At 36.2% G+C, this 140,947-nt stretch overlaps 18 protein-coding genes and 1 non-coding gene across 25 annotated transcripts in view; 10 read left to right on the top strand and 9 right to left on the bottom strand.

Moving 5' to 3' along the window:
- Window positions 1-1,403: 1,403 nt before the first annotated feature.
- Window positions 1,404-2,845, bottom strand: LOC148546853 (serine/threonine-protein phosphatase 7 long form homolog). The gene is made up of 3 exons (XM_088498198.1): window positions 2,232-2,845; window positions 2,018-2,105; window positions 1,404-1,937 (listed from the first exon to the last, which is right to left on the bottom strand). The coding sequence occupies exons 1-3, from the start codon at window positions 2,843-2,845 to the stop codon at window positions 1,404-1,406; spliced, it is 1,236 nt and encodes a 411-aa protein (XP_088354324.1).
- Window positions 2,846-28,572: 25,727 nt separating this feature from the next.
- LOC107617284 (casein kinase 1-like protein HD16) lies at window positions 28,573-33,310 on the top strand. The gene is made up of 16 exons (XM_016319016.3): window positions 28,573-29,365; window positions 29,558-29,671; window positions 29,771-29,844; window positions 29,955-30,024; window positions 30,107-30,162; window positions 30,328-30,399; window positions 30,545-30,639; window positions 30,723-30,789; window positions 30,985-31,114; window positions 31,208-31,426; window positions 31,546-31,676; window positions 31,781-31,955; window positions 32,039-32,129; window positions 32,382-32,539; window positions 32,675-32,863; window positions 32,954-33,310. Exons 1-16 carry the CDS (start codon window positions 29,063-29,065, stop codon window positions 33,011-33,013), a joined length of 2,004 nt encoding a protein of 667 aa, XP_016174502.1. The 5' UTR covers window positions 28,573-29,062; the 3' UTR covers window positions 33,014-33,310.
- Window positions 33,311-34,210: 900 nt separating this feature from the next.
- LOC107616255 (uncharacterized) lies at window positions 34,211-34,840 on the bottom strand. The gene has a single exon (XM_021112082.1). It carries the CDS (start codon window positions 34,838-34,840, stop codon window positions 34,211-34,213), a length of 630 nt encoding a protein of 209 aa, XP_020967741.1.
- Window positions 34,841-35,895: 1,055 nt separating this feature from the next.
- On the top strand, window positions 35,896-37,980 carry LOC107617285 (kinase-like protein). The gene is made up of 7 exons (XM_016319017.3): window positions 35,896-36,005; window positions 36,101-36,231; window positions 36,336-36,510; window positions 36,594-36,684; window positions 36,937-37,094; window positions 37,230-37,418; window positions 37,509-37,980. Exons 2-7 carry the CDS (start codon window positions 36,128-36,130, stop codon window positions 37,566-37,568), a joined length of 777 nt encoding a protein of 258 aa, XP_016174503.1. The 5' UTR covers window positions 35,896-36,005; window positions 36,101-36,127; the 3' UTR covers window positions 37,569-37,980.
- A 1,337-nt stretch (window positions 37,981-39,317) lies between these two features.
- Window positions 39,318-41,812, bottom strand: LOC148546852 (peptidase M1 family protein). Its single transcript, XM_088498140.1, has 4 exons — window positions 40,584-41,812; window positions 40,270-40,503; window positions 39,855-40,181; window positions 39,318-39,771 (listed from the first exon to the last, which is right to left on the bottom strand). Exons 1-4 carry the CDS (start codon window positions 41,559-41,561, stop codon window positions 39,481-39,483), a joined length of 1,830 nt encoding a protein of 609 aa, XP_088354266.1. The 5' UTR covers window positions 41,562-41,812; the 3' UTR covers window positions 39,318-39,480.
- A 6,754-nt stretch (window positions 41,813-48,566) lies between these two features.
- Window positions 48,567-51,308, top strand: LOC107617286 (protein TONNEAU 1a). The gene is made up of 8 exons (XM_088498139.1): window positions 48,567-48,823; window positions 49,015-49,147; window positions 49,307-49,395; window positions 49,495-49,614; window positions 50,355-50,452; window positions 50,587-50,612; window positions 50,689-50,845; window positions 50,991-51,308. Exons 1-8 carry the CDS (start codon window positions 48,737-48,739, stop codon window positions 51,040-51,042), a joined length of 762 nt encoding a protein of 253 aa, XP_088354265.1. The 5' UTR covers window positions 48,567-48,736; the 3' UTR covers window positions 51,043-51,308.
- A 1,133-nt stretch (window positions 51,309-52,441) lies between these two features.
- Window positions 52,442-55,845, top strand: LOC107617287 (putative protein phosphatase 2C 38). 2 transcript variants are annotated; one of them, XM_016319020.3, is made up of 5 exons: window positions 52,442-53,190; window positions 53,670-54,013; window positions 54,169-54,536; window positions 55,013-55,249; window positions 55,342-55,845. In XM_016319020.3, the coding sequence occupies exons 2-5, from the start codon at window positions 53,695-53,697 to the stop codon at window positions 55,588-55,590; spliced, it is 1,173 nt and encodes a 390-aa protein (XP_016174506.1). In that variant the 5' UTR covers window positions 52,442-53,190; window positions 53,670-53,694; the 3' UTR covers window positions 55,591-55,845. The 2 variants fall into 2 exon arrangements, with proteins under 2 accessions (XP_016174506.1, XP_016174505.1); XM_016319019.3 differs by having other exon boundaries at window positions 52,486-53,190; window positions 53,488-54,013.
- A 2,558-nt stretch (window positions 55,846-58,403) lies between these two features.
- TRNAY-GUA (transfer RNA tyrosine (anticodon GUA)) lies at window positions 58,404-58,496 on the bottom strand. Its single transcript has 2 exons — window positions 58,460-58,496; window positions 58,404-58,439 (listed from the first exon to the last, which is right to left on the bottom strand). It is a non-coding gene; the product is annotated as a tRNA-Tyr (tRNA).
- Window positions 58,497-59,496: 1,000 nt separating this feature from the next.
- On the top strand, window positions 59,497-62,094 carry LOC107619318 (glutathione S-transferase L1). Its single transcript, XM_016321572.3, has 10 exons — window positions 59,497-59,851; window positions 59,929-60,000; window positions 60,295-60,355; window positions 60,501-60,587; window positions 60,686-60,787; window positions 61,008-61,107; window positions 61,185-61,261; window positions 61,348-61,455; window positions 61,649-61,729; window positions 61,824-62,094. The coding sequence occupies exons 1-10, from the start codon at window positions 59,658-59,660 to the stop codon at window positions 61,833-61,835; spliced, it is 894 nt and encodes a 297-aa protein (XP_016177058.1). The 5' UTR covers window positions 59,497-59,657; the 3' UTR covers window positions 61,836-62,094.
- A 117-nt stretch (window positions 62,095-62,211) lies between these two features.
- On the bottom strand, window positions 62,212-65,106 carry LOC107619139 (CDP-diacylglycerol--glycerol-3-phosphate 3-phosphatidyltransferase 2). The gene is made up of 7 exons (XM_016321364.3): window positions 64,500-65,106; window positions 64,304-64,401; window positions 64,167-64,217; window positions 63,926-64,039; window positions 63,110-63,166; window positions 62,937-63,022; window positions 62,212-62,733 (listed from the first exon to the last, which is right to left on the bottom strand). The coding sequence occupies exons 1-7, from the start codon at window positions 64,921-64,923 to the stop codon at window positions 62,613-62,615; spliced, it is 951 nt and encodes a 316-aa protein (XP_016176850.1). The 5' UTR covers window positions 64,924-65,106; the 3' UTR covers window positions 62,212-62,612.
- Window positions 65,107-73,655: 8,549 nt separating this feature from the next.
- Window positions 73,656-74,072, bottom strand: LOC107616257 (uncharacterized). The gene has a single exon (XM_016318237.1). It carries the CDS (start codon window positions 74,070-74,072, stop codon window positions 73,656-73,658), a length of 417 nt encoding a protein of 138 aa, XP_016173723.1.
- A 476-nt stretch (window positions 74,073-74,548) lies between these two features.
- Window positions 74,549-75,412, bottom strand: LOC148546851 (uncharacterized). The gene has a single exon (XM_088499397.1). It carries the CDS (start codon window positions 75,410-75,412, stop codon window positions 74,549-74,551), a length of 864 nt encoding a protein of 287 aa, XP_088355523.1.
- A 24,640-nt stretch (window positions 75,413-100,052) lies between these two features.
- On the top strand, window positions 100,053-100,931 carry LOC107616258 (uncharacterized). The gene has a single exon (XM_016318238.1). The coding sequence runs from the start codon at window positions 100,053-100,055 to the stop codon at window positions 100,929-100,931; it is 879 nt and encodes a 292-aa protein (XP_016173724.1).
- Window positions 100,932-100,977: 46 nt separating this feature from the next.
- LOC148546850 (uncharacterized) lies at window positions 100,978-101,685 on the top strand. The gene is made up of 2 exons (XM_088499396.1): window positions 100,978-101,432; window positions 101,502-101,685. The coding sequence occupies exons 1-2, from the start codon at window positions 100,978-100,980 to the stop codon at window positions 101,683-101,685; spliced, it is 639 nt and encodes a 212-aa protein (XP_088355522.1).
- A 9-nt stretch (window positions 101,686-101,694) lies between these two features.
- Window positions 101,695-102,483, top strand: LOC148546849 (uncharacterized). The gene has a single exon (XM_088499395.1). The coding sequence runs from the start codon at window positions 101,695-101,697 to the stop codon at window positions 102,481-102,483; it is 789 nt and encodes a 262-aa protein (XP_088355521.1).
- An 11,044-nt stretch (window positions 102,484-113,527) lies between these two features.
- LOC107617571 (uncharacterized) lies at window positions 113,528-120,978 on the top strand. The gene is made up of 18 exons (XM_016319351.3): window positions 113,528-114,012; window positions 114,582-114,651; window positions 114,849-115,475; window positions 115,562-115,747; window positions 115,847-115,960; window positions 116,321-116,379; window positions 116,594-116,660; window positions 116,769-116,820; window positions 116,924-117,016; window positions 117,139-117,222; window positions 117,341-117,741; window positions 117,842-117,903; window positions 118,331-118,400; window positions 119,401-119,481; window positions 119,561-119,662; window positions 119,857-119,981; window positions 120,216-120,321; window positions 120,473-120,978. Exons 1-18 carry the CDS (start codon window positions 113,963-113,965, stop codon window positions 120,707-120,709), a joined length of 2,586 nt encoding a protein of 861 aa, XP_016174837.1. The 5' UTR covers window positions 113,528-113,962; the 3' UTR covers window positions 120,710-120,978.
- Window positions 120,979-121,340: 362 nt separating this feature from the next.
- Window positions 121,341-124,684, bottom strand: LOC107617572 (Plastid-lipid associated protein PAP / fibrillin family protein). Of its 6 annotated transcripts, none has more exons than XR_001614981.3 (11): window positions 124,123-124,684; window positions 123,953-124,006; window positions 123,600-123,674; window positions 123,201-123,320; window positions 122,717-122,908; window positions 122,493-122,576; window positions 122,308-122,400; window positions 122,085-122,138; window positions 121,904-122,009; window positions 121,655-121,762; window positions 121,341-121,582 (listed from the first exon to the last, which is right to left on the bottom strand). XR_001614981.3 is itself a non-coding variant. In XM_016319352.3 (11 exons), exons 1-11 carry the CDS (start codon window positions 124,333-124,335, stop codon window positions 121,495-121,497), a joined length of 1,161 nt encoding a protein of 386 aa, XP_016174838.1. In that variant the 5' UTR covers window positions 124,336-124,684; the 3' UTR covers window positions 121,341-121,494. The 6 variants fall into 6 exon arrangements, 5 of the variants coding, with proteins under 5 accessions (XP_016174838.1, XP_016174840.1, XP_016174839.1 ...); XM_016319352.3 differs by having other exon boundaries at window positions 121,904-121,983; XM_016319354.3 differs by lacking the exon at window positions 122,717-122,908 and having other exon boundaries at window positions 121,904-121,983.
- A 2,355-nt stretch (window positions 124,685-127,039) lies between these two features.
- Window positions 127,040-129,413, bottom strand: LOC107618036 (PRLI-interacting factor). Its single transcript, XM_016319961.3, has one exon. It carries the CDS (start codon window positions 129,069-129,071, stop codon window positions 127,434-127,436), a length of 1,638 nt encoding a protein of 545 aa, XP_016175447.1. The 5' UTR covers window positions 129,072-129,413; the 3' UTR covers window positions 127,040-127,433.
- A 9,581-nt stretch (window positions 129,414-138,994) lies between these two features.
- The window catches only part of LOC107617936 (callose synthase 3), a 14,584-nt gene continuing 12,631 nt past the window's right edge, over window positions 138,995-140,947 (top strand). Inside the window, exons 1-7 of the mRNA XM_016319830.3 lie at window positions 138,995-139,457; window positions 139,678-139,778; window positions 139,868-139,992; window positions 140,074-140,167; window positions 140,325-140,435; window positions 140,565-140,681; window positions 140,806-140,898. Of these exons, the coding sequence (XP_016175316.1) occupies window positions 139,265-139,457; window positions 139,678-139,778; window positions 139,868-139,992; window positions 140,074-140,167; window positions 140,325-140,435; window positions 140,565-140,681; window positions 140,806-140,898 (834 nt within the window). The 5' untranslated portion in view covers window positions 138,995-139,264. The remainder of the gene's footprint in view (window positions 139,458-139,677; window positions 139,779-139,867; window positions 139,993-140,073; window positions 140,168-140,324; window positions 140,436-140,564; window positions 140,682-140,805; window positions 140,899-140,947) is intronic.

Here is a 140,947-nt window from a genome sequence, read left to right as displayed (position 1 = left end):
TCGGGTCCAACTTCTTAAGGAGGTTCAAGGCTCCATATTTACATAAACTCGTGGTGAACACAGGTATTTCAACTCACTGTTATGGTTCTATTCATAGTAAATTTCTGGCATCTGCTTATGATTAAATGGTTTGTTCTACAGGCTATTCTAGGACGGAGCAGGAGTACAACAAAAACTACCAAAGGCTTAAAGAGCGGGGTGAGGCATATACTCAATGGTGCGATGAGATCGGTGTTGAGAGATGGGTGTTGGCATTCGATGGTGGTCATCGTTGGGGACATATGACGACAAACTTGGTAGAGTGCATAAATTCTGTCCTGAAGGGTGCACGCAACCTTCCAGTGACTGCCCTTGTCCGGTCAACTTTCTATCGGCTGAATGAGTTGTTTACTCGGAAGAGTACCGAGGCTCATGAGCGTCTCCGCAACGGATTCACGTATTCAGAATTTGCAACGAAGAGAGTTGAGGAAAGCTTTCGACGTGCAGGAAACGTTGTGGTCAACCGGTTTGACAGGTGCAATGAGATGTTTGAGGTTCGCGAAATGCAAGATGGTACCATTTACACGGTCAACCTTGCGCAACGACACTGCGACTGTGGCCATTTCCAGGTCGAGCGACTTCCATGTCGCCACGTGCTTGCATGTTGCGCCAATCAGCGTCTCGACTGGCAAGTGTACGTAAACGATGTGTACAAGATGTCTGAAATTTGAAAGGTTTACAGAGGCGAGTTTGTTCCGATGGGTGACCCATCTACATGGGATAGATACGAAGGAGCGAAGGTGATCGCCAACTGGACATTGAGGCGCGCGACGAAAGGTAGACCGAAGTCCACCCGCTACTTGAATGAGATGGATTCACGTGAGATGCGTGGTCCTCGCCGGTGCACTATATCTGGACGCGAGGGACATAGCTGCAGCCGATGTCCTCAGCGCGCAGGTCCAAGCTCCGCTGAAGGTCATTAGTGATTAAACTTTTCATTGTAACTTTGTTATGACCTACTTCACGATTATATGTAACTTTTTATGTAATATCGTCATGTATTTTAACCTAGTTAACAATTTATAATAAATAAAGTTTTTAATCTCGTTATGATAAATAAAGTTTTTAACCTAGTTAACATTTTTTAGACTTACACGGGTACAAAGCTAAATATGTCATAATAATAATTACTGAACATAATCATCTAAATATGTCATAATAATAATACTGAATACGAATGTCGAATACTGCGGGACATATGTCGGGTCCTGAAACTGCTGAACATATGCAGGGTCCTGAAACTGCTGGGCATATGCCGGGTCCTGAAACTGCTGGGCATATGCCGGCATCTAAAGCTGGTGCTCATGCGCCTGGACTTGATAGTGGTGCTCATATGCCGGCACCTAATTAACAAGTAATACTAATTACTGATAACTATTTATAAACCTAATAACCATAATACTAGGAATTAAAAACAATACCTGTTCCTGTTGCTCATGAGGCGGGACTCCCTGGTGAGGGCCAGCTGGTTCTTCCTGTTGCTGCTGTGGTTCATCGGCGCCAATCTCTCCGCCTGGAACTCTATCTGACAGTCGCAGGTGAATCCCATACTGCTGCGTGTACCAGTCGTAGTACACTGGGAGAGGATGGAAGTCAATAATCTCCTCGCCTAGCTGCAATGTGTTATAGCGGTCAAATGTCCATCTGTTAACCCATTGACTGTAAATCTGTCCCCAGTAATGGTTCTGTGCTCCTGTCAGCCGCTTACAGTGATCACGACCAAGGTTGAACGCGGGGCCTGGTGGTAGCTGCTGCATCCCGAACTGTCGTCTGACCCGATCTGTTGCGTGCCATTCTATGCACTCGAATGACACTAAAGGCGACTGAGTGGAGCATATGAACATATGGGGTTCGAGGCCATCCGGAATCCCCACTCCCATATATGGCCGCCATATAAACTGCATAATAGTTACCAAGAGGTTGATTAGAAAAACTATTCTTCTGAATAAAAACATTGGACATTAATGGTACAACTTACGTCGTTAATTCCCATGTCGTCGAGACCTCGCCTAAAATGCGTAATGGGCCGCCGTATATATCTCGTATGTCGGCGCCAATGACTCCACCTAACGAAAACATAATAACATTATTAATAAGAACAAAATAATAATAATAATAATAATAATAATAATAACAATATGAATAAGCTTAACAATAATAATAACAATAACAACAACACTAAAAGCCAATACCGTCGCGCTAGTGGAACACCAATATTGCCGAGTTGATCGCGGGGTATAGGTGCCAGGAATGGCATATGCTCCCACGCCCAAACAAAAAGCAGTATCAGTGGGCCATCCATTTTCTTGCAGTTGTATCGTGAGGCACGACACGACGATCTGTATAGGTGTGCCAGACTGGCTGCTCCCCAACTATACCCTGAAATCCGGTGGAAATCCCTAAGTAGCGGTAGAAACTTCGAGTTCAGTGAAACGGTCGACTTATCCGGAAACACAACTGTACCGAGCATGCAGAAAATGTGCGCTCGGACGTACCGCTCGAGAGACTCCTGAGTATCACACGGCTCGGTGTCTCTGCACCGCCGGACCCAAGCAATATTAACCTTTCCCAACACGTGATCGTCTGGACCGGACTCCCGACCAAAACACGCAATGCAGTTCTCCACCAAAAACTGGTGGCTGCTATCTGATCTACCCGTAACAGCATCCCCATTAATCGGGAGACCAAGAATATAGCTCACATCTTCCAGTGTTACCGTCACTTCACCGACCGAAAGATGAAACGTGTGAGTCTCCGGCCTCCAGCGTTCCACCAAAGCACTCAGTAGTGCAGAATGACCTCTCATTTCGCCCACTCGCAAAACATGTTGAAAACCAGTCAATGCCAATGTCGCTACAGCTACCTCATTCAACGTATCTGGCGGATCCAGTTTTCTGGGCAACAAATTTCTGATAGCCTGCAAAAAAATGATAATTATTAAATTCTAAACAATACCGGTTAAAACATAATAATAATAAACTGTTAAAAAATCACGAATATTTGTCTACTATTTATTTAACAGTATTATTAATTATTAAAAATTAATAGTAACTTTTTCTCACTATCATAACTAGTATTATAAAATAATCATAATAACACTCTAATTATAATAATAGTTATCCAAATATAACAATAATAACAATAATAATAACCATTTATTATAATAACTATAACCTACAAGGCTTGTTATTATTAACATACAGTATTAATTATTATTACAAAATATTACTGAAAAAAACCATTTATTATAATATCTATAATAATAATTTTTTTCCAACGTAAATATTATTAACAAAACCGTTTACTGTTGATGACAGTATTATTATTATTATTATTACTATCATAAAATATAATAGTAAATCACTAAAAAATAATAATTTATTACACATTATTCTTATTAAATATTATTAATAAATTATTTTCATTAACAGATCCACTATAATAATAATAATAATAATAAAGAGATTAATTTATTAGAATATCATAATTAGAGAACAAAATCAGAAAAATATCAAAGAGGATTAGAAAAAAATCAATGTAATTTATTAGGATATTATTCTATAATGAGTGTACTCTTAGCGTACTTTTGGTCTATATATTGATAAGAACTTTGTAATCACAAATGAGAAATATGAATAAAAATAATACTTTTTTAAATAATTCTTCGTTTCTTTCCTAAACTCTTTGTACCATGGTAACATAATTTGCCTAATAATAATAATAATAATAATAATAATAATAATAATAATAATAATAATAATAATAATAATGGTATTAAAAAATTTAAGACGTAACGCAAAATTAATAATAACATAATATTCATCATAATAATATTAATAACTTCAATACTACTAATTACAACACAAATAAATAAAATTTAAATAAATTTATATATTTATTGTTAAATATTTAAAAAATTTACTTACAAAATGGGGATGATCCAAATACTCAATAATATGATCTTCTGATTTGGTATAATCACGCACCATTTTTTTTCCTATACCATACCATGTAGCTCTTCTTCACCGAGCTGATTCACATCTCTTTCACTCTCCTCCAACTATTTCTTTGGTAATGAGTTTGCTTCAGTAACTATGCTTCTTCAATCTGCGTTTCTCACTTATAAGGACCCAGCTGAACCCCTCCCAAAACACGTGGCATGCATGCATGTATGGAGCCTGCAAAACGCAACCAGCGTTTTGCTCTGGTTCACTTACAAACGCATTCTGCGTTTTGCTCAGTTCAAAGTTGGTCAAGCTTTGGTCCTGTCGGCATGCAGGACACGTTTCAATTTCTTGTTCCATTTCCACGCCAATCGCAGCCTGCGTTTTGCAGGGCCTGCAATTTTCTGTTTCTTGTTCCTGCAAAATGTTACCTGCGTTTTGCAGGTCTCTGATCTTCACAGGTCCACATTTATGGATATCACCCCATGCATCCATTTATCTGCACTACACCATTCTGTTATCCATTTTGAAATTAATTTCCGCCAAAATGCAACTGTGTTTTTAATGTGTCAGAAGGTTTTTTTTTTAAGTTTCGAAATGCAGGTTGCGTTTTGTGTAGAAAAAAATATTTTAATCGAGAGTCTTACCTATAAGTACGAAACGAGACTCATCCGAAGTTCATCACTTCACTTATATTCCTATTACTCTTTCTTTCATATATCTCATACTTGTGAATTTTTTTTGGCATTTAGTAGTGTCAAAAAAGTCGAATTAGGTGAGGTTGTGATTATGGAAGGTATTGCAAATGTGCGAGTGTATTATAACGGTGAGATTAAACTAAACACACATAAAGGAGTGACTTTTGTATGTGAATGTCCGTTTTCATTTGCTATTATTCCATGTACCATGAGTTTTGTAGAGTTGCAAAATAGTCTTTGTGAGAACATACAAAGTCACATTTCGAAAAGGGTGAGCAACATTTTGTACAGAAATCATGTACAAGTATTTGATAGGCTGATACAGTTTCAACTAATGTCCATCACTGACGACGCATGCATGCAGCAGGTGTTCTATATTTATCAACAAACCCAATTTCACATGCCGATGATAGAGTTGTACGTTGAGTTTGAATAGCATACGGGGATGGATGCGGTTGGCGACGATGTCAACGTTGATGAACTCGGGAATATAGATTGGGAAGAAGATAACAACAACAGTGAAGAGGAGTTTGAAGCCAACTATGAAGTCGATGACGAAAACGATAATGGAGACTTGGCAGGCAATCCGGCGGTATAAAATGAGGCACATGCGATTGTAAGTCAGAACCTCTTTGGCATTCCGTCTTTTATGCGGACTCTGGATCTCGAAGCCATCATGCCCCGGAATTTTCTGAGTATGCGAATATCGGTATGTTATCTTATGGTTATTAATTAAAGTTACCACTACCATTAATTTTATTTGCCTTGTCCAACTAACGGTGGTTCGCATGTCGCAGATGAAGGCAACGTTGCGACGGAAAATTGTGAAGTGTTAGAATGGACTTTGGTTCTAAAGAGTCGGTGATATCTGCAATCAAAAGCTACACTATCTCTAGAGAAGTTGATTACACTGTTTATGAGTTTGAGCCGTAGACATTCTATGCGAAATAGAAGGGTTATGGTGCAGGGTGCGATTGGCTTATTCAAGCTAGCTTGATTCGAAAGAAGGGGTGTTGGGAGATCAGGAGATACAATGGCAAACACATGTGTACCAAGGGCACGATTTCACAGGATCATGCCAAGTTGGACTCAGACACAATTGCAGATGCCATTAGGCTGTTGGTTGAAGCAGACCCGTTGATAAAGGTGAAGTCTATTATTGCAGAAGTTCAGTCCAGGTTCAACTACACTGTAAGTTACTGCAAGACTTGACTGGTAAAGCAGAAATCTGTCGCAAAAGTTTTCGGTGATTGAGAAGTTTCTTAACAGACTCTGCTAGTATGGTTGAAAGCAATGACTGCAAAGATGTCAAGGTCTCGTGTTCAAATAAAAACGCTCCCTGTTTACCGTGAGAGTGAGGAGGTTCAAGGTATAAGAGTTCTCCATCGCATTTTTTAGAGCTTCTATCCGTGTATTGTAGCATTCAGGCACTGCAAGCCACTAGTGCAAATTGATGGCACACACCTGTACGAAAAATATAAATGTGCACTTCTAGTTACGGTTGCACAAGATGGGAACCAAAACATTGTGCCTATTGCATTTGCGATAATCGAGGGTGAGACGACAGACGCGTGGGAGTTTTTCCAAACCAATTTGCGGAGATATGTTGTTACCATTGATGGCGTGGACATTATTTATGACTGCCATAACTCCATCGACGCACAATAGCTTGTAGTAACGGTGCATGGTCACCACCAAGAGCGTGACACATGTTCTACATCAGACACATCGGGTGCAACTTCTTAAGGAGGTTCAAGACTCCGTATTTGCATAAACTTATGGTTAACACAGGTATTTGAATTCGCTGTTATGGTCCTATTAATAGTAATTTTGTGACATCTGCTTATGATTAAATGGTTTGTTTAACAGGCTATTATAGGATGGAATAAGGGTACAACAAAAACTACAAAAGGCTTAAAGTGTGGGGGTGAGGCATCTACTCAATAGTGCGATGAGATCGGTGTTCAGAGATGGATGTTGGCATTCGACGGGGGTCATCGTTGGGGACATATGAAAAACTTGGTAGAGTACATAAATTCTGTCCTGAAGGGTGCACGCAACCTTTATGTGACTGCCATTGTTAGGTCTACTTTCTATCGGCTAAATGAATTGTTTACTCGAAAGAGCGTCGAGACTCATGAGCGTGTCTGCAACGGATTCACGTATTCAAAATTTGCTACCAAAAGAGTTGAAGAAAGCTTTTGACGTACAGGAAACATTATCGTCAATCCGTTCGACAGGCGCAACGAGCTGTTTGAGGCTCACGAAATGAAAGATTGTTCCATTTACACTGTCAACCTTGCGTAACGACACTGCGATTATAGCCATTTCTATGTCAAGAGACTCCCATATCACCACGTTCTTGCATGTTACGCTAACCAGCGTCTTGATTGGCAAGTATATGTGCATGACGTATACAAGATGTCTGAAATTTGTAAGGTGTACAGAGGCGAATTTGTTCCGATGGGTGACCCATCTACGTGGGATAGATATGAAGGAGCGAAGGTGATCGCCAATTGGACATTGAGGCGCACGACAAAAGGAAGACCGAAGTCAACCTGCTACTTGAATGAGATGGATTCGCGGGATATTCGTGGTCCTCGCGGTGTACTGTATGTGGACGGGAGGGACATAGTCGTAGCTGATGTCCTCAGTGCGCAGGTCCAAGATCTGCCGGAGGTCAATAGTGGTTAAGCTTTTTATGTAATTTTTTATGTAACTTCGTTATCTATTTTAAACTAGTGTGTAAGATTTTTATGTTATTGCGCAGTTTATTTATGTATGCGTTAAACACTGAATAATAAATAAATATTTAGATTAAAAGTGCAATAGGCTAATCTCAAACAGAGTTATACGAGAACAAAGCTAAATATAGAATAAGAATACGAGAACAAACAGCAATATCTAAATATACAATACGAGATACAACACTGAAAACAAAGCTAAACTTGAGCAATACAAGATAAACTACAACAGACTACTTCCTCGGCGCCTTCTTTGAATACAAAGTGGGTGTAGTTATCCGGTGGCGCAGTTTGTGTCCGTAAATTATACGGATGACCCTGAGACACACCGACATCCAAACCACCGCCAACGTCAGAAGCACCGACATCTGGCATGCTCGCATCGCCAGTGTCGTACAAACCGAAACCACTCATCCCCGGAGCATTCGCTCCACCATAATCATACCAGTGCTGAAGGTCATGTCCCAAAAATCTCTCTTCCTGTTGGGTATTCATTCAAATCGAACAACTTGGTACGCGGTGGTGCGGAAGGACAAGGATGATCTACATGACCCGACGATTGATCCATGTCGAAGTCACTGGCATGACCTGATGTGGCGTGACGACCAGCAGACTGCTGAGAAACAGTAGGCCCTTGCTACTTTGGCGACAGAAATAGATAATCTATATCCCTCAAGACCTGAGACAAGCTGATGGTGTCAGATCCACCCAACAGACTAAACTAATCATCTGTGATCTGAAGGGTTCAGCTGCCTGATGTGGTTGTGGTTCCGGTATGTACGGTTCTTGCTGCTCATATGCTAGCCATTGCTGATGTTGCTCATATACCGAAAACTGTTGCTATTGGCTGTAGGCCGGTGCCTGAAACTGCTGGGCTTATGCTGGCTCTTGAAATTACTGCTTATATGCCGGCATCTGATATTGGTGGTCATATGCTGGGACCTGAAAGTGGTGCTAATATGCCGGAACCTAGTTAATAATTAATAATAATTAATAACAATTAATAAACCTAAAAAATAAAAATTAATAATAATTAAATATGGTAAAAATAATAATAATAATACCTGAAATTGCTGCTCATGAGGGGAAACTTGTTGCTGAGGTCCAACTGGTTCTTCCTATTATTCCTGTTGTTCATTCCTGCCAGCCTTTTCACCTGTAACTCTATCTGACAATTGTAGGTGATGCCCGTACTACTGTGTGTACCACTTGTAGTACACCGGGAGAGGATGAAAGTCAAAAATCTTGTCCCCTAATTGTAGTGTGTTATAACGGCCAGATATCCACAAGTTAACCCACTGATTGTTCCTGCCTCTCCAGTCATAGTTCTATGGTCCTGTCAACCACCTGCAATGATCACAACCAATCTCGAATGCCGGGTCAGGTGGAAGCTATTGCAGCCCAAACTGTCGTTTAACTCGGTCTGTCGGGTCACTCTATACACTTGAATGACACATGACGACTTTGTGGAGCACATAAGCAAATTTACAGTGAGGTACTCTGGAACATCCACTCCCATATACCGCCGCCATATAAACTGCACATTAGAAACCACGAGGCCAATTAGTAAAATTATTATTCTAAATAAGCAGCCTAACATAAATGGTTAAAACTTACATTGTCGACTCCCATGTCATCAAGTCCTCGCCTAAAATGCGCAGTAGGCTTCAATGTATATCTTGTATGCCAGTGCCAATGACTCTACTTAAACAAAATAGAATGGTTGCAACAATAACAATAACAATAACAATAACAATAACAATAATAATAATAATAATAATAATAATAATAATAATAATAATAATAATACCATCGCGCAAGTGGAACACCAGGATCAACGAGCTGATTGCGGGAAATAGGCGCCAAGAACGACATATGCTCCCATGCCCAAACAAAAAGTAGTAAGAGTGGCCCATCCATCTCTTTGCAGTTGTATCGTGATGCACGACACAACAATCTGTATAGATGTGCCAGACTGGCTGCACCCCAACTGTATAGTGGAATCCAGTGAAAATCTCGAAGTAGAGACAGAAACTTCAAGTTCAATAAAGTGGTAGATTTATTCATAAACACAGCCGTTCCGAGCACGCAAAAAATTTGAGCTTGGACGTACCGCTCAATGGACTCCTGCGTGTCACACGGTTCGATGTCTCTGCACTGCCGGATCCATCCAAGATTTACCTTACCCAAAACGTGATCGTGCAGACTGGGCTCCCGACCAAAACAAGCAATGCAGTTCTCCACTAAAAACTGATGACTGCTGTCTGTTCTACCTATGACGGGCTCCCCATTAACCGGGAGGCCAAGAATAAGTGTCACGTCTTCCAGTGTCACCGTCACTTTGCCGAATGGAAAATAAAATGTGTAGGTTTTCGGCCTCCATCGTTCCACTAAGGCAATCAGGAGTGCAGAATGGCCTCTCATTTCGCCTACTCGTGAAATGTGTTGAAACCCATTAAATACCAGTGATATTGCAGCTATCTCAATAAAGGTCTCTAGCAGATCTAATTTTTTAGGCAACAAATTCCTGATAGCCTGCAAAAAGAAAAATAATAATTATTAATATTACTTCATAATTATAATTAATGCTAACAATAATATTAATAAAAATATTAATACTTTTCTTAATAACAAGGAACAACTATATCTATCACAATAATAATGACGATAATAGTAAATTTTTAATAATAACATTTAATAATATATTCAAAAAATAATAATAACAATATAATGATAATAATAACAACAATAATGTACTAACAGTATTATAAAAAACTATTATTATTATCATAAACATTATTATAAATATTTAATAATATACTAATTATAACATTAACTACTCCCATAAACCAAAAACAATAATAATAATAATAATAATAATAATAATAATAATAATAATAATAATAATAATAATAACCACGTTACTAATAATAATAATAACAATAATAATAATAATAATAATAATAATAATAATTTATTAAACAGTATTATTATTATCATAAAAGATAATAAATTATTAAATAGTACTATTTATTATTAAAAAATAATAATAAATTATTATTCTTAGTTTCTTACCATCAACAATATTATAAAAAATTTAGTAATAATAATAATAATAATAATAATAATAATAATAATAATAATAATAATAATAATAATAATAAAATTAATAATAAAATTATTAGTTAAAACATAAATAAAGAACATAGAAATAAATATATTTATTTATCATAAAATTAAAAAAAAAATACTTACCTCAGATGATCCAGATATTCAATAATGTGTTCTTGAGGTAAGATAAAATCACGAACCATTTTTTCTTCCTCCCTCACAGAAGCCCTAAACCTTTACTGTATTCTTCTTCCTCCCACACTTACCCCCTTTCACCCCTCAACGCAAACCCTTTCACTCTCAAAACACTGTCACCGTATAAGTGAAATTGTAACTTCTTCCCAGCCTGCATTTTGCTTTTAAAGACCAGCTACATCACTCTCCTCAACACGTGTCATGCATGCAAGGGGGGAGACTGCCAATCGCAACCTGCGATTTGCCTGTCCCGCCTACCCAACACAACCTGCATTTGGAGGATTTCTAAGTTGGTCAAAGTAGCAGGTCATGTCTGCATGCAAGGAGTTGGAACACATTTCGAGACTTCGTTGTCCCTCCTTGCCAAACGCAAGTTATGTTTTGCAGCTGCATGCAGCTTTTGCTTTTTCAATTCCAGTCAAAACATAACCTGATCTACATATGTGAATTACACATCATACAATAATACACTTGAAGATCACCATTTTTGCTTCCATTAATAAATTAATTGCCATAGGAAAGGGGTTGTCAAGAGAAATTCAAAGTCATAAAACGTTAAAACTTTTTATTGTTGTTACTTTCTTTGCCACGGAATTAAGCCCAATTTATAGCATTTTACTCCACTATAGAATAGTCATGTGATCAAGCATTATTGAAAATAATTGAATATCAACTCCAACCATTGGGTATGTTTCTTTCTATTGGTTGATTATTTAGGATAAATTTTTATGAGTAGTTTGGTTTTGAAATCTATTATGCATGATGAGGAATTGTGTAAAGGGGAATATGATGGAGAGTGGTGATATAATTTCTGGATTAATGGTCAAATTAGTCATTGAAACACGATCGTTACTTTTGTTCTCGAAAATTTTTTTTAATCAAATTAATTCTCAAAAAATTTAACATTAATTACATTTGTCCTTCTGTTTATGGGCTAATAGTTTTCGTTAATGGTGGTACACATCGTTAACTGACAGGTATGTTAATAGCTGTGTATCCAGTTGGAAGCTGTCAAGATATGTTCACTATATTATGTAAAAATAGTTCATATCCCCATTTTATAAACCATAATCCCTAAAATGGATGAAGACATTAATCCATCTTGATGAGTGGTGTTGCAGTGGTGCAAAAGCATTATCCAGATTTAGAAGCCACGATGCGGAGCGCCGGTGGAGGACGAAGTGGTGGGTTGTCACCACAATCTCTCGGTAGCTTTGGTTCTAGCTCCTCCATGTGAAGGAGAATGAACATGGGCAGAACCTGTTTTTGTGGGCTGAAAACTATGATTAAGAAATCTGGAAACACTAGAAAATTCAGGAAGGTTGTTTCACACTTGTCCAAGATATCGGGTGAGTTTAAATTGGTATGAACTATAGTTTCTTGAACCCCCTTCACCATTAATGTGAGATTCAATTTTTTTACTTGACATGTGCAAAAAGACAACCACTGTAACTACTTTAGTTGGGTAGATGATAATGAATATGAAGTTTTTGAAATTAAAAATGGTGGGACAGAAGCAGAGTTTGAAGTTGAGAGTGACTATAAAAATTGGAAAGTGAAACTAGGTTGGAGAATGGGTAGTTTGGAAGTTGAAGTCAGAGTAGTTAACATCTTGCTTATTTTCATGTTTGCCCTAGTAATAGTGCTTATGTTAGTGGTTACGGCACTTAGTATGTCATTTCTGAGAAAGTAAAATATTTATAAAAGTATTGGTGATCTTGTTATTTTGTTGGATCTTGTTAAAAGTATTAGTGAAAATTAGTAAATGAGGTTGGACATTTTTTTCTATCCATTAACAATCATGCAACCTGCATTTTTGTGACATTATTTTAACCAATTTTTACACAACTCTAGAAATAAATAAATAAAAATAACACTTAATCACTCATAGTATAAATTAAGTCTAATCATATGTATTGAAATCGAAGCATTTGCATGTCCATATAAGCATGCTAACATAGTCTTCAAAATAATACCAATCCTATTAACCAAGTCTTCATAATATCAAGCATAAATTACCTAATTTCGGGCTATACAAAAATATAAACAAGGTTGTACAAAATACTTAGCAATATGTCTATAATGCATAAAGCTTCTAATCCTTAGCCCTTTACAAAATACATAATTCAGCCCCTAATACATCATAACACATCTCAAACATATTTGTCTTTCTTCCTCGGATGTTTGAACCCGGGAGTTGGCACAAAATTCATTAAGCTAGCTAGTTTCTTTGCAGTAACAGAACTGGTGCCCTTGATTGTTTCAGCCAAAACCGGAATTGTTGCAGCTGTAGCCGATTGTGGTGAGGTTGGGGTTGTTGCTTTTCCTTTAACAACATGAAGCTTTGGAGGCCTTGATCTCACTTTGTCCTGCATTTTATCATCATGACGGATAAAGTCAATTCACTAATCATATTCACATTATGGAACATTATAATTTATAACAAAAGGTAGATTACAAATAAAGTATCAACTTGGTTAGGAACAGATAAAGGTTGAGACTCTTATGTAACCGGAGTCCCTTTGGATTGGCCAAAGATAATCTCAGTTGGTGCATTTGAGTGTGCTGCTGGTGGATTGGTATGATCTTGAGCAGCAGGATCAATCGGGATTCCATTGTGTGTATGTTGAGCATTAGCATCAGCAGGGGCAGCAACTACTGCAAATTGAAGTTGCACCTTGCTTGTTCAGCAGTTTCATCTTGTTTCTTCACTTTGCACCATTTTCTGTTGTGTCCAAATTCACTACAATACAAGCATTGTATTGGGTTATACCTTCTGTTCATCCATGTCTTTGATCCAAGAGGTTGTTCATCTTTGTCCTTTCGCCTATTCATTGTGGGCCTACCCGACTTGGGTTTAACTGGAGGCAGAACTGGTGCTCTGTTTTTTCATATATCTTGCCCCTTTATTGGATTCATATTGAAGCAGTATATTCTTCTATACGCGTGCATTGTTAACCACTCATGACAATACTCCTCAGGCCTCTTGTCAAGATGAGTTAAAACAGATTAGCCCTCAAATGATAATGAGTTAAAACAATCCTCAAATGATCATCATTAAATCAGATTAGTTCTTAAAATCTTATTCATTAAGTTAAAAAAGTCCTTAAAAAACTTTTCAAAAATCAAAATGGTCATAACCTTTTGCCTATCTAAGATAAATGCCCAGCCATGCTGTCTGTCTCCAAGGTCATTGTAAAGAAGTTCCAAGAACCAACTCCAATTGTCTTTGTTCTCAATTTCCACTATTGCAAAAGCAATCACATATACGTAATTGTTAGCATCATGCCCACATGCAGCCAAAATCTGTCCCATGTAAATTGTTTAAAAATGCTCCATCCAATCCGATCAACGGTCTACACCCGGCTTTAAACCATTTCTTACAAGCGTCGAGGCACACATAGAATCTCTGAAACTGTGGAGGACTCTCAGGCATCGGAATCACTCCAACCTAAATTGTTAAACCCAGGCTAGTGGTGTACAGTTGATGGGCATAATACCAAATCAGGCCGTATTGTCAATCTCGTCTCCTTCAACAACCTTCCTAGCTTTCCTTAATGCCCTAGTGGTACATGTACTATTCAGCCGTATGCTACATTTTCTCATAAACCATGCATACACCTCTTTGTGCTTCATTATCGGGTGTTTTCTTAGTTTAGGAACAAGCTTCTTCAAAGTCCACTCCAGAATAGCAGCCCTATTATTCCTACTCTTAGGACATCAGGACATGTATGTTTATCCATGTAACCACCCTACCCCACGAGGCCTGTGATTCCTCATTATTTACAGCGTTTGCCGACGCGCATATGTTTATATATAACATAGATAACGAATTAAAATTAAAACACGTAGTGCTAAAATTTTTTTTAGTGCTTCTGAGTGACGAATCTTGGTAATTAGATAATTACCGCTACAGTTAATTTATTTCTTTTAAAATTAACTACCTCTTACTAATTTATAAGTAATGAATTAGTAGAGAAATTATCCTAAATGCGTTACCAACTATGAACCTAGTTTTTTCTTCCACTCTTTCAAAGTTACGGTTTTCTTTTCCTTTCCCTGGTTCAACCAAACCAAGCATCCCTTAATTAAGCCCAACCCTGATTGCCTTCCCTCTCAGCACCGTTTGGAACTCTAGTTACACCTCCTCGAGACTTGTGTTGATGCTGTGTTAAAACGAAGAGAAGACACAAAGCCTCTGCACCACCTCACCCCACTTCCTTTTCTTCCACATAATGAATCTAATGCTCTTCATTCTCTTCAAATCGAAGACACACACAAAACGAAGGAAAAGAACAAAGAAGAGAGCAAAACGAAGCTGGAAAGGAAGGAAGAGCAATCCACAGGAAGAAGATAGGCGCACCACCTCTCATCACTCTGAATCTTCGGGGCATCCTTGCTGGATGAGAAACAACAACTTTCCTTTTTCCTCTTCTTCAAAATTCATAAAGAAATTATGTTCTTCCCCTTATTCCACCACTGCCATTCTAATTTCAATTCTTGCTAGAACAGTAGTAACCGTAAATAAGAACTCTTCTCTCGCTCAAGCTGAGTTCGGCCGTTTGTCCTTGGAGGAGAGGTCGAAGCTCCAACTCTGTGTGGCTAAGTTTTTGATTCAAGGAAGAAGCAGAAATAGAATTTTTAACTTCAAAAAGAGGTAAAGATTAGGAATGTAAATTAGTTATGGGTAATTGTTAGATGCAATCTTGATTGATGATGATGAGTTAACTTGATTGATGCTACTGAAAATTCTGTTAAGTGGCTGAATTATTATTGCTGAATGTAGTGCAGATTTTTAATGTTGTGAAAATATGATCATGTTATGTTAATATCGTATAAATTCTTGATGTTTATGGGTCTGATTCTCTTGAGAGAAATTAGAGCATAATTCTTGTAAAAATGGTAATAAATAATGAGAATTGTTTATTGGTAATAAATAATGAGAATTGTTTATTGGTATGAGTTAGGAACTTAGGGGGTCAGATTTGATTAGTGAAAATCAAGAAGCCTTGCTGCATAAATTTTTAAACAGATTGGACAGCAACTTAAAATAAAAACTGGGAGCAATCTAGACATAATTTTCGAATCAACCCATTTTTCTATCAAATTTCAAGAAAGATTACTCCATAAAAATTTCATGGAATTTGGCCAAGTGGTTTGGAAGATATGAATTTTTGAAGTTTAGTGGTTGTTGCAGAATTTTCTAGTTTTCTGGTTCTACAGTACAAACTTTCACCTGCTATAACTTTTGATTTATTTAGAATTTTGAGTTTCTTCCAACAGTATTTTAAAGACCTACCAGTCTATTTTAAGTGAGTACAAATTTCATATCCATTTCTATTTTGTAGAGTTAGTTATGTCTCTTGGAAGTTAGGATGTTCACATGAAATTTAGAACCAATTTAAAGAAACAGGATAGCATTTCCAACTGACATTTAATTAACCAAACGAGGTGCTATGGATTTGGAATTTGTTTGTCTTAAAACTTGGGGATGTTAAGTGTATTCTCACCAAAATTTGGAAGTATCATATTAGAATTGGATTTATCATAAATTTTTCAAAAACAGAGCTGCCTGCTATATTTTTTCTAAATCTTCTTAGGGCAGTAGTAGATTTTCATTAAGTTTGCCACCAAATCTAATTAAAATCCAAATACGATAAAACTTTAATTTTAATCCAAAGGAGCATGTCCAGATTTGGCAGCATACATGTCCTTAGTTAAAGGAAAAGAAAAGGATAGGTTTTATATTAAAAGAGTTGATGTTAAATGGTTATGTGGAGGCTTGTGTAATTAAATGGTGATGTGGAGGTACGTATGATAAATGGTGATGTGGAGGTACGTATAAGTAAATGGTGATGTGGAGGCATAAAGAAAAGAAAAGAAAACGAGAAACAATGAATAAAACGAAAGTTGAGAATTGTATATTGAATGGGCCTTGTACCAAATTGCTAAAGCGAAAGTGCCCGCCAAACTGATAGCTTGAGATTGCTAAGGCGGGAAGTTTACCTAATTGATAGCCTGTCCCTTACCGTGATGACAAGATATCCTAATTGACATGGATTCACCCATGATGATAATTGTGCCTAACTGACACGGTAAAGAGACCATATTTGGGGTTTGTCCCGAGTAACGTCGGGTTGCGGGTAGACAACCGACGCATGAGCTCATGGCCTGCGCTAGGAATAGGCATACATCATCTTGTTTGCGCATATGAATTTCTTGTGAATTATTTAGTGCTATTTCTTGATTGTTTATTCTATTTACTTGTTGTATATATGTTGTGCCTTGTGTTTCTGTGTTTGTTCTATTTTTTCTATTTCACGACAACTTAGAGACAAAGACCTTAGGTTCCTCTTTTTACCTTGCTGATAACTCTAGGTTCTCACCCTTCTTCTTTTTCTTTTTTCCCTTCCGCAGATGGGATCGGCAGAGGAATCTGTTGAGTTTTGGGTTTTGGTACATCGCCTACGTTTCAATCCCGGCATGCCGTACGTGTTCACTCTAGCTGAAGACCATTCCGGAGATTGACCTAGCTGACTTTTTACTCCTTTTGATGATCAATAGTATTACTTTTCCCTCACCTTTGTAGTACTTTTAGTTAGTAGTTTGGTTCCCAGTTTAAGAAACCCGTATGAAAGTTGGGACTGACTTCCTCTTTTGTATATATATATATATATATATATATATATATATATATATATATATATATATATATATATATATATATATATATATATATATATATCTTGGTATATTTCTTGGTTTATGAAAAATGACATGTATCTCCAAACTTAACTCATGTGCATATTTGTATATATGTATATATGATATTTGCTGTTACCATATATTCATCTGTGAGATGGCTTTAAATATTAACCTTGCGAGCAACTAAATGATTTTTCATGATGAGTAAGTTAATTACATTGAACCAATAAAGGCTTATATTACCATTTGCTTATGAAATCCGAGTCTAGAGCCAAGTAGGTCCTTACGACAAGTAACACCTAAACAATTGACATTGGTCATAACGTGTCAAAAGTTGGGGTGTTACAATCCACTAAAGTCTTAATCTTCCAAGATATATCAGACTTCTTCAAAGCACAATACACTATCCAAGGAAAATTTTCTCCCTTACAAACAGCCCTAACACGCACATTATCATTCTTCTTTAAAACAATATTCCTACTCCACTGTATAGTATAGTCCCTAGTAGCATTCATAAATCTACGCTTTGTCTTGAAGATCATACCTACCTCAGGCTTTAACTCTCCAAACTTGGCTTTCTCGTTATACAGTAGATAAACCGCACAATCCTCCTCATCATAATCTAACTCTTGATTCATGTCTTTTGACTTCCAGGACCCACAATCAGATGCATTATCAGACTCTACATTACTTTCTGATTCTGAAAAATTGATAACAAAAGGTATTTATTAATCGGTTTCATAAATAAAAGTTGTAACACAACACCATAAACAATATAACAAAGTTCATTGCATATCATTTGAATCCGATATCTCACCATCTTCAATATCCTCATAACTAGAGTCATCCGTATCAATTGCCTTATTAGTGGCTCTACTATATGCAAGCCTAAACCTCTCCTTGATTTCATATTTCTTTGGGAATGAGATTTTGAGGGTTGGCTATGAGTCTTTGATGGTTGGAAATGAGCTTTCAAGGGTTGGCTAGAAGATTTTGATGGCTGAGATGAGGAATTCAAGGGCTGATTGTGAAGAATTAATTGTGTTTCAGACTGTGATTTGGGCTGAGAGATGAGCTGTGATTTGGGTTGTGATTTGGGCTGACACATGGGTTGGGACAGTGGTTGTGATTTGTGCCTTGAACATTATCTCTTATTCAACTGGAAAGTATTTTTGGCTTGGATTTACAGGTGCTGTTGGTCTCTAATATAACTAACTCATCATGATCCTCAGTCATACACTCCACCATGTGTGGCTCTGAGACTCTATGCACAAAATAAATGTTGATCGAATTGTGATTCCTTTTACAATTCTTCACCATTTCCAATAAACCAGCATCTACTTCTAACTTCCTCAACCCAACTTCAAGCGACATTCTGGGTATTTTCCAGCAACAATCGTCCACCTCTGAATATCCTAACTCCTTATAATATCCCCTTATGAAGAAAACATCTAGAGTATCCCCTTCAACTCCTGCTAACACCTTTGTATTGTTTGGTTTATGAATTTTTGATCCACTTTCGTCATTTTTAAACCTTCCATCATGATGGAAAACAAATGTCATTGGATAATTTTCTATCTACAAATTAAAAATAGCAATAGTGAATCACACAATACACTCTGTTTTTCATTATTTTAATTTTTGTATACAATGTATTTATGTTTCAGCAACAAAACTTCAATTACTAATTTAATCTAAAATGAACACCATCTCACCAAATCCTGCCTTTTACATGAACTAAACAAAACAAAATATTTTATTTATCCACACACATTGCTTCAGCCGTATAAAATCAAAGCATTTAGATTTTTTCAACATACAGAATGTGTGAACCATTGCAAAACCCTAGCAACAACCACCCCTAGCACAAAAACCCTAACCCGAAATCAATCAACGTTCAAAATCAACGAATATCATACTACTACACATTCATACAAAAAAAAAAAGAAAACAATGGAGAAGGAACTCGTGGCGCAAGGGAACTTACCTTTCACTGGAGACGGCACCTACCATCGCAAAAGAATGGTGGCCTTCAGACCACGATGAGGAGGAGCAGTTGCACTGCGAACGGCGTCGTCGATTATTGCTTCGACGGCTGATCAGAGCAGCTTCGTCTTCTCACTCTATTTGGGTGACTCTTCGTTGGCCTTGGGTCAAAAGAAAAAAAGTGTAAATGAAAAGGAGAACGGTGGTAGATTAATGGGAGAGGTACTTCAGTAATGGGCCATTTGTGCAAAACATCATCGTTTTGGTCCTGTTGAGTTGTCAGTTAACGGCCTACGTGTACCCCCGTTAATGGAAACTGTTAGCCCATTAATAGAAGGACAAACGTGATTGATGTTAATTTTTTTGAGAACTAATTTGATTAAAAAAGTATTTCAGAGACAAAAATGACGATCGTGCAATCTTTCAGAGACCAATTTGACCATTAACCTATAATTTCCTAACACATCTTACTTATAATCCTTTTGTTGTAAAATAAATAAATAAGGAAGATGAAATAAATATAAAATAAAAAATATAAATTAAAATTTCTATTATTAATATTCACCAATATTATTATTTTAACATGATAGAGATGATTCATATATATTATATATACTACAGTGTACATATATACGAAAGAGAGAAGAGTATCTTTGTTGTGTATATATTGTCTGAGACCTCTTCACTATTTATAACGCACAATGTTTATTTTTTCAAACTTCATTTAAGTTCAGTTTAACTTAGGAGCTTCATTCTTTTATCATAGGAAAACTGAGCTGCCCATTTAATGAATTAAAGTCACATATCATTAATTAAATGGGCATCCACATCCATATCACAATACTCCCCTTGGATGTCTCTTTAGGATTATACCTCATTAAAACCTTATTAAAGAAAAATCCAACGGAAAAAACTTTAGTGAAGAAAAAAGAGTACAATATCCTTTGTGATGATGACTACCTCGTTAAAAACTTTGTCAAGAAAAACCCAATAGGGATAAAAACATGATCAAAGGAAAAAGAGTACAACCTCCCCCTCTTGTTGATATTATTTAATATCTCGAAATCGGCGCATCCCAATCTAATGTACCAACCTTTTAAAAGAGGATTTTGGAAGTGACTTTGTAAATAAATCTGCCAGATTATCGCTTGAATGGATCCGTTGGACATCAATTATTCCTTAATTTTGAAGATCATGAGTAAAGAAGAATTTTGAAGAAATATGATTTGTTCTATCATCTTTGATGTATCCACCTTTAAGTTACGCAATGCATGCTGTATTATCTTCAAATAGAACAGTTGGAGCTATGTTATGATCACATGATGACAGAATATATTGGATCAAACTCTTAAACTAAAAACACTCATGACTTGCTTCATGTATCGCTATTATTTCAGCATGGTTAGAGGATGTTGCTGCTATCGTCTGTTTCGTGGACCTCCATTATATAGTTGTATTACCATATGTGAATAGGTATCCTGTTTGAAATCTTCCTTTGTGTTGATCAGACAAGTATCCAGCATCTGCATAACCAACTAATTATGACTTGGTTTCATACGGAAAAACAAACCCATATTAACTGTTCTATGAAGATATCAAAAAATTTGTTTGATTATATTCCAATATCTTCTTGTTGGAGAAGAACTATACATTGCTAGTAAATTAACCACAAATGCTATGTCAGGTCGTGTATTATTAGCAAGATATATTAGTGCTCCAATGGCATTGAGATATGATACTTCAGGACCAAGGATATCTTTATTTTCTTCTTTAAGACAAAATTGGTCATTTTTCACATCTAAAGACCTTACGATCATTAGGGTATTTAATGGATGTGACTTATCCATATAAAATATCTTCAAGATCTTTTTTGTGTATGCTGTTTAATGAATAAAGATCCCATTTTTTGTATGTTCGATCTGTAGGCTGGACAAAATTTAGTCTTTCCAAGATCTTTCATCTTAAATTCTTCTTTTAGAGCTTTTATAATTGTTGGAATCTCTTTAGAGATTTCAACGATATTTAAATCATCAACGTACACAACAATTATAATGAATCTAGATACATATTTCTTTATGAAACACATGGGCAGATATCATCATTTTTAAATCTGTTTTTTATCATATACTCAGCAATACGATTATACCATATTTGTCTAGATTACTTGAAACCATATAAAAATCTTTGCAATTTTACTGAGTATAACCCCTGCGAATATTCATGGGATGGTTTAGATATCTTTAATCCTTCATAGACTTTCATATAGATATCACGATCTAATGATCCATATAAATAGACTGTTACTACATCCATTAGATGCATATGTAGTTTATGGTATGCAGATAAACTGACCAAATAACACAATGTTATTGCATCTACTACAGGGGAATATGTTTTTTTCATAATCTATACCGAGCCTTTGTGAAAAATCTTGCACCACAAGTCGAGCTTTATAGCGTACAACTTCATTTTTCTCATTTCGTTTTCTCACAAATACCCATCTATATCCAACAGGTTTTACATCTTCTGATGTACAGACTACAGGTCTAAAGACTTCACGTTTTGCAAGTGAGTCTAACTCAACCTTCATAGCTAGCTTCTTCCCATTTCGGCCAATCATTCATTTGTTGACATTCTTCAACTGTTTTTGTTTCAAGATCCTTACTTTCATGCATGATGTGTAACACCATATTACATGCAAATATTTCATTGACAATTATTTTATTTCGGTTCTATTTTTCTCTTGTAAAGACATAATTTATCGAGATCTCATCATTTTCACAATTTTCAGGTACCTGAACGTCTTCTGGCGTCAAAACTATATCAAAATTTTGGACATCATTAAATATACATTTAAATACATTAAATATACATTTAAATGAAATATGCATTAAATATTCTAAACTAAATATTAAATATAATAATATATAAATAAGATTATTTAGTAAGATAAATATAGTAAGTCCAATCCTAGCAAGAAAAGGGGGGAAACGGATCTAATATAATTAATTTATTATATTATTTATTCAAAGAAAAGATATTAAACATGAAAGAATTGAATTTAGTGAAAAGTTAGAAGAAAAAAAGAAAAGCGTCCATTGTCTAATGGATAGGACAGAGGTCTTCTTTACTATGTTTTTATCATTTTCAACATGAATAATATTTACCTCTTTTCTTTTTCGAGAATTTGGTTTAATTACTCTGTTGGTCCCTATAGATTCGTGAAATTTTCAATTAGGTCCCTATACTTTTTTTCTTTTTAATTGAGTCCCTACACAAATTTTTTTTAATTAAGTCCTTCTTAGTAGTAATTGGCTTAATTTTATAGGGACCCAACTAAAAAAAAAAGAATTGGTATAGGGACCTAAATAAAAGGAAAAAAAGTGTAAGGACCCAATTAAAAAAAAATTTTGGTGCAAGGACTCAATTAAAAGGGAAAAAAAGTATAGGGCCCTAATTGAAAATTTCGCGAAACTATAGGGACCAACAGAGTAATTAAACCCAAGAATTTTTGTTGTTAGAACCGATAGCCTACCATACTTCTAAGGTGAATTTATTTCGGTGGCCATTTTTCGACCGAAACATCAATTTGAATTGGAGCATTTTCAGATGGTATATAGGATTTAGTAATCCTTTTCGTATCAAAAAATGCATCAGGCAATTCATTTGCTATCTTTGTAAATATATAATATTTTGAACTTCTAGTTCACATTACCCTGATCGATGATCTAAATGCATTAAGGATGATGCATTCCAATTAAGTTCTTTTTCAAGAAGCTTATTCTTTTCCCCTAATATTGAAAATTTTGATTCATCAAAATGACAATATGCAAATTAAACTTTAAACACGTCTCTTGTTTGTATCTTAAGATACCTTACTGTAGAGGGAGAATCATATCCCACATAAATTTTTAATTTTCTTTGGGTCCTATTTTGGTGCGAGAAGGTGGGACAATTGGAACATATATCGCACACCCAAATATCCTCAAATGGGAAATATTTGGCTGTTGGCCAAAAGCTAATTGCAAAAAAGAGAATTGATGGTAACTTATTGGTCTCAAACGAGTAAGTGTTGCAGCATGTAAAACTACATTCCCAAACAGAAGTTGGGAGATTTGTTATCATAAGTAAGGGTCTAGCAATTAATTGGAGGCGTTTAATAAGTGATTATACTAACCCATTTTGTGTATAAACATGAACTACTGGATGTTCAATGCTTATTTTGTTAGCCATACAATAAGCACCAAATGCTTAGAAAGTGAATTCATCAGCATTATCAAGACGAATTGTTTTGATTGGATTTAATCGAATAATTTGAGCAAGTAATATCGCAAACTCCATACTGCAAGAAGACAATAAGTACACATGTGACCATCTCGAAGACATATCTATTAGGACAAAATTAGTTTTTCCTGAGAATATGCAGCACAACAAAATTCACTAGATTTAAAAATCTTCTGGTTCTTTAATGAATGTCTATGAGAGTTTTCAATAATTCTCCGCATCATTGTTGTTCCATGATGACCCAATCGATCATGCCAAATTATAAATTCATTTGGGTTAATAAACTTCTAGTTTATAATGGCATGTGATTCAATTGCACTAATTTTGGTATAATATAATTCAAATAAAAGTGAGGGTAACTTTTCTAATATATCCTTTTTATTTGAATCATGAGTTGTGATACATAAGTACTTGTGATTTTCCTCATTCATTGTTTTAATATGATATCCATTTCGACGAATATTTTTAAAACTCAACAAGTTCCTTAGAAACTTGGTAGACAATAGTGCATTATTTATTATGAATTCTGTTCCTCTGATAAACGAAATTATAGCTCTTTCGGAGTCTTCTATCACATTGTCTAAGACAATAATAGTATAAATATATTCTTCTTTTGATACAAGATGAGAAAAATATATATTACTTTTGAGAATGGTACGCAAACTTGCACTATCCACAAGGCAAACATCTTCATTATATGTCCTTGCCATTTTCTTCAATAACAAATAATAGTAAAATGAGTAAAAATTTATATGCAGTAAAATTATATTCTTGATTGGAATTGTTTTTTTAAGAAGCACAGTATAAAAACAATATCATATACTAATTATTATTATTATTATTATTATTATTATTATTATTATTATTATTATTATAATAGACCATGACACATTTAGTAATTTTTAAATTTTTAAACATAAACATTAATATTTTATTAAACATTATTTTTATACATCATACTTAAAATACATCAGAGATAAAACTTAATAAGAAGTTTTTTTTATATTATTTATTTATATAAGTATTTAAAGAACTCAAATATTAAAATTTTTTATTATTGATCAAATGACCAATATTCCCTTAAAGATCCTTAAAGAAATTAGATACTTCATAATGAGTGGTGTAATTTTCAGCAACATCCTTTGAAACAAAATTTGTCTCCTTTTTTTTGTCATTATTTTTCAAAGATGCTTGATAAAAATCAACTAAGTGCCTTGGGATACGATAGGTACGTGGCCAATGGCCTTTTCCACTACAACAAAAATATTTATCCTTTCTTGATTTATTTTTTTCATTATTTTTTTTATCTCACTTCTGGTGAGATCTTTTCTTGTGAATATAATTTTTCTTCTTTCCATAATTTTTTTGTTACCAAAACCTTGCTATTTACCTCTTTTGCGATTATGATTTGCCGCATTTGCTTCAGAAAATGGGGCGGCGCTAGATGGACGCGCTTCATGATTTCTTAAAAGCAATTCATTATTACGTTCAGCAACAAGAAGGCAAGAAATTAGCTCATAATATTTTTTAAATTTTTTTTCTCGATACTACTGCTGCAGGAGCACATTCGAGGTATGGAAGGTCGAGAAAATTTTTTGTAACATATTATTATCAGTTATCTTTTTTCCCACATAATTTCTTTCGTGAGATAATTTGGAACATTGTTGAATTGTTTAAAATCTTGTAAACGCAAGTGTGTCAACTCATATCGGATTTGAGGAAGTATCATTGTCTTTGATCATTATACCTTTCTTCAATGTTCTTCCACAGATTTGCAGGATTTTTTAGTGTGAGATATTCATTTTTCAATTATTTGTCAAGATGACGATGAATGAAGATCATGGCTTTGGCTTTATCCTTCTAGGATGCATATTTTCAGCCTTAATGATATTTCTAAGATCCACTGAATCACGATAAATTTTGACATTTAATATCCATGATAAGTAGTTGTTTCCAGATATATAAAGAGTATTAAATTCAAGATGAAAAAACTTTGGCATAATAAAAATTTATTTTCTGAATCTTCTTAAATTTTGATTAGAGTCTCGTGCTGATAATGTATTGTAAAATAAATAAATAAATAAGGAAGATGAAACAAATATAAAATAAAAAAGTATAAACAAAAAACTCTACTATGAATATTCACCAATATTATTATCTTAACATAATAGAGATGATTTATATATATTATATATATTGCAGTGTACATATATACAAAAAGAGAGAATAATATGTTTATTGTATATATATTGTCTGAGACATCCTTACTATTTATACACGCATTTAAACTTTATTTAAGTTCAGGTTAACTTAGAAGTTTCATTCTTTTATCATAGAAAAACTGAATCATCCGTATAATTAATCAAAGTTACATAACATTAATTAAATGGATATCCACATCTATATGACAATACTTTTTAATTTATATTTTAATATCATTCACAATTATGTGTGTTGTAATTTTCATATATAAATAAAATTAATAATTAATTTTTTTTCTACCATAAATAATAAATTTTTTTTCAGATGTATTAGATAGTCTCTAATTTTAGACATTATATTATAAATTCATACATATTATTTACTCAACATATCCAATATTTTTAAGAATTTTTATTCACTATTTAATATTGTCAAAGTTCAAAACCAAGTATAATATACTAAGAGATATGCTAATGTGTTATCTCTTCAGTTTCTACATTAATAATAGTTTGAATTATCCCTACTTCCCTAGAATGAAATCCTATAAGCTTTACCATTTTTTCTTACTTTTCCTGGTCAACAAATGGACTTGAAATGGGGTTTAAAAACAAATGGGCTGAAATCTGTAGGCCCATTACACTAAGCTTAACTAAACATTGTTATTAACATGACACCGGACCAAAATGAAAAAGGAAAAGAAATTAGGGACGAATAAAATAAAATATTATATTATATTATTCGGAGTTTTGCCAACACTTGTTAAAATTATTTAAGAGTTAATATTCAGATTTATTCTTAAAATTATACTTATGTCTCAATTTAATTTTTTAAATTTTAATTTATTTAATTTAATTTTTTAATTTAGTATTTATAATTTATGTTAGTCTCTAATTTTATTTTTGTTATAAAATTATTATTAACATACTGAGATAAACTTATGACTAGAATACTGAACTTTTAAAAATAATTTGATATGACAATTAAAATATTTTATCTCAATTTATTTTTTAAAAAGTTTTTTTGAAAGGGTAACAAATAAAAAATACTCTTAAGAAGCCTTAAGAAATTATGCATAGTAATTTAGCTTCGTCTTAAAAAACCTTTAAAATTCTTAAGTAAAATTAGAATTAAGATTTTAAAGTTTTCATTACTAGAAAGCGAAAATAAAAAGATTTCAATTATCACTTTTTTATGTTGTTAGCAATTATGTGATAAAAATAAGATTGGAATAACATGAGTTATAAATATTAAATTTAAAAATAAATTGAGTAAATCGAAATTTTAAAGACCAAATTCAAACGCAAATATAATTTTAGAGGTTAATTTAAATATTAACTCATTATTTAAAGTATAATTTTTTTTAATAAAATAATTAAAACCTTAAATATTTATAACTAAAAGCCTTTTTCTATTATTTTATCAGACCAATAAAAAAACAATAATTTTTATGGTGTCATTTTCATTACCCTAAAAATTCTTATGTTCTTCCTAACATGTTTCTGAAAACTAAATGAACACCATTCTTAATTTGATATTTTATATTTGAATAAAATAATTTTAATAATTTATATTAGAGACATGAATGTATAGTTGCAATATTAATTTTATTTACAGGTATTCAATTTAATCAACTCTATTTAAGTATGATTGATAACTCAATTTGCGGCGAATCAAATTCATAATGGAACAGATTGAACGGTAGATAAGATCGAGTGTGAGCCTATATTTAACTCTACTCGATCTACTCCGCAGTCCACATTCTTATTATATTATCTAATGTAATTAAAAATTTAAAAATCATTATCCATATATAGTGAAATTAATAGGGATCGAATCCATATTCTTTTGTAATTTTAATATAAATTTTATTGTTTTTAATTTTAATATGTACTTGATTGTGTAGTTCCTGATTTATTAATGTTTATGAAGTATAAAATAATTAAATATTGTGTTTGATTGAAAAAATTAATTTGTTGTAAATCGAATCAAGTAGAATCTGACGTGAAACTTTAAAGTACAAATAAATTAGAATTAAAAACTTCTTAACCCATAAATAAAATAGACTAAAAATTTTTTAAATTCATAAGTAAAATTTAGATTAAATTTAAACCTATTGTATGCTACCCATTACAACTCCTATGTAAAGATAAATTTAAACTAACTATCAATTTTCTCGTACACATATAAAGAAAATTGTCTTTGCAAACTCTCTAAATCATATTTATTTAAATTTTAAATAATTAACAGCTATTACTATCCAATCCAATAAATATTCACTGACCCATCTTTCGGTCTTTCTTAATCATAGATTAATTTAAAATTTACCCTAAAAATAAGAATATGACTGGTAAAACACGTGCTTTTTAAAAAAAAAAAAAAATACATGTTGATAGACTTGAACCAGTGCTGATGAATTAACTTTAAAATCAAATAATTAGCATAAATTGAGTAAGTTGAACTATGTTAGGTTGTTGCCGACCAAATTTTTTAGGCTTACATTGTTTTATATAAGGGAGAAAATCTAAGATATATTTTGTGGTAAAATTGTAAAATCTCATATTTGATATTTAAATTTTCCCATCAGCCAAACAACTACAAGGCAAAAAGATTTTGGTCATCAATAATCAATAATAATTAATAATATAAAATAAAAAAAAAGTTTTTGATGAAGTATTTGGTTTGGTAACATTGGTCCTCTAGAGATTGACTTGCACAAATTTGGTTAACAGAAAATATTTTTCTTTGTGTTTTCGTCATCTATTTTCATTTTTCAGTTTTTATTTTTATGCTAGAAAAAAAAAATAAAAATAAAACCCTCTTACTTGAGAGGAAAATAAATTGAAAGATTTTAAGTTGCTTTTCATCTTCAACCTTTCGTTTGTTTGTTGTTTGTAAGGCTCCTCTTGCTTCCTTTTACTTTCTTCTTTCTTACATCTGCTATTGAAAACCTTACTTAACCATCAAACCCTAACCCTACTAATTGGTTTCGATTCCTTTAATTCCCAGCTCAAATTTCAACAAAATTCCCCCCTTTCCCCTTTAATTCTTCAAAATTCATTACAAATTTCAGCGATGAATCGGGTCTCGAAGCTCTGATAAGGCATATGATGATAAAGATTATCGACGCTGCGAATCGATTGCATGGGTTTGGAGAATGCCGGAGCTTCGTAGTGGAGTGCGACGTGGTCGCGCTGCGGTAGGCCAAAAGGGCTCGGAACCACCGGCACCGGCAAGGAGGAACGTGAAGACACGCGCTCCTGCTGCGGCGGCGGGGGTTAAGGGTAGGCCCAAGACAAAGGCGGCGGCAGCGGCGAAGAAGCCGGTGATCGTTACATCGGAAGCGAAGGCGAAAGAGGTTAAAGAAAAGGTTTTCGGCGTGATGGGTGATGATAGTGGTGGCTTGAGCGCCAACAAGGGTGCTGCACCCGAAGATAACACTCCCCCTTTTCCTGAGAGGGTATGTTGCAAATAATGTTATGTTCTTTTTGAAAGCTACCCATGTTTCTATAGGTTGCATTTTTTTCTTCTTGATTGTTATTTGTTTATTGTTTACAAACTATGTTGATGCTAACATGTTGGTGATGTTATGACTTATGACTGATTTTCTTTTCATTGGTTTGTTAATTTATTTATGTTTTTGCTTCTAAAGGTTCAAGTTGGAGGATCACCTATGTACAAGGTTGACAGGAAACTGGGTAAAGGTGGATTTGGTCAGGTTTTTGTTGGCCGTCGTGAGCGTGCAACAGGCCCTGGAGCTGCCGAGGTGAGCTTCTATTGCAGCCTCCGGGTTTTCCAAGTTAATTGATACTTTTGGTTTGAGATTGATTTGGGTTGAAGTTGATTTCTGCCTTTAATTTCTCAGGTGGCTCTGAAATTCGAACATAGGAACAGTAAAGGCTGTAACTATGGCCCTCCATATGAGTGGCAAGTTTACAAGTAGGTGTTTTGTTTTTCATATTGTTTTTATGGATTGATTCACATTCATGTTTGACACTTTGTGATAAGGTATACTGAGTTGTGGTTTGACTTTTGTGTTCTTTCAAAAGCATCCTTGGTGGTAGTCATGGAATACCTAGGGTACACTACAAAGGAAGACAAGGAGAATATTACATAATGGTATGATCTATCTTGGACAACGTCCATTGTACCATCCCTTTGTTGGTTCAACAATTACAAAATGTTTCTATCACTTATGCAGGTTATGGACATGCTTGGTCCGAGTTTGTGGGATGTCTGGAATTCCTCAAGCCAGACGTGAGTATAAGCATTTGTAAATCTTGATGTTGTGATGTGTCCCACAGTCTGTTGCAACACTCATTTTACAGATGTGGATTATTTGAATGTATCATGTTAGAAATGCTGCAGTAACTTGCTAACTTTTTAACTTTTTTTATCCCCTTTTTGTTAATAATTGTTTAGGATGTCTGCTGAAATGGTTTCATGCATAGCTGTTGAATCCTTATCAATACTCGAGAAGATGCACTCGAAGGGGTATGTTATTCTTCACGAGTTTTTTCTATTAAGCACCTTGTTTCGTTTTTTGTACTACCCTAGATTAATGTTTATAAGTTGATTAAGTCTTGATTCTTTAGAACTCTAAAGTAATAATGAAGTTTTCATTCTTTGTTTGTTGAAGCTATGTGCATGGAGATGTAAAACCAGAGAACTTCTTACTAGGTCAGCCATCTACAGCACAAGAGAAGAAACTGTTTCTGGTAGACCTTGGATTAGGTTAGTAGATGCAATTCAAGGGTAAAACTGTTTCTTAATTCCGTTTTGGCAAACCACTTTATGATATAGTTACATGTTCACAGCAACAAAGTGGCGAGACACCTCAAGTGGGATGCATGTTGATTATGATCAGCGTCCTGACATGTTTAGGTTCAATTTTTACCCTCCTCTTCTTTCTTTCTTTTTTTTTTGATGGTTCTCTCCTTTTCTCCCCCATCTGAGCTGTTTTGTATGGTACTGTATATATAAACCCCCCCCCCCCTCTCTCCCGGGGCAAAAAAAAGTTTTTTTAAGTAACTCTTGTTCATGTACTTGGTTTGAGTGCCTTTGTTTTGGGTTATGTAGAGGGACTGTTCGATATGCTAGTGTTCATGCTCATTTGGGAAGAACTGCAAGTAGAAGGGATGATCTTGAATCTCTTGCATACACACTCATCTTCCTTCATAAAGGCCGGTTACCATGGCAAGGTTATCAGGTAAAATACATTAATTTTATGTCTATGAAGTAATCATGCTGATTATATTACTATATATATCACTTTTCAATCTTGTTTTACCTTATCTCATAGGGTGATACCAAGTCCTTCCTCGTTTGCAAAAAGAAGATGGGGACATCGCCTGAGATGCTTTGCTGCTTTTGCCCTGCTCCATTTAGGCACTTTCTTGAGGTTGTAGTGAACATGAAATTTGATGAAGAACCCAACTATTCCAAGTTAATATCACTGTTTAATGGAATACTTGACCCGAATCCAGCATTGCGGCCACTTAATACTGACGGTGCTCAGAAGGTAACGACTGAAATTATAGTTATTGAGGTATCTTATTTTTCTGGGTTATCCCCTCCAACCATCTTCTGGTTGGGCTTTTGTGAATAAGTTTATCTGACAAAACCAAAATTTATTCTTAGGTTGGACAAAAGCGGGGTAGACTGAATATGGAGGAAGAGGATGATTCACAGCCAAAGAAGAAGGTTCGATTAGGGGTTCCTGCTACACAATGGATTTCAGTTTACAATGCAAGACTGCCCATGAAACAAAGGTAGAAACGCAGTTACTCATTGTGGCATTTTCCTTTACTCTTGCAATCTAATATGTGGTTGCCTATGATATTGTTTGGGACTTATAAATTGGTTGGTTTTTTAGGTATCATTACAATGTGGCTGATGCAAGACTAGCACAGCATGTTGAGAGAGGAATTGCAGATGGCCTTCTTATTAGTTGTGTATCATCGTGTTCCAATCTCTGGGCACTTATTATGGATGCTGGAACTGGATTTACAAATCAAGTCTATAAGTTGTCACCCTTTTTCTTGCACAAGGTGAAAACACGGTATTACTTGGCTTGTTTAAGAATATAATTTCATACCATGAAACTTATCACTGTGACTCCATTTTATTGCAGGAATGGATCATGGAGCAGTGGGATAAGAATTATTACATCACTTCTATTGCAGGGGGAAATAATGGAACCTCTCTTGTGGTGATGTCAAAAGGTAGATTGCAACCTGTAACATTTTTTAATGAAGAATTATTTGTTTCTTGTTTTCTTCCTGGTTGATGATTATGAAATTATTTTCTTCAATATCATGGGAAGCCGTACAGGGTTTGCAACCTTTTCCCCGACAAATTGTTTTCATTATTGTTAATAAACAAGTTCTGTGGTTCTCTACAGTCTACACATAATTAATCTGCCTTGCTACCTTAAGTTTTGTTGGGAGGTGTCATTTGTGATCTAATTTCTGCAGGTACACAGTATACTCAACAATCATACAAAGTAAGTGATTCTTTCCCCTTCAAATGGATAAACAAGAAGTGGAAAGAAGGTTTTCATGTCACATCAATGGCTACTGCTGGAAGTCGCTGGGGTGTTGTTATGTCTCGCAATGCTGGATTCAGTGATCAGGTTTGCTGATAATTTGTATTCTATGAATGTGCAATTTCGTTGTAACAGTTTTATCCCATCTTCTAGTATTTGATATATCCTCCTATCAAAATGAGACTGACTTCCTGCCTTTTATCGACAACCTTTTTAATGTAGGTGGTTGAACTTGATTTTCTCTATCCAAGTGAGGGTATCCATCGACGTTGGGACGGTGGTTATAGAATTACCGCAACTGCTGCTACATTGGACCAATCTGCTCTAATATTAAGTATTCCGAGGCGCAAGCCAGGAGATGAAACTCAGGAAACTCTACGGACATCTCAATTTCCCAGCACACATGTTAAGGTAACGGAACGAACACTGACAACTAGTTGATTTTCTAAGTCGACATGTAAGACTGACTTTTGTTTTCTCATCCTGTGTTCTTGTTTTCAGGAGAAATGGTCAAAGAATCTTTATCTTGCTTGTTTGTGCTATGGGCGTACTGTATGCTGATTTGAGTTAAAAATCAAAGCATTTTAATGACAATGGAATTTGTGTATTTTCTTCTGCCCGATCGTATATGATCGTTTTGTAGAATCTTGTGGTGGCAGAAGACCATATTGTTATGAGTTATATAGATTATTGTTTCGTTTCTTCCCTTCTATTCTAAAGCTCTCGACTTTGGTGGAGGGGATGTTGATGAGCAATGTAATATGCAGTTTAGTTTCATGTGTTTCTACATTCTGTAACTATGTATATGCTATGCTGCTGGTTTTCTGATCAATAGGGTATGCCCATTAAAATTTAGCACTATCCACATGGCAATGGCATACATACATACATCTAATATCCAATAAGGAAGAATATGCTTTCTACGTATATTCTGTGTGTTTATTTGGGAATCAATAAATGCTTTGTAATTTAACAATTATGGTAAGCTAGATGCGTCTGCAAACATGCCATCAAAATGAAATTTGAGAACAAAATTGTTACATTATCAATTGCGTTAGAACTTAGGAAGTAGGTCTATACAAATGACTTAGGACACCAATGATACAAAAGTATCTTCTTAATTTTTTAATGATAAAATATGATAAAAACAAACAAAAGATACAATCTTTTATAAGTGAATTTATATTTGGCAAGTCGTATTTGATTTGATCTGAAATATAACTGAAAATACTTAAATAACAAGGGTTTAGAAAATACTTAAATAACTAGTATTAAACCCGTGTGATGCACTGTCTTATATTTAAATTTGACATATTAAATTAAAAATAATATTTTATAATCATAAATTTTTTGAGTTTAGTATAACACGATCATCGTCATTATATAATAAACATACTGAATATGTTGTTTTATCTTTATTCATATTAAAAAGCAAATAGAAGAGTTTGAAGTCTATAATATTCTTGAACCATAAGGAGAGAGACATGAAAAAAATAAGAACATATATAATTATAATAATATCATGTCAATTTTACACTAAATTTTATATCAAAAGGCTAATAAAAATTTATTGACAACCTAGTATCTTATTAACTTCATTAGAAAAGCAATTGGTATATGATGTTGTGCTCCTTGTTACATATTTTATCTCAAATCTGAAAGCAGAATTATAGATGAATTAGTTATATCTATAGTAAATATTTATATAAAAGTGTAAATCATAACATGCTATTAAAATGAAAATAATATTATTTTTCCCTAAATATTATTAAAAACTTCTTTGAACATGACATTTGTTGTTGATGACTTTGAATTGCCGCCTTCGTCTAGAATTAAAACCTTGAGGCCACTGCGACTCTTAATTCTTGACAAAGTAACATAAAGTTGTCCATGAGTGAACACTGATTTTGGCAAGTGAAGTCCTACATGTGATAATGATTGACCTTGACTCTTGTTAATGGTCATTGCAAAGCATACTGTTAATGGAAATTGTCTCCGTTGAAACTTAAATGGCAATCCTGAATCTGAAGGGATCAAGTTCATTCTTGGAATGTACACTTTATCTCCAATATTTCCACCGATCACTACCGTCGCTCCAATTACGTTGCTGTAAAGTTCGTTAATTATTAATCTTGTCCTGTTGCATAAACCTAAAGTCTGGTTTATGTTTCGCAGTAGCATTATAGCGACTACCGGCTTCAAAGTCAACTTGTGATTGGATAGTCCCGAACATTTGATGTCATTTAGGAACTCTGGTGTGAACCACTCTTGATGTACATCTTCATTCTCATCAGCTTGACATGTTGTGTCAAAACCCAAATGCTTCTTTTCCGTTCCTGAAAAGATTGTTAAGACAAAATCGTTTACCTTCTCGACACTCTCAAGCATGGGTTCAAAAGTTGTCCTACTCTAAAAATACCTATAATCTGACATGTTTTGCAACAAATCTAGATATGCAAAGTCTACCAAATTAGAGAGAGAATCATCAGTAATTGTAATCAATAGATTATCTAGAATTTCAATTTTTGATTCATCACCAACAACAAAATCAATATTTTCATTTTCAACATCAAGTATCCAATTAGCAAATCTCTTCATTTCACCTTCATCTTGATCTGAAGAAGACATTAGAAGTTTCATGATTAAGAATATAGGAATTAGTATTATAATTTTAAATTTTAAATTTTTAAATAGAGTTTCCTAATTAGCTAGTACAAATTTTAAATTTTTAAATAAAATTTTTTAATTAAACGTTCATTGATCATTAGGAATATAGAATTTTATTCATTTAAAAATAATTTTTATTAGTTTTGTCATAAATAGTATCAATCTTATTATTTGTTGATAAAAATAAATAAAATTAAATACAATCTAAAAATTAATAACCTTATAAATTACGTAAATTTAGAAAAAATATTTAAAAAGAGAGAAAAAATAAAAGTACTTCTATTGTGGAGATACAATCTAAAAGATAACAATGTAAATTGAGTAAAGAGAAAATTTATAAATGTGACAAGTAATAAAATTTAAATTTAAAAATCAAAACGGTTAAGGGGTCACTTAATTATGAATTAGTATTAGAATTTCAAATTTCAAAATTTTAAATAGAGTTTCCTAATTAGCTAGTACAAATTTTAAATTTTTAAATAGAATTTCTTAAATTAATTTAATTTTATCGAAACAACATTAGAAACAGAATTCAGTACAGAAGAATGTCAAATTAAATTTTTCTTTTAAATAGTATAAATAACCTCACATTTTAATAAGACTAATAATTCTATTTACTTTAATATAATTTTTTGTAATTAGCATAGTAGCTTATAAATTATATAAAATTTTAAAAAATATTCTCAAACCTAATTGCTTACTTAAAAATTAAAAAAAAAAAATTTATTTGAATTTAAATTTTAAATTTTAAACATACTATGTTAATTAAAAAAATTATGAAATTTGATGAAGAACCCAACTATTCCAAGTTAATATCACTATTTAATGGAATAATTGACCCCAATCCAGCATTGCGGCCGCTTAATACTGACGGGGCGCTCAGAAGGTAACGACTAAAATTATGGTTATTGAGGTATCTGCCATCATCTGGTTGGGCTTTCGTGTATAAGTTTATCTGACAAAACCAAAATTTATTCTTAGGTTGGACAAAAGCGGGGTAGACTGAATATGGAGGAAGAGGATGATTCACAGCCAAAGCAGAAGGTTCGATTAGGGGTTCCTGCTACACAATGGATTTCGGTTTACAAGGCAAGACTGCCCATGAAACAAAGGTAGAAACGCCATTACTCATTGTGGCATTTTTCTTTACTCTTGCAATCTAATATGTGGTTGCCTATGATATCGTTTGGGACTTATAAATTGGTTGGTTTTTTAGGTATCATTACAATGTGACTGCTGCAAGACTAGCAAAGCATGTTGAGAGAGGAATTGCGGATGGCCTTCTTATTAGTTGTGTATCATCGTGTTCCAATCTCTGGGCACTTATTATGGATGCTGGAACTGGATTTACGAATCAAGTCTATAAGTTGTCACCTTTTTTCTTGCACAAGGTGAAAACACGGTATTACTTGGCTTGTTTAAGAATATAATTTCACACCATGAAACTTATCACTGTGACTCCATTTTATTGCAGGAATGGATCATGGAGCAGTGGGATAAGAATTATTACATCACTTCTATTGCAGGGGGAAATAATGGAACCTCTCTTGTGGTGATGTCAAAAGGTAGATTGCAACCTGTAACATTTTTTAATGAAGAATTATTTGTTTCTTGTTTTCTTCCTGGTTGATGATTATGAAATTATTTTCTTCAATATCATGGGAAGCCTTACAGGGTTTGCAACCTTTTCCCCGACAAATTGTTTTCATTATTGTTAATAAACAAGTTCTGTGGTTCTCTACAGTCTACACATAATTAATCTGCCTTACTACCTTAAGTTTTGTTGGGAGGTGTCATTTGTGATCTAATTTCTGCAGGTACACAGTATACTCAACAATCATACAAAGTAAGTGATTCTTTCCCCTTCAAATGGATAAACAAGAAGTGGAAAGAAGGTTTTCATGTTACATCAATGGCTACTGCTGGAAGTCGCTGGGGTGTTGTTATGTCTCGCAATGCTGGATTCAGTGATCAGGTTTGCTGATAATTTGTATTCTATGAATGTGCAATTTCGTTGTAACAGTTTTATCCCATCTTCTAGTATTTGATATATCCTCCTATCAAAATGAGACTGACTTCCTGCCTTTTATCGACAACCTTTTTAATGTAGGTGGTTGAACTTGATTTTCTCTATCCAAGTGAGGGTATCCATCGACGTTGGGACGGTGGTTATAGAATTACCGCAACTGCTGCTACATTGGACCAATCTGCTCTAATATTAAGTATTCCGAGGCGCAAGCCAGGAGATGAAACTCAGGAAATTCTACGGACATCTCAATTTCCCAGCACACATGTTAAGGTAACGGAACGAACGCTGACAACTAGTTGATTTTCTAAGTCGACATGTAAGACCGACTTTTGTTTTCTCATCTTGTGTTCTTGTTTTCAGGAGAAATGGTCAAAGAATCTTTATCTTGCTTGTTTGTGCTATGGGCGTACTCTATGCTGATTTGAGTTAAAAATCAAAGCATTTTAATGACAATGGAATTTGTGAATTTACTTCTGCCCGATCGTATATGATCGTTTTGTAGAATCTTGTGGTTGCAGAAGACCATATTGTTATGAGTTATACAGATTCTTGTTTCGTTTCTTCCCTTCTATTCTAAAGCTCGACTTTGGTGGAGGGTATGTTGCTGAGCAATTTAATATGCAGTTTAGTTTCATGTGTTTCTACATTCTGTAACTATGTATATGCTATGCTGCTGGTTTTGTGATCAATAGGGTATGTCCATTAAAATTTAGCATTATCCACATGGCAATGGCATACATACATACATCTCATATCCAATAAGGAAGAATATGCTTTCTACGTATATTCTCTGTGTTTATGTGGGAATCAATAAATGCTTTGTAATTTAAAAGATAAAGCATACATACATTTCTCTAATTTTTTTATATAGCTCTCCACGACTCTATATATCTTTCAATTTTATTATTTTTCTTTTTGATATTTTCAATTGCAATTTTTAATTCAAACAATTATAGTTTAGGTATCAATCTAATATTTTATTTTTTTGTGATTTTATATATTTTATTTTATTTTCGATTTATTCATCCTTATTACTTATTTTTTATCTTTTGTTCTATTATATATACCTATGTTGCACATAAAATTTTAAAATGAGCTGATTAATTTACTAATTTAGAATATATTTTTTATTTTTAAAAATAATAATAAAAAATATTTTAATTATAATATATAATTAAACAGATACATAAAATTTTTTATCTAACATTATATCAAATTTAAATTGAAAAATATATAACAAATTTAATTATTTTATATAAACATACTTTTCATATAAAGATTTAATTTTTCTAGTATTTATATATAATTATAATTTCAAATTATAAATACTAATGTATCATTAGGTGCTAATATGCCAGTTAATTCAGTCTTTTATTATTAAATGTGTATAAAAAGATTAGTTAGGATAGGACACCAATGATAATACAATTTTTTATAAGTGATTTTATATTTGGCAAGTCGTATTTGATTTGATCCGAAATATAACTGAAAATACTTAAATAATTATTGAAAAAGTATGCCAAAAAAAAAAAAATCATCTCTTGTTTTATTTTTTTAGAACTTTTTTGGGACATTATGACTAAAATTACCAAATTTTAAAAAATATTTTTTAATTATGTTTGAAAAAATAGTATTAAAATTTCATCTCTAAATAATTTTAAAAAAATATATTGATTGTGTACTTTTTATTATATTTTAAAACATTTTTGAAGTATTTTTATACTTCAAAATTTGAGTAATTACTCTTACAAATAATTTACGATTCAAAATCTATGATTGCAAACTACATTTTATTTCACACTTCATTGGATTCATAACTATCAAATTTAGAAGTTTGAATAATCATTTGGGTAGTAGATAAAAAATAAGGTTAACTACAGTATTTGGCGTCAGAATGCAAAATTGTATAAATGTAAAATGTATACACACTATTCTTAAGTGTCAATGAAAGGTTTTTACTGGTCACAATAGACATAAGATTTTATTTTATCATTTTTACTTTTTACTGAAAATTGATCTGAAATGGAAATATTAGAAAACGAAAATATTACTGATACTGTGACATCAAAGAAAATTGATAAAAACACTATTAAAACAAGAAAGTGGTGGCAGAAAACCAGTTTTTTGGGGAAAGAAGAGTAGGAAGAACAAAGATAGAGGCTTTGATAGTTTGAAGGGTAAACTGGAATTCATTTTCTTCTCTTCCAGGACTGATAAACAGTGAGGTAATTTGAAGATACCTTCACTATTACTAAAAACACAAGAAGATTCAGTTCCCTGTTTGCAATGTTAACAGTAACACAAAAGTAGAAAACACTGAGAAATGCTCGTCCTACATATGCTTGCTAAATATGGACACAACAACACTTTGAGCAATTGGATGGTAACACTCACGCGCCTCTGAAAATACCCTCTTTGCAAATACTTTATCTTCTTCACTTCCTTTCACAAGGGCAGTGTAAAGTGGACGAAGATACTTCATCCTCCCTACTGCCTTCAATGTCTTCTCCACCTCGCCGTAGTATTCTTTGCATCCACACGAGATAGCCCGTTGTAGAAACGACACCTTCACCTCATAATCTTTCGATTCGGATAGCTTGTGGCGCGAATCCAAGGCTACGATCTGCGTTGTCGAAACAAGAATTACCAGTTCATCTCAAGCATTTAAACAATGGGATAAAACCAGAGAAATGAGTGAGTATATACCTGAGAAGCTTCAATGGATTTGGGCAAGTTGTCCAAGTAGAGCTCCCACTCTTGACCTTGCCAGTCAGCAACTTCATCCTCACCCGGCATCCTCCCAGTAGCAGCCTCATTCGCCAGCGACACAATCGTTTTATATACAATCAATTCGGGTTCATAAGCATCAGAAGGGATCCCAGTACCTTCAGTCCACAGCACCAGATCAATCTGTTTCTCTATACCAGGAATGTTTTCCTTCAGGAAATCCAGGAATGTGTCGGTATCAATCGATTGGAACTTAAACTTGGCAATGTATTTCTTCAGAAACTCATCAAAAGCAGATCTCCCAACCTATATAGTAAATTAAATTCAGAATCTATTTGAAAACAGAGCTATGAAGCAATAACACAACACAACAGAGAAGATGAATGGCGAATACCTGCCGTTCGATTCGAAACAAGAACTGGAAACCTTTCTCATATGGAACTTGGGAATAAACATCATCAGGATCGATTCCTTGTTGATTGTTCTTAAGCTTTGTGAACTCCAAGTTGTCCTTGAACCTCTCTATTTCCTCATTCAAACCTCTCCAACCAATCCCAACATTCAGTGTAGCTCTTTTCTCTCCTTGCACAGCCTCCACAATCCTCCTCTCAGCATATGTAGTAAAACCCTAAAACCACAATCAGTAAAACCCCATTACAATCAATCAATTAATAATAATAATAAACAACTAATAATAATAATTAATACCTCATTCAGCCAGAAATGTTCGTTGGTCTTGTTGGTGATCAAGTTACCAGTCCAACTGTGAGCAAGTTCATGAGCCACAACCTGAGCACCACTGCCATCTCCTTTGATCACAGTTGGAGTTAAGAACACCATCTTTGGATTCTCCATTCCGCCGTAAGGGAAACTCGGCGGCAGCACCAAAAGATCAAACCTTTCCCAGTCGTATTCTCCAAAGAGCTTCTCTCCTTCCCTAATCATCTCCTCTGTTCCTTCGAACTCCTTCGCCGCCGAGTCCAGCACCGCCGAACCCTCCTCCGCGTAAACCCTAGTCCTGGGTCCCACCTCCCTGTTCCCGAGCTGCCCAACCGCGAAGGCAAAGAGGTAAGGAGGCACCGGCTGCTCCATCACGAACTCCTCCACCACGCGGTCTTGGCTGCACCAGTTCAAGTTCAATGAGGCGAGAGAGGCGGCGTCGTCGTCACGCGGAGGGCGGCGCGTGACGTGGTTTGCAGCCATGACTGCGGAGAGCTCGGAAGGGATGTTGAGGATGGCGGAGTAGCGAATCCTTCGGGCAGGAGTGTCGTGGGAGGGGAAGATAGAGCGCGCGTGGATGGCTTGGCACTGAGTGTAGACGTAAGGGTGGGTTTTGTTGCAGGTTTGTGGAGGGAGGAGCCATTGGAGTGCGGAGGAGGAAGGAGAGGTGGAGAAGGTGAGGATGAAGGAAGAGTGGTTGGAAAGCGTGAGGGTGAGGAGGGTGCCCTTGATGGGGTCAGAGGTGGTGGAGAGGGAGAAGGGGATGGCTTCGTCGGCGTGAAGGGCGGAGTGGATGGTGAGGGAGCGAGTGTCCAGGAAGAAGGGGCCGGAGTGGGGGGTTTGGAGTGTGAAGAGTGCGGAGGCGTGGATGGTGGAGGAGGGGAAGTCGAAGTACAGAGTTAAAGCTATGTCAGTGGTGGCTGGCTGAGTTGACTCAGTGAACGAGTGAGGATCAACAGGTGCCATTGTTAGTGGCAAAGGGCTGTTGTGCTGTGCTTCACTGCTTCTTTAAATAGGAGACTCACAGAAAAAGAAGAAGAAGAAGAACGATGCGGCTCCCCAGCTTTATTATCTTTTTAACGTTTTCCGATGCTTCATGTTAGGTTCTTCAAATATTAAATGCTCTGCTTATGTTTCTTTATTAGGGGAATAAAGAAACCTATCAACTACTTACACTTTTTTAGTAGACATTAATACGTGTATTTTCATGATTTTATGTTCGAATAAAGCAAAATTAGGATTTTATTCCCCTCGAATAATATATTCAATTTATACTTAAAAGTTAAAACTGTCCAAAGGAAAGAAAAAAACAAAAAACAAAAAATGTTGAATACTTGAACAGGTTTCTTAGTAGTTTGAAATTTGTTTGGATCTCGTTAAATGGTTATTTTTTTTTTAAAAATTTATTTTATTTTGTAATGTGTTTAACAAAATTTTAGTAATAAAAATAAAAATATTAAAAAATAAAAAATATTTTTTAAAAGTAATTATTTATATATTTGTTTAGACTAAATGTCTAAAATGGTCCCTTAAATTTAAATCGGTATTCAATTTAGTCCTTGATTTTTCTAAATGACCAAATAAATCCCTAAAATTTAGAAACGTGCGTCTCCGTTAGTCCCTCCTAGAATTGCCGTCTTAACGTTGCTGATGTGGAACGTTAACTGCCATGTGGGCATTCCAGCTGTATGCTGATGTGTGCCAAGGTTGAATTTGTTTCAAATTGGTATATGGAATTGCCTAATATTACCCAAATTAGTCCATTGCAATTATAAAACCCTAATTTTCTTCTCTTCTTCAAACTGTATGCTACGTTCTTCTGTTCTTCGACTCTCCTTCTCTTCTCCGACTCTCCTTCTCTTCTGTTCGACCTCTCTTCTTCGCCGTAAAACCCAAATTGATTTCTTATCTGTGTGAGTGATGATGGGTGGTGGCGAGAAAAGCCAAAGTAGCTCAAGTAGGAACAACTCTGCAGGCAGACCTTATGGCAACAAAGGAATGCGAAATAGGGGAGGTAAGAACGCTGTTTTTTGTAATTGTGGGCTTCGAACGGTGATGAAGCACTCAACAACTGCAGAAAATCCTGGTAGACCATTTTATGGTTGTCCGAACTATGAGGTAAGGTTATGGCTGTGAAGAAAATGTTAAGATGGTTTGAGTTTGAGTTTGGATTCACCTGCATTTTTTACTTTGCAGTATGGAATTCACTGTAATTTTTTTCGCTGGGCTGATGGATGTGAAGAACAAGTTTCTGCAGCACCCATTCCACTAGAAGTTTTGCATGAGTTAAGTTGGAGGATGACAAGCTTGGAGAGTGATGTTAAGACCGTGAAGATGATGACAATGGTGCTGCTGGCTTTTGTAGTTACTTTTGGTGTGTGTTTAGGTTTTAGTTTGTTGGGGTTTATATTCAATAAATGATGATTATGTTATGAAATTTTAAATTTCTTAAGTGGTATGTAATGTCTTGATGAAGATGGAATGAAATGAAATGAAACACTAATTTGACATGAATTCAACTCTTGATGCTGCACTTATTCTGCTAAAATTGTGTTCAACTAAACCAGAAAGAGATAAATCACAACATGAACTAAACCAAAAACTTCATTAATTTAACATAACTAATTCCGGAACATGGAACAAGTGTTGTTTGTGCTAAAGCACATTGTGCATAACATACTATTACAACCCAAAACATCATAGGCCATAACAACATTCAAAGGCCATACATACAAGTTTGAAAGGTTACATTACAAAAAGACAGCATTGTTTAACCATAACATTTAGCTACAACAACATGAACTCAAAAAGCCACCACACTTTGTGCTAGTTAGACATTTTTTCTTGGCGGGTTGAATCCTGGATTTGGAACAAATTTCAAGAAGGAGGCCAGTTTTTCAGAGGTTGCTGCACTAGCTCCCTGAATAGTCTCTCTTGAAATCTCAGTCGGATGTGGAGCAGCCGCAGCAGTAGCAGCAGTAGATGAAGTTGTCCTCTTGACAGGGAGTTTGTCTATGCGTCTCTCACATTTAGTTCTCATATGGCCTTTCTTTGCATTCTTTGTAGTCTTTACAGCCTATGATATCAATAACAACAATACAAGTGTCATTATATGGATTTGTTTGTTTCCAGATTTATTAACTCAAGCTTTAAATTTGATTAATGTTTTTAATACTATTACTACCTTAGTTGCAGGTTCTTGTTCAGCTCCTAGACCCCCTTCAGCAGCAACTTCTGTTTGAGTATCAATTTGTCCTCCTTCAGCACCAACCTCACATTCTTCAGTAACAACCTCACCTTTGTTACCTTTAGAACCAGTGTCACCCTTATTTGTAGCATCTTCAGCAGCCTTTGCAGCAGCTGCTAACTCATCAGCCTTTTGTTTCTTTGCTATTCTACAACTCCTTGTTGTGTGACTAACATCTCCACATGTCCCGCATGTGAATTTGCCATATTTTCTCTTCAATTTTGTTGCTGTGCGCTCTTGGCTCCCCCGAACAGGTGCCTCATGTGCATCTTTTTTTCTTGCATAATGTGATGACCTGCCACGGGGTTTGCTCCTTACAGGTGGTAAGCAATGGAGGTATTCTGATGTTTCCCACAACTGTTGACCTCTTACCGGGTTGATATGGTACTCATAAGTCTTGTTGTATGAGCCCATTGTTAGCCATGCATGGACATAATTCTCGGGTCTACCATTCATGACTGAAATCACAGCTATTGCATGACGACAAGGTAACCCTAGCACATAATAAATTTGAGTAACTAAGTGTGTTGATAGGTATACTACGGTGCAATTACACAAAAAAATAAAAACAATCAAACAAAATAGTACTTACCCGATAACTGCCAAGACCTGCAGCTACATGTTTGGTTTCCCAAATCAACCACCACATTATGTGGTTCACCATGCACTTCAAACATCACTTCAGCCGCATCTCCAGACCACATTGGTGTATAATACCTACTGTAATGCCTTTCCTTTGCAAGTCTACTTTGTTGAATCGGAGGTAAGCGTCCCACATGGCTAGAGAGTTTCAGTTTGTTCCTTGCCATACTAGTCATGTCATACCTCCTAACCTCCTCCAATAAAGTCAAGACGGGCTTACATCTGTATGGTTTGGTGGCAGCGTTGAACACCTCACACATGTTGTTGCAGACATTGTCAACCTTTAGAAAGTCTTTGTAGTGAGCCCTGGTCCATGCCTGCCTAGGAAACTTGTCTAAATATGTCCACGCCTTCTCATTCACCCTCTTTATAGACTGCATATGTCCGTTGAATTCCTGGACAGTCATTGCTCTAACACACTTCCAAAGCAAACTCTTCAAGTGTGAGTCCTTCCATTGTTTCTGAAAGTTTTGCCAAAGGTGCCACGCACAGAAGCGGTGATGCGCACCTGGCATAACTTCACGCAATGCTGGGATTAAACCCTACAAGATAACAAAGTAGTCACCTAAAAATCTGAGCAAATAACAGATTCTTGATTTTTACCAGATATATAATAATAAATTGGAAAACAGGGTCTATTTTGAACTTATGCGCTTAAGGATTCTTAAATTCTGCAATTGCCATAACAATAGTATATAGGTTACCATATACTTAAATTCTTAAATTCTTAAATTCTTAAATTCTTAAATTCTGCAATTCTCCAAAATAGTCCTTCAAATTTTGTTCATTAATCCAAAATGGTCCTTAAAATAATTTATCATGCCTCTAATTGAAGCATATAGGTTACCTTCTGCATGTCAGAGATGAAGCACCAACCATGCTCTGTCTGATCTCCAATGTCTTCATGCAAGAGCTTCAAGAACCACTTCCAGTTGTCTTTGTTACACATAAAACCTTTTGAAGACACCTTCTCCATTAGGCATTGGACTAACACCTAACTTGACAGTTGAGCCCGGATTAGATCTCAACAGCTCCTCTGCATAATCTCTGAGTTTAGCATATTCAGCAACTTCATCACCCCTCACTATTTTCCTTGCATCACCCAAAGCTCTTGTAATTGTAGTCCTAGACAGTTGTATTCCAGTTTTTGCTTTAAAGTAATTAAACACCTCACAGTGTCTAAAAGCTGGGAGCTTCCTAACCTTCTTAACAAGTACATCAGTTACCCAAGACCTAGTTGCACATCTATTCTTGAAAGTTCTCTCACATGTATGGTCATCATTAAAGGTCTTAATCTGCTAACATCTATTCGATTTGCTATAATAACAAAACACCATCCAGGGACAATCTTCATTCTTGCATACCACCCTACATCTAGTAGTATCATTTTTCTTGTACCTTACACCCCTACCCTCTTGTAATGTATAATTTCTAACCCCTTTCTTAAAAGCATCCCTAGTGGTAAACTCCATACTAGCTCTAATCTCACATGTCCAAACTTGGCAGTATCATTGAAGATGGGATTCGCAGCTGGGTCTGCTTCATCTTCAGAGTCTGGTGGAGTATTCAGTTCATCAGATTTCCAGCTATCATCAGAGAAAAACACTGCCATACAAATTCATACATTACATCACCAACAGAAACAGAATAAAATCAATACATATGCACATTAATTATAATATACGTTACATACATTGCAAGTTTTCTTCATTCTCATCATCATCTACCTCCTTCTCATAATCAAATGCATCCATTGATGGGGGACGAGAAGTATCTTCATCATTAACAACCTTTTTCTTGCCTTTGTCATTGTCACTGGCAGTCTTCCTTTTTCTCCTATCGCTGCTAGGACCAACAGCATCATTGTTGTCACTGCTTGAGTCCAGAGAGTCAAGTGGCATGTGTGGCTTGTATAAACTATCCTCTGCAGACTCATAAGAATCATATGAGCTATCAACATTCAAGTGAACTGGCTCCTTGCTTGCTTGGTTTCTCCAGCCTTGTGATCTTGTGATATACCTTCTAGGCATTTTAGTAGACGTGTTGAATTTAAAGTTAATAGGCTTGGATTGTTTCTTTGATGCGCTGTTTTTTTTTTATTTGTGTATTCTTAGTTGAAGGAGTGGGTTGAGACCAAACTTTCTGAGATACAGGTTTGGATGTAATGGGATTTGGTTAGGATAGAGATTTAGGGGACTTCGCCTGTGAACATGATTTGTCGCCATTAAAATTGAGGGCAGTTGAACTTCGTGGAGTGGGCTGGGAGGCAGTGGGCTGGGGGGCAATGGGCTTGGGAGCAACGGGCTGTGTCACACTGGGCTGGGAGGCAGTGGGTTGGGGGGAGGGAGAATGGGCTTGGGAGCAACGGGCTGTGTCACAGTGGGGTGGGGGGCAGTGGCTTGGGGGGCAGTGGAGATGGGGCAGTGGGTAGTGGACAGTGGACTTGGTGCAGTGAATTTCAGTTCAACTGGGATAAAGGTAACTGGTTCTTCAAGTTGACTTAATATTGTGCTGGTTTTCTTCACAGATTCAACACCTTCTACTCTATCTTCTTCCATGCCTTCCATTACGACCTTCTGGCCTATAGCATGATCCTCCTCAGACAAATCCATTACATCAATTATCTCAGGAATCGAAGTTCCGTGCTCAAAATAGATGTGGATGACGTTGTTATTCTCATGGCAGTGCTTGATCATATCAACAAGGTCCTGGTCCACTTTCAATCTCCTAAGACCAAATTCCAACACATGTTTAGGCTCCAGATACCAACATGCTTCAGCCTTATCATACCCCAACTCTTTATAATAACCTGTTACCGCAAACACGTCAAGATAGTCTTCATCAACTCCAACCCATTCATTATACAAGTCAGAAGTGTAGATAAAATTTCCCCCAGGATCTGTCTCAAACGCTCCACCATGGTGGAAAAAAAAGTCTCAATCGATCAGGCATCTGAAGTTTACAGCACAATGCACAAAACAGACAGGATTATTCATTTTGTCACAAAACAGCCATATTGCAAAGAACTAGAAATCAAACTATATGTGTAATAAGAATGCATATATTTACTTCCTATTGATTATAACTTAAACCAGACTATGATTTATGTGGTTACAACTCTCATATTAGAAACCCTAAACCCTAACATTTGCGCCATCAACAACCACAACATTCTAAACCACTCCCTTACATATACAACAACGCATTCACACATAAGTATCAAGAACCCTCAATGAAATACAAAAAATGGAAGAGAATGATCAAGTTGAACTGTTACCTCTCACCGTCAGCGGTGTACGAAGGTGATGCTTCGTCGATAACTTCTTCACTGACCGGAGAGAACAGATTATAAGGATGATCCTCGGCGAGGAAATGTTAAGTGGGATGTATGGGAGAATGAACGGACGTAGGAGAAGAGAAAGCTTTTCTGAAGTTTTGGTGGGAAACGTTGAAGTGGAAGGGGGGACCAACAACAATTGTTTATTCAAAGGGGGAGAAGATGTTATTTCAAACGACGTCGTTTTACAGACTTAGGGCACCCACTATTCCAACGACGTCGTTTAATGGAATGCCCACATGGCAGTTAACGTTCCACATCAGCAACGTTAAGACGGCAATTCTAAGAGGGACTAACGGAGATGCACGTTTCTGAATTTTAGGGATTTATTTGGTCATTTAGAAAAATCAAGGACTGAATTGAATACCGATTTGAATTTAAGGGACCATTTTGGACATTTACTCTATTTGTTTATAAAATTTATTTAAAAAGATATTTTATATAAAATATTTTAACATTAATGATTTGTTTGGATGAATTTTTGCGAAAAAATAATAATAATTTTTTAAAAGAATTAAAAATAATCTTATGTTTAAATATTTTATGTATAAGAGAAAGTGTAAAGTGTTTGTTTTTGGACACAGGTAAGGGCTGGGGGTCCAACCCAAAACCACACACGCTCGGAGACTTTTTATCTGTTACTGGGCCGAGAAAAGGCCTGAGCACCAAAACGCAATGAAAGGCCCAATTATATGATAATAGGAAATGGGCCATAGTTAATAATAGCCCAAAAGACAATGAGCTTGAGCTCCAATTCTGTTTGTCTGGCGCACTCGACAGAACGTGTAGTTGAGGCTGAGAAGAAGAAACTTGAAAGGGGGAACCAAAGAAAAAAGGAAGAAGAAGCGGAAGAAGAAGAAACAGAAGCACTTGAAATTGGTGCAGAGGGAGGGGGCGCAAGAAGGAAGAGAGAAAATGGATGACTATACTCGCGAAATGATGGACCTGAAGACACTCGTTACGCGCACCCTCGAGAAGAAAGGCGTCCTCGCCAGGATCCGCGTATTTTTCTATTTTCCCTTTCTAGGGTTTCCCCTCTCTCTCTTTCTTTCTTCCCTTTCCCAATTCTATTTCCACCACTTCCTTCACTAGGGTTTCGTAATTTTGTTCGTGGACATAGATCCATCCAAATCCAATTGCATTTCCTTCACTAGACTCTTACTTAGGGTTAATTACGTCTGTTTCAATTTCAGGCTGAACTCAGAGCAAGCGTTTTTGAGGCTATCGAAGAGGAGGATCGGGTAATCGAGAAGGAACCTGCGTTGCCTCCTGCATTGCTTGGTAGCTGCAACGATCGAGCCAAACAGCTTCACGCTTCTCCCTCAGGTTCGGTTTGATTCATGCTTTTCACCATTCTATTCTACGTATTATTCAAAATGGGCGTCAATTCCGCTGTTACCAGAACCAGATTTGATTTTCATTTTCTGCCATAAAAATCCTACCTACTTACAACTCACCGGAACCCCGCCGTGCGGTGCCGTGCAGGTAGACTCCTTACTGCGCTTATTTGTGAATACCTAGACTGGGCGCAACTCAATCACACGTTGAAGGTTTACCTTCCAGAATGTAATTTGGTAATCACACTATCCTAATTCATCCGCATTGTTTCTCATGTTGTTTCTTGTTAAAGTCCCGTTGTGATCTATTTTGGTTGGCTGCATATATCTTTGCAGGAAAAGGATTTTTGGAAGGCTGAGCTGAAAGAATTTAGTAGCAAAAATGGATACGACCTCAACAGAAATGGAGATAGCCCTCTACTCTTGGATGTGCTTGAAGGATTCTTGAGATTTGAGGTCTTTCAATTAGTTGCATTCATGATATTGTTCTTTGTTTTTGCTTGATTCTTACTTTTCAGCTTAAGTTTGTAGATGATGTCTCCTTTAATTAATTTAGGCCTTGGACGCTGAATTCTTGGAATAAAAAGTACTATATTTGTTTGTCCTGATTGAGCTAAGAATGCGTTTTTGGTACTCTGTTATATGCTGCTTGTAGCGCAATAACTCTAAATTGGAGGACCCCAGACCCCAATCCAATAAATGTTTTGCTGAAATGTCATAGGTTCCTTAGGTTGGGTTAATGGTTTTAGTTATGAATGGTAAACATGAAATTTAGGGTTATGGAACTTGATATTTGTAGATTGAGGAGATGATGGCATATAGGCTGTAAGTTAAATTTGGCCAAGTATTTTTCACAATTTTCAGAAATGTCCTTGGCATTTGAGAGTATAGATAGGATGGGATGGGATAAAGGGCTTCCTGGATTAAATCACCGAATCTTTTGGTGGTGTAATAAACCCCTGAATCTAGTGTGCAGTGTGCTTGCACCCATGTCATTATAAATCAGATATTTGCCTAAAATGGTTCACATGGTTGTTGCTGCTTTCTATTGAATGTGTGTGAAATTTTCATTTTTCTTGTGCCATTTTAAAAACAAATGATTTCAAACCAGTAGACCTTTAATTTTTACTTGTATTGTTGCTTGCAAGATTGTATTGGCTTTTGATATAAATAGCAATATTAATTTTTCTTTACAGAATCTATCCCAGGCACGGGCTTTGCCAAACTCAGACTCCCGAAACATGCGAAGGCCTTCTTCATCATCTGTTGCCGGTGGCTTGCCACCGCTGGGAAGGTGCATAATTGACCATGTTTCTATACGAGTTGGTTAAACATTACCTTCTATTGTCATTGTTTTGTTTGGTGCTCCTACCTTGCCTTGTCTTTATTCTCAAGTGAATTATTAAGTAATAAAAATGTTTGTTTCAGGGCTGTTCCTTCATCGCAGGCATCCGGTGACTATTTCTCTGATTGACTTTTACCTTCATTTGGGTGCTTGAAATTTTCTATAATTTAAATTCTGGCTTTCAGATAGAAGAGGAGGATCCTCGACGTCTGCATATAGGATGGATGAGTACAATTGGCGATATGACAGTGATGAACTTCCTGAGGGTGTAATTCAAGCCTCAAGTGCACTGGAAAATCTTCATTTGGACAGGAAGGCTCGGAATCTAACATCTTCTTGGAGGTTGGTTCTGATGCAATTCTTTTTTGTTCTTCTCTTGTAATTGCTCAACAATTCATTTGGGTTTCAGATTTTAAAACATCATATCAGCTTTTTGTTCAGATGGAATTCGAAGCAATAATATTTTCTCATTGTGTTCGAACTGCAGGCATGCTGGTGATGGGATCGGTGAAGATGATGGCAGGGCTGATCACGTGTAGGGACAGACATTGCTGCATATTTGCAAGCTGCTCCTGTATTTTACTGTGTATTTTGAATATTTAGCTTCTTAGTGATTGATTGAATGAGCCTGTTTTTATGTAAGATTATGTAATCGTGATGTGATTTAGTGCTTTGTATGAGCTTCTCCTCCAAAGTTCCCATCTAGCATATATTTGAGAGTTGTCTTAGTGTGATGATAGATCATGTCTTCCCCTAAAAAATATATATAAAAGGAAAACAAAAAGTGGTGACTAATTGAGTGAAAGCTTGAACCGAACCGACCTTTGTAGCTCCATATTTTTCTGTATTGCTTTGAAAGGATTAGGTTTTCGTTTCCTCTTGTCACTTATTTACTGGGATAGAAATTCTCAGAGGATGAAATGAGAAATACTATTATCATGATGTTACCGCGATGTTGGTTCGCTGAGGTTGATATTTAGTATACTAGTCGTGCGTTATCGATATCCGGGGCATGATATACTGTTACATTGAGTAGTGTCGGTTAGGTTGAACACGTGCTGTTGACCTCTGCTTGGTTTGCTACAGCTAGTGTCCAACTATTTGCTTTTGTTAGCATGAAAACGGATGCTGAGAGTGCAACTAATTAAGGCCGTCTTAGGTGGTCCAAGGAATCAATCAATTAAATATTATTGGAAGTATCGAAGCTGAACTTGGCATCTCATGACAAAAACTAATTTAAGAACAACCATGGCAAAATGGTCTAATTTGACAGCAGGTGTTACTCACTAGATGCAACCTCATTCATTACGAAGTTACTTGTTTCCTTATGTGCATTGTAGCCGCCATATTCTCGCATCACATAGTAGAAAGAAGGTCTTCCTAACTAATATTGTTATGCACCACAACTGTCAGCTGCCTTGTGATCATAGTAGCTAAAATCTCGATTTAACTCTTAAAATCTTCTGATATTACGACTTTAAATAAGTCTATTGATTTTATGAAATTTGTATTAAGTCTGATGATTTTACGATTTAAATTTTGTTAAGATTTTACGTTTTACGTTCTTAATTTACATTTTCGATTTCACGTAAAATCTCAATTTTTTCTGCTTTGCTTGTGATTCATGGTTGAATGCTGCCCTTGCAATTGCAATTATATTGTGCATGCTGTGTAATAATATCCTTTTTATTGCTTATCATATGTACATTTAGATCAAGATCATCTAAGGTGAAAAAGTTAGTAAAGTAGTATAGTGAGGAGTTAATCTCTCTTCAATTAAGATAGTGTTCATGAAAGTTATAAAATCATTGATACTTAACTCCTCACTTTACCAATTTACCAATTTTCTCACTTTAGAATATCTAAATTTCATATATTTTCCAAAATTAGGTGTTTTACACATACCACTTAAATACCACCCTACATTTAATAGCATTTATATTTTGATTCATTTATCAGAAAAGGTTATCAGATACAATGATATGTATGACGTTTCAGATCATACGTGATAAGTTATTTGAACTTTTATTTCTATTCTATAAGTATTACAGAATACATATACTAAAAATAGAGCTGTACAGAAAAGAATAAAAGCAACCCTTGCTCCTCGTGAAGACATGGGGTGTTTCTTTTTGCAACACAAGACATGTTCAAAAATAGAAAGCAGCAGAAAGGAGAGTGAGATTTTTGGGGACAAAGCTGAGTCAGTTACGTTGTAGAGGAGAGGAAGTTTCAACCTACACACTAATTTAAGGAAGAAGAGGGAAAGTTGCCTAAAATGGTGGTTAGTTAGTTGAGAGTCAAAGTCAAAATCCCATTCCAACGAAGACATTAAAAATTAGAAAACCAAAAACTGCCAACCAACCCCAAAATCCAAATTCCCCTTAGGAAATTCCCCCACCACCATGGATTTCAAACCGAGTCCATTTTTCTTTCTTTTCTAATTCTCTTTTTATGGCTTCAACCCGCACCTAATTACACAACAAAGAAAAAAAGGAAAAGGAAAAAAAGAACCACACTATTTCTCAAATCCACAGATCAAGGCATCAACTTTCTGACACCCTCTTTCATCAGAACTCTCCAAACCTTAATAACCTTCGGTACGATGATAATGATATTGGGCTGTTAGCAGTTGATGTTTTTCTAATGCGTCAGGAGTTGGCAAAGTACTAAATTTTCTGTCTAAGGTACTATGAAATGATATGCTAAAAGTTATGTTTTTGTTTCTTGCACATGTTTCTATTGAGTTCTCTCGATCTCGAAACTAAATCACATTTTCTTTTAAACATTTTTATTGGGTTGAAATCTTGTTTGTGAAATTCCAAGAGCCGCCCATGTTTCAATTTGATCCTTTATAGCAGAAAAATGGTTGATAGTTGTTAAATTTCAAAGTGAATGATGAAAACCCACATTATGGATTTATCTGATATAGTCATATAGATTAGGGGTCCTTGTATTGATTCTGATCTCAAATCCTTGCGCAGGTTTTGGACATTGGAAATAACGTCCTTGATAGTTTCCACTTTAATGTATCATGGTGTCAGTGTTCATTCATTAGTAGGCATTTGATTTCTGGAGCTTGTAACTTGGGTTCAGTTATAGATAGGAAACTAGGACTTTGCCATTTTATCATTGACTTTTCTTTGATGAACAATTTGTTGCTCAGTTGTATGGTTGAGATTATGTAAGGGATGGTTGTATCAGCTACGTTTAGGCGAATTGTCGCTCCTTGTTGGAGGCCATCTGATGTTCAGAATGGGAATGGGGATGCAAATGGTGAATATGATGGTTTGCTTTGGTACAAAGATTCAGGAAGACATGCTAATGGGGAATTCTCCATGGCAGTTATTCAGGCAAACAATTTGTTGGAGGATCAAAGCCAACTTGAATCAGGCCCCATAAGCTCGCTCACAACGAATCCTCATGGAACTTTTGTTGGTATCTATGATGGCCATGGAGGTCCAGAAGCTGCCCAGTTCGTGAACGAACGTCTGTTTAAAAATGTTAAGAGTAAGTTGTTCTCCACTCTTTTGGATGGGGATGGTACTTTTTTTATTTGCAGCTAAGGGGCCTAGAGGCATAAGAATATCAAAAAACTTATCTATAGTGACTTTTCTTGCAAGACAATTCATTCTACCAACTTAGTGGTTGTTCTTAATTTGCAGAATTTACCTCAGAAAATCATGGAATGTCGGCTGACGTTATCAATAAAGCATTCTTGGCAACAGAAGAGGAATTTCTGTCTGTTGTAAGGAAGCAGTGGCAAATCAAGCCGCAGCTAGCCTCTGTTGGATCCTGTTGTTTGATTGGCATAATATGTAGCGGGGTGCTCTATGTTGCAAATGCAGGAGACTCTAGAGCAGTGTTAGCTAGGGTGGATGAGGCTACGAAAGATATTAAAGCTATTCAGTTATCCTCTGAGCACAATGCTAGCTGCGAATCTGTCAGAGACGAGTTGCGCTCGTTGCATCCTGATGATCCACAGATTGTAGTTATGAAGCACCAGGTCTGGCGTGTGAAGGGTCTGATTCAGGTGAGTTTCATTCTGTTTTTCAGCATCATATACACATTTCAAATGTGCAGTTTCCGAAATAAAAATTTAACCATGGCATTTCCACTCCATGTAGTTGACCTTTTTCATATTTCTACTTTGTTCTTAATTGGTGTTCATTGATAATGCTTCTGATGTCTATAGTTGCATAATGCTCCTAAATTTCTTAAATTCTTAAGTAGGCATTGTAGCAGGTTATGACATCAAGGCTAGGAAACAACCAGAACTTAGTTTGAGGATTAATGGATTATCATGTTCAAGGGTCAGTGGATGATCCAATCCATTGATGATGACATGAATCATACTATTGCTTAAAGTCCATTGAAACTCAATTTGCTTAATCGTTTATAGTAGTCATTATGGTTTGAAATCTCTGTCAACTGTCAATTAATGTTTTCTGAGTTAGCAAAAGCTTCTTTTGCATAATATAGAATTGACGGATTATTTGTTTATTATAGATTTCAAGATCCATTGGCGACGCCTATCTAAAAAAGGCAGAGTTTAACAAACCACCATTGTTGCCAAAATTTAGGCTTGCTCAACCCTTTGAGGAGCCAATCCTTAAAGCCGAACCAGCAGTAACAGTGCAAAAACTCGAACCGGGAGATCAGTTTCTTATATTTGCTTCAGACGGATTATGGGAGCATATGAGCAATCAAGAAGCAGTTAACATTGTCCAGAGCTGTCCGCGCAATGTAGGATTTTCTAATTCAGTTGTGTAATTATTTTTCATGGTTGAGTGATTCCAATCTTGTAAATATGACTCTAATGCTGTCCATGACTACAGGGAGTAGCAAGGAGACTCATCAAAACAGCACTTTGTGAAGCTGCAAAGAAGAGAGAAATGAGATACTCAGACTTGCAGAAGATTGAGAGAGGGGTGAGGAGACATTTCCACGACGACATCACAGTCATAGTTTTGTTCCTTGATTCCCATTTAATAAGCCGTGATAATTGGAGCAGCCCTATGGTTTCAGTCAGAGGTGGTGGTTATAGTGGTAGTGGTCTTATTGGTCTTGGTCTTGTAGATGGCTAGTTCATGAAATTTTTTTTTCAAATGATGTTTATGTCAATTGGAGCCACCATCTATCAATATATATACTTGTGTGCAAAAGGCTAATTTTTTCCTTCTCTTTGTTCCTTCCCTATCTGGGATTATAGATTCAATCCAACAAAGAGATTCTTCTCATTCATTTTTTCCCTTTTCCATTTAGAATTTCTTATTCATGAACACATGGCACCATTGTCATTATTATAACTAGAACTTTGATTTGTCTTGAGAGTTCAGAAACTAAATGTTGCACCACTTGCAGGGTTCCTTTAGGTATAATTGTTAAACTATGATGATGGAAAACTGATTAATGTGATTCAAGCATCAAACTAATTTGGCTTAATGCAGACTTCTGCAGTATATGATGATATATTATGAACATCTTTTGGAAGAATAAAAATAAAACTGCATACAAATATACAATCATAATCTGCTAGTATAAAAGGAAGTTTTGTGCAGAAGAAGCTATCAAGCACATATCCTTTTATACAAGTTCATTGGATAAACAACTTAATTAAGTTTTTTTGAAAAAAAAAAAACTTAAAACATAAGGATTTATGTTAAAAATAACTTATAAATAAGTTATTTTGTATTTGAAAAGTTATCATAAAAGTATTTATTTTAAAATTGTATAATAAATAGGAGTGATAAAATAATTTAAGAAGGAGTAATTTGTAAATTATAAATAGTATTTTAGGTTTTGGTTAGTTTTGTCAACTGGAATTTATCTTGTGTCGGTACAGTGTTACAGTAGGGGTGGCAAACGGGCCTAAACCCACCGGACCGGCCCGCATAACCTGCCAAAAAAAGCGAGTTGGGCTAGAAAATTGAGACCACCACACATCAAAAACCTGCCTAACTTACACCGCTTAAACTGTAGGTTTTGGCGGGACGGGACGGGCTTCCCGCCGGGCTTAGGGTTTTTTTACAGATATTCTAATTTAATGTTTTGGATTATGTTTTACGTTTGATTGATTATGTTCTAAACTTATAAATGTTTAATTATATATTTTAGATAATATTTAACTTTAGACAATGTTAATTTTATTATTTTATTCCAAAAAAGAATAAATGACCATTTGTACCCATGAGAGATGAAAACGCTGATATTTGTAACCATGAAAGCTCGAAACTAATCTTGTACACATGATAGATGTTGTCCGTGTGACAAAAGTGCCCTGACTTGGATCTGAGCTTGGTTCGTGGGTTTCCGAACCTATGTGGCACTCCCAAACCCCGCCCCCCAAAATCTGAGCCAACCATTCCCCATCATCATCTTCATCTTCTTCACCATCACCATCACCATAATCTCCATAACCTCCATCACCATCACCTCAGCACCGCCACAGCCACCTCCCTTCACCACAACCTCCGGCGACAACCCACACCGCCGCACCCCTTTCTCTTCTTCTTCCCCTCTTCTCACCTCCGCTCAACCCAGAAACCACAGCGCCAGCTCCTCCTCTCCACCAAAGCCCAGAGCGGCAGCGGCCACCTTCTCCATTCCTGGGTCTCCTCTCGTCTGCCACCAAACAGCCGCGACACCCAACCTTCTCCGCAGCGTCCTTACGGCATTCCAACCCGTCACCACTTCCCTGTTCGAACCCTAGCTCCGCCAACCATCACCGTCGGCCTCTACGAGCCACCGCAACCCTCTTCCCTTTTTTCCCCTTTGCGTGTTCTCTGTCTTCCTCAGTCACACCAACGAACCGGCCACCTTCTCCGCCCTCTCTCTCACTGGCCAAACCGCCGCGCCGTCGACGAGCCACAGCGACACCGACGATGAGCCCCTTTCCCCCTTTCTTCTTCCTTCTCTGTCATCCCGTCTCACCATCGCGAACCAGCCTAACACCGTCGCGATTCCAGCCCCGTTTCCCGTTCTCCCATGGAACGACCAGAACAGGGTGCAGCCCCTGTGTCTTCCATCCCTTCCGTTTTTCCCTGTGTCTTCCATCCCCTGCATTTTTTTCTGAGTTCTGTTTCTTTCATTGTATTGCTTTTAGTTCATTTTGCTTAATTTGGTTAGTTAGAAATGCATGTTAGTGGATTTAGGTTTGTTTTGATTCATACTGGTGTTTAAAAATTTTGCTGTTTTGATTCATGCTGCTGTTTGAAAATTTTGGCTTGTCTGATGCTGCTGGGAGCTTTGGAGGAGGTAGGGTTCGGACAGGGGAGTGGTGACGGGTTGGAACGCCGTAAGGACGCTGCGGAGAAGGTTGGGTGTCGCATCTGTTTGGCGGAGAGGAGGAGCTGGCGCTGTGGTTTCTGGGCTCAACGGAGGTGAGAAGAGGGGAAGAAGAAGAGAAAGGGGGACGGCGGTGTGAGTTGTCGCCGGAGGTTGTGGTGAAGGGAGGTGGCTATGGCAGTGCTGAGGTGATGGTGATGGAGGTTATGGTGATGGTGATGGTGAAGAAGATGAAGATGATGATAGTGAATGGTTGGCTCAGATTTGGGGGGGGGGAGGTTTGGGAGTGCCACGTAGGTTCGGAAACCCACGAACCAAACTCAGATCCAAGTCAGGACACTTTTGTCACACGGACAGCATCTATCATGAGTACAAGATTAGTTTCGAGCTTTCATGAGTACAAATGTCAACGTTTTTATCTCTCATGAATACAAATGGTCATTTATTCTTCCAAAAAACTTGGTTTATGATTATATTTATTATATATTTATAATTATAAAGATTTTAATATTTGTTAATTTAAAAATTAAAAAAAAAAAGATTTGGGGGACGTAGTTGTCCGCTTGCCATCCCCTAAGTGTTAGTTTTGTTTTTTTGGGAAAAAAAATAAATGTCCGACCTGCCGGATTCGAACCAGCGACCTAAGGATTACCTGTCGGATATGAACCACTACAGTCCTCCGCTCTACCAACTGAGCTAAGGTCGGAATTGAACACATGGTTTTAGAAATACATTTAAAAGCCCATTAAATTGGCCCTGTTGAAATATGACCAAATTTAGTTTATGAATTTAATATAGCACAGAATAATAGGTGTTCCACAAACAGAGATTGATGTGCAATAATAAAACCATAAGTGGATAATACCAAAAAAAAAAAAAAACAGGTGGATATCTCTAAGTATTAGGGTAGCATGGTCTATCAATGTATACTTGTATAGTATAGAAATAGGTTTGGAAGTAGTATTACAATTGAGTTTTGAAGAAAGATACCCTACAAGATTATGTGTTAGATGATCAATCAGATATTAAGATGTATTGTATTAAAAAATTTAATCAAATATATTAAATTATTATACGACTTTCAGTTATTATCTTTGTATATAAATATTTGGTTTAATTATTCTATTGGTTTTTATAGTTTTGCGTAATTTTTAATTAGGTTTTTATATTTTTTTTCTTTTAATTGGATCTCTGCACCAAATTTTTTTCCAATTAAGTCATTTTTTATAATAATTGGCTTAATTGTATAGGGACCCAACTAAAAGAAAAAATTGATACAGGAATTCAAATAAAAGAAAAAAAAAATATAGGAACTCAATTAAAAAAAATTTGTACAATGACTCAATTAAAACGAAAAAAAGTATAGGGACCTAATTAAAAATTTTACGAAATTACAGAGACTAACAGAATAATTAAACCTAAATATTTTTATGTAAATAACCACTTTACCTTAAATATAAGTATTTATTTTGTAGTATCTATTTTACATGCATGTATACTTTATTTATATGTATTATTTTGTAATGGATATTAAATTAACTATTTTTTGTTTGTAACTTTGTTTCTTTGATTACGAAAGTTCAATTATTTCATAAAAGATAAAAAAGGAGAAGGAATAATGTTGACCAAAAAAATTAAAAAAATGCAAAGAATAATAATAGATGAAAAATACTATTATTTTTAATTACTTTTGTCACACAAAAACTAATTTCATTCGTTCATCATTGAAAACTTTCATGTTTATAAATTGTAGTTTTCGGGTGGCTTAGAATTTTGGATAGTGGCACGTGTTCATGTTTTTAACAACTAGAATTGAGCTTGCCCCATTTCAGTTCAGTTCAGTTGAGTTCAATTCAGCATTGCATGAATGGCTATACCCACACCCATTCCCACTCGTGTGTTTCCTGGATTTGGCACTATAACACCAGAACCTCACTTCACTTGCATTGCAATCAAATTCTCAAGCACAAGCACTCCTTTCCCTTTTGGGTTTTCACCCAATAAGCTTCAGCTTCGGCCACTACTTAACACCACAAGAAATTTTTGTGCTGTGGCAACTGGGTACTTAATTCTCAGTGTTTCTGCTTTCAATTTTTATGGGTGTGTAGTACTTATTTCTAAACTTGCTGTTTTTGAAGGGTGCAAGAAGTTCTTCCAACACCCCTTACTTCAACTTCGCCCCCACCTTCCATGGTTGATGGAGCTACAAGGTTTCTTGCTCTCTTTCATCTTCTCCACCAGAAAATAAAATAAAAATTGAAACTTTTTTTATTGGGGTTTTTGTTTTCATGGGATTCTCTTTATACACACTATCTGTTTGTTTCATTGCTCCTGTGATGAACTATGATACGGGTATACCAAAAATTAGTCACAATATAAATATATGTTGAAAATATATAAAATAACACATATTTATAGCTAAATTAACGATTGATTAGTGTGATAAAGGACATCTTTCTATTTTGCTTTTGTTTATTTATTTATTTATTTATGTGTGGCTGAAGGTTGTATATCTCCTACACCTGTCCGTATGCACAACGTGTATGGATCACTCGTAACTGTAAGGTTGCTAATAAGATCTCCATTTTCATATTATTCTTGTTACCATTGTTATGTGACACACTCAAAACATTTGGAAGAGGTTTAGTGTTTTGTTACAATACTAGTAGATAATATAGTTGTCTGGTTTTTCATATTTGTTTGGAAGCAGGGATTGCAGGACAAGATACAATTGGTTCCTATTGATTTAAAAGATAGACCTTCCTGGTATAAGGACAAAGTCTACCCACCCAACAAGGTCATATGATACTCATCTTTATTTGTATGTGTTGTGCAAATTGCAAACTAAGTGTAACACATTCTAATAGTGATGTTTTGATGTCAAGTGAAATCCAGGTTCCAGCTTTGGAACACAAAAATGAAGTCAGGGGAGAAAGTCTTGATCTGATTAAATATATTGATAGTCACTTTGAAGGGCCCTCTCTTTCCCCTAGTAGTGTAAGATACAAGCTTTTTCCACCATGATGTTTGTTTTCAGGTCCGAAAATATAGGAAGTGTTTCAGGTATGTGAGGAACTAAGGTGCTTCAGTGGTTTTGCCGATGATATCAACTATGTATATATTTTATGACTAAATTAACGGCTAAAACTAATGAAACATGTTAGTTCCTGGCATACTTGAAATGTATCTGAAAATATAAACCCGTATTGATCAACAGGGTCCTGCTATGGAGTTTGCTGAAGAGTTGCTATCTTACACTGACACATTTTATAAGACTGTTGTTTCTTCATTTAAAGGAGATGATGTGACAGAAGCTTGTAAGATGATACTTGCTTTGTTTATTGATGATGCTGATTTGCTGAATAAATAATGCTAACATGTTAAATTGCTCTAGGCACTGCATTTGATTACATTGAAACTGTTCTCTCCAAATATGATGATGGGCCTTTCTTCCTTGGCCAATTCAGTCTTGTAAGTATGATTTACCTTGATTTTGTTGTATTCTTCCCATCTTCAATTTGACTTGAACTAATCAAATTATTTTCTGTAAACTTCAGGTGGATATAGCATATGCTCCTTTCATTGAAAGATTTCAGCTATTTCTTATGGATGTTAAGAATTATGATATTGGCTTTGGCAGGCCTAATCTAGCGGCATGGATGGAGGTAGAGCATCCATACATTTTCAATTATGATATTGTGCTTTTGCGCTGTTATGTTTGTCATGATTCTGCGATCCAACTATATCTTAATTTCACTTTTGGTTTAGCATATGCAATTCATTGAATTAACTACTTAGAAAACTGAGTCTTATCACATTATGTTTGACACAGCAAATCTGAATCTATGTTGGTTACAGGCAATGAACAACATTGATGGCTACAAAATAACTCGCTCTAATCCCAAGGAGCTTGTTGAAAGTTACAAGAGACGCTTCCTGGTACCATAAGACTCAACTCTACTCTACACCTAACATTCTGAATTCACAAGGCTTTTAAACTGAAATGCTTTCATTTATCCATTCTTATCTGTAGGCCAATATATGAATCCAATCTTTTTGGTGGCAGAATATGACTCAATACTTGAGTACCAAGATTGATTACGGAATAAGCGTTCATTATAGATAGACTGCTTATGTAATCAAGTTGTTTCTTTCACTAAATATGGCCCACCTTTGAATCTATCATACGTGAAAGGTGAAGATGGTAGTAACTTCCATCAGTACCATGGTCGTTTGTCATTATCTTCCATGTAAAATTATGAGTTTCTAAGATAAATCAAAGTGAATTACGAGCATTTCTAGCATCCCACATCCATGTCATATACTGATGAATCTGTTCAAGCGAGAGAATAAATAACAAGTGCGGTGCATGACATTTAGAGCACAAGTAAAATGGCAATGCACATGAACAAAATCATGCGTTAAAATAAAAATATAAGACCTTTTATTTAAATATCGTTGAGCAATAAACCCAAATAAATTTAAAGTCAGCTATGATCATACAAAATTCCTAGTGGTGAAATTTCCCTGGTCACAAACTTTAGGAGACTCCATAGTTCTAGTTAGGAGATTCCAAATGGGTGTGATAGCGTCTACTTATACTTATGGCCCTCTTTTCTTACCCCCGTTTAAAGGTAAGAGACAATAAGAGACAATATTAGGAATAGAAAAAATGGCGCCATGTGGAGTTGACAAATTACATTTATATGCCACTAAAGATGTATCCCCCTTCCAAGACATTAGTAGTCAAGAAATTACTCTATTAGAGAGCCAAATCCGAATAAGAAGTGATTGAATGTGGATTCATGGAGGAACAAGCATACTACCTCATCAATACCTTCCATATTTTCCGCATATACACAACCAACGACCATACAGCAAGGCCCGCTGAAGTATAGAGCAAACCAACACCAGAGCCAACTACAAGGGCAGCACCTCCATCGCTGAAAAGGCAGAGAAAATCAAACCAGTAAGAGAGAGAGAGCTTGAACTGAAATTTTGAGGGGATACAAAATGAAAGCCTATAGACATTTTTCAAAATAGTATAAATCTAACATCTATGGATAAGTTTTAGCATCATTTTCCCCCTTTTCATGATAAATTTAATTAGAATTAGAGCATCTTCAAAATTGAAAGGAATCAATACCTCCAGCCTCGGGTAGCAAGTAGGATGGTTAATGCTGTCATCTGTGTGGCTGTTTTCCACTTCCCCAAATTATTTACTGCAACAGCCTATTATTTTTGAAGTTTTATAATGTAAGCCAAAAACTTCAACCAATATCAAACAATCATTCAATTAAAGAGGGGGTTAAAACAAACCTCTAAAAGCTTAGTATCCTGGGAAGCAGCCCATTCCCTGACTGCAGACATGGTTATCTGTTTCACAAGTTGCAAGAGTATACGGTAAGACAAGACAGAGCCAGTAAATTAAGCAAGATATGATGCCTCAAAAATGAAATGCGTTGACAGGTTAAAGTATGAGTAATTTGAATCTTGGTTAAACAAACAAGATTTTCATTAGCAACAACATACATCATAAACTTGCTAAAGTATTTACATGTTTTTGCACACCACCAACAAATTTGGACATGATCAGACACCATTACTGCTTCCATCCACCAGAGTCATAGGTAAGTCTAACCGTGGTGAATTGAAAATCTGAACTCACCCTTCAGAGACAAACTTGATCACAATGCTCACATATAACAATGCATTGGATTTCCAACGGATTCAAGAGAATTATATGTACCCTAAGCTTTACTTTCACTTATTCTATAATACAAAACATATGGCCAGATTCCATGATTGTTATAAGAACTCCAGTTACATACAAACTATCAGCAAACAAAAAACTGAATCACATCTTGCAAACTAACGTCAACAACAACAACAACAAAGCATTATCCCACTAGATAGGGTCGGCTATATAGATCAAATGACGTCATTGCACCCTATCATGTATCATGTCTACAGTGAGACTGTTTACATGTATCTTGCAAACTAACATCGTAAAATGAAAAACTGTTAAGATGCATAAGTTCGGCAATCAATAACTTCCATGAGAGTAAAACATTTCCAAGTAACACTTGCAAATGCCTCAGAAGTAGCTGAAGCAGGACATTAAGTGTGGATTACCTCTCTGCCAATGATGGCAATTGAAGGTACCGTGAGAAGCCACGGCGCTTGACTAAACGCAGCAACATCCAAAGGTTTGCTACATAATAAGAGCAATGTAGCAGCAACCATAAGCTGCATTCAACAGAAAATTAACATTCACAAAACAGAAGAGAATAACCAGACACATATCAAACGACAGAAATAAAATTGCATTTATATGTATCAACAAGCTCAAATTAACCCAAATTAACTGGAGTACCTTGTCAGCTACCGGATCCAAAAATGCACCAAATGAAGATTTCAGCTTCATCTGCGTTGCAAATTTATAAAATTAAACCAAAAAAAAAAAAAACATATAACTCGAAAAAATTGAATGAGTTGCGAAGTGTAGTTTACCTTGCGAGCGAGATAGCCATCGAGCCAATCGGTGACAGCTGCGGCAATGAAAATGCTTGTGGTGGCAGCTGGTCCCCACGGAGCATCAACATAGAAAGCTGAACCAATAACAACATTAATTAAATTAATTACACATGAACAAAGAATTAGGTCACAACATTACCAATCAAAGGAGAAATGGGAATTTCAAACTTACTAGCAACAAGAACAGGCACGGAAGCCACGCGACCTAGAGTTAGCATTGTTGGCAAGGTGAGCAGTTTGGAAGGCTCTGAGTGCGATGGTAATGGGCCGGTCCCGGGCCCAGGCCCAGGCCCAGGCCCACGAGTGTCGGGATCCTTGGCGGTGTCGGAAGAGATGCATCGGGAGAAGGAGTTGTTGTTGTGAGGGGCGAAAGAGACGGATTTGCGTGTGGAGCCTTGGGAAGGGGGAAGCATGATGTTGGCGCAGGGTGTTATCGTGCGCCCAGTGCGTTGATGATAGAAAACGGTGGTTGTTTTAGTAGTAGAAGAAGTAGTGGAGGGCCATGTGCGTAAGAAGAAGGGTTTGGGTTTGGGGGCGGATGCGGTTGTGCGGACGTAGAAAGAAGAAGCTGTTGCGGTGAGTTTGAGGGGTGTCATGAATCGCTGCCCCTCTTTTTCCAAATTCAATTCAATTCAATTTAATTCCTACTTTGTGGTAGGAACGGTAGTACTCCTGCAATCGAATGGAATCAAATCATCTCATGCACTTTTCCTTCACTTTACCTTTCCTCTCTCTCTCTCTCTCTCAAGGCCCATACACACTCCTATAATTCATTTATTAAAAAAATTATAAATAAACCAATTTAGTTTATACAGTCAACTAATTTGTTGCAAAAATGTCAGGAGTTTTTTTTTGGTGACTAAAAATGTCAGGAGTTTAAATATTTTTTTGTGTAATAATAATTTATTAGTTGACAGACAGACTCTTAAATATAATTTAGATTTGTGACAGATTAATTTTTAATAAATTATAATTAAATGAATTATATCAAATAATAAACAATGAGCAGCTATAAAATAAATTATCCATATTATCTTTTTTTTAGTTAAAAACGAGATTCAAATCTAAAATTTTTAAGTAAAAATAAAGAAATTATATTATTTGAACGATAGATCGTTAGCAATTATAAAATAAATTGTCCATATTACTTATATCTATAAAATAAAATATATAGATCATAATAGTAACTTTTAATATGTATAATAGTTTTGTAAATCAGTAAAAAATTTAAGTAAATTTATTATTTAACAGATTAAGTTATAAAAAAAATATATTAATATAGCCTCATTTTCAAATTGGATCTATGGTAGTGATCAGTCCAAAAATATCTCGAGTATTTTAACTATAATGTTAAGAATCGAATCAACTAATTTTTTGGATTTAGAACTCTAATACCATGTCATGAAACCACTCAATTAAGAGATTGCGAGTTCGAGTTTCCTATCTTTGGTAAAAAAAAAAAAAATCAACCAAATTTTACAGCTAAATCAAATAAAAAAATTGCAACAACTGAAATGAAGCTAAATTTGATTCGTGCAATTTGATTTTGATTGACCTATCTAAACTAAATCGAACCAAACAGAACCAAAATAAAGTATTTTAAAGTGTTTTTCTTAGTTCGTTGTTGTCTTGTTAAAGATGGTGTTTGTTGAAATTTAGTTTATTGTATTTAATTTATGTTTAAGTCTTTACTTAAGTATTGGATTTGAATGTAACGTATTATACTAATATGCTATTTTAATTTAGCGAATATTTAGACTTCATATTTTACAACAATTAATTCATTTTAGTTTAAAAAAAAATTGACCAAACCAAATCGTTTTTGGTTCGACTAGATTTGATCAATATCTTAAATTGCGTTTGTTTCCAAAGACAGGACACTGAGACAGGGACACTGAGACACAAAATCGTGTTTGGCAGAGGAGACATGGACATAGACAATGTGTCCAGAGACACTGAATTAGTGTATTTTGTATCCATCCTGACAGGAAGGATACGGAGATACTAACAAGGGACACAACTTATTTTTTATTTTTTCTTTCATTATTCTTGTTAATTTTTTATAATTATATTTTTTATTGTTATATTTTTCATTTCAATTTTTTTGAATGAAAAAACATGAGAATAAATTGAATTTTCATAATTTGTTCTAGTTTATCACCAAACAGAATACAAGAACACAAAATTTTGTGTCTCTGTCCATCAGTGTCTTGTCCTGTCCTGTTTTCAATGTCTTGTCCTGTCATGTTCTTAAAAACAAACGTAGCCTTAGAGAACTTAACGGAACCGATATCACTTTTAATTTTAGTCCCAAAAAAACATAACTCATCATACATGAATTTATTCATATCTCTTTAAATACTATTAATGAATAGTTTAATATGAAGTTAAGTCTCAAAGTGGTTCCGGAAGTTACACTCGAGACTCGTAGTTCCTGAAATTAATAATTACTCATATTCGTCTTTGAAGTTGCACTTTGGGACTCAGATTCATCCTTCCAGCACATTCTGCCCATCTAGCGCCACCGAAAAGCTAATCCGAACTCCTCCATGACAGGTTGGCCAGGTAATGGCTAGCTGACGTGGATGAGTAAACTTTTATGGTGTAATTTGGTCCCTAAATCAAAGTTAAAAATCCTAATCCCCAAATTTGATCATTATTCTCTACAGTAATCCCTCTCTTCACTTCTCTTTCCTTTTCCATCTTCAAATTAGACGAAATGGGATATATAAAAGACTATTCAAGAATAGATACTATAAATAATACCGGTTGACAGATAAATAGAAACAAATTTGCCAAAATCATCTCTACTGTACCTTAATGTCATTTAGGTAAGGTCATTGGTTCCAAATGAAAAGAATTATGCTTCCTCTGCAATCTATATGAACAGATAATAAAATTTTGAAGTGTGAAAAACCAAAAAAGAATATAATGACACTTCAATTGTTTTAGCCTAAACAAAATGGTGGAGCCTATTGTCATTCTTTATGGCTTTATCATATTTGAAATTAGTAATATGTAAAATTAGAATCTAAATGTGGTTCTTTGAGTTGATAAATAAGAGAGGATTTAAGTTATACCTCATCTGCAATCAGAGTAGCTCTAGGGACATCGATCATGGTTCCTACTTTATAGCTTAGAGAGGAACTCGTCTCAGAAAACACTTTCCCATCAACATTTCTTATTAAACTCACTTGGTGCTTCAATTCCTGCCGAGGATAAAAGAGGAAAGATTATAAATAACCAAGACAAGAAGCTAATGTAGTTGTACTTGGTATATACTGTTTAGAAAAAACTAAAAAGACTATGAAGCTTTGGCTCAAATAATGTATGGTAAAGCTATGACATAATTTTTATGATTAATGGTATATATAGAGCAAAAAGTGAAGCAAAAAAGCAGCAAGGGAATAAATGAGGTTGAATAAAGATCATGCTTGAGGTGTATCGACAAGTGGAACCATTATTTCCAGCAGACCTTTAATGCCAAGGTTACTCACTGAAACTGCAGCCTCAAAGATTGCAGGAAAATGCATCTCAGTTAATTCAGGGTATGATATTCCTCACCTGTTGATAGAAAATTCAATAATCACATATGAATGCTGTGAATCAATCCATAAACTAGGGGAATGCAAACCTGCAGCCTCGGAAACTAAGCATGGGATTCACTTTTGATAGTTTTTTAATCCTAGAGAAGATTTCTTCTTTCATTGATTCCTGTCTCCGAAATTAGTTCCCTGACAATGTGATGCAACTCACCCTTGGGAATAAACTCATGAAGTGGAGGATCTAACAATCGGATTGTTACTAGAAGACCGTCCATTGCGTGGAAGATTCCCTCAAAATCTGATCTCTAATAAGATAGCAACAGGTCAATTGCGGCTTTTCTCTGTTCTGGTGTAATGACTACTATCATCAACCTCACAACCTTTATCCTCTTGTTTGAGGCAAAAAAAACTGGAAATAGAGAATCATACAATTCTTATATATATATATATATATATATATATATATATATATATATATATATATTTATTTATTGAGGAATATTGAGAGCACATTTTTCATTTAATGATAACCAAGGAATATTGAGAGCACACAACACTTTCTCCATTTGCGGGCTATAACAGCATCATGAGATGTCAAACCATCTCTTTCTGTCAAGATCCCAGTAGCTGCATGCATACCATCAACATCTTCTGCACTTGTTTCTGTCCTCACCTTTCAACAATGTAACACTGGATCAGCTAATAATCACTCATTTAACAATAACGGATGATCTACTAATCACAAAAAATTCGAACAAGGGGGATTATTTTCATACTACCATGACACTCTTTTCTTTTGCATGCCATGCTTCTGCATCACTAGCAGTGAACACAATCTACCCTATTGCAGCTCTAGGAAAAGTAGGCAAGTCCGTGGCAATCACTTTGTCCTTGTAAGCAGATGGATCCTCAAACTAACCGAACAATTAAAACAAGTCAAAAACACCAAGCATTGTCTAGTGAAACCGTACTTATTACTATTTCGTCTAATTTATAGTATTTGTTCTTGAATAGTCTTCTACATATCCCATTTCGTCTAATTTGAAGATGGAAAAGAGAATAGAAAGGGAGGGATTACTGCAGAGAATGATGATCAAATTTGGGGATTAGGGTTTTAACTTTGATTTAAGGACCAGATTGCACCATAAAAATTTACTAATCCACGTCAGCTAGTCGTTACCTGACCAGTATGTCATGGAGAAGTTCAGATCAGCTTTTCAGTGGCGTCAGATGGATAGAATGTGCCGGAAGGACGAATCTAAGTCTCAGAGTGCAACTTCAAGGATGAATATGGATAACTATTCATTTTAGAGACTACTATGAGTCTGGAGTGTAACTTTAGAACCACTTTGAATGATGTGATATTTAATATGATATATGTTATCTAATTTTAAATTTTGTAGCTCTTGACTTTAATGAGTTTATCGGTGAATTTTTTAGAATTTTGTATCCCAATTTTATAAATTTACTAGTGTATGTTTCCGTGCCCTATACGGGATAATACATAAAATTATATATTTTTTTTATTAAAATCTTAAACAAAAATTATATATAGTAATTATTATTATAAATGTTTTATTACTTAAAATATTAAAAATAATTAGTATTTGTCTTAATCAATTTGGATTACTTGAATGGTCATCTCATTTGTCTGCTTAAGTAAGTATTTGAAATTCGAATTTCATCTTGTGTGTGTAACAATTCATTGATTAGCAGCAGACCCTTAATAAATAGAGCATAAAGATGTGGTAGATTAGTCTTTGGCCTGCTGAATTAAGAAATCCGTAGAATTAGATTAATTTCTCATTATTCATAGCAATACTTATGAACTTTTGTCTTTGTTAAAATTTATCTGAAACAATTTTATTTGTTGGTATCGTATTTATTTTTGAAAATCACAAAATAATATGATCAACATTATTCCTTGTTAAAACTTAAAATTTCACATTTTATGATAAAATTTTTAAATTTTTAAACTTATAGACTTATGTCATTATAAAATTTATTAGATTGATTAATATTTCTTGGTAACATGGTGTACCGAAATACCATCGTTATTAATTAGTATGAAGAGAAACCAATAACAACTTTTGTTATTCAATATATAATTTATTCTATTGAAAAATAAATTAGTATTTCCTGAACTGGTAAATACATTTCTTTCTAATTTCTTATACTATTTTATTTGACAATATTTGCCGTTAAAGAATAACAAATGTTCGGTACCTCGGGTTCCGGACGGGTCGATGATGCTCTAGGGATGTGTTGGTAGGAACCATCTTGGATCTGGGTCCAGTGGATGAGGGCGGAGACTTCACGACCTCCCGAGCTGCTGCGGTGTGAAGGGGGGTGCCACCTGCAATAACACTCCGACGCTCAAGACAGAAATGGTACAAATGGCAGTGGGAGTAAATGAGGTAGTGACGTACCATGGGGAGGGATAGGGCCCTCCCCATATATACCCTGTCAGTAGGGCGGGTCCCACAGGAGAGGTCTCTTTCCCGGAAGTTTTCTCTCCACAACTGTCGCATGGTTGGCTCAGGGAATAGGTGTCCGGGTTGTAGTCCAAGCATACTTGTCGGATCGCTTCGTAGTGCTTCGTCGGGTCGGGGTGCTGCCTTATGTGGGCCGGGCCGGAACAGTGCCCCCAACGCGCCAATTAGGGTGATGAGCATCGTGGGTGGCGCATTTTGCAGCCTTCGATAACCTCGTCGATTGGCTGGTTGGTCGTACGTTGCGATAAGGGCGTGCCCCCAACGTGCGAGGGAGGCTTGTTGCCTCGAAGGGGTATTCTGCATCGCCTCGACTTTTGCACCGAGCATTTAATGCTCTTGATGATTGATTTAAACTCTATGCGAAAAGTCTACTTTGTCCTTGTCTTTTGCGCTTCCTATGCATTAGTTTTCACTTTAGTTTCCCTTTATCCTTCACATTTCTAACTTCCCTCTGTCAATTATGTTTCCATCATTTCCATCATTTCCTCTCATCCCTCCTGAAGCTCTTTACTTTGAGTCTATTTCTACGCTGTCTACCTTCCTGAGATTTTCCCAGTTCTTCTTCGATCACCACTCTTTCGGTAAGTTTCCTTTTTCTTTCTTTTTTCATTCTGCCTTCGCATTTTGTGTTGTTTTTCTGCATTTTGCTCATGCATGTGTACTGTGCGTTTTGTTGAATGCTTGAATAGTTTCAGTGCTAGATAGGCATTAGGAGGGTAACCATTCTAGGTTTTTGGTGTTTAGGCTTCGTTTTTACTGTAGATTTAGGCTTTGATTCACTGTAGACCTTGGGTAGGCAAACTGTAGTCTCTGGTGTTAGTACTGGTTTCCCGACCTCTTAGACTGACTCTGAGTGGTTCCTCCACTGTAGGTATGCCCCAGCGTCCTATCATGAGAGTTCCCGTTGCGAGAGCGCCCTATGACCGACACGTCTGGGTGACCTCGGACTTGAAGGAAACCCCCAACCAAATGACCGTAGAGGAACTTACAGAGTTCTGACAAGCCGAGTATCTCTGTGGAGGGGGCGACGAGGAAGCCAACTACGGGTTTTCGTCCCTGCCGATCATGAACGGATATTCCACCTAAACCTACACACTCCCCGGGTCACCGATTGGATCTGGGTGTATAAAGCAATGTTCACTAACTTGGGGGTCCGCCTACCCTTTTCCCCCTTTCAAATGGCGCTGCTAAACCGGTGTGACATGGTGCCGTCCCAACTGCATCCGAACAGCTGGGCCTCTATCCGTTGTTTCGAGATGGTCTGCGAGTTTTTAGAGCTACCGGCCTCAGTGGAGGTCTTCTTATTTCTCTTTGTCTTAACAAACCCTTCAAAGGAGGAAAAAGCCAAGAAGGGATTCATGTCGTTTCAGTCAGCCCAGGGCCGGAGAATCTTTGGTCTGTTCGAGGATTCCTATCATGGCTTCAAAGATAGATACTTTAATGTTCGCCCTGCCGTAGGTCGGCACCCCTTCTGGCTGACCTTGGAGGGGAAACACTGCATCCCGACCTATTGGAGTTTCGGGGCGGGGCCAATGCCTTCACAAAAGTGACATATAAAGGGTTGTCTCCCGAGAATAAGAGGGTTGCCGACGTTGTGTTGGCTATCTTTGGTAAGAACCATGTTAACCCCCATCTCCTTATGGGTGATCGAGACATGGCTAGGAGTTATATAGGTGGGTGGTCGTTTGGTCGAGTGCTCAAACTCATTTATTTATACATTTCCTTAACTCTCTTTCCTACTAACAGGCTTTCGTATTTTATCACAGTATCAATGGTTGGCGAAAAGGTTGGGCTTGATGCTTTGTTCAATACTTTTCTCCCTGGGGGTAGCGATGATGACTCTGCCACTCGTACCAACGAAGTGCCGCATCCTTCCGCCGTTGAGGCCGACGCACAGTCCCAGCCCACACAAAGAGAGGTGGCTGGGACCAGCTCTGGTCCGAGTCCCCGACCAGAAGTTGAAACGGAGGGAGGAGGTCTTGAGGTTATCGTCGTCGAGAACCCGAGGAAAAGAAAACCGTCCTCCAGCCCTGAGGGGGTCCTCACGGTGATGGAGAAGAACTTTGATGCCAGTAGCTTTATCGATTCCCAACTCCTACCTGGCACAGAGGACTTCTTCCTTGGTGGGGATCTTGCTTTTCAAGCCAAGTGGGTGTACCGTCCCTTGCTCTGGGTCGACGCTATAGTGAGGAAGGCAGAGCCCGTCTTGGCGGGAGCTCAGAGTCTTGAAAACAAGCTTCAATCTTATGTCAGCACCAATGAGAAGTACAAAGTTGAGGTGAAGTCACTACAGACTCAATTGGCTGCTTCCAAGGAGAAGTTCAAGACTTCTGACGAAGCGGTGGCGCGGCTTACCGAGTGGGAGCTTACCCTGGAGAGTCCGCTTAGCTCTACTCAAGGTCGGGTGACAAAGCTAGAGAAGGGGCGCGATAAGGCCCTCTCGTCAGCGACCGCGGCCAAGGCTGAAACTGCTGAGTTGAAGAAGAAGTATAAAGAGACCGTGAAGCAGGGTAAGGGTGCCATCTTGGCGACTTAGGAGGCTATCAAGGCTCAAGTGAAGCTTCTGGCTCCCGACTTCGACACCTCAGCTGTTAGCGTTTTCAAGGCCATCAAGGATGGCAAGAATGTTGATATTCCGAATAAGTAATGTAATCTCAGTTGTTGTATTTTGTTTGGATTTTTGTAATATGTAGATCTTTGAGCACTTGAGTAGTTCTAGCGAATTCGTTTGCCTTTTTGTCGGTAGATAACAATTTACTTGTTGACCATTTTGCCGGTAATTTACTCGCTTGGTATTTGCTTACCGTTTGTTTACCGTTTCGTTGGGAATTAACTCGCTTGGTATTTTCTTACCATTTGTTTACCGTTTCGTTGGCAATTAATGAAGTCAGATCATGGCTTTTTCACTTAAGTGTTTGAAACTTGTCTTTACTGAGCAGCCGTTTGTTGTAGTCTTTGCGACTTCGTTGGTTCCCTGAGTGATCAGTCCCGGGATGCCGTGTCGCTATGGAATTGGTTACCTTTACTTGGCAAAATAATTTGAACAATTTCGAACAGCGTATTAAAATTTGAAATGAGAAGTTTGAAACAAGGGGAAGCAATCAGTGTAGCAAATTGTCATTCATATAAACAACCAATGGGGAGCAATCTAAACATAAAGTAGCACGGGTCTTACTAAACCGGTTAAACCGGCAAATTGTTTGCTCACTGGGTGTGTCTCGGCTTCTAGGAATAGAATCTTCTTAGGTTTCTCGCGTTCCAGGTTCTGGAAACTTCCCTGCCGTCTAGTCATTCCAACTTATAGGCACCGTTGCCGAGCACCTCCTTCACCCTGTATGGACCTTCCCAATTTGTCGCCAACTTTTCTTCCCCTGGTGTCGGGAGTCCGACGTCGTTGCGTCGTAAGACTAGGTTGCTGGGCTCAAAATCTCTTTTGAGTACCTTGGCGTTGTAACGTAGGGCCATCCTTTGTTTCATCGCCGTCTCTGACAAGTGGGTCATCTCTCTAGTTTCATCCACTAAGTCCTTTTCTACGGCTTCTTCGGCTCCTCCCAAAAGTAGTCGTGGGCTCGGTTCCCCAATTTCCACATGAATTATCGCGTCCACCCCATAGGTGAGCCGGAAGGGCGTCTTCCTGGTAGATGACTGTTGAGTTGTGTGATAGAACCAGAGGACCGAGGCTAACTCGTCTGCCCATGCTCCCATCTTCTGGTCAAGTCACTTTTTGAGGCCTTGTAGGATGACCTTGTTCGCTGCTTCGACTTGGCCGTTAGTTTAAGGGTGCTCAAAAGACGAGAACTTCTGCTTTATGCCCAAGCCGGCGAGAAATTCTCCGAACTTCTTATCGGCAAACTGTGTCCCATTTTCCGAGATGACTACCTCTAGGATTCCAAATCTGGCTATTATTTGTCTCCACATGAACTTCCGACAATTGGCCGAGGATATGCTGGCCAACGGCTCGGCCTCTACCACTTTGTATAATAGTCGATGGCGACAATTAGGTACTTGACCTGTCCAAGTCCGACTGGGAAAGGCCCTAACAAGTCGACTCCCCATTGTGAGAATGGTCGGGAGGCCATCAGTAGGCTCAGTTCGGCTGCCGGGGCTTTGTGGAAGTTGGCGTTCTCCTGGCATCTTCTGCATCTCTTCACGAACTCTTTGGAATCCGCCATCATTGAGGGCTAGTAGTAACCGGCCCTGACGAGCTTTCGGGCTAAGGCCTTCCCTCCGATGTGGTGGTCGCAACACCCCTCATGGACTTCGCTTAACACATAGTTTGTTTGGTCGGGGCGTAGGCACTTCAGTAGAGGTTGGTTGAGCCCCTTCTTAAATAGCTGGCCTTGTATTATTGTGTACCTGGCCGCTTCTCTTCTTAGCACCTTTGCCATCTTGTCACCATCAAGGAGTTTACCCTTTTCTAAGAAATCAATGATTGGATCCACCCAGGTGGGAGGGTCGGTTGCACGTGTTATATGTAGGGTCACCGTTGGTTCCTTCACTAAACCTTGAATAAGAGATCGATTCCCCGTTCTTGGCTTTGTGCTTGCCAGCTTTGATAGGAGGTCAGCCCGGGTGTTCTTCTCTCTCGGAACGTGCTGCACCGTGACCTCGTCGAACTCCTCGCTCAGCTTTTTGGCCCTCTCCAAATATTTCTGTAGTAGTGAATCTCTGGCCTGGTACGTTCCATTGACTTGTGATGTGACGACCTGAGAGTCGCTACACACTTCCACTCTGGTGGCCCTGACCTCTCTTGTCAAGACTAGGCCGCCAAGAAGGACCTCGTATTCTGCTTGATTGTTTGACACCGGGAACTCAAACTTGACCGATTGCTCATATACGACTCCGGTTGGACTTTCCAGGATGATCCCCGCTCCCTCGAACATTTGGTTGGAAGCTCCATCCACATAGAGTTTCCACCATGTGCTCGGTGTCTCGGGAAGGTTTCCCGTCACTTCGACCAGGAAATCGGCCATTACTTGGGCCTTGATTGCACGTCTGGGCTCGTACTGTAGATCGTATTGAGATAGTTTGATTGCCCAAGTCATCATCCTGCCTGCCAAATCGGGTTTTTGCAGCACTTGGCGGATCGCTTGGTCCGTCCTGACGATTATTTGGTAACCTTGGAAGTACTGTCGCAGCCTACAGGAGGAGGTCAGGAGCGCGCATGCCAGCTTTTCCAACTTACTGTATCTCAGCTCTGCCCCTTGCAGTGCCTTGCTCACAAAGTAGACCGGCTGCTGTATCTTCCCTTCTTCTCACACCAGAACGGTTGCCAGAGCCTCCTCAGTTACTGCCAAGTACAAGTAGAGTGCTTCTCCCTTTCTGGGTTTGCCGAGGACAGGTGGTGCCGAGATTATGTTCTTGAAGTGATTGAAGGCTTCCTCGCACGTCGGGATCCATTCGAACACTATCCCTTTTTTCATCAAGTTGAAGAACGGGAGGGCCTTGGCAGCCGACGCACCGTGGAACCTAGATAGCGCGTTGAGCCTTCCCGTCAGTCTCTGTATGTCCTTTACACAACCTGGGCTCTTCATCTGCAGGATTGCTTCACACTTCTCCGGGTTAGCTTCCACTCCTCGTTGGGTTATCATGAAGCCTAAGAACTTCCCTGCTTCCATGGTTAAAGCGCATTTGAGAGGGGTGAGCCTCATGTTGTTTCGCCGAAGAGATGCGAACACGGTTTCTAGGTTGCTAATGAGGTCTTCAGCCTGGGTGGTCTTCACCAAGATGTCGTCTATGTACACTTCCACTGTCTTGCCGATGAGATTACTAAACACCTTATTCATCAGCCTCTGATAGGTAGCTCCCGCGTTTTTTAGCCCAAATGGCATCACCTTGTAGCAGTACGTACCCCCGGGCATTATGAACGCCATTTTCTTCTCGTATGGCCTGTGCATCGGTATCTGGTTGTACCCGGAGTAAGCGTCCATGAAATTCAGAAACCGATACCCTGCCGCCGCGTCCACTAGGGCATCAATGTTAGGGAGGGGGAAGGAATCATTGAGGCATGCCTTGTTGAAATCAGAATAGTTCACGCACATTCTCCACTTCCCATTTGCTTTCTTAACCAGTACTACATTAGACAACCAAGTCGAGTAGTCCAGTTCTCGGATGAACCCAGCTTCTAGCAGGCTGGCCGTTTGCCTGGCCACCTCGTTAGCTCTTTCCTGGGACATTTTTCTTCTTCTATGCCACCGGCTTGGCTTCTGCTCTCACAGCTAGGTGGTGTGACATGAACTGGGGGTCAATCCCCGGCATGTCAGCCGGTGTCCAGGCGAACAGATCGCCGTTAACTCTGATCATTTCTTCCAATGGTTCTTTCAAGTTATGCGAGAGGTTTCTGTTCACGAAGGTGAACTTTTCCTGCGAATCGCCAACCCTGAACTTCTCGAGGTCCCCTTCCGGTTCTGACCTGGGCTTGTCGTCGACCCTAGCATCTAGATGGCTAGGAAGACTCCAGATGCCTCTTTGGATTTCTTTCTTAGGGAGAGGCTGGCATTGTTGCATGCGACCGTCATTTTCAAATCTCCCCTGATGGATCCAACCAACCCATTGTCAGCAACAAACTTCATCATCAATAGCTTTGTACAAATCACTGCTCCGAACTCATTGATTGTTTTTCTTCCCAAGATGAGGTTGTAGGCCGTGGAGTCTCTTAGGACCACGAACTCCACCATTACCGACCTCTTTCCTCGCCCTCCTCCTATGGATATGGGTAAGGAGATTATGCCATCAGGTTTGATAAAGTAATCACCCAAACCGACCACACCGTGTTGGTGGGTCTTCAAGTCGTTGTCTCGGAGGCCTAGAGCATCAAACACGTTGCGGAACATGATGCTCGAATATGCACCAGTGTCTACCAGGATTCGCTTTACCAGACCAGTTCCTACTTTAACTGTGATCACCATAGGAGGGTTCTCCGGCATGTCGTCAACCCATTGGTCCACAGGTCTGAATGATATTGACGGTACCTTCCTGGAGGGAGGCACGTGACTAGATGATGATACAGCCAAAACTTTGGCATCCTTCCTGCATGCCGACTTCGACCTGGGGGCAGCGTCCCTTCCGACTACAACGTTCACAATGGTGAGGCCGCGCTCATTATCTTCGTCGGATTCCTGTTTCTACCTCACGACGCAGTTCTTGTCGTCGCCAGGTTGGTCCCGACCCCACCTCCTGGGATCTCTTATGAGATGGGAGAATTCTGCCAGCTTACCTTCCCGAATTGCCTGCTCCAAGGCATCTTTCAAATCAAAACAGTCTTGGGTCTTGTGACCGAAGCCCTTGTGGTAGTCGCAATGGAGGTTTTTGTTCCCTCCAGTTCTGTCCTTGAGAGATCAGGGCTTCGACAGGATGCCTTTGTCGGCTATCTGCTGATACACTTCGACGATCGGGGTTGTCAAGAGAGTGTAGTTGGTAAACTTCCCTACCTGGGGGAACGACTTGTAGGTTTTAGCTAGAGCTCTGTCCTTGGAGTGCTCCTTAAGTCTTTTCCCGTTACCGGGCTGACGAGCATGGTTATAGGCGGGCTGCCGCTTGTTGGCTGCCACGACCTGGCTAACCTCCTCATCATTGATATATTCCCTAGCCACGTTTTGAATTTCTTGCATCGTCTACATGGGTTTGGTGGTAAGGTGCTTCTTGAAATCTTCGTTCAACAACCCGTTCGTCAAGCATAAAATGGCCACCGAGTCGGTCAGGCCGTCAATCTCCAAACATTCATCATTAAACCTATCCAGGTACTTCTTGGTCGGTTTCCCGCTTCTTTGCGTCACCCCTAGCAAGTTTATCGGGTGCTTCACCTTGGCAATGCGCGTGGTGAACTGGGCCAGGAAAGTGTTAGTTATGTCAGCAAAGGTTGTCACGGAGCCCTGGGGGAGAGCGTTGAACCAGCGAATTTCCGGCCCCGCCAATGTTCAGGGAAAGGCACGACACCTTACTTCGTAACCCACACCCTCCAAGTTCATCATGGCCTTGAAGGCCGTTAGGTGTTCTTGGGGGTCTTGGTACCTCATGTCTGTTGGCTCATCGAAGTGCTTCGGTAGCCGGGCCTCGAGGATAGAATGATGGAAAGGGGTTGCCCCTATGATTACGGGACGTCGCGTTCTCCTTGGTCTTTCTCTGCTGTCTTCTCGATTCTCCTCCGCGGTTTGTCTCATCGAAGGTCGGGTGTAAATTAGGGGATCTCGCCATTTTCTTGGCAACTCCCTGCTTTCCTCTTGGCTTTCCGATTCTGATAGGGGGTTCGGGGTGCGTCTGGAATGACTTCTTCGGGGACTTCTCCCTCTCCTTTGAGGAGATCGGGAGCGGTCTTGTCCCGGAGCTAGTTGGTAGCGCTCTCGGCTTGCCAGCTCACGCTCTAGGTTCTGCACCCTGTGACGTAGTTCCTACATTATTCTGGCGCTGTCACTGCCTGTTCCTCCAAAGGGGCGCCTCTCCTGGGAGTGCGAGGGGAACTCAGGTCACCGCGGGGGAGATCTTGTGCGTTCGCGGGAAGAAGCCACAGAGGCTACCCTACCGCTTCAGGGAGCCATCCCCCCCCCCCCCGGCGCATGGTTCGGCTCCGTCGTCTGCCTCCACAGGACCCAACAGAAAGTCCATTCATGCCAGTCCCCACAGACAGCGCCAATGTTTGGTACCTCGGGTTCCGGACGGATCGGTGATGCTCTAGGGATGTGTTGGTAGGAACCAGCTTGGATCTGGGTCCAGTGGATGAGGGCAGAGACTTCACGACCTATCGAGCTGCTGCGGTGTGAATGGGTGGTGCCACCTGCAATGACACTCGGACGCTCAAGTCAGAAATGGTACAGATGGCAGTAGGAGTAAATGAGGTAGTGACGTACCGTGGGGGAGGGGTAGGGCCCTCCCCATATATACCCTGTCAGTAGGGCGGGTCCCACAGGAGAGGTCTCTTTCCTAGAAGTTTTCTCTCCACAGCTGTCGCATGGTTGGCTCAGGGAATAGGTGTCCAGGTCGTAGTCCGGGCGTACTTGTCGGATCGCTTGGTAGCGCTTCGTCGGGTCAGTTTGTCGGGCCGAGGCACTGCCTTATGTGGGCCAAGCCGGAACAACAAATGACCACACTATCCTACAATATGATATACAAAGTAAATTCTTATCTTAAAATTAATTTTGGTTAGTGAGATAAAATTTGAAATATTTTTTTATTTTCTTACTCAAATTTAAATTTAAAATTTAAATTTAAATTTAGAATTGATTAACAACTTATCCTTTTTTACTTTCAATAACAAAAATAAAACTAATTAAGTGTAAAATATTCAACATTTAATAATTTTAATCATTTAAATTTTAATTACCAAAAATTGAGTTAAAAATTAATTATAATTTTTTCATTGGTGTTTTTAATAATGTAAAATTACATCTAATGAGAACAAATTTACTAATAAAATATTTATTAAAAAGACATGGATTATTTTGATCCTTTAATCCTTCACTATACGACAAACAACTAATTGGTAACTTATTCGTACATGGACACGTTATTCCACTAAGAATGATTGCCATCAAGGATAATTTCCTAATAGTCTAATAATATTGGAAGGTTTATATAATACTATATAATAATATTATCATCATCAATAGTATATGATACCAATACCAAAAAAAAAAAGACATTGTGCGTATATAATATTATCAATATTATATAAATCACTTTTGTATTTATTTTTTTGTGCGTATATAATATTTAATTAACACATTAAGACATATATAATATTTCATTAATATATATATATAATATAAAGTAATTTACAAATTATTTTATTGGAGTGCTAGAAGGTCAAGTAGGTTTTGTAATTTGTAGTCATCAATATTAATCATCATTAATATTTTTAATAATGTGAGATTACATCTAATGATATGAAATTACTTGATTCAACAGTTTTTAGCTTTTACTAATCCTAAATACATCTTGTGAAATTTTAAATGGCATCAAAGGAGATTCGAAAGACTCAAAATTCTGACTTTTTAAGATCAGATGAGGAGGAAGTGGTAAGTTTAGGAAAAGAGGACGTCAGAGCAGGAATTGAAAATTGTTCCTGGAGTCTAGTAGGGACGCTGATGGCGGATAAGGTATTTTGTTCGGGGACAATGGAAGGAGCTTTCAACGCCATGTGGAATCAAACCGGAGGATTTGAGGGTCAAGGCTCGTAAAGATAATATTTTTCAGTTCTTTTTTTTATAAGGAGACGGATATGCTCAAAGCTAAAAGTAGTTTGTAACACTTTTAACATCAGAATGTCACGCTTTCGACTGCGCCAATTTGATAGCGAGAAGTATTACGACGACTTCATATACTTAATAATAAAATAGGAGTCTTTACCTCAAAATCGTATCGCTGCTTTCTTGAAAAAACTGGAAATACTTTTAAATTTTTGCCAACATGCATATACATATATACAAAACTTCTTATACAAGTAACTTATAGATATTATATACATACAAATCCTACAACTCCTATCCCTCTTACAAAATTATAATGACAAAGGCAAGGGGGTGAGAACATAAATAGCATATCTAAGAACTTAACAAAAATTCTGCAAGCTTTCTCGTTTGTCCTAACAAATTCTCAGTAGAGGATTTAAGAATTGTCATAAGAGGATACGTATAGAAAGAAGAATGAATTTTTTAAGCGGAGATCTTCGTTCGTCTTATGAATCCTTTTTAAACCACAACGATTAATAGTATATAAAAAATATCAACATCATATCTTTACTTATAAAAGTTTCAATCTCGACAATTCACATAACAATTCAAAACATACCAAAGGGGTTAATCAATCTAAAGCCTCACCAATCATCGCCTCCGACCCAATATATAATCAAATCTCGGCCTCTGTCCCAACAAAAACCTATCATCGCTATCATTAATCCACCACCAAATACTCAAAATAGAAAATCAATCACAAGCACAAACAAATACAAGGCAAACACATTTAAAGAACAGTTACAACAAGTATCACAGTTACTAGTTAAACAGAATTTATCAAATAGGCAAACCAAAACATTTAAGCACACCCAAACAAAGCAAACAAATGCAACATTGATGCATGCCTATTCTATTGGCCGTGAGCTCACATGTCGGTTACTTTACCAGAACCCGACACATCCGGTAGCTAACTTGTATGTCGTCCTCTTGAAAACCGGTAGGCGGTACACCACCCGATCCCTACCTGGTGAATGGTACACTACCACAATTCCCACCATTACGAACGGTCCACCACCACGATCCTCGCAAGATTTTCAATTGGAAAACACACACCCGTAGGCAGTAAATAACCACGATCCCTATAAAGATTGCAACACTAGATAAGCGGTACACCATCACGATCTTTGCCAGGTCAAAACTCACATTCAAAACCACAATCTTTTAAATTCTTGACCCGGAGTAAGTAGGACGAACTACAACCCTTGCGTATTGCCCAGGTGTTTTGAATATCAAAATCTTTCTTTAAAAATAATTCAAATCCATTTCTTAATAACTCAAAATTAAATCATATAATTCTTAAATCATAAAAATATATTTTTCATATTAATATCAACTTGTAACAACTCTTAAAAGTAAAATAAGTTTAAGAAAAATGCCCCTACCTCGAATCGTCGAACCCATAAAACCAAACGCGTCTAAAAATCTTATTTCTCTTGTCCAGCAACAGCGGGAGAGAACTTCGACGGCAATGCAACCGCTTATTGTCACACGCAACGGTGCCACCGTCACCTCCACTCTTCCAATCAGCCTCAAACAGGGTGGCGGCTCCTGACGGCTTCGGTGGTTGTAACGGCGGTAAAGAAAACCACCACACATTCCCCTCTTCTTCATCGTGTCCTCTCTCTCTATCTCGTCTAACTCTTTTTGCGGTAGCTCGACGGCGATGCTCCTCACGGTTGTGGCTATGGAAGGTTCAGCAGCTCCCTCCAGCGATTTCTCCTGAACAAAAATAACATCAACGTGAAGAAGAGAAAGATACAAACACTTTAATTGAATTAGATTTTTTATTAGAGTTACAAATAATAAGAAATCGAACTCGAAAGTTCGAAAGTGCCATGGAATCACGTTCTTCTCTCTCAGTTTCTCTTTCTTTCTTTTCCTAATGGTTCGTGGAATGAAGAAGATTAAGATGGTTAATGATGATAATATAATGAATTAGGAGGCTAGATGTCAAGGGATGGGTACGTGTCACTAGTTTAAACTATTGAGTTAGTAGTTCAAGTTATAAATATCTTAAACGGATAACTATGAAAGTTGGATATATTCAAACACAAATAATAATGTATATTGGGATAAATATGTATGAGTTACGAATATAAATGACATTAGTAACATATTGATAAAAGATATAGGATGAAGCATTAGTAAATATAAACTCATCAAAGAATACTGATATTTATTCATATCGGTAGATTTTGAATTCAATAATAGTAATATTAACTAAACTTTATTTTAATCAAAGCGGGTAATAATAATAATAATAATTTTATCCTTTCTCAAAATATCTTGTTATAATAAAAATTATATAAAAATCCTAATTTATTTAAACTCTAGTTATCATAAAATTAATTAAGTAAAATATTTTATTATAGAAAAATTATATAATAATATTAATTTATCATAAAATCGATTATGTTATTGTGAGTATCTGTATATATAGAAAAATTATTAGAAAGATAAAAATAATGTAATTTGATAATTTAAGGGTACACTCAAGAGATAAATTATACATAATTAGTACTAAGTACAGTAACATAGATATATCGTAAAAAATAATTCACCTTAAATGATAAACTAACCACATAAATTTATTATGGTGTTGTCATGTTAGTTCCACTCGATGTATCGATTTATTTTCCTCATCTAATATTCTCTCAGTAACTGGCACGCCTCCTGGCAAAGTGTTGCTGCCTCTGTTCTCTGCTCATATTTTGTCTTTATTGCCTGACATAGTCTTGCCAAGTTCGTCGACCACTTCCACGTGAATCTTCCATTGGTATGTTGTCAACTGTAAAAAATCAAAGAAACATATAAACATAGTTTTACAGTAGATTTTACGTTATTTTTACCTGAAGTGAGAAGGATGTAGGGCATGGATGAGAAATGAAGGAAATTTTTTCTATAATCAGTAATGTGAAGTGAGAGAGATTAAGAGGAGAAACTGGTATCCTATTAGTTATTATAGATGAAGATGAAGTAGTGAAAATTTTATAACTGACTTATACTGGAGTATTATGCAGTAACATAAAATGAGAGAAAATAACAGGAGAAGTTACATTGACGTGAATATGAACGTAAATGAAAATGAAAATAGTGAAAATGCTGTAACTAAGAATAAGTTATTAGGAAGGATAAAAATGAAAAGAAATTTTGGACACCAAAATGAATTTTAGCATTATATATTGTTATAGATTTAGAGTTTTATTCTAGTTTTTTAGTGCCCTTTTTTGTTTAGTATGATTGGTAAATATATCTTTTTATTTTTAGTTGTGATTTGATGAATATGAACAATAACATCTAAGTATCTTTTCTATGTGCATGTGATGATTTGGAATATTAGAGAATAGAAAAAAGAACCTAGAATTTTAAATCTTATCCAACCAAGGCTTTGAAAAAATATATATTTTTTTAGTTTTTAGTTATTTGGTTAGAATAATTAATTTTAAAAAAAATTATTTTAAGGCATCCTATTGATTTGAGTTGAAATTTTTCATTAAACTTACTTGAATAATAAATGTGGAGCATATATTAGAGTTAAAATACATAATTTAGTAAAGACTCTATCAGTTAATATATGTTTTGATCTTCGGATTATCTCTCTTTATTATTATTTATACTTTTTTTATTAATCCTGTACTCTATGATCTTGAACTCATTCTGATGCAACAGAATGATTCTCGAATCATCTTGTAACTTTTACTTCACATCACATTTTTTTTCTTATATTCAAATCATACGAGTTTTTAGTATTTGAAAATTATATATGCCAAAATTTTTTGTTTTTTCCCTAATGTGTTCAAAAGTAAAGTTAATTCAAATTTTTTTCATCTTGTATCAATTTTTGAGGATGAAAATTTTTTAAGGTGGGTAGAATATAACAACTCGCATTTTCGAAAAATCTAAATATAAATAAGTTATAATTTATTTTATTAATTGGAACTTCTTATTTTTAGAAACTAATTAATTTACTAAAAATAATTAAATTAATTTTATGATTATCGGAGTTTAACTTAATTATGATTTATCCAAATTAAGATACTTAGTTCTTATTGTTCATATTCATCAAATCACAACTAAAAATAAAAAGATATATTTACCAATCATACTAAACAAAAAACAGGCACTAAAAAACTAGAATAAAATTCTAAATCTATAACAATATATAATGCTAAAATTCAGTTTGGTGTCCAAAATTTCTTTCCATTTTTATCCTTCCTAATAACTTACTCTTAGTTACAGCATTTCCACTATTTTCATTTTCATTCACGTTCACGTTTACGTCAATGTAACTTCTCCCGTTAATTTCTCTCATTTCATGTTACTGCATAATACTCCAGTATAGGTCAGTTATAAAGTTTTCACTACTTCATCTTCATCTATAATAACTAATAGGATACCAGTTTCTCCTCTTAATCTGTCTCACTTCACATTACTGATTACAGAAAAAAATTTCTTCATTTCTCATCCATCTCCTACATCCTTCTCACTTCAGGTAAAAATAACGTAAAATCTACTGTAAAACTATGTTTATATGTTTCTCTGATTTTTTACCGTTGACAACATACCAATGGAAGATTCACGTGGAAGTGGTCGACGAACTTGGCAAGACTATGTCAGACAATGAAGATAAAATATGAGCAAAGAACAGAGGCAGCAACACTTTGCCAGGAGGCGTGCCAGTTACCGAGAGAGTATTAGACGAGGAAAACAAATCGATACATCGAGTGGAACTAACATGACAACACCATAATAAATTTATGTGGTTAGTTTATCATTTAAGGTGAATTATTTTTTACAATATATCTATGTTACTATACTTAGTACCAATTATGTATAATTTATCTCTTGAATGTACCCTTAAATTATCAAATTACATTATTTTCATCTTTATAATAATTTTTCTATATATACAGATACTCATAATAACAGCGGAGCTAGTTCAAGTAATATACCGAATGGTCCAAATATGGGTAGGAATATTGTATATTTATATTTATTTAATTAATAATAATTTAATTTTTTTAAATTTTGATTCAATAAATCTTTTATTATTGACCTAAATAATATTATTATATTGTCTTAATGTACTTTACATAATTATAATCTCAATTATTAGATAATTTAATATTTTTTTAATATAATATTATATAGATATAAAATTTTTATAACTGTATTATTATAAAAAAATAAATATGTTCAATGTTTAATAATATATTTATTATTAAATTTTCTGATGATAATATAATAACTGTAACAAAAATACTTGCGGATAATTCTGGTATATTTTTTAAACTTTTTTTCTACAATTTAATTTGCCATTTAATTTGAATTATTTTTACAATATCTCTATGTTAATATACTCTTAGTACTATATATTTATAATTTATCTATCGGATGTACTCTTAAGTTCTCAACATACATTATTTTTAATTTAATAATAAATTTTTTAAATATTTAAATACTCATAGTAAAATCAAAACTGATTCAAGTAATAGAGTGAATGGTAATAAATATGGATAGGACTCTTGTATATTTATTTAATTAACAGTAATTTATTTTTCCTTAAATTTTGATTCAATAAACATTTTATTATTGTCCTAAATAATATTATTATAAGAATAAATAAAATATTCCCGCCGTATCATTAAAAAAAATTATATTAGATATATGTTTAATAATATAATTGTAACTTAAATTTTTTCACTGTATAACAAAAAAAAAATTACATATAATTTTGATATTTTTTTTATACTTTTCCTGCTAAAAAATAGATATATTAGAAGTGGCAATTTCTTCACTACATAAATTTAAATTGATAAATTTACTATTTTTAATATATTTATTATGCTACCAGTTTAATATAATTTTTATATTCACGAATTATTTATCTTTAAAGAATAATTATACACTGTAAAATATAATCATTTAAAATACATTATTGTCATTCTAATAATATGATTGCTATTATTCAAATGCTCACAATAATAATGGTCCAATTAATATCTAATAAAATTTTACATTTTATGTCTTTTTAAATATTCTATAATTCTTTTAAACATTTTATTTAATACGCAAAAAAGGTTCAAACATTTTTAATTAATCTATAACAATATATGAAGCCATTACAAAAGGTTGATTATGACTTTAGTCTCCAATTTTTTTGGACTATATTAACCTTATAACAAACCATTTCATAAAGCAAATTATAAGGATAAAATAGTCATAAAATTTGTTTTGAAAAATCCAATAACTTTCCACTAAAATAAAAACGTTTTGTTACTCCTATAACTATAACTATAATAACACATCTCCAAAAAAAAATATTCTTCACCATCTTCATGCTTTATTGTTTAATTCTATGTTAGTTTGGTTTCTACTTTTCTGTATTTTTTTTGCTATCCTTCTCCTTTCTTCAATACCCTCATCTCTATCATCTTCCATTGCCTTCCGTTGCATATTTTGGACGATTTTGTAGCAGTTACTGCCTTCACGTGCATAACATCCACTTATATTTTTTCTCTCTTTAATTTACTTATCTAATTTATATTTTCAGTAATTTCTCTATCTTTTTAATTTATTCTAAACTTTTTACGTATAAAAATAGTACTGTTGATACCCTTATCCAACGCTAAGGCCCAGGTTCAAATGAAAGTCTCAATCCAAAGGATTGAGCCTCACCCTACACTGACCTTCCCCTGAGAAGTCGGTTCTTGCCACGACTTGCTCTAAAGAAGTCAGGAACGAAGGTTAGCTGGCAGATAAACACCCATTCAAATGAGTAACTGCCCCTAAAATCTCTCAACCCACTTCCAGGGGTCATATCCCAACTTTTCTAAAATAAAGGGACGGTTATTCCCCCTTTAATGGTGGAACTACTCCAACGGTGGTTATTGGTTCACCACTATAAAATACACTGATACCCCCAGGTATTACTAAGTCCCAATACTCTCTAGACCTGCTTACACCCTTGCTGACTTAGGCATCGGAGTGTCTTTGCAGGTACCACCCCCTTTTTCACTCACCTACACAAGTCGGAAGGAGCCTCCAGCGTGTGGATCTGCTCGGAGACTTCCATCCTCTGACGATTGGGCCAACCAACAAGTCCAGCCCACCAATCTTTGGTTACCTATCGTAACAAGTACTATGTCTCTTTTTTTTATCAATTTAATGTAAAAAAAAAAACAATTTTTTTTATCTTATCAATTTAATGTAGAAAGAAAACGTTTTTTTTATTTGATGTGTTTTTATTTTTTGATATGCCTTTACCTATTAACGATTAAATGTAAAAAGTCCCATAAATATTTTGTTAACTTATTTTTTTTAATTATTTTTTAATAATTATTTTTTATTTTCTAAAATATTGATTATGTAGAGTATTGTATTTGATATTTAAGAACATAAATATTTACTTTGAAACTAAATCAAATTATTAATTTTGTCTACTACAATATTATTTGTTTTGAATATTGGCCAATTTATTTGATTGGCATATATATAAAAGACGCAAAAAAGTTCGCTTAAAAATATTAATATGTTAATTTTCTAAACTATCTAAACTATTAATTATGTAGAGTATTGAATTTGATATTTAATTATATATAGTACTTGATTTGACATCTATTAATTTTTTAAATTATATTGTAAAAAAATTAATTAATTTAATATTATTCGTTTGTCACATGATTAACATATAAAAGATACAAAAAAAATTTACACCTACCAATGGTAGAATAAAATATTCTCACGCATATTTTGTTAATTTCTTTTTTTTATTTATAATCTATTTTACATTGGATAATATTATTTTTTATTGATTATTAGTTCGACATATAACACAATAAATGTAGCAATATAAGAATTTTGTTAATTGATTTTTCAAATAATTTAGCGACCTAAGATAATAAATTTGTTAATTGATTTTGTTAATCTCTTTTTTATTTTTAATCTATTTTATATTAAATAATATTATTTTTTATTGATTATTTAGATAGACATATAATATTTAATGTGGTAAGATAAGAACTGTGTTATACATTTTTTTTGTTTCAACCTTAATGCTTATTTTCTTCTCTTTATTTTTCTATGTCATGGACCACGTAAGTTTTAATTTATTATTTTTTCTATATATATATATATATACTCTATTTTTTAAACCATTTTATTTTATTAGGTTTTTGAATTTATTTTATTATATTTTTTATTTTAAAAATGTTAGGGTCTAAAGATCTCCCGTTTAAACGATTCCAATTATATGATCAAGAAGTAGTTTAAAAGAATAGGTGTGAATTTTGGTAATTTATTAAGTCTAATTATTATATAAAAAGTTAAAAATATTCTAAACTTAAAAAACATTTTACTAATAAAATTGAGTTTGTCCAAAATCGTAGTGAGACACAGAGAGAGAAAGAGAAAGTTAAATTTTTTTAACTAATTACAAAAATTCAGCACCATCAAAGCTATTAAATTTGAGTATATTAAGTGAGGATTAATAAGAAGCAAATCAGAACTATAAATCTAAAAATTTTCTATTTTTCTCTATATAGTGTTTCACTTTAAGTAACTATTTTTTATGGATAGTATTCAAATGACAAACAAAATAATAAAAAATTTCCATTAGATTATGAAAATTAATCTCATCCTTATAATATAGCAGCATTATTTCAAAACATGTAAAATAAAATAATAACGTACATTTTAATTAATGTGCACAATAAAATAAATGTGAAACTTATATAGTAGCAGTTAAATATAGATAGCAATTGCTATCTTCTGTCCCAAGTTACTATATTAAATTGCAACTTACATTTATAATTATTAGTTAAAAAACTTACAATTATGTATTATTTTTAGTTGAAGATAATATATTTTGATATTATTATTTTAGGATTACTGACATCAAATTTTGATAATTGAAAAAAAATCAAACGCTTTATGTCTTACTTCTTTTAACAAAATTTCAACCACTCATAAAAGTTAACAGAATAGATGGTTATAAGAAAAAATGAGAAAGGAGAATAAGATAATATAATAAGGAAGAAGGAACAAAAGTACACCTGAAAGTTCATACACTGGACAGTAATACACTCGATTCGTTTAATGAGTCAAGCGTACACAGTAATTATACACTCCGACGGACAGAATCACCATTCCGGCCATGAGCGTGTGGCGTTGTTAGTCAGAGTGGACACGTGACTCTATTTTATCCTTGCTGGCACGTTAAGAGTTAGTGAGCTGGCTATTTAGTGCCTAGTCAGATAAAATGTTTTAATTCAATGTTTAATTAGCCAAAATTAACCCTGAAACCTATCGTTCTCTTTAAGCGACTTATGAACTTCAAGGTTTTGTTGGTGATAACACAGTTTGCTCGTTGAGAGAATTAGACAGCCCTAGCAGAGAAGCAATGGCATTGCTCTGAAGTGGTGAGTCAGTTCATCATTGGAGGAGTACTCGAAGAAGTCAACCCACACGACCACAGCGACGATCACGCACTCGAGGCAGGGACTACCAACAAGGTAACATCTTTTCAACTTCCCATTATACCTATTATCATCGAACATGCTATTTGAGGATTGTTTAGTAACTAGACTTGTGCCTGTCCGAAAAAAGTTAGGGTTTTCTGGGTTTAGTTGTGGTTATGAGGGTTTTGTTTTTCTTCGTAGATGTCAACTCACATCACACTTGTTTATCATCTGGGGGGAGGTTGGAGAGAAATCGTAAAGGGGTTACAGTATATAGCGGTGGTCAAGTCTCCTTAATACCTAGAGTCAATGTGGATACGCTGAACCTGTTTTTCATGGAGGGGTTGGTTAAGGATTTGGGTTATATTCAGTGGAAGGACTTTTATTGGGGAAAGCCTGATGCCGGAGGTGGTGTTGCCCTTAAGCTACTTAGGCTAGATAGAGATGTGGTGAACATGTATGAGGATGCAATTAGAAATGATGATAGGGTGGTACATGTGTATTGGGAGCATACAGTAGACACTCCAACTGAGGTTGAGGTGGTTGACGTAGATGTGGAAGAGGTCCCTACCCCTGAAACAGCCAATGTAAATGCAGAGAGTGTGAAATCACCTGGGGGGAGGATAAAGAAGAGGGCACAAAAGAGTCAAAAACCAACCAGAATTCTAAGGCCAAGAAAACTAACAACATCACTAGGCCAGAAGTCATCCCAGAGTTCATCACCTTCAATGAAGAATACCAACCCAAGGGAAAGACAACAAAAAACCACACAATCCCACTCAAACTGGACCACCAACAACTTCTGAACCTGGAACTCAATCACAACCCAACCTCCCACAAGATGAGGTCCCTACCCAGGAATCAAGAGCAAAACAAAGAAACAGAAGAAACTCTTTCAAGAGGCCAGCTCCTAGTGGACAGACCTTTGTGCAAGGAGGCATAGGTGAAGCTCCAAAAATATTTGTCCCTCGTGCAACCAGTGAGTCATCAGAGACTGATGATGATGACTCTGATCCAGATTACCATCAGTATGAGTCTGAGGAGCTGCACAGCCCATATTCGTCAGACTGTGATAGTGAGTATGAGGCGGAGCACAATGTTTGGCCTCAAGAAAACCCGAATGCTACTTTTGGCTCAGTACATTTAGAGCTGGGGATGGAATTCGAAACAATGGAGCAATTCAAAAGAGCTGTTAGGAAGTTCAATATACAAATTGGAAGGAGTATAATGTTTAGCCGAGTGGAACCATTGAAGTGTAAGGCAATTTATTGTGAGGCAAACTGTCCTTGGAGTATCTACTGTTCCAGGTCTAATGAACCAAGGAGTTTTCAAGTTAAGACGTTTGTCAATCAACATGTTTGTGCAAGAAGCCACATCAACAAGTCAGCTGATAGAAAGTGGGTGATTGAACAGCTAGAGGAGAAGTTGAGGGACCAAAGAGACTTTAAAACATCTGAAGCTGAGGCCTGGTTTAGGAGAGAGTTCAATGTAACCATCAACTACAAAAAAATACAAAGGGCAATGAAGAAGGCTAGGGAGAATATTGAGGGGTCTGAGAGGGAGCAGTATGCTGAGTTGAGGGATTACATACTTGCCTTGCTAACAGCTAATCCAGGAGCAACTATTGATATAGACACTACCCCTATGCCTGATTCCCTCCCGATCTTCAAGAGACTATACATATGTTTTGACGCTTGCAAAAAAGGTTTCATACAAGGTTGCAGACCATTTATTGGACTTGATGGTACATTCTTGAAAGGTTACTATGGTGGGCAGTTGCTTACAGCAGTGGGACAAGATGCTAACAATCAGATCTTTTCCATTGCATATGCAGTCGTTGACTCAGAGATAAGAGATAACTGGAGATGGTTTCTAGAACTTCTGCATCGTGATTTGGGGAACTATAGGGTGCATGGTTGGAACTTCATGAGTGACCAACAAAAGGTAATTGTTAAATGTTGTTTCTTGATTAATTTGTATCACTCAGCCTGTTAATTATTGTTGTCTGTGTGAACGAGGGTCTGATACCAGCGATGGAGCAGGTTATGCCCGGAGTGCATCATCGGTTTTGTGCAATGCACATTTGGGCCAACTTCACTAAAAGATGGAAGGATAAACAGTTGAAAGGAGCTGTGTGGGAATGTTGTAGAGCCACCACTGTTACTGAATTTGAGGCTGCAATGATGAGGTTAAAGGGAATCAACAATGCTGCCTGGGAATACTTGGATCGACTTGACCCAAAAACTTGGACAAAGGCACATTTCAGTGAGTGGCCTAAGGTGGACAATGTCACTAACAACAACTGTGAGACCTTCAATGGTAAGATTCTCAAATACAGAGGCAAGCCAATCATAACAATGTTAGAGGAAGTCAGAGTTCATGTCATGAGGGTTATGGCGAGGAACAAAAAGTCTCTAAGTGGCTATGTTAGTACTGTTGCACCAAGACAACTTAGCAGGCTTGAGAGAGAGAAGGAAGAAAGTAATAAATGGACTCCCACATGGGCAGGGGATGACAATGGAGAAATTTATGAGGTTGAGAAGCATCCTACTAAGGTTACTGTTGACTTGGAAAATCAGAAGTGCACTTGTCGATTTTGGCAGCTCACAGGCTTGCCTTGTAGACACGCTTGTGCAGCACTTACTCTGAGGGGTCGTAGGCCAGAAGACCAAATCCATAATTGGCTGGGAATGGCTGCATATAACTCAGCATACCAGCATAACATAAACCCCGTACCAAGCAAAGAATTCTGGGAGAAAGCTGAAGGCTATCCTCCACTGCCCCCTCACTATAAGACACCCATTGGAAGACTAACAAAAAAGAGAAGAAAGGAGAAAAATGAGGCACGGCCAAGTTCCAACCCACATAAGCTTAAAAGGAGATATGGGACAATCAGTTGCAAATACTATGGAGAGGTATGAATATCATGTTTTATGAGTTGGCTCTAGATTTCACAGATACTGTTATATTAACATTTTTCTCATGTTTATATGTTGTAGAGTGGCCACAACAGTAGGGGTTGTGAAAAAAAAACAGGCTGATATGAATGATGAGGTTGCAGCTATGGAGGCAGAGGAAGCTGCTGCTGCTACTAATAACCCTGCACAGCCACCACCACCCCAGCAACAGAACCCTAATGATGCTGCTACTGCTCTAAGACCCAACTCTAAACCTATAGTCTCCACTGAAACCATGAATACTGCAAGCCCAGCAATGAGGCAGAGGTTTGAACAGTTTATGCCAAATCCAACTCTGAGGCACCAACCAAATCCGGGCCCAAGACCATCAAAGCTAGTCCCAAGAGGAGTTCCTGGAAGAAGCAATGGCCCAGCTGCAGCAACTGATCAAGTTGGCCCAAGTGAAGGTGGGACCATGCAAGGAGCTGCAACAGAGACATAGTTCCTTTAATGAAGACTGATGTGCATGTTTTGTGTTTTTGTGGGGAAGGCTGTTTTGTTTATCAGCATAGACCTTGGGACCTTTTTTTTGTAATCTGGTAGTATGTGGTGTGTTATGTTTTATACATTGTGACTTTGCTTGTTAATCAGGTATTCCTGGCTTGTATGAAAACTCAATGATTATGGTAACTACTCTGCCTATTTTGGCTATTACAATGAAGCAAAGACTTCTGATTTTACAAGATGTTGTTGGATATTGTATGAGTTAGCTTGGTTAAAAATTGCTTGTTTTCAACCTAATTCTCACAGGTTTATATTTTTCTCTTATGTCAATGGTTGATGTTACACCACTTACAAAATGTGATTCACAAAAAAGGAGACATTTTTTTCCTTCCATTTATTCAATGCAACTTTCAAAGTTTCAAAGTTATTACACAGGATCCTCACTTCTGATAATATATCATCACAATCAACAATGCCCAAAAACCCAACCCTAAACAAACACCCATAACCATATTCTTAATACAAGTTATTTCACCCCTAATCATATCAACTGTCTTCTGTAACAGTTGCACCTCTTCTTCCAACTTACTGGAACACTCTGTAAATTCATTCATCTTCTTGTATGGTTGTGTCAATGGCCTTTCTTCAGCCTCTACCCACACGTTTCTTGTTTTTCCTTCTACTTCGTCCAGCCAAACAAAATACTCACAACGATGTTCAGCACTCTGAAGATTAGACACAACAATCTAATGAGGGGTGAAGAACGAAACAAACGGATAACGCCAGTAACAAGAGGAAAGGCAATTTCGAAACCTACCTCCCACAGAGGACATCGCAGAAACAATCTGTCTGGATTCCACTGTGTTCCAGACTTGAGTACCACAGCTTCAAATCCGTGCAAACACTTGCCGTTGTTGTACTCAAACTTCTTCTTCTTCTTCTTGTTCCTCAACAATGAAGACCCGCCATCAACAGCGCTGCCACAATTTCTGGATAAAGAGCTTGATTTTTCTTTGGGTGAGGCCATGTTCTTAGTTATTGGTTAAGGTGTTAGGGTTTCAACATAGAGCTTCTTTCTTCAGAAGATAAAAGAGAACGAAGGACTTAGGGTTTCAGGGTTAATTTTGGCTAATTAAACATTAAATTAAAACATTTTATCTGACTAGGCACTAAATAGCCAGCTCACTAACTCTTAACGTGCCAGCAAGGATAAAATAGAGTCACGTGTCCACTCTGACTAACAACGCCACACGCTCATGGCCGGAATGGTGATTCTGTCCGCCGGAGTGTATAATTACTGTGTACGCTTGACTCATTAAACGAATCGAGTGTATTACTGTCCAGCGTATGAACTTTCAGGTGTACTTTTGTCCCTTCTTCCATATAATAATAACGATGAGACAATGACAGGCATGTGTATAGAGAATAATAGTAAGAGAAACAATAGTATTTGATATAGTAAGATAATATAATAAAGATATAAATTAATAATTTAAAAAAAATGAAATTAAAAAAAATTAAAAAACTAAATATAAAATTAAAAAAAATATAAAATATTTTTTATCAATTAAAATTATGCATGAAGATAGAGTGTGCTTTGAATATAAATTTTTATCTCGGCTTCAAATTAAATACTATTAAAAATAAATAATTAAATTTAATAATAATTATAAATAATTATATTTGTAAATAATATTTCTAAATATTATTATCATTATTTTTTGAACTATATTTTTTCTGATAATATATATACCTCTTTATTATGTGTTTTTATAATTTAACATTTTAAAAAAAATTATAATAATTTAATTTTAATAAAATATGATATAAATAAAGTCACGTTAATATTAAAATAAAAAATACTTATCTAATAAATTTAAAAAGTGAATGATATATTAACAAAAAATAAAATTAATTTCTTAAAAACAATAAAAAAATGACTGAATAAGCACTAAAAATGTCTATTGAACCGCTAGTTATATATAAACAAACAAGATGCAAATGAACTAAAAAAATTTAAAAGTAGCAAAATAACTAACAAAAATCTAAAAAGAAAACATAATAATAATAATAATAATAATAATAATAAAAATAACATGCAAATGTTTGGAAAGAAGATTTTACAACCCAATGACCGATCTAAGTTCCCACATTTGAACTTTGCATTGTAAAGAAATCATAGAAATTCTACAAATCTCCACCTTTAATAAGTAGATTCTCAGGCTATTATGGCTAGTACACACTCAAGTCGATTGTCTAATTCTGTTCTTTATTCTAATCCAAAATACAAATTCATAGGAAGCTAATTGCATTAACTATTTATTTGGGAAAGTAGTTATACTACAAGCAACATCAGAGCATAGATGAGATATAACGCTATGATGCACAAATTTTATCAACCAATAACTGCAATTAAGATTATATATTATATAATATTATAAGAGTTAGAATACATAATTATTTAAATTTAGTATATATTTTATCTTATTAATTAAGTACTTTTTAGATACTCTTAAAAGTACTCTAGTGTATATAAATTATTAAAGTATATTTATTAAAATAAAAATATCTAATACTCTTTAACATATACATGATTGTTTATAAGTAAATATTTTCCAACAACAAAAGTTTATACCAAAGGTTATACGTATTCTAAAAAAGTTATTACAATCGTTAATAAGAAAATTATAACTCCGAGAGCCTCCTCCCCTTCACCCTCACCACCCGCCTCATCCTCTTCCCCTTCATTCTCACCCTCCCCATGATGATAGATCCCTAGTTGTTGTTGTGGTGGTGGGTGGTTCGAAAAACTGAAGTATAGCCTTTTTTTTAAAATAACATCTGTAAGCAATCGACGATTGAGATCATGTACTATAACCGCGTCATCCTCAGCCTCGTTCAGCAGCACCAGTACCATAAGCTGCTGAGAAACCCCACGTATGTGAGAAAAGATAAAGCGCATCCACCCAAGGGTGGTGTTTGAGAAGACTTTGAAACGGAGACGCGGTTCCTTGTTCTCGGGCCGTGGAGCCTAAACGAACATATCCACACCAAAAAAATTCCTTAATTGACTCTATGATTTATTGCCATTAGAGTATATGCACAAATTTTACTTACCAAATAGCCTCAATTTCTGTTGAAAAAGTATAGATAACATATGCACGTAGCAAGACTATGCAAGGAAACCTATGATTTTATAGTGACATGATTTTATATAGTCTAATATATATAGATTGGTAGAATATATTTATTAGGATAAAGATGTTTAATAAAGATAATAAAAATTAAAATATTAACCAAAATATCTTTAATTTGTCAAGAGAAACAACGAATTCAACAAAATATTTACCTTTGATACATCACCGCATAGAAGAAATATCACCAATACTATCATCCACAAATTTTACCAATCATTAAATAATATTATAAGAGTTAGAATACATAATTATTTAAATTTAATATGTATTTTACTTTATTAATTAAATACTTTGTAGGTACTCCTAAAGTACTCTAGTATATATAGATCGGTAGAATATGTTTATTAGAATAAAAATGTCTAATGCTCTTGTATAGAATATTATTTAACTCTCTCTAAATTACAAAGAAAATTATCCCTTATGACATATCTTATTATTAACTGAAGTAAAATTAATTGATTTATCACGACTAACTTTAACTTTAACCTAACCGAGAAGTATAGCCTTTTCTTCAAAATAACATCTGTAAGCGATTGACGATTGAGATCATGTACTATAAACGCGTCACCCTCAACCTCGTTTAGCAGCACCGGTACCATAAGCTGCTGAGGAACTCCACGTATGTGAGAAACGATAAAGCGCATCCACCCAACGGTGGTGTTTGAGAAGACCTTGAAACGGAGACGCGGTTCCTCGTTCTCGGACCGTGGAGCCTAAACGAACATATCCACACCAAAAAAATTCTCTAATTGACTCTATGATTTATTGCCATCAGAGTATATGCACAAATTTTACTTACCAAATAGCCTCAATTCCTGTTGGAAAATTATAGATAACATCTTCTGATGCACGTAACAAGACTATGCAAGGAAACCTGTGGTTTTATAGTGACCTGATTTTATGTAGTCTAATATATATAGATTGGTAGAATATATTTATTAGGATAAAGATGTTTAATAAAGATAATAAAAATTAAAATATTAACCAAAATATCTTTAATTTTTCAAGAGAAACAACAAATTCAACAAAATATTTACCTTTGATACATCACTGCGTAGAAGAAATATCACCGATACTATCATCTACAAATTTTATCAATCATTAAATAATATTATAGGAGTTAGAATACATAATTATTTAAATTTGATATGTATTTTATTTTATTAATTAAATACTTTTTAGGTACTCCTAAAGTACTCTAGTATATATAGATCGGTAGAATATGTTTATTAAAATAAAAATGTCTAATGCTCTTGTATAAAATATTATTTAACTCTCTCTAAACTACAAAGAAAATTATCCCTTATGACATGTCTTATTATTAACTGAAGTAAAATTAATTGATTTATCATGACTAACTTTAACTTTAATCTAACCGAGAAGTATAGTCTTTTCTTCAAAATAGCATCTGTAAGCAATCGACGATTGAGATCATGTACTATAAACGCATCATCTTCAACCTGGTTCAGCAGCACCGGTACCATAAGCTGCTGAGGAACCCCACGTATGTGAGAAACGATAAAGCGCATCCACCCAAGGGTGGTGTTTGAGAAGACCTTGAAACGGAGACGCGGTTCCTCGTTCTCGGTCCGTGGAGCCTAAACGAACATATCCACACCAAAAAAATTCCCTAATTGACTCTATGATTTATTGCCATCAGAGTATATGCACAAATTTTACTTACCAAATAGCTTCAATTCCTGTTGGAAAATTATAGATAACATCTTCTGATGCACGTAGCAAGACTATGCAAGGAAACCTATGGTTTTATAGTGACCTAATTTTATGTAGTCTAATATATATAGATTGGTAGAATATATTTATTAGGATAAAGATGTTTAATAAAGATAATAAAAATTAAAATATTAACCAAAATATCTTTAATTTTTCAAGAGAAACAACGAATTCAACAAAATATTTACCTTTGATACATCACCGCGTAAAAAAAATATCACTAATACTATCATCTACAAATTTTATCAATCATTAAATAATATTATAAGAGTTAGAATATATAATTATTTAAATTTGATATGTATTTTACTTTATTAATTAAATATTTTGTAGGTACTCTTAAAGTACTCTAATATATATAGATCGGTAGAATATGTTTATTAGAATAAAAATGTCTAATGCTCTTTTATATATATATGAATATTATTTTAATTCTCTCCAAATTACAAAAAAATTATCCCTTATGACATGTCTTATTATTAACTGAAGTAAAATTAATTGATTTATCATGACTAACTTTAACTTTAATCTAACCGAGAAGTATAACCTTTTCTTCAAAATAGCATTTGTAAGCAATGGACGATTGAGATCATGTACTATAACCGCGTCATCTTCAGCCCTCGTTCAACAGCATCGATACCATAAGCTGCTGAGGAACCCCCACGTATGTGAGAAATGATAAAGTGCATCCACCCAACGGTGGTGTTTGAGAAGACTTTGAAACGGAGACGCGGTTCCTCGTTCTCGGGCCGTGGAGCCTAAATAGAACATATCCACACCAAAAAAATTCCTTAATTGACTCTATGATTTATTGCCATCAGAGTATATGCACAAATTTTACTTACCAAATAGCCTCAATTTCTGTTGGAAAAGTATAGATAACATCTTCTGATGCACGTAGTAAGACTATGCAAGGAAACCTATGGTTTTATAGTGACCTGATTTTATGTAGTCTAATATATATAGATTGGTAGAATATATTTATTAGGATAAAGATGTTTAATAAAGATAATAAAAATTAAAATATTAGCCAAAATATTTTTAATTTTTCAAGAGAAACAACGAATTCAACAAAATATTTACCTTTGATACATCACGGCGTAGAAGAAATATCACCAATACTATCATCCACAAATTTTAGGGCAATTTACTTATTTAAATAAAATGGCAGAATCATTTACCTAAATGTGAAAAATGGATTGTTGTTACGTGCATGTGCAAAAATCATATTCTATGTAATCCGTGGCAGCCCACGGTTTCCGAAACGTGCATAAATCGTGGCATGTCCCAGCGGTTTAGGGGGAAACATTATTGAGTGTAAACCTTGGGAGGTCCCAGCGGTTTACGAAGGAGGCGTGGCAGGCATAAACCGTGGTAAGTCACCATGGTTTACGAGGAAAATGAACTGGTCATAAACCCTTGTGGGTTACAACGGTTTATGTAGGGTAAATAATGGCCAGAAAACCTTGTAGGTTCCCACGGTTTACAATGACGGGAACTCTATATATATGTGGGTGATTCAAGCTCCATAAGAGATCATTCTCACAATGGCTAGTGAGGAAGAGAGTTTTCTTGCCTTAGTTCATTGCTCTGGGAAAATAAAAAAAGCAAAAGCCATGGTGTGAAGTTTACCGACAGAGAACCACTGAGTATTTTTATCCGTTCGTCGATGAGTTTGTCAGATTTGAAGAACAGCATCTTGGAGAAGTTTGGTGTGTTGGGTAGCAAGTGGGTGAAGAAACTATTCTACAAGATTCTCATGGCGGTTGTCTCGACCGGTGTTCAGTATGAAACCTTTGCGGTTAAGGCTAATGAAGATATTAGGGTTTTGTTCTACTGTGTAAGGAGTTTTCCGGAGATCAGAATCCATGAGTTGTTCGCGAAGTTGGAGGTTGGTGTTGATAGTTCTGGGGCATCCGCTCCAGTTCCTAGCCCAACTGCCGCGGGTGGTGCATCTAGTTCGATGCCTGCAGTCAGACCATATCTTCCGCCAGTTCAATCACCTTCGTTTGCGGCTGATTTAGACCGAACGGTGGTTGTTTGTTCTGTACCTTTGGAGAATGCAGCAGTCATTGAGCCTCCCGACGTTCTGGGCACCGGTGGTGGCCTGTTACCTTATATCAAAGACTTTGGTGGACCTGATCAAGTAGAGAATGCAATGCGTGACGATGAGTCTGACCAGGAGCCTGTTGATATCGTAGGTGACAGCGACGATGACACAGGTGGCGATCCACATGCGCAGCATCGGCCTTCAAGTTCTGGTTCTCATCAGAACCCTCCACACTTCTCCACACTAAACTTGGATGCTCTTGGTCAACAGGAAGACGGTGGTAATACAGTGGGGGGATCTTCTACAGAATTTCAGATTGGGCAATCATTCCAGAGTAAAGATGAAGCTGTGCTGAGTGTCAAGGACTATAGCATCCGGCGAGGTGTTGAGTACAGAGTCATCGAATCAGATCATTTGAAGTATCATGGAAAATGCAAGGAATTCGGCAAGGGTTATAGTTGGTTGATTCGTGATCACCGTAACTTCTATTTCAAGTGATCACCGTCAGCTGGATTACCATGTTATCTGTGCGAGGATTCTTCCTATGGTTAGGGCAGATGCTGCGGTTACGGTAAAGGTACTTCAACAAGCGACAGAAGCCGATTACGGTTTCAGGCCTAGTTACAGGAAGGTTTGGATGGCTAAGCAGAAGGCAGTGGCACAAATATATGGAGATTGGGAAGAGTCTTACGCGGAGTTGCCACGTTGGATGCTAGGGGTCCAGGCGACAATGCCGGGAACAATCACGGTGCTGAAGACGTCTCCTGTTTGGATTGGTGGTGGGGTTGATGAGTCGACGATGTACTTTTACCGGCTTTTCTGGACATTTCCACCCTGTATCGAGGCATTCCGGCATTGCAAGCCCCTCGTCAGTATTGATGGTACCCACTTGTATGGGAAGTATGGAGGGATGCTGCTGTTGGCGATAGCTCAGGACGGGAACTCGAACATCCTCCCGATAGCATTTGCCCTTGTGGAGGGCGAAAATGCAGAGTCGTGGTCATTCTTCTTGTCCAATCTCTGAGAGCATGTGACTCCTCAGGAAGGTATCCTTGTTATCTCTAACAGGCATAATGGGATCAAGGCAGCGCTTGAGGCACCTGAGACTGGGTGGCTACCTCCTCGGGCTTTCCGGGCCTACTGTATTAGGCATGTGGCAGCGAATTTCGCCCTAACGTTCAAAGGTAAGGACTCAAGGAGGATGTTGGTGAATGCTGCCTACGCAAAGACTGAGGCTGAGTTTTACTACTGATTTGACATCATGCGGACTGAGAATCCAGCAATGTGTGACTGGGCCAACCGGATGGAGTATGACAAATGGACCCAACATGAGGATGCTGGTCGATGGTTCGGGAACATGACCACAAACATCAGTGAATGTATGAACTCCGTGCTAAAGGGAACTCGCAACCTGCCGGTCACATCGTTGGTTAAGTCAACTTACGGGAGGCTTGCTCAGGTATTTGTGGTACGGGGACAGACAGCAGAGGCACAACTCGGATCTGGGCATGAATTCTGTCAGGCATTGGTCAAGGCTATTGATCGGAACCTAAGAGACTCTAGGTGCTTCACTGTGACATTATACGACAGGCATCAGTCCGAGTACACCGTCGCGGAGACAACACCAACCGGGAGCTTCTCGCTGGGTAGCTATAGAGTTTCCCTTAAAGATCACCGATGCGACTGTGGCCACTTTCAGGCGCTGCATTATCCTTGTTGCCACGCCATTGCGTGTTGCGCCTACTCCCGGCTTAACTGGGCGTCATATGTTCACGAGGTGTATCGTATGAGTGAGGTGTTCAACGTTTACAAGCAGGGGTTTCTCCCACCTATCCCTGAAGGACTATGGCCTCCATATGCTGGGCCTACCATCATTCCTGACCCTAATATGCGGCGTGCAAAGGAAGGTCGTCCAAAGGCAACCAGGATCCGTGGAAGTATGGATCAGTCTCAGGAGAACCAGCCGAAGCGTTGTGGGCTATGCCGTCAGCCTGGGCATACGCGGAGGAACTGTCACCAGCGGAGACAGAGTGGTGGAGGGGATGCGTAGATCTCATGTCGTCTAAAATGCCGTCTATGCTATTTCAGTTGTTTCAGGGTCTAGATAATCTTAGTAATGTATGGTTGGTTAAGTCTGTGACTGTCAACATGTTTCTTTAATGGCATGCTCCTCAGGCAGCTGTGGCCTATAATGGGTATCATCATCATCCCTAAGCATGTCTGCTATGTCCCTGTAGAACTCGGACTCAGTAACAGGATCATCAATGTCCATCCCGACAGCCGCGGTAGTAAACTCAGCAAAAGCATCTGGGGTCACGTTCCCAAACAGCTGAGAGCTAGTACCCACGTCGAACGTCGGCTGATCCATAGCTGATGCTGATCCAACAACCTCCTCACCGGGCACGTGATGAGTGCCGTCACCCTGCTCGGATGGTCCTCTGTCACGCGCACCTCGACAATTAGGCCGCGCAGGTGGCCGTCTGCCTCTACGTCGAGGAACACGGTAGTCCACTGCATCCCCAAGCTCAGCTCCAGGAACGTCCTCCTCCAAATGGTCGGCAAACTCCCTCCACTCGCGATCGGTGGTCCGGGTCCTATACGGCGACGCCGATCGACTCGTCTGTTATCTGGTCTGTCATAAACGTGCACTCTAGGAGGTGCCTGGGACGACCCTCTGTGACGCGCCTCCTCAGTCAACACAATCGGCCTCGGATCCTGAAATGCTACATCTGGGGATAGGAACCTGTGCGCCACATGGCACCACCACTCCAGGTACTCTGCTGATGGACCGGGGTCGAGGACTCGATCGACCCATATGACTGGCTGAAGCCTGTTCTCCCAAAACTGATGCCACTCCTGATAATACGTGGGAAACCACCGGTCCCCACCCCTACCATCCTTCGCATGTAGCCAATCTATGTTCAGAGCTGGTTGTGGGAGATGCTGAACACCGCCGAACTGGGGTAAAACCCTATCGACCTGGTGCCACTCGATCGTAGCAAAATATATCAGGCTAGTGACGGCCGTCCATAGCCTTCGGTGCTCGTCAGCTAGTATCTCCGGATGAATAACAGTAGCAACATCAACAGAAGAATAAAGCTCCCACACAAACTGTATCGAAACAGTAAGAGAATCATGAGACAATGACATTTAAGAAAAACTAGTTCAAGTATCAGCAATAAATAAATGACTCACATCGTGGACACGCAGTCGATCCAGTGCAAGGCGTGCGGAAACTAATCTCTGTGCCCCTGCATCGTTCCTCGGCACAAACTCAGCCCACCTACAATTTTAATTGAAATGATGTCAAAACAAACCATAACACATGCTCTTTTTACAATTTATGAACGGAAAACCCTAAACCCTACCTGGAAGCAAGAGGGAACCCGAACCGGTCAAAACCAGTGGGCCTCAGAGTGGAAAACCTCCAGAAAATCCAAGACTGTAGTAGCTGTAGCGGCCCAGCCAAGTTAACGACATTCCTGTTTGTACCACGACAAAGACACCTATACAACCAGGCCAGTGCAGCCGAGCCCCAGCTATATCTGCCCAAGTCGTCCAATGATGCCAAATAAGGCAACCAGCGAAGGTGGACCCGGTTTGCGTTCTTGTCCGCAAACAGTTGAGACGACAACAGCATCAGGATATAAGCACGTGCGTATACACGCACGGTCTCATCAGTAGCATCTGTAGGGAGAACCCGGAACCTCTCGTGGAACCATGTGTAGCACACTGTCATCTGCTTGACTTTACTCTGTGGAGGTAACTCCCCGAACAACTCCCGGAACCACAGCCATGCTGGTCTACCGTGTTCCATCAGATTCTCAAACTCAGTCAGGCACCCACTAACGGGCGCACCATCAATCGGCAAACCCAGCTGATACACGACATCCTGCAAAGTAATGGTGCACTCACCAAACGGCATGTGGAACATGTGGGTCTCCGGACGCCACCGCTTAATAAATGCGCTAAGGAGAGACTCATCAACCCAGAACCACTGACTATTTAGCCTAGCCAGATGATACAAGCCCGCAGTCTCCAGATACGGTATAATCCGGTCATGTAAGGGCATATTCTGCTGCCTCTTAACGGCGCTAATAACCCTACTAGGCTGCAAAACGTGGGTAACAAAATCCCTTAACATACAACCATTACAAACAACATCAAACATAATTTTCGTAAAAATTATTAGAATCGTCACATTAAATTCATTGATTCTCTTATTGTGTAATAAACAATGAAGCTACGAATACTATGCACTCATGATAACAATATAAATAAAGGAAAAAAATATTTTTCAATAAAATATTAACATTTATAATAAAATATTTCACAAAATACTATTAACCAGACTAACAAAATAAATAAGCATAATAAAATATTTTTACTAACAATACCGATAATAACAGTAACATTTACGTAGACAATATTAATAAACGCCTCACATTTTGATTTACAGTAACCATAATAATATCAATATTTATGTAAATAACATTAATCAGAATAACAATACAAATAAACATCATAAAATATTTTTACTAACAATATTCCTAATAATATCAATTGTTATATTAGTATGAATTTTAATAACAATAATAATAACATTAATAGTAACTAACCTCTTCGTCGATATATCCTGCCATGTGAGCAACGCCATTTAGTCGGTACAAGCGATCCTCACCCTCCATTAGCTCCTCCACCCACTCCTCCTTCAAACTTCCAAAGTTTTCCCAAATCCTCTCAACACAAGAAGACCTTCCTTTTTTTTGTGCTGATGCAAATGATCCGTCCCAACCTTCAGCGGATTACTTATATAGCTCCACACACATAAACCGTGGGAGGTTACAGGGTTTTATTTTTATTGCGCTGTCCACATAAACCGCGGTGGGTTACCGGGTTTTATGTGTAATCCATGTTCTTCATAAACCGTGGTGACTTACCACGGTTTATGCCTGCCACGCCTCCTTCGTAAACCGCTGGGACCTCCCACATTTTACACTCAATAATGTTTCCCCCTAAACCGCTGGGACCTGCCACGGTTTATGCACGTTTCGGAAACCATGGTGGGTTGCCACGGATTACATAGAATAGGGTTTTTACACATGCACGTAACAACAATCCGTTTTGCACATTTAGATAAAGGATTCTGCCATTTTATTTAAATAAGTAAAATGCCCCAAATTTTACTAATCATTAAATAATATTATAAGAGTTAGAATACATAATTATTTAAATTTGATATGTATTTTACTTTATTAATTAAATACTTTGTAGGTACTCCTTAAGTACTCTAGTATATATAGATCGGTAGAATACATTTATTAGAATAAAAATGTCTAATATTCTTATATATATATATATATATATATATATATATATATATATATATATATATGTGAATAATATCCAACTCTCTCTAAATTACAAAGGAAGTTATCCCCTGTAACATATCTTATTATTAACTGAAGTAAAATTAATTGATTTATTATGACTAATTTTAACTTTAATCTAACCGAAATTTTGTTAATGTAATTAATAATGGTGTAACTTTTTTTTGCAAATTATAAAAATTATTAAAATTATTTAATTTTATAATTTTTTATTTTTTTAAATTATACATTTATTAATCAATTTTAATTGAAAAATAAATAAAAAATCTCAAAAGACAAAGAATAAATAAAAAAATCAAGAGACACAAAAAAATTATAATTTTTAAAATTTTCTCTCTCTTGCTTTCTTAAATTTATAAAAAATAAAATATAAAATAAAATTTCTCTAATCATTTTTATACTACAACAACAATAACAAAGCCTTGTCCCATTAGGTGGGGTCGACTACATGAATCAAACGACGTTATGTATCATGTCTATAGAGAGACCATTTACATGTAGGTCTTGTTTGACCACCTTGTGGATGGTCTTCTTAGGTCTTCCTCTACCTTTCACCCATTATCCATCTTCCATCTCATCCACCCTCCTGATTGAGTGTTCTGTCGATCTTATTCTCACATGTCCAAACCACCCGAGATGCGATTCTACCATCTTTTCCTGAATGAGTGCTACTCCAACTCTCTCCTTATATATTCGTTCATTATTTTATTCAATCGCGTATGACCACTCATTCATCTCAACATCTTCATCTTTGCCACACTCAGCTTACGTTCGTGCTCCTCTTTGGCCGTTTAACACTCCGTACCATAAAGCATTGTCGGTCTTATAGCAGTGCGATATAATTTACCTTTAAGTTTTAAAGGCACTTTTTTGTCACATATAAAACCAGATGCACTCTGCCATTTTGACCAACTTGCTTGGATCCTCTGATTTACATCTTGTTCAATCTCTCTATTATCCTGTATGATGCACCCAGGATACTTAAAACTTTTAACTTTTCGTAGGATGTTTTCTCCAATATTCACCTCTATATTAGGATTTTTCCTTTTCAGATCGAACTTACATTCCATATATTCTGCCTTGCTACAGCTTATGCGCAGACCATACACTTCTAGAGCTTCTCTCCATAAGTCCAACTTCTTATTTAGGTATTCCTTTGACTCTCCCATAAGGACGATATCATTGGCAAAAAGCATGCACCATGGCACAGGCTCTTGGATGTGCTCTATGAGTACTTCAAAGACTAATGTGAAAAGGTATGGACTTAAGGACGATCCCTGGTGTAATCCTATACCAATAGGAAATTTCTCTGTCATACCACCTTGAGTCTTCACACTAGTTGTGACCCCATCATACATATCTTTAATTGCACAAATATATGCGATCTTTACTCTCTACTTTTCTAAAACCTTCCATAAGACATCCCTTAGCATCCTATCGTACGCTTTTTCCAAATCAATAAACACCATATATAGATCCCTTTTATTACTACGATACCTCTCCATCATCCATCTTAACAGGTATATCGCTTCGGTGGTGGATCTGCTTGGCATAAATCCAAATTGGTTCTCTGTTATTTGTGTCTCTTTTCTCAACCTTCGTTCTATCACCCGTTCCCATAACTTCATGGTATGGCTCATGAACTTAATCCCTTTATAGTTTCTGCAACTTTGTATATCCCCTTATTCTTGTAGATAGGTACCAAGATACTCTTTCTCCACTCATCAGACATCTTCTTTGACCTTAAAATCTCATTAAAAATCTTGGTTAACCAGTTGATACTTTTTCCTCCAAGGCCCTTCCAAACCTCAATTGGGATATTATTAAGTCCTACTACCCTGCTATTTTTCATCTGCTTTAAAGCCTCTTTTACCTCGAAGTCTCGAATCCTTCGATAGTAGTCAAAATTTTGATCTTCTTCCCTTGTGCATAACCAACAAAGGTTCGGAAGAGTCTTATGTCCTTCATTAAATAACTCGTAGAAGTAACTCTTCCACCTTTTATTAATGTTCTCCTCTTGAGCCAGCACCTCTTCATCCTTATCCTTTATGCACTTAACCTGATGCAAATCTCTCGTTCTTCTTTCACGAATCTTTGTGATTCTATATATACCATTTTCTCCTTCTTTCGTGCCCAAAGACTGATAGAGACCCTTATATGCTCTTATTCTTGCTTCACTTACAGCCATTTTTATCTCTTTCTTAACCGTTTTATATTTTTCCCAATTATCTGCGTTGCGACGTAAAGACCACTCATTAAAGCACTCTCTTTTATCTTTATCTTTTATTGTACACTCGCATTCCACCACTAGAACTCCTTGTCTCTTGGTCCTATTCCTTTAGATTCACCAAAAATTTCTTTTGCTGTTCTTCTAATAACTTCTGTCATCTCTCTCCACATCTCTTTCGCGCTTCCATTTCCATTTCATTTTGCTTCTTCTCCTACCCGTCTTAGGAAGCTTCTCTGTTCCTTACCTTTCATCTGCCACCACCTCGTCTTTGGGTTCTTCGTATGATGTCTTTACCTCAACTTTTGCTCAACGCGAAAATCTATGACGAGCATCGTATGTTGTGTTGTCAAACTCTCCCCTGAGATAATTTTACAATTAATGCAAAATTTTCGGTCGACTCTCATCAACAAGAAGAAGTCGATTTGAGAGCTTGTCATGCCACTCTTATAGGTTATAAGATGTTCGTCTATCTTTTTAAAACATGTACTTGCGATGAGAAGGTCAAAGGTTGAGGAAAAGTCTAAAATAGTTTTACCTTCGGTATTGATCACCCGGAAACCATGGTCTCCGTGAATACTTCCATACTCAGTCACTTCTCTTCCAACATGACCATTTAAATCTCCTCCTAAGAAAATCTTATCTCCCGAAGGTATGTCTTGGACCAAACTCTCTAGATCCTTCCAAAACCTTATCTTGTGTTGTTCGTTCGAACCCACTTGCGGTGCATAGGCACTAATCACATGAAGAGCACCTCCCTCCACCACAAGTTTGATAGAGATGATCCGATCTCCCACCCTCTTGACATCCACTACGTCCTTCTTCCACTGCTTATCCACAATAATACCAACCTCATTCCTATTCTTCACATTTCCTGTATACCAAAGTTTGAAACCGGAAGTATCTAACTCCCTAGCCCTCGTACCAACCCATTTTTTTTCTTGTAGGCACATAATGTTAATCTTCTTCCTTGTCATGGTGTCCACCACCTCCATGAATTTTCCTATTAGAGTGCCTATGTTCCATGTCGCAAATCTCAACCTTTTGTCGCTCCGACTTTTACCTTTTACTTTGTGAACTAACTTATTTACTCTCGTTCGTTTATAAAAACGCGGGAACCCTTGCTCATTTAACATTACATCCGGACACCGATGCAGTGGCTCTTGCTCATTTGACACCGTACTCGAGCCATACAGCGCGTTGCTTCTGGGCAACGACCTAGATTTAGTGTAATAATGTCTTTAATTCATGTCATGGAGATTCGACTATGTTTTTATGTTGGTTGTCGAAAACCTAACACAACCCTCCTCCTTTATCCGGACTTGGGACCGGCTATGTACCGCAAGTGTAACATAGGCGGAGTTTCTCTAATCATTTTTATAATTTGTAAAGAAGTTATGCCATAGTTAATTAATTAGGTTAACAAAATTTAGATTAGATTAAAAAAAAAGTTATACCATAGTTAAAAATCATTAGAAAAGCTTTATTTTATATTTTATTATCTTTTCAAAAAATTTAAGAAAGTAAAAGAGAAAAAATTTCAAAAATTTTAAATTTTACGTGTCTCTTGGATTTTTTTATTTATTCTTTATTTTTTGAGATTTTTTTATATTTTGTGATTGAAATTGATTAATAAATATATAATTTGAGTTTATTGGTGAATTTTTTAGAATTTTGTATCCCAATTTTATAAATTTATGTTCAGTAATTATGAAAGATTTTTCTAAGTTTCTCTCTAAAACAAATATCGCTCGATAAACAGAGAGAGAGAGGGAACACAACTAGCTAGTCATACGTTTGTTTGATTGATAAGTTTTTTAGAAAAATACTTCTATTTCCCATTATATTTGATAAATTTAAAAAATATGTGGTTAGTTTGTAATTATAAAAAGTTAAAAAATATATTTTTCAAAGATGAGTTGTAGACACCGGACAAGCACTAGAACTCCTCGGCCTTCTATTGACTTAATTATACTATTCTTACATAAAAATTAGTTATCAATATAAAATATATATTAAAATATATATATTAAAAATAAATTAAATTATACATATAATTATATATAAATATATAAATATAAATTAATTTTAATATTAAATAATATTTTTGATTGACAAGTCAGCAATGGAATTTGGTTGTGACTGCAGCATCAAGATTTACACATTCCAATTCCAAAGAACAGCTCATTAATCTTCAGAAAAACGTTCCCATCATCGAGACACACTTACTTTCACATAGCACAGTCCATAAACCACACTCCCACACCAGTATACTTATCTCGATAATAACAGATTAACAGAGTGCTTAATTCATTTTAATGTTCAATTAATATTTTTGTTTTGTTGTGTAAAACTAAAAATAGCTAATTTTTTGCAATAATTGAAAATTTAATTATTTAATAAGTCATGAATCGATATGTACTCTACTTTTTTTTTAATAATAAAAAATGTATGTAAGTTCTGAAATTTCATGTTATTTTATTTAATTACTTCTATTATGGAATTTAAAATAATAGTAGAAGTTAGAAGATAAAGAGAGCAAATAATTGTTTTTTGTATTTTTGTTAATTGAGGACTTTTTTTATTTGGACTATAATAAAATATTTGGTCATAGAAAACAGTTACCTTATTAAGCTTTTTTATAGAAAAATTCTATAGTATCTTTTAAATTTTTATCTAACTTAAATATGACTAATTTTTTATCCTAATATATTCCGACAAATTTAAACTAATTTTTTATTATTTCTCTAGCGTTATTGATTGACGAATAACATGGAGCATATAATCTAATTCATTTCCACAAACAATATAGAATTATAGATAACATTCAAAGCCATAATATGCCTTTTAACTGACATATATCATTTGTGAAGAAGACCTCATTTGCCACTAAGTCACAAACCATGAAAAAGTACAGTGTCTTTCTGGTGGTTCCTCTTCCAAGATCCAAAATTTCTTAAATAGCATAGTATTCTTATTCTCCACTTTGCTCAAATATATCTATGCATGCAGCTAACTTCAAAGAAAACAAACCACCAACGAAATGCATCATTTTTTTCATAATTTATTGTTAGCATTTAAAATAATGAAAGTTGAAAAAGAGAACACAAAAAAAAAATTATCTTTTAATATATAAAAAAATATACAATTAAAATATAGAAATTATTTTAGATATAAAAAAGAATGATATTTTGTTTAAATATAAGTGTTTGGGGTGTTTTATAGAGTCGTAAAGATGTCAAAAAAGTAGTCCAACACACAGATTATGTGTTGCTCAACATACACACAGGTAATGTGTTGACGTGTCAGCCATGTTCCTGCCACGTATGCAACACATTATCTACATGTTAAACGGATGTATGCCACGTGGCAATATGTTACCTGTCTGTAACGTCCACCCACCCATATATACAAAATAAATATCAATTTTCAAGTAAACATACTTTTAAAATCCATATTAAAATTCTTTAGCCATTAAAATATACTAACATGCAAATACCTTTTTTTTCGTTGCTCTAAATCAACAAACTCCTTTTTCCTATCCTAAAAAGTTAACTTTATTTTCAATAAAAATGTTATTTGTACACCAAAATTAAAATTAATTATAAAAATTAACCATCAATATATTTGTATATAAATATATATGATTTAATTTATTTTTAATATATATTATATTTCAACATATATTTTATATCAGTGACTAATTTTAATGATTAATTTTAGTACACACTTAACATAATTCATTTTCAATATATCAGATTCAATCCTAACCTTTTAAATAAAGTAGTAATTTTGTGACGTTTGTTTGTCTTATAAAATCATGCAAATTGTGTATTTAACACCTTTTTTTCAAGTTATTAACGCTAGGTATTATATTTTACTATTATTGTTTAATTATTAAGGGTTTGTTATTCTTATTTACTTGGAACTATATGTGTTGATCTTGAATATTGTTAGAGATTAATTCAAGGGTTTACAAGAATATTTTTTTTTTAAGTTGAAAAGGAAGGATGAGATTATTAAAGTGAGCAAAGGGTCATTTTGTCTCCCCAAAGAAGATAGGGTCAATTTTAAAATTTAATATTTCGGATACTTGTTAATTATTTATAAATATTTTCATTTTGAGAAAAAAAAAAAAAAGCAGCAGCAATGCATTTGCAATTGCATGTATGAACTATTCACCGTTTTTATGCAACAATTGACTGCTTCAAAAAGTTTTAGGGGATGTTGGTTTCATCAAAATTTTGAATGAACAAATAAACATTACATATCCCAAAATAAGTTGAGCATTGAACAAATAGACAACAAGAATACGATAAAGGATAAATAAAAAAGAAGGACAAAGGCTTGTAATAGAAATAAAAAAAAAAAACGCAAAAAGGCAAGTAGTTAGTAACGAAAATATTTATATATCTATATCTATAATTCTTATCATTTATGCCCGAAAAGGTAGATTCAAATTTATTGTGATGGTGCCTGCAGTGTAGTGTCGGTGACGATGATAATGGGTAATGTACTTGGGGTCCAAATGAACCAGACCACACGGCCACTATTTTTTTTTTATATTTATTTTATATTAAGTTAGTATTTTTTTATTTATATTATAAGATACTAATTTTTGCTGATCATAAAGGATAGTAAAAGGCTAAACTTTTAGATTCGAAAAATATAACAAAATGGTACATCATTTTGTTAAGAAATTGATTTTTTATCAATTTTTTTTTCGCCGAAGGTAGTAGGTGCATTTCATTCAATCAGAAAAAAAAGAAATACAAGTGTCCAAAACACAGACAGACCAGGGTAAAAAGAGGGATTTCACTCCCAAAGTACAAGTTAAATCTCGAAAGAAGAAAGTAAAAATTATTAAACTAATTTAATATTTTTTCTTTTTTTTTTATGTATTTTTAATTAAATTTTATTATTAGTCTTATAACATCAGTGATGAAAAAATACTAATTTTTACTCAAAAAATTTAATTTTTAATTTTTATGAATAAAACTATATGAATATAGGCTTTTTGACCGTGTTTAAAAGAGAGATAGAGACTGAAAGATAAATAAAATTGAGAGACAGAAAAGGTAAAGACTAAAATAAAATTTAATATTATATTTAGTGTAAAGTGAGAGATAAAAATTAAAATAAAAATAAAATTTTAATTTAATTTATACTAAAAATAAAATTAAAATTAATTAATTAAAATAAATATTTTAAATATAAAATATTATTAAAATTTTAGTTTATATTCTCAAAAAAATCTGTCTCTTATATTTTTACTTTTTAAAAATATTAAAATACTAAAATTTTAAAAATAAAAACTAAAAATTTTAATATTATATTTAAACTAACAAATATAACACTAAATTTTAATTTTTTTAATTTTAATATTAATTTCAGTATCTCAAAATAAATACTAACTGATTTTGGCCAGCGTAAAATACCAATTACCAATAAGAAAGTAGGAAACATTTGCAAATGATAAGCTCAAGTTGCGATAATCTAATTTTAATTAGACCGAAAAAGATAAAATAAAAGGAAAAAATTATGACAATAATGGAGAAAAGCAGAGCGTACTGTGGTCAAAACACTGAAATGAAATGTCGATGATGGTGTGACCTAAGACTAATAAGAGCGACCGTAAAAGGAAGCAAGCAAGGAGAAAAAAAAAAGGAGGAAGCAAAATAAGCGCAACTTTTGAGCTTTTCGAACTCTGTGTCAAGCAATCCACGCTGCACATGTAATTATAACGTGACGCCATTTTCGCTCTCTCATCCCCGCTTAGTGTGCATGTGCTTGTGCTCCTCTCTCTCTCTCTCTCTTTCTCTCTCCCTCACTCAAGTTGAAGATCTTCTTCTTCTTCTTCCTCTTCGGACGCAGATTTACCGGTTAGCCGAACATTTGGATCCAATCCACAAATGAAGGGTGGCAAAGCTGCTAACCCGCTCATCACATTCGAACATAAGAGGTAGTAATTATACGCTCCGCGCGTTTCTCAGATCCGTTGAATCCTTACTTCATCATTGCCTTAGAATCGTGTTTTCATTCTTATCTTTTTCGTTTTAGTTTACTATTATTTTTATTTTTTTTTTATTATTATTCAGTTATCCTACAATTCGGTTGGAGTTGGACCACAGTTGGTTTTCTTTTAAAAAATTCTGTTGCTCAACTTAGCTATGCAACTTTTCATTTTCCATTTTCCATTTTCCATTTCGGTCTTTATTTCATTTCACTTTAAGGAAATGAAAATAAAATTACTGGACTGCGAAGACCGATCTCACTGCAAAGCTAAGTGTGTCGTTATTTTCTTCCTTTTATTCCTTTTGGATGAAAAATTGGGGTTTGCAATGAGGCAATGCCGAGTGTTGTGGGGAATGAGTTGTGAGCTTTGTGCGAAATGTGTTGTTACCATTCTGGGGATGATTGCTGGTACATTCACTTCGCTATTGTTTGAAATACTTCTTACTTTACTATTCTCTTGGATCATTGTTTAGCTTTGGGTTATTGGAATTTAATGCATATAATTCGTGTGATCAGGGATGCGTATGGGTTCACCGTGCGGCCTCAGCACCTGCACAGATATCGAGAATATGCTAACATATACAAGGTAGTATTGCCACTTTTTTAAGTTTTGATGTCAACAACTACTATTTTAAGGAAGAATTAGGGGAAATTTTACCTCATGGCGTGTTTAAAATCCTCCCGAACAAATTTTAGATATAGGCATTATGTGTTGGTATTCACACAATAATTCCGCAATTTCAGTGTTATTCTAAGCATCAACCGTCTTGATTGTGATTTCAGGAGGAAGAAGAGGAAAGGTCAGATCGGTGGAACTCATTTCTAGAACGGCAGGCCGAGTCTTCTGACTTGACCAAGGAAGGATTGGCTGCGGATGAAGATGGAGCTTTGGGGGCTAAAGCCACAGAGAAAGAATCTGATGTTAGCTCAGAGAAAGATGGTGATGGAAATGAGTCGAGCACCCAAAAGCCTGGTTCTGATGATGCAGCTGAAAATGGTAGTCAAAAAGAGGGCTTACCAGAATGTGAATCCACAAAAGTTCATAAAGTTCAATTATGGACAGAGATAAGACCATCTCTTCGCACTATTGAAGATATGATGAGGATCCGTGTGAAGAAGAAAACCGTGCCAATAAAAGATGAAAGAAACAAGAAAGGTTTGCCAAAAGATGAATCGCAATCTCACACTGACGATTCTAAGTCCGCAAAGGGAGCATGTGAGGAAGACTCTGATGAGGAGTTCTATGATGTTGAGAGGTCTGACCCTAGTTCAGATGCCCCTCCTGTTGATGGCACAACAAGTGCCCCATCTAATGGTATTGCTGCTGATGCAGCATCACTAGAGGCTCCATGGAAAGAAGAGTTGGAAGTTCTTGTTCGTGGGGGAGTGCCAATGGCTCTGAGGGGAGAGGTAGAAACTACATTCTTTGATAGTTGTGAGTTATAAGGTTAATCTCTATTTGGTTAGTTACCCTTTAGTTTGTTCATGTGGTTTAGCTTTGGCAAGCTTTTGTGGGTGCGAAAGCAAGGCGGGTAGAAAAGTATTATCAGCATTTGCTGGCTCTAGAGAATGACTCTGAAAGTAAAACTGATCAGCAAAGCATTCAGTCAGCTGAGGATAATGGGAACACTAGTGCTGATTGCATACGCGTGCCAGAAAAATGGAAAGGACAGATTGAGAAGGTCTTTGCCTGTGATATTGCACCCTTGGTGCTCCTAATGCTGCAACAGCATTGCCGGAAAATATATTTCTTTAGTAAAAGTCCACTGTTGTTTTTGCAGGATCTGCCTCGGACCTTTCCTGGCCATCCTGCCCTTGATGAGGACGGTAGAAATGCTTTGAGGCGATTACTTACTGCATATGCTCGACATAATCCTTCAGTTGGTTATTGTCAGGTTGATTTTTTTTTCATTGTGGTTCTGATGGATTGTTTAAAATCCTATCTCTCAAGTAATCTAGTGAGATGTCTAAAAATGTATACATTAAACAACCCATTCATGTAGTGTATAAAGATAACGGCAACGGATCATGTATCTCACATGTGCTCTCACTAAGCATTGTGTGTGGTTTATTAATTAATTTATTATAAGAAGATCCCAATACCTCAGTACTGTGCTTCATATTTTGATTTGCGGCTCACTAATATGTATGATCTGACCTATAACATGGACAGTGAATCCGCTACACTTCAATCGATGTCTATTCCCAGTTACACACACATGGCCTGTGTTTTCATGACATAATTTATTTTGCAGGCCATGAATTTTTTTGCGGGATTATTGCTGCTATTGATGCCTGAAGAAAATGCCTTCTGGTAGGTTTGGAGATTACTGCTTGACTAAGTGTTGTATAGTACTTTTCAAATTATATATTTAGATGGGACATATCAACATAATTGTTTCTGTAGTTCAGAAATGCTGTCATCCTTAAGGAATGGATGCTTGGCATCTTCATGCTTATGCAGCATCTTTACATCTTTTGACTTTCATCATGTCAACTTGATAAATGTTTACTGTGATTTTTCTCAGGACCTTGATGGGCATTTTAGATGATTATTTTGATGGCTATTATTCAGAGGAAATGATAGAGTCTCAGGCATAGTTTCTAAAACTATTCTCAAGTAAATTCAGTAATTCATAAGAATAATTATTGTCGGATATTTTGAGGTTTATTCAAGTACTTTTTTTTTTCTCAACTTATCAGGTCGATCAACTTGTTTTTGAGGAGTTGGTACGGGAGAGGTTTCCGAAATTAGGTTTGTAATTTTTTTAATTCATTTTTATGTCTGTAAACTCAACAAGTGGATTTATTTAAGGTCCCCTTCTTAGTTGTTCATCTTGTGTGCACTTCTCTTGCAGTCAATCATCTGGATTATCTGGGAGTGCAAGTAGCATGGGTTACTGGACCATGGTTCCTTTCCATTTTTGTGAACATGCTTCCTTGGGAAAGTGGTCAGGTTTTATCCTTTTCTATTGAGTAGTATAGCTTAGTTTTCTTTCCATAAAGCACCCAATGTTAAATTATTTATTTGTTTCACTGTTCTTCTGATTTCTTACTATTATTTGGAATGCAGTTCTTCGAGTGTGGGACGTGCTTCTTTTTGAAGGAAACCGAGTCATGCTATTTAGAACTGCTGTTGCTTTAATGGAGCTATATGGTACTGGCTTGAAAATTTTGTTCTTTCAAGCTATGTACTGTGCATTTGGAGAAAGTAGACTATTAACTCTTAGGCAATTCATATCTACGTTAGATTTATTAATTTCTTTTTCTCTTAGGTCCGGCGTTGGTAACAACTAAGGATGCTGGAGATGCAGTCACCTTACTCCAGTCATTGGCTGGCTCCACATTTGATAGCAGCCAGCTTGTATTGACAGCTTGTATGGGTTTCCAAAGTATAAATGAAGCAAGATTGCAAGAGCTGAGGAATAAACATCGGCCATCGGTAATAGCTGCTATTGAAGAAAGATCAAAAGGGCTTAAAGCTTGGAGGGATTCACATGGTTTGGCATCAAAACTATTTAGCTTTAAACATGATCCTAAATCACAGCAGTCAGGTGATATGCAAGTGATTGGGAGTTTGTCGCGATCAGAGTCTGGCTCAACAAATGCGGATGAGATTCTGATTAGTCTGACAGGAGAGGGTGAGATAGATTCCGTTCCAGACCTCCATGAGCAGGTTGCTTTTGTCTTTCTGTTATCTTCCCCCTTTCTTCATCCTAATGGTGCATTATTGTTGTTATCTTCTACATTGCTCATTACATTGTGAACTCGTTCAGGTTGCCTATCTGAAGGTTGAACTATGCAGAATACTAGAGGAGAAAAGATCAGCTATTATTCGGTACTAAAAAAGTCAAAATTGATATTGACTAGTCTGTGGGAGAAATTAAAATATGAAATTTTATACTTAAACGCTACTTACTGTGTGTGACTTTCATACCGAAAGTTTGAAGCATTGCATGGTTATTAGGGTTCTTTTTTATTTCGGAATTTTTATTGGAAATGGATGATCCTACTATTATTCATTAACTACTTGAGTAATCAAACCACTTGATTAATGATTAACAAATTAATAAAAGGGTCAACCACAAAATGGTTTGATAGTTTCTTCTTTATAAATAAGATTATCCACTATTCCTTGCTATCATACCTACCCCAGCCAGTTTTTCTCCTTAAATTACTTCAGGTTTCTTAACTTCTTACAGAAAGTTATGGAATTCACCCTTTTCATTCAGCATTAGTGACGTTTGTTTTATTCTTTTCAACAGAGCAGAGGAGCTTGAAATAGCACTAATGGAGATGGTCAAGCAGGATAACAGGCGGCAACTAAGTGCCAAGGTAAGTCATGACCCATGAGGCCATATGAATTTGCTTCTTAGATAAACTATATGTTGTTTGCATGGTATACATTCTATATCCCTAGGTTGGCACATCTTACTGTGGTGTTTTTAAATTATTATTGTATTTTAGTTTACTTTTATTTCTATAAGCACCCGCATTGCATGTTCTTGCGAAAAAAAAAGGGTTAGAACATGTAGATAGTTCTAGCTGCCAATCACAACTTTTTAATGAGCGAGTGATAGCAGGTCTTTTACTGCAAACTAGAAATACTTGTGCCTCAAGCAATCGCTAATTATCTTACATTGTTCTGACTGAGTATTGAAACTGCTAATAAAAAGGAAAATTAAAATGTAAAGAAAATAGAAGGAAAGAGGCATAAAATTAGGCTTGCATGTCCCTGTTGAACCTAATGTTACTTCCACCTCAAGTTAGTTGCGTTACCAATGGTCACTATTCTCCACCTTGTAAAGCACATAGAAATGTACAGGGCTTGAATTTAAATATGTTTTTTCTCATTAGTACCTATAGGGGTGCGTTTGGTTCTGACTTTTTTACTGAAAATAACTTTTCACATATTTGTATAAATATTTGAAAGTAAAATTTGGGCTCATAAATTAAAATGGGGGTAAAGTATGTCTTTTGTCCCTAATGTTTGTGATTTTCTTCAAAAATACCCCTAACGTTTAATTGTATTCAATTTTGTCCCTAACGTTTTCGGTTTATATTAGAATTACCCTTGATGTTAATTCCATCTAAAATGTTGGGGACAAAATAAAAAACGTTTAGGGATAGTTTTGAAACAAATCGGAAACGTTAAAGACAAAATTGAATAAATAGTAAACGTTAGGGGTATTTTTATAAAAAATTGCAAACTTTAGGGACAAAAAGTATACTTTACCCATTAAAATGAGGTTACAAGTTTTCTTCCCTTTCAGTTTTTCACCATATTTCCTAGTTCTTTTGGGAAGTTCATGTATGCAGCTCATAATATCTCCAGGTTGAGCAATTGGAGCAAGAGGTTGCTGAGCTTCGGCAGGCACTTTCTGATAAACAAGAACAGGAAACTGCAATGCTTGAGGTCTCATTTTGACCTTATTTTTTCATTACTTTCCGGGGAAAATAGGACTTCTCTTCTCATTAAGATTTATTGCTGATAGGTCTTGATGCGGGTGGAGCAAGAGCAAAAGGTGACGGAGGATGCTCGCAGGTTTGCGGAGCAAGATGCCGCAGCACAAAGATATGCTGTCCAAGTGCTTCAGGTTACCTTTTTTCCCATTGGTCCTTTCTTGTCCATATATTTCATTGTTGTCTTTGACAAAGAAGGGTTAGTAGATGGTAAATTATTCATCTTGATAACCTGTTGCTCATGTTATAGTAAAATCTGCCTTAACCAGTAGTTGGGATAATTACTTGGATTTTTTTGACGGGGCTAAATTATATTTTGATTTGGCAGTCAAAGTATGAAGAAGCAACTGCTGCACTTGGTGAAATGGAGAAGAGGGCAGTTATGGCAGAATCTATGCTTGAGGCTACATTGCAGTATCAGTCCGGTCAGGCTAAAGCACAACCATCACCACGGTGTGTTATTTAATTTACTACTGTGTGCTCACATGTTTTCTGTTTGTTTTGCTCTTCTGAACTTGGTCTTTCTTCAGAATGTTTTAGTAGACCAGGATTTCTCTGTAATGCCAAAGTTTGGAATGATGGATATTGGAAAATGAAATGAGCATGATTGCTTTATCCCTGTTTATGCATACAAATACAACCTTTTTTGGATTAGCTTTAACTTCATTCCTCCTCGCTTTATAATAGATCTTTGCAACCAGAATCTCCTGCATCAAGAAACAATCAGGAGCCTACAATCGACATCCCACCTAGGAGGGTTAGTTTGCTTTCTCGATGGCGTGATCGAAACAAGGTTAGTAACAGCCGTTGCATGAGAATTTTTATTTTATCAATGTTGTTGCCCCTGCTGGTGTCATTTGAATGGGTACTTACTTTCTTGCAGTTTATAGTTCTTTTTTTTTGTCAAGGCAGTTTATAGTTCTTAACCTGTATTCTTGCAACAGGGGAAAGAAGAGTCAGCTGATGGAAAGCCCAATGTTGAGGAGCAATGTATGGGAAACCCCAAGGTTGAGGAGCAAAGTATGGGAAAGCCCAAGGTGGAGGAACAGAGTAAGGAACAGCCCATTGTGGAGGAACAGAGTATGGGAAAGCCCACTGTTGAGGAACAAAGTGCAGTGAACCACCAAGAAGGAAATGGCCTTAAAGTAGAGGATGAGATTAGGAAAGAAGATAATGCCTAGATGGAATCATTCCTTCACAAGACGGTTTGAGGAGCACCTATTTAGTTCCTTCTTCCTGATCTGTAATTTTTGTTTAGTGTGAACGTATAAATTTTCATATTCATTAATTGTTTGTTCATGCGATAGAATAATAGCAATTCGAGAAAAAAAATGTAATGATCACGTCAATTGTAATACTTCTCGATCTCGATATTCTAATGTAGAATTAGTGTGGGTATGTCCAAAGTATAATAAATTTAGCTCTTATTACAGGGCATTCCCTCGCACAATGTCCGTCATTGGATGTGGTTTAACTAGATTCTACAACTCATAATTATGCACACCAATATCACATTATTGGCATTATCCAAACATTATCTAAACATTTCTTTAGTTCAAAATTCATTGATTTTTTTCCTTTCAAATTTAGTTCGTATTAGATCAGTTTTATCTGGTAATAGATTTTTAAATTACTTTATTTAATTCCAATATTATAACTATTAGCATATCATCTTTCAATCAACCATATAAAAATGGTAATTGACTTCAATCAAATGTTATTTTATTTTAAGTTAATCTTTTTAAATAGGTAAAAATAGTTTATTCTACTTTATAGTTTGCTAAAAAATGGTCAGAAAAATCTCTAGAGGGATAGCTGTGAATACCCCTAAAATTCAATTTCCAAGTGATAAGTAGTCCAACTATAAACTTCCCCGCAGAGGCAGAGTACTAAAAAGTAAGACCAAAAAGGCCATTTAGCAAAACAGAAAAGAAGTGGAAGCCCTTGTGTTGTATATTTGGCAGAGTTAGTTCATCCTAGATGCATCGGTACGCGTATGAACGAACAGGATTTCATTGTATCCCCGGGTGATTCTGATCTTCTCATCACTATACCTGAAAAAGAACACTCAAACCATCAGCATCCAAAATCCATCAATTTAAGTTTTGGGATTTCTGTGTTCTTACAGAAGCTCCAAGGTGAACTTGTTCTCCATCTGCATGGGATATCCAAATGGGCCACCAATTATGGCTGCATCGTCCATTGTAACATCATACATTTTGGTGCCAGTTTTCCTGTTAAATTTTGAGCAATCAAGACGTTAGAGCACATCAATGTCGCTTCCTTATCAAATGATTTTAATGAAGAACAACTTTGCTTCTAAATCTGTGGCCATCTAAATGGTCAATAAAATTCCTTAAACACTGGAAACTCACACAAAATTTCCAGTCATGGAGAACTTAAGCCCAAGCAAGATGTCAACCACAAACTTTATTCGACCATTTTTCCCGATGATCTGCAACAACCATTGTAAATGACAAACTGAAGATGTGACGCAGTATATCAATTGCGCATATAAAGTAAAATGTAATGACTGCAATCACATGAACCTGATACCTGCTTTCCCATCAGACCGTTTGCAGCATTCTCTATCCAACTATCTGTCACAGTCTGTATAGGATAAGTTGTTTAAATAACACATAACGGATTTAGCCACAGAAACATTTTTGCTTAAATTAGATTATATCGGTAGCAACAAAAAGAAAAAGGAAAGGAAAAAAGAGCTTGAAAAGAATCAGATCATTAACAGTCTGTGGCCTGTTTGGATTTCCAAATCTACCTGTGAGTTCCATACCATCTGCCACTCTCCTTCTTCTAGTTCTGGTTCCTTTTCACCATTATTCCGAGTTAGGGAAACTAATTCCTCTATTGCCTGTTTGGAATTAAGGACGTGAAAGCAATGAGAATTGAAACATTCCAGTTAAATTTTATACACATGCACACACACTCTTAATTGACGATTACCTCTTTGACATTCCTCCCCGACGAAACCGCTGTCAGTAACCTCTGCCTAGGTTCAGTTTGCTTCTGCAACACAAATGTAGTTCCCTGCACTACAGATATGTTGCTAATAATTCTTAGAATATACAATATATTTACTTAAATAGGGATAGCTTCTGCTAGACAATGGATTTTACCCAAGGGAAGGAACAAAATACTTTTAAAAATGATGCTTATGCCTAAATCACCTTATTTCCCCTTGAGATACGAAGGTTTCCTGAATGCGACAAATAGGTGGTGTCTAACCAACCCTTTGCTTCATCTCCAAGTAGCCTAAATGGAACTGGATATGGAACTTTAAATGGCAGAAATCTAAAAGAAAATGCAGCTCTGTCAAACCTAAAAAGGATTCTTTTTCCATCTTGAATTGATGCTGCTGCCTGTGTCAGTTGAAAATAAAATCAAGCCCTTAGCTGACTAAGTCGGTTCAGGAATAAAGGGAACGAGCAATGTCACTGGTTCTTGGAAAAACCAAACAACAGAAAACACAATATATGCCTGGAAGCTAACCACGTATTCTTTATTCTCAGAAGCACTTAGATAATAAGCATTGTTACAACATTGACAACAGAATGCCAACCTTATATTCTTTTTAAGATGTGAAAAGGCAAGTTCAAATTAACACGTGTATTAAATTTATCACAACTTACAATTTAAGTTCATTTTTATTACCTCAACTTTCAGCTCACCAATGGCATCAGAAAATGACACAATATTGCACACCCGTGGATCATTTGTTTGAAGATATACCTCTTGAAATACACTAAAGAAGTCAACCCCAACAAATGTTCTCTGAAAGAGCAATATATAATGCGAGACTGAGACACACTCTTACAATCAACTAAAGCTGATTTTGAAATCATTCTGGTGTGTGAGTTGGCAAAAGATTTGCTGACAGAACAGTCAACCTTAGGGGCATGGGAATTCAATGATATTTGGCATCCAAAATGCAAATAACAATTTCGAAATCTGGTATATTTTTCGAAGACAGCAAATTGTGATTGGAGTTTGGAGAATATGTTTCAATTAGGACCATCCAAATTATTAAAAAAGAAAAGCCAAAAACGCAACCTGAATTGGCGATGCTGTTCCCGGTCTGGTAGTGAAAATTAACTGCCATCGACCCTCGATTAAGTTTGATTTTGTCTGCAGAATTAAATTTGATGTACTCTAGTAATCTATGAACTATGAAGAATTAAAAACAAACAAAATAACTAGTACTTCACGTTTGCTTGGTTCTAACTACCCAAAAAGCTTAGTTCTGAAGCAGGTTGTATGAGTTGATTAAACAAAGCTGACGGCAAATTAGATGATAACAATAATTCAAATCTGATAATCAGGATTAATCATGTATAAAAAAAGTTGGATCGAAATTGATCATGGATGGGATTCATGGATGAACAAATTTGAAGTAAAAGACGAACCGGATCAGGCACGCCACCTAAACGTTCGAGAACTTGCACAGCTCGCTCAACAGCCTGCCATGGCACACAAATAAAACCGCAATAAATTATTTTTTAAAAAAAATAAATTAATAAAGAATGCTTAGTTGAATTTTACTGTGAAACAAAGTGAAGAAACTTGAGAGAGAGACATTGAGCTGGTTCGGAGAAGAAGAACGTCCACGTCCTTGGATGCCGAGAAGAGCTTCGATGAGTGAATTCTCAGATTCTGTAAAAGAGATTTGCTCCACTGTTGAGGAGCGAAACACTAACCGATCTTTGCGGAGCTTTGGAGAAGAAGAACCAAAGCTTAAAGGAGTTGATGATGGGAACTGAAACCCTAAATTTACAGCTTTCACTGCCATTCTAATTCGCAACTAACTGCTTCCAAGTTCCAACGAGAAAAAGCTTCAGTTCGCTTTCTGTTGTGTGTGGCGGATAATAATTGTTGGCGCCAAGATGAAATTGTACACGTGGCACTTCACCAACAAATGTTAAGATATTACGTTTATCGCTTTCAAATTTCAGTGTTCACACATCAGGTTACGTTTAGTCTTTACTACGCCACTCATCGTTGCAAATATCGCTTTGAAAATGAAAATTTGGATAGTTCGCTCTACTTGTTTCTTAGCGTTTCGTATGAATATGAATACAGATATATTTTTTTAATTTTTGGTCGGGGAAAACTTATATAATTGAACCCGTTTGTTTGCTGCCTTATTTAAGGCACACTCCATGTAGATGTATGAAATATTGAAATGTATTATTTCATTTATTTGTGAATTGAGAAATTACATTGTCCATTGCGATTTGCAATTTACAAATACAATAAGATTATTACAAATGGGCTTCCAACCAAAGATCCACAGGGCAGAGAAGCCTAAAATGGAATAAGCCTGATTCACAAGGTTGCATTATGACATGATTGTGAGAGTTCACATTGAACTTATTAGCGAAAAAATCAAATCAAATCACCGATTGGAATTGCACAGAACCAATAACAGTGCATGTCAGCATAGATGAAGCAGTTGTAGCAGGCTGGTTGTGGAGTCTGACTCTGCTGCTGCTATCAGCTTCATTAACCATGGTTGTTCCCCAGCTCATTCATGTGCACCCCTGATTCAAGACATCCGTAACCTGGCGACACGTTTTCAGCATATTACTTGGAGTCATGCCCTTCGTGAAGCAAATACAGTGGCGGATCTCCTTGCCAAAAAGGGCCAAGACCTGGAGCTTGGTCTACACCCCTTTGATAAGGCCACTCCAGACATTAGTTATGCACTACTTGGTGACAGTTTAGGGACCCTTAGAATTAGAGGGTCTTAGGTCCTTTGCTTTTTTTCTTTCCTGTTTGGCTGTTTTGCTGTGTTCTCTTTCCTCTCCTTTTGCTGGGGTGTTTTAACCCCCCCTAGATCACCAAAAAAAAAAAGTTGTAGCAGGCGGCAATGCCTTCGTAGTTGTTGCTGTCGCTATTTGACTAATACATAGCAAGAACAGTAGAGCTGCGAAGACATGGGAAAAGAAGGGGTAAAAAATAAATTCCATAATTTGGTAAACCACACAAAATGCACTCAATAATTTTATTGCTAATAAAAATATATTCGAATTTTATTATTGACAAAAATATTTTGAAATAATTTTAAAATGTGACAAAAATATCCAATATTAAATATGTATTTTCAGAAAATGTTTTAGAGATTGAATTTTGATGCAGTTTTTTGCAAACATGATTATCCTTAAAATTTGATGATTTTTTCGTTAAGTATATATATTTTTTGTGATTTTTTTGTCAACAACCAATAATATTTTTAAAAAATCACAAAAATATATATACTTAGCGAAAAATCACTAAATTTTAAGAATAATAATACCTTATTTTTCTAATTATGCTTGCAAAAAATCGCATTAAAATTCAATTTCTAAATCATTTTTTTGAGAAATACATATTTAATGTTGGATATTTTTGTCGCGTTTTAAATTATTTGAGGGTATTTTTGTCGATAACAAAATTTGGGTGTATTTTTGTTTATTCTACTATATTTTTGGTAGTTTACCCTTCCATAATTTTATCAAATTTGTAATTAAATTTTTATATTTTTTATATTATTTTTAATTTTGTAATTAAATTCTTTTCATGTCAAAATTGTTGAAATTAACATCATACTATTTTCAAACATAACAATGTATAGTCAAACCAAATTGGGTTGGTCTAGTAGTTAGCCAACGATAAACCCTTAAATGGAGTTCCAACTTATAAAGAAATACAAAACACATGGACTTCCAACTTGCATCGTACTTAAGCTTTTGAAATTCAATGAGAAATGGAAAAACAAGACATTAGAGATAAGTTACCAGCAAACATTACTTCCATTTTTCTCCTCTATAGCAGCAGATCAATATATAACCCTTGCAGCCTGCATCCAACATTCCAGCCCCATGAGAAGGAATATCATCAAGATAGCATTTGGCAGTTCAGAATGTGATCTGGTACCCCTATTGTAAGATCTGCCATAAACATCTTCTATCAAAATTGGAGCTAAAAGCCACCTTCCAATCAAAGAGCAATCATAAGACCTATTGTCACATCAAACTCAATAATGAATTATGAAAGCGCTCGTATTTACTCCATAGTCCATACTGATGATAAGGCAATCATTCACTTGCATGCGTAACAAAAAACAAAACCATGGCAGAACCAGAATCAAAATAAAAATCCAAGCTAGCAGAGACATGCACTAAAATATTTGTGAAGATTTTGTGAATGAAGGTGGTATTATTAACCGAGATGTACGAACAGAAAGCTTTTATTCATTGATATAATTAATAGAAGTGACTCAATATAAGGAAATTCATTCAGCATTGTAAGGTAATCACGTGTTAATAACTGTCAGAGGAGTTGTCAAATAAAGATTCAGAAAGATATTAAAAGTTTCATTGTACTAAGCGAATACATTAAAATTGCGATTTCATATAAAAAAGGAGTGCAACCCAAAAGGAAGGATAGGGAATCCTCTTGGCAGAAGAACAAAACATGATAACCAAGATAATTCAAAAATCTATTACACGGAATTAGCAGAAAATATCAAAGTACAAGATATTCATTATTTTTCCAGATTAATTCACAGATTCATTACAGGCTAACCAGAGGAACACTAATGCTTACAGGTTAATCCCCTACACATAAATGAACCTGCAAACTAACTACTATTTTCAACAACCTAGACACTCAAGCCCTGTAACAGACAAAAACGAGAAATGTTAAAAAGGGAGACAAAATAAAAGTGAACTATAAACCTAGAAGGCTACAATTTTTGTACGCATTAAAAAGCAGTAGAATCCGTTTCACTCTACACTTCCCCCATCGCCTATTGAGAGGAGCAACTGAAGCTACAAGGTGGGATAGATAATTATAATCTCTTAACAATCTAATAGCTTATCCCAACTACCTGCAAACTACCAAATCCTAGCAATCATCCTTCTCATGAAGGACTGCATCCTTTACACAATCATTTGTAGCTTCGAGAGCTTTTGATTCATCATTTCTGTCCAGCATTTCAGATTCAATACCCTCTTTGTTATCAATACAATCATCATCTTTTGCAAGAACTTTATCCGGTAAACACCGAGGCGTTGCTTCTTCATCCTTTTCCTCCTTCACTTCACTAAACCCTATTTCATCCCTCATCTCATTATCCTTGATCTCATCCTTCTTTTCATCATCCTTTTGTACACCAGTTTCCTCCTTCAATTCATTAAACTCAATCACATCCCTCATTTCATCAACACCTTTGATCTGATTCTTCTTTGCAACCGCCTCATCTGGAACAGATTCTTCCATACAAACATCACCTCTGCCTTCAGTCTCTGCTACTCCGACATTGTCTAACTTAGCACCAACCTCGAAGTTCATATTTCTCCCACTTACCAGCATCGAGTCAACCATCTCTGCATTGTTATCAATTCCCAAAACTGGAACATCTGATCCACCTTCACTTTCATTGTCAGACCCATTCTCCACCACTTCCTCATTAACATCTTCCACAACTTGGTTCTGCCTCTCAAGAAACAGTAACCTCCTTCGCAAATCACCTAACTCTCTCTCCATCAGGAATAGACGCTCCTTCAATGTCAAATTCTCCTCCTCCAATTGTGCTATATGGGAATCCTGATCATCTACCCTATTCTCTAATACATTGTTATACTCACCTCCATAATTTGGGTATATCATTTCAAACCGGCTCAAATCATGGTCCAGCCTTCTTTCCACCTCCACGTGTTCCTCCACATCACTCTCACTCGACCCACCGCCTCCATCCTCCTCGTCCTCATCATCATGAACATCAGCCTCGTGCCCCGGAGAACGAAGCCTAATCAAACCCTTCATCGACCCGTATCCATCAACACCCCACTCCTCCTTCGCCATATCCCCTAACACCTCCCTCGACGGAGACAGTATAGGTGTGGGAAGCACTGCAGGGGTCACCGGGCAAGGTGACACAAGCGATGCAATGCCACCGGACTTCTTCGCACGAATAATAAACGATGTCGTATTCCTAGGCGCATAAGGAGCAAACCTATTATTAAACTTCTTCTTGGGATAGAACTTACGTGCTTTTAGACGGTTTTGCGATTGCAACTCGTGCAGAGTAGGTGGTTGGTAAACGGCGCCGGTGTTCGGAACACTAACGGATGAGCTTGGAATGGGTTTTTCCATTCTCCTGAGGTCCTTGCGCTTGTCGGTGGGGACCTTCTTCCCCTTCCAGTTACTTCGACCAGGCTTGGGAGCAGAGAAATTTGGTTTCATAGGGTTCTGAAACTTCATGTTAGGGTCAAGAGGAGGCTGCTGAGACCAGACCTTGTATCCCCTGTTCATCATCATAGGAGGCTGAGTCTGGTTCATCATCATCTGAGATGGCTTCATCGGAGGCTGCTGAGGTTTCTGATTCATGGCTTGACTGTGAGAGAGCAATTGAGGCTGGGACTGACCTATGATCTGAGACTTGTTAATTACCTGAGGCTGGCTCATCATCGGAACCTGATTCATCATCTGAGGCTGGCTCATCTGGTTCAAATTCATCATCATCTGAGATTGATCGTTCATCGTCGTCGTTGTCACGATTTTCCTAAACAAAACCCTAAGACTAATAACAGTTAGGGCTATTACTCCTTTTCTTTTACAATTTCAAACCGCGTGGTTAAAGATCAAGATATTATCGCCGATCGGAAAAAAGGATCGGCGGAAAACGTGAGATCGAAACCCTAAATCCTCTTCTTCTCGGATTCGGAACCAAGAAGATTGGGGATTTGATCCTGCAAGATTCAACCTACGGCCGAAATCGTTTTCCTCCTTCGATATTCCGCTCAATCTGAAAACCGATTCTGAATTTCTAGTTTTATTTATCTTTTTCTCTCTAGAGAATTCTGTTTATCTGAGGATTTTTGCTTCTCTGAGGTGCCCGTTGGAACCAAGAGGGCTTATATAATGGATAAGGAATAACTTTGACGGTCAGATATACATTCGGAAAATTGACGGCTTTGATTGTACATACGTGACTAACACGTGTCACTGGTTTCCGTGAAGTTCGACTCTCACGTTTCTGGATTGATAATTTGCACCCTGACCCATTTAGTTTTGGAATTTTCACCCCTGCCCCGTTAGGCCATTATGGGCCAGACAAGATGGCCTCAGTTCTCTGGGCCCATACTTAGTTGTTTATAAAAATATTTTAGGCGCGTAATGAGACTCATAATAATTCATAACGAAGGAAAATAGAATAAAGACTCTTAGTTATGGAGAACTTTTCCATAAAACAACTAAATAGAATAAAGACTTGAGATAAAAATTAGTTTTCAATATTTCAAAGTGTTACAACAAAAAAAAAAACTAAATATCTTTTGCAAAGTGTTTTTTTTTATTGTAATATGCTATTGTAGGAGAAAATTTGATGAAAACTTTCTAAATTAAAAAATGAGTAAAGGATATTTTCGTCCCTGACCTTTTTTTCGCAGACATTTTCGTCCTCAAGAAATGAAAAATACATTAAAGTCCCTGATCCCTGAAAAACGTGGACATTTATGTCATTCTGTTGAATTCAGCCGTTTGCACTGGACGGAAAAGGATGAGCTGGCAGAGGTGGCACTGAGGTGGCCGTAATAGAGACCAAGTGGCATGGAGCATTTCGTAACAAGACATATAAGTCCCTGGAGACAAAAACGACACCGTTTTTGTAACCTCCTCCAATCCTGTTTCGAATTTCTCTGCCTTTTCTTCTTCCTTCGTCCTTTTTTCCTTCCATTCTTCTTCCTTGGCCCCTGCCTCCATCACCGCTGCACAGCGGCGCCTCCGTCAGCCACCATCAACGCCAGCGACTTTCTCCTTCCTCTCTTTTCGCGTCTTCTTCCCTTTCTCACTTCCTTACTCCCATTAGGCTCTCTTTCTCTTCTCACCCTCCTTCCACCCACCGTTCGTCTGCGACAACCTTCTCGGCGACCCACTGCCGCCGCGCCACTGCCTCTCTACCGGCGCACCACCGTCGCTACTAGGGCCCAACCATCATTTCCTCTCTCTCTCTCTCTCATTATCACCCCTTTGCTTCCCAGGTCTTCTTTCTCTTTGTTTAATTCACTCTGTTATTGCAATTAGTTAATTAATATTGTTTAGTTAGTTTTGTTTAGCTAATTTCAATTTGGTTAGATTAGTTAGTTACATTAGGTTGTTAGAGAATCTGGCGTGGATAGTGGATTAGGTCTTGCTTGCTTAATGCTGCTGTCTGTACAATCACTGTTTGTAGTTCATTATATTTAGTTTGTTCAATTGTTCTTGAGTTGTTAGGATTAGGGTTGGTTAATGAAAATTGTTGAGACTGATGTTTTACACTGCTGCTGTGTAAATTCTCATTGCCTGTTTTGGTTAACAATGAACTCTTATGTGCTCATTTTGCTGTCTGATGCCACATCTCTATTTTAAAATGAGTTAATTCCTTTGATTCAATGATGCACTTTTGTTAGGTTTCATGTACCTTACTTTTGATATAATTGTTGAACTCGATGAGAATTGCTGCTTGAATCTGGTGCTTTTGTTCTCTGTGTTGTATTTCAAGCCATTGTGTTGTACTTATGTTGATTGTGCTACTTGGTTTTCACTATGCTTGATTATGGTTCATGTTACTTGTTTTTGTTCTTGCTTAGTGATGCTGAGTTCTTAATGCATATTGAACTTCAATTTTGATTCAGTGAGACTTGATTATTTGATCTACACTTTCTACCTATAATTGACTGTTAAATTTATTGTTTGTTTGACTTTGGAAAATGTATTATGTACTATTGAGATGCTACCGAATTTCAGAAAAGTTTTGTTTGCTACATTGGGAAGGGGATGTTGTGATGTTGCTAACTGTCATACTAAATATTTCAACTACACATATGACCCTTACAGCTTGACTTGGTCCACTCCCTTCACCTGTTGCAATTTTCCTATAATTTGAGAATTCTTCTGTATGTTATGTTTACACAATTTGAGTAGATTAGGGTTTAATTGAACACAGTTGATAAAAATAATTAAGCCTTATTCCAGTGGATTAGGCAGCATTCTATTAAAATAGAACATAGTTGAATGGCACAAAAGTTTGTGCTGGACGTTTTGTCCTTTGGTCAACATAGTTGAATGCAATCCTTAAAGAGAAAGATTTTAAACAGGCCATTTCTTTTAAGAATGAAATAGTTTCATCTACTTCCAAATCCCTCTCCTTATACAATGCTTCTCTGTTGAAAGAACCCCTTAACCTTTTCATGACAACCACCAAATTTATAGACAAATATCATTGTATTTTCATGCAATTTCAACCAGATCGTGGCTTCCCTCCACATGTTAAGCTCACTCCTCATGCTTTATGCCTACACAAAGAAGAAATGGATATCCACAAATGTCTCATTAACCGTGTAGACATTGTTCATAGGATTGCAAGGCTTCTGATGCTTGCTGGTATGAGAAAATTGCCACTTTATGTAATTGAGAAGCTAAAATGGAATCTGGGTCTTCCTCATGATTATGTGAAGACTCTTTTGGCCGATTACCCTGATTATTTTGATGTTTGTAGCATCGAAGATCCATTATCTGGAAAGGTTGTCCTGATTAGGAAGCATCCATTAATTGGTATGAGATTGAGGATCGCTCACAAGGCCAACAGTTACTCAAAAGAGAGGAAGGAGGAGGTCGCCGACGTTGATGGTGGCTGACGGAGGCGCGGCTGTGCGGCGGTAATGGAGGCAGGGCCGAGGAAGAAGAATGGAAGGGAAAAAAAAACGAAGGAAGAAGAAAAGGACAGAGAATTTTGAAAGATTGGGGGAGGTTACAAAAACGGGGTCGTTTTTGTCTCCAGGAACTTATATGTCTTGTTTCGAAATGCTCCCTGCCACGTGGCCTCCATAACGGCCAGGTCAGCGCCACCTCTGCCAGGTCAGACTTTTCCGTCCCGTCCAAATGTCTGAATTCGACGGAAGGATTGAAATGTCCACGTTTTTCGAGGGTGAAGGACTTGAATGTATTTTTCATTCCTTGAGGACGAAAATGTCTGCAAAAAAAAAAAGGTCAGGGACGAAAATGTCCTTTACTCTTAAAAAATTAATGAAACGAGAAAGTGCTAATTTAATTACATTAAATCAACATAGCGAAATTCATGTATGATGTAAATTATAAAATCAATAATAATCAATTCTTCATTTTTCACTTTACCAATTTTTTTGTTTTAGAAATTTTTTTTTTTGCTTTTGTTTTTTTTTTTTAAAAAAAAAACTCATGCATGATCACATATAAGAGCACAATATTAATAATGATAATTGCAAAAATAAACTAATTAAATTTGGAGGAAAAAAACTCATAATATATTATTATCAGGTGCAAAAAATCGTAAAAAATTAAAAAAAGTGTAGTTTATTCCTACCTTCTAAATTTAGATGGCCAACAGTTCTATCAATGGTGGCAATAATTGAATGACAACCTATCGCAGTTCTATACAATGCTCTGTTGAAAGAGGTGATAGAGGGAGGCGTTGTTAAACCTATTATAGTCCACCTCTAGAGCTAGCACTGAGAAATCCCTAAATTTCTCGCTTTCTTTTTCATTTCTTCTCTATAGTAATGTTAAATATTTGTTCACTTCTCTTTTGTCGCTTTTTATTGTTTATGTTGCAGACTTACAGTTGAGGTGGTGTTTTTTAATACAACAACAACAAAGTCTTGTCCTATTAGGTGGGGCCGGTTATATAAATAAAATGATGTCATTATACTTTGTCATGTATCATGTCTACAAAGAGATTGTTTACATGTAGATCTCGTTTGACCACCTCATGGAAGGTCTTCTTAGGTCTTCCTCTGCCTTTCACCCCTTATCTATCTTCCATCTCATCCACCCTCCTAACTGGGTGTTCTATCGGTCTTCTTCTCACATGTCCAAACCACCTGAGACGTGATTCAACCATCTTTTCCACAATAGGTGCTACTCCAACTCTCTTCCTTATATCTTTGTTCCTTATTTTATTCAATCACGTATGACCATTCATCTATGTCAACATTTTCATCTCTGCCACACTCATCTTATTATGTTCGTGCTCCCTTTTGGTCGCCCAACACTCCGTACCATAAAGCATAGCCGGTCTTATAGCGGTACGATAAAATTTACTTTTAAGTTTCAAATGTACTTTTTTGTCGCATATAAAACCAGATGCACTCCGCCATTTTGACCAATCTGTTTGAATCATATGATTTACATCCTACTCAATCTCTCCATTATCCTATATGATGCACCCAAAATAGTGTTTTTTAATAATGTAAAAGTTTTGTATTCTTTTTGTATGAATATTATAAATTTGAGGGTTTGATTTGTAGTTTTTCTTTTTTTAAATTTATAAATCTGAGTATTAGATTTATATTTAAATGTTAAAAAAAATTTTAAACATGCAAATTGCACCCTTCGATTTATTTTACATAGAAAAATTATATTTTCACCTATAAATCTATTTTTTTTTCTTGACCACAAATTGAATCTTAAATTTTGTATCCTAAATAAATTTAAGTCTCTAATTTGTGAATTTTAATTTAAAAAAAAAATCATCTCTATATCTATAAAGAACACACTATTTTTTCATAATTAGACATACATATATTTTGAGTCTTCGTAACTAAAAAAATTAGCCTTTTTTGTTGAATATTAAAAACTCCACTTTTTTTATTACTCTTATCCTGATTTTAGATTTTTTATTTTAATAAATAAAATAAATATATTAATTACTGAATTAAATAATTTCAAAAGTTTTTACCGAAATCTGTCATCTTGCCTTATCTCGTTTACAATGTGAACGAGATGATATTACACGTATCTCGTTTACAGTATAAACGAGATAAGGCACGTAAACATCACACGTGTATATCTCGTTCACACTGTAAAACAGATACATGTAATGTCATCTCGTTCACAGTGTAAACGAGATATGGACAACGTCATTTCGTGTACAGTGTAAACGAGATACGTGTAAACAATTTTCCAGCAACTATAAAAGGATGTCTAATCTTTGGGATTCTCCACATTCATTTCATACCTTCTTCTGTTCTGTTTTTCTCACAAAAAGAAGGCAACAATTGCCAGTAATAGCGTATACATAGTTGTTTGTGTTTACCCTAATTGTCGTATGAGAAATGGCGACAATGAGGTGATATTTGAGTGTGAGAATCCGATTTTGTTGCGGACTCAGCGTGTGAGTTCGTTGTCCGAGTTGAGGAGTTTGATATTGAGAAATCTTGGGGGCACTGAAATGAGGGAGGTCGGAAGGGTGGGCTATAGGTTGCTAGCACAGTTGGGTAACGGAGTGTTCCGGTTTCGACTATTTCAGCTTGTAGGAGACGAGCATGTGTGATTGATGTTCGACATCCATGGGAGAATCATGTCGGAGCAAGTGATGGAGCTTTCTGTCGAGGTTGGTGATGTTGATGGCGGTAGTTCTGTTCACTCGACCTACGTACAGGATGACCGACCTCTCGCACCACCACCCATTCATGTCGCCATTCCAGTGGAGGATATGGAGGTGGGTGAGGAAGACTCTAATGAGGAGTACATTGCCAATAGTGGTGATAGTGATTCTTCCATGGGGGGTGACAATGAGGAGTTTGTACTGGAGACGCCCGCTCAAGCAACTGTGCGCTATATTTTGCCTCCCCACCCACCCAATTCTAGCGCTATCCGATGTACCAAGTCACTATCATACGTTGGATATGGACGCCATGCACGAGAGAACTCCATTTTCGAGCATGGGGGAGGAGGATTACAACCTAGATGGTGGGATAGAGTTTCGGGTTGGCCACAGATTCAAATGCCGAGATGCAGTGATGCAGGGTGTGAAGAACTACAGTATTCATCGGAGTGCAGAGTGCCAGATGATCGAATCCGACAGACTGAAGTACCATGTGCAATGCCGTCAAGCTGCAAATGGTTGTCCATGGAGTCTCCGTATTACTCTTCGATAGATCCTCGGATACTGGTGAGTTTAAGATTCATTGAAGCGTACTTAGTAGTTCATGGTTTCCAGACATTACATATTTTCGATGCATGCCACGTAAACATTGCTATTTTATTTCGTCGGGGAGGTCCAGAGGGTTGGAGGAGTTCATAGTTGTTTAGCACACACCATGTCTCAGGACCATCGACAGTTGGATAACAGTCTCATCTGCAAGGTCATCTTGCCGTTGATACAGTCGAACCCCTCCGTCAGCATTCCTGTCCTGCAAGGTGCCGTCCAACAAAGCTATCACTTCAAACCCTCCTACAGAAAGGTGTGGATGGCGAAGCAGAAGACAATTGCTCAGATCTACGGGGATTGTGAGGAGTCATACAACAAAGTGCCGAAACTACTTCAGGCGCTGCAGAGTTGCTTCCCTGGGACTATTTGTGAGCTACGGGTCGCACCATACTACGATGGGCACCGACTGGTACGCGATTGTAGCATGTTCGATAAAATATTTTGGGCTTTTCCATCCTGTGTCGAGGCTTTCAAGCATTGCAAACTATTTGTGTCCGTTGATGGCACGCATCTTTATGGCAGATACTGTGGGGTGTTGCTTATAGCGGTGGCACAAGATAGCAACAACAATATCCTACCTATTGCTTTTGCCATTGTAGAGTCTGAGAGTACTGAGTCGTGATCCTTCTTCCTAACTAATCTAAGACGCCATGTCACCCGCAGGAAGGTATGCTGGTTATCTCCGACAGGTCGCAGACCATCAAGGCTGCAATCAGTGCCGATGATTAGGGGTGTGCATGGGCCGGGTAAATCCGGGTTTGATGTGACCCAGACCCGGCCCGAAATATATATCGGGCTTATTTATTAGACTCGAACCCACCCTAAACCCGATGAAACCTATGCACTTTTGGGCCACGATTATACCAGATAAAAACCGGGCCATTAACATTACATTACCTTGATACCTTCTTATAAGCTAGCATGTGAAAATATCCAAATTTTCAAGACTCCAACGATTATTTGACATGGTAAAATTCACTTAGAAAAATATAACAAGAACCAACTCTTCTCTAAAATTAAAGCATAACCATAATCAATACTAATATTGTCTAATAACACCAAATATTTAAATCAATATAAATAACACAATATTATGCATTAGTCTAAAATTTTATGCATTTTAAACATAAAACATTAACTTATAGTCTTATAATAACTAATAACACAAAATATTAAGGTTTACAATACTTAAATTTCACATAAGAATAACCATCATCCATCACTAATAACACAAAATATTAATTGTGTATGATGACCAGGCCACTGGGCCGACTTCGGGTGGCCCAAGCCATAGCCCGGATCCGACCCGAAATAATGACCTAGTCTATTTTTGAGACCCTTACCCGGCCTTAGACCCAGTAAAATCACACCAAAATAGCTCCTAAAGTGTTCGGGGCCGGGCTGAGTCTTCAGGTTGGGCTGGGCCATGCATACCCCTACCGATGATAGTGGTTGGCATCCTCCGAAGGCGTTTCATGCTTACTGTATCAGACACATGGCCGCTAACTTCATGACTCGTTTTAAGTCGGCCAAGGGTAAGAGATATCTTATAAACGCTGCTTACAGTCCAAGCAAGACTGGGTATGAGTGGTACATTGATGCTTTGAGAGGAGTTTTTCCAGCGATGACGGACTGGACTGGTCATTTCAACAAAGAGATACGGCTCTAACACATGTGAATTAAAAGAGAGTTCTAAAATTCTAAGAGTGACCTATAGCATACTAACTATAGAAGCTATATTCTACTTCTTCACTACTACCCTAACCATCGCTACATACACACATTTATCTATATAGAATTTTTTAAAACACAATAACTTAAAACTAACTACAAAGTCGCCTGCCTAGCGTAATGCGAAGTGTTGTTCAACCTGTTAATGTCTCTGTCGTTACTAGTTGCGCGCGCCATCGTCGTAAGTATCGATTATATGCTCAGAAAAGGGTAAAATGAAAGAGAAAGTAGTTGAAAAGTTCAAACTAGTGCTCGGTCAAATTCTATAAACGAGTTATATATATATATATATATATATATATATATATATATATATATATATATATAGTCATATCCAAGCTATATCTCGTTTATACTGTGAACGAGATGACATTACACGTATCTCATTTACAGTATAAACGAGATATACACGTGTTTCGTTTATGTGCCTTATATTGTTTACACTGTAAACGAGATACGTGTAATGTCATTTCGTTTACAATGTAAATGAGATAAGGTAAGGTGATGAATTTTGTAAAAAATTTTGAAATTACTTAATTTGGTAATTAATACATTTATTTTATTTATTAAAATAAAAAGTCCTCCTAACTTTGGAAACTCTATATATTTTTTTTTGGTAAAATAAAATTTATTATCTTTGGAAAAAAAAGAAAGAAAAGAAAACACATGTATAATATCTATGTTTATATTAAGAAACATTAGAAGTTAATGTCACATATGATAAGAAAAAATTAACAGTTATAAAATTTAATGAACACTTAATGTGACATTTGTTTGGCAGATAACTTAAACGTAATATTTTAAATAGAGTGCATCATAACTTGGCAATTGGCATTTGTGGACTAATTTTTTTCAAACGAAAATGAGACAAGTGATATATATTAATAATATAATTTTTGGTATTTTTTAAAAGGAAAAGTATATGGAACCAAAATGTGATAAGCCAAAAAGTAAACAAAATTGTTTAATTAAAATCACTTTTTGAATAATATGTTTGAAAATTGCTCCTGAGATTATGGAGCACAAACCAAAATCCGATTTTTCATGGAACCCAAACACATTTTGGCTGATATGCTTTTGGTTCCCTAGTTGTTCTCTTTTTAAAATTATAGAAAAAATTTAAGATTAAAGAATATGATTTATGTATCTAATTTTTTTTTATTTTTCTAAAATAGAAATCAAATTCTATACCTTAAATTAAATGATGTGATATTTAAAATTAATATTTCAGTCATTCATAATTCTAAAAAATATTATTCTCAACCCTATATCAAAAATAAAAAATGGCATTTGTGACTTAAATTTTTTTTGAATAATATCAAAGTGTTAGGTCGTTTAGTTATGAACTTTCTACTCTTTTAATTCACAAAGTAAAAAATACTCAATTTATAATATTTTTATTTTTAATTTGTAAAAGCCACTTAAAGTAACTGAAGCATGTGATAAAGTCTCACAACTCACAAGTGACAAAGTTTTCTAATCGATAATTGAGGTTTATGGCATTTGTTAATGGGAAAATTTATCTAATTTTAAGGTGGGAATTAATAATATAAAATAGCCGTTAATGTTTGAAATTTGAGAGGGCCAGCAAAAATGGCAGGAGGTGTTATTAAGAGGAAGAAACGGTGGCATTTGTTGAGGAACACAGTTCCAAAAAGAAAACGGACCCCACCTTTTCAGCTTTTCTGACCTCTCTTGACTTGACGAATGTTACACTCAACTCGATTCAACTCAACTCCAACCAAGCGTCTTCCATTTCCACATTCGCATTTCTATTTCCGCAACCGAATCCACCAGCTATACTAATTGCTCAACAACACACATGCTTAGTTTGCTTTGCTTCCCTTTGCAAACACTCACATTCACATTCACACACTCTCTCTATTTCTTCATCTGCTAGCTAGGGCACACTTCTCTCATTTGCATTGTAACTGTGAGCTCAGATTAAGTTTTTAACTTACATGCAACCGGTTCTGTGAAGTAGATCCGCGAAACAATGTCGTCGAGGGTGGGGCCGTCGGAACCGTCGGGGGCGTCGCAGCGGCGGATCACGCGGACGCAAACCGCCGGGAACCTCGGAGAGGCCATATTTGACAGCGAGGTGGTGCCTTCCTCCCTTGTTGAGATTGCACCCATTCTTCGTGTTGCCAATGAGGTTGAGAAGACTCATCCTAGAGTCGCCTATCTCTGTAAGAACATTCTGTTTTTCTCGCTTATTCATTCACTGTCATAGCTAGATTAGTGCAACTCATTGTGTTTATGCTTAGCTGAAGTTCTTTGCTTGCTTCCTGGTGTTGGCTTTGTGCATTTCCTTCGTAGATAGAATATTGCATTTGTGCATGCATTTAATTTCTTTGAAGGCTGTAATTATTTATCCTTGTATGAATGTATTTCTTCTTGCTCTTGTAGGCCGGTTTTATGCCTTTGAGAAAGCTCATAGGTTGGACCCAACTTCAAGTGGTCGTGGTGTTCGGCAATTCAAAACTGCCCTTCTCCAGCGTCTAGAAAGAGTAAGCTATTAATGCTGCTTTTCCAGTATTTCTTCATGGTAATTTTATGTATCTTTCTATCGATTTGTTTCATTTGTTTTTGGGGTTAGGAAAATGATCCAACATTGAAAGGAAGGGTAAAGAAAAGCGATGCTCGTGAGATGCAGAGTTTTTATCAGCACTACTACAAGAAATATATCCAAGCTTTACAGAATGCTGCTGATAAAGCTGACCGGTGAGTTATCTAGATCATTTGTAATATGACACAATCTCAGTTATTTTGCAATTAACAGTGAGTTTGTCTTCTTACTTTCAGTGCACAACTAACCAAGGCATATCAGACTGCTAATGTCCTTTTTGAGGTTTTGAAGGCTGTTAACATGACACAGTCTGTAGAAGTTGATCGTGAGGTTATCTTTCTATAGCTCCAGAAATGTGATTTTCCTATTGATGATATGTGGAATTTTGTCCAAATTTAAATAAGTTGATAGTCTACGTTGCTTGTAATTTGTTTTGTTGTCACCAGTCTTGAGTGCCTATGATTTGTTTGCCACTGACATTTAATAGATTTTGGAGACTCAAGATAAAGTTGCTGAAAAAACAGAGATATTAGTTCCTTACAATATTCTTCCTCTTGATCCTGATAGTGCAAATCAGGCAGTAATGAGATTTCCTGAGGTATGATTGTAGTTTAATTACTTAATATCTATGAAATTATTTTATCCAAAACAAATGTATGAATTTTTAGCCACATCATATAATTTCCATCAAATTGTAGTAAAAGTCCATATTTGGCTCTATTCATAGATCCAAGCTGCTGTATCCGCTCTTCGAAACACAAGAGGTCTTGCCTGGCCTAAGGACTACAAGAAAAAAAAGGATGAAGACATTCTAGATTGGCTTGGGGTAATGTTTGGCTTTCAGGTAAAGTAAAATCTGGAATTGTAACATTTCTATGATTCGAATCTATGTTATTTTAGCATGACATGGCCGCTTCATGACTAGCATACCCTATCGAGCTTGTTTTCACCTCCTGTACTAAATGCAGAAGCACAATGTAGCAAATCAGAGAGAACATTTGATCTTATTGCTTGCAAATGTGCACATAAGGCAATTTCCTAAACCTGATCAACAACCAAAGGTATTCTTTTGATTGGATAAATGATACAGTTTTTGTTTTTGTGTAAAAA

The sequence above is a fragment of the Arachis ipaensis genome, chromosome B9, assembly GCF_059453495.1.
Source record: "Arachis ipaensis isolate K30076 ecotype BB chromosome B9, ASM5945349v1, whole genome shotgun sequence".
NCBI lineage: Eukaryota > Viridiplantae > Streptophyta > Magnoliopsida > Fabales > Fabaceae > Arachis > Arachis ipaensis.
The sequence above is the reverse complement of the archived record's forward strand: the minus strand, read 5'-3'. Positions and strand labels throughout refer to the sequence as shown.

Bases quoted from the DNA above. Each gene is read 5' to 3' on its own strand.
- LOC148546853 (XM_088498198.1), bottom strand. From the start codon at position 2,845: ATGAGAGGTCATTCTGCACTACTGAGTGCTTTGGTGGAACGCTGGAGG. The intron at 2,106-2,231 runs GTATTGGCTTTT...TGTTTTCGTTAG, and splicing joins GGTGTTCCACTAGCGCGACG to GTGGAGTCATTGGCGCCGAC. The intron at 1,938-2,017 runs GTAAGTTGTACC...ACTATTATGCAG, and splicing joins ACGACATGGGAATTAACGAC to TTTATATGGCGGCCATATAT.
- LOC107617284 (XM_016319016.3), top strand. From the start codon at position 29,063: ATGCCGGAGCTTCGTAGTGGAGTGCGACGTGGTCGCGCTGCGGTAGGC. The intron at 30,163-30,327 runs GTGAGTATAAGC...ATAATTGTTTAG, and splicing joins TGGAATTCCTCAAGCCAGAC to GATGTCTGCTGAAATGGTTT. The intron at 31,427-31,545 runs GTAACGACTGAA...ATTTATTCTTAG, and splicing joins ATACTGACGGTGCTCAGAAG to GTTGGACAAAAGCGGGGTAG.
- LOC107616255 (XM_021112082.1), bottom strand. From the start codon at position 34,840: ATGCTTGAGAGTGTCGAGAAGGTAAACGATTTTGTCTTAACAATCTTT.
- LOC107617285 (XM_016319017.3), top strand. From the start codon at position 36,128: ATGGAGGAAGAGGATGATTCACAGCCAAAGCAGAAGGTTCGATTAGGG. The intron at 36,685-36,936 runs GTAGATTGCAAC...TAATTTCTGCAG, and splicing joins TCTTGTGGTGATGTCAAAAG to GTACACAGTATACTCAACAA. The intron at 37,419-37,508 runs GTAACGGAACGA...TCTTGTTTTCAG, and splicing joins TTCCCAGCACACATGTTAAG to GAGAAATGGTCAAAGAATCT.
- LOC148546852 (XM_088498140.1), bottom strand. From the start codon at position 41,561: ATGGCACCTGTTGATCCTCACTCGTTCACTGAGTCAACTCAGCCAGCC. The intron at 40,182-40,269 runs GTATTCGCCATT...TTTACTATATAG, and splicing joins TGTTTCGAATCGAACGGCAG to GTTGGGAGATCTGCTTTTGA. The intron at 39,772-39,854 runs GTATATACTCAC...TCGACAACGCAG, and splicing joins AATCCATTGAAGCTTCTCAG to ATCGTAGCCTTGGATTCGCG.
- LOC107617286 (XM_088498139.1), top strand. From the start codon at position 48,737: ATGGATGACTATACTCGCGAAATGATGGACCTGAAGACACTCGTTACG. The intron at 49,615-50,354 runs GTCTTTCAATTA...TTTTCTTTACAG, and splicing joins AAGGATTCTTGAGATTTGAG to AATCTATCCCAGGCACGGGC. The intron at 50,613-50,688 runs GTGACTATTTCT...TCTGGCTTTCAG, and splicing joins TCCTTCATCGCAGGCATCCG to ATAGAAGAGGAGGATCCTCG.
- LOC107617287 (XM_016319020.3), top strand. From the start codon at position 53,695: ATGGTTGTATCAGCTACGTTTAGGCGAATTGTCGCTCCTTGTTGGAGG. The intron at 54,537-55,012 runs GTGAGTTTCATT...TGTTTATTATAG, and splicing joins GTGTGAAGGGTCTGATTCAG to ATTTCAAGATCCATTGGCGA. The intron at 55,250-55,341 runs GTAGGATTTTCT...CCATGACTACAG, and splicing joins TCCAGAGCTGTCCGCGCAAT to GGAGTAGCAAGGAGACTCAT.
- LOC107619318 (XM_016321572.3), top strand. From the start codon at position 59,658: ATGGCTATACCCACACCCATTCCCACTCGTGTGTTTCCTGGATTTGGC. The intron at 59,852-59,928 runs GTACTTAATTCT...CTGTTTTTGAAG, and splicing joins TTTTGTGCTGTGGCAACTGG to GGTGCAAGAAGTTCTTCCAA. The intron at 61,456-61,648 runs GTAGAGCATCCA...TGTTGGTTACAG, and splicing joins ATCTAGCGGCATGGATGGAG to GCAATGAACAACATTGATGG.
- LOC107619139 (XM_016321364.3), bottom strand. From the start codon at position 64,923: ATGACACCCCTCAAACTCACCGCAACAGCTTCTTCTTTCTACGTCCGC. The intron at 63,167-63,925 runs GTAATCCACACT...CTTGTGAAACAG, and splicing joins TTGCCATCATTGGCAGAGAG to ATAACCATGTCTGCAGTCAG. The intron at 62,734-62,936 runs GTATTGATTCCT...CTGCCTTTTCAG, and splicing joins CTTGCTACCCGAGGCTGGAG to CGATGGAGGTGCTGCCCTTG.
- LOC107616257 (XM_016318237.1), bottom strand. From the start codon at position 74,072: ATGGGAGCATGGGCAGACGAGTTAGCCTCGGTCCTCTGGTTCTATCAC.
- LOC148546851 (XM_088499397.1), bottom strand. From the start codon at position 75,412: ATGACTTGGGCAATCAAACTATCTCAATACGATCTACAGTACGAGCCC.
- LOC107616258 (XM_016318238.1), top strand. From the start codon at position 100,053: ATGAGTTTGTCAGATTTGAAGAACAGCATCTTGGAGAAGTTTGGTGTG.
- LOC148546850 (XM_088499396.1), top strand. From the start codon at position 100,978: ATGGTTAGGGCAGATGCTGCGGTTACGGTAAAGGTACTTCAACAAGCG. The intron at 101,433-101,501 runs GTCATTCTTCTT...TATCTCTAACAG, and splicing joins GGCGAAAATGCAGAGTCGTG to GCATAATGGGATCAAGGCAG.
- LOC148546849 (XM_088499395.1), top strand. From the start codon at position 101,695: ATGCGGACTGAGAATCCAGCAATGTGTGACTGGGCCAACCGGATGGAG.
- LOC107617571 (XM_016319351.3), top strand. From the start codon at position 113,963: ATGAAGGGTGGCAAAGCTGCTAACCCGCTCATCACATTCGAACATAAG. The intron at 115,476-115,561 runs GTAGAAACTACA...CATGTGGTTTAG, and splicing joins CAATGGCTCTGAGGGGAGAG to CTTTGGCAAGCTTTTGTGGG. The intron at 117,017-117,138 runs GTCAGGTTTTAT...TTTGGAATGCAG, and splicing joins CATGCTTCCTTGGGAAAGTG to TTCTTCGAGTGTGGGACGTG.
- LOC107617572 (XM_016319352.3), bottom strand. From the start codon at position 124,335: ATGGCAGTGAAAGCTGTAAATTTAGGGTTTCAGTTCCCATCATCAACT. The intron at 122,401-122,492 runs GTAATCGTCAAT...AATTCCAAACAG, and splicing joins CGGGGAGGAATGTCAAAGAG to GCAATAGAGGAATTAGTTTC. The intron at 121,763-121,903 runs GTGAGTTTCCAG...AAAATTTAACAG, and splicing joins TCCATGACTGGAAATTTTGT to GAAAACTGGCACCAAAATGT.
- LOC107618036 (XM_016319961.3), bottom strand. From the start codon at position 129,071: ATGAACGATCAATCTCAGATGATGATGAATTTGAACCAGATGAGCCAG.